The 121896-nt window shown below is 42.2% G+C and overlaps 9 protein-coding genes and 1 long non-coding RNA gene across 18 annotated transcripts; 7 read left to right on the top strand and 3 right to left on the bottom strand.

Annotated features, from left to right (window-relative positions):
- Nucleotides 1-770: 770 nt before the first annotated feature.
- On the top strand, nucleotides 771-38968 carry tbc1d14 (TBC1 domain family, member 14). 6 transcript variants are annotated; one of them, XM_028038424.1, is made up of 15 exons: nucleotides 771-1083; nucleotides 1187-1389; nucleotides 4243-4960; nucleotides 11997-12117; nucleotides 25094-25218; nucleotides 25543-25625; nucleotides 25720-25837; nucleotides 26698-26804; nucleotides 28065-28139; nucleotides 28219-28310; nucleotides 28454-28525; nucleotides 31552-31680; nucleotides 32491-32600; nucleotides 34167-34425; nucleotides 35490-38968. In XM_028038424.1, exons 2-15 carry the CDS (start codon nucleotides 1341-1343, stop codon nucleotides 35556-35558), a joined length of 2127 nt encoding a protein of 708 aa, XP_027894225.1. In that variant the 5' UTR covers nucleotides 771-1083; nucleotides 1187-1340; the 3' UTR covers nucleotides 35559-38968. The 6 variants fall into 6 exon arrangements, with proteins under 6 accessions (XP_027894225.1, XP_027894223.1, XP_027894226.1 ...); XM_028038425.1 differs by having other exon boundaries at nucleotides 776-898; XM_028038423.1 differs by having other exon boundaries at nucleotides 823-898; nucleotides 1061-1389.
- Nucleotides 38969-41243: 2275 nt separating this feature from the next.
- Nucleotides 41244-42237, top strand: LOC114157450 (eotaxin-like). The gene is made up of 3 exons (XM_028038429.1): nucleotides 41244-41434; nucleotides 41511-41622; nucleotides 41844-42237. Exons 1-3 carry the CDS (start codon nucleotides 41365-41367, stop codon nucleotides 41941-41943), a joined length of 282 nt encoding a protein of 93 aa, XP_027894230.1. The 5' UTR covers nucleotides 41244-41364; the 3' UTR covers nucleotides 41944-42237.
- A 2218-nt stretch (nucleotides 42238-44455) lies between these two features.
- On the bottom strand, nucleotides 44456-51703 carry LOC114158040 (eotaxin-like). Of its 2 annotated transcripts, XM_028039352.1 has the most exons (4): nucleotides 51655-51703; nucleotides 45247-45327; nucleotides 44913-45024; nucleotides 44456-44750 (listed from the first exon to the last, which is right to left on the bottom strand). In XM_028039352.1, exons 2-4 carry the CDS (start codon nucleotides 45314-45316, stop codon nucleotides 44657-44659), a joined length of 276 nt encoding a protein of 91 aa, XP_027895153.1. In that variant the 5' UTR covers nucleotides 45317-45327; nucleotides 51655-51703; the 3' UTR covers nucleotides 44456-44656. The 2 variants fall into 2 exon arrangements, with proteins under 2 accessions (XP_027895153.1, XP_027895152.1); XM_028039351.1 differs by lacking the exon at nucleotides 51655-51703 and having other exon boundaries at nucleotides 45247-45425.
- On the top strand, nucleotides 46044-56165 carry LOC114158042 (uncharacterized). The gene is made up of 5 exons (XR_003598321.1): nucleotides 46044-46089; nucleotides 47787-48245; nucleotides 49978-50128; nucleotides 50355-50461; nucleotides 55726-56165. It is a non-coding gene; the product is annotated as an uncharacterized LOC114158042 (long non-coding RNA).
- On the bottom strand, nucleotides 46219-59970 carry LOC114158039 (uncharacterized). Of its 3 annotated transcripts, none has more exons than XM_028039349.1 (6): nucleotides 59811-59957; nucleotides 58813-58962; nucleotides 58570-58660; nucleotides 56172-56332; nucleotides 55274-55385; nucleotides 46219-46656 (listed from the first exon to the last, which is right to left on the bottom strand). In XM_028039349.1, exons 1-6 carry the CDS (start codon nucleotides 59893-59895, stop codon nucleotides 46563-46565), a joined length of 693 nt encoding a protein of 230 aa, XP_027895150.1. In that variant the 5' UTR covers nucleotides 59896-59957; the 3' UTR covers nucleotides 46219-46562. The 3 variants fall into 3 exon arrangements, with proteins under 3 accessions (XP_027895150.1, XP_027895148.1, XP_027895149.1); XM_028039347.1 differs by lacking the exon at nucleotides 55274-55385 and adding an exon at nucleotides 46797-46908 and having other exon boundaries at nucleotides 59811-59948; XM_028039348.1 differs by lacking the exon at nucleotides 46219-46656 and adding an exon at nucleotides 54990-55135 and having other exon boundaries at nucleotides 59811-59970.
- On the bottom strand, nucleotides 50859-51718 carry LOC114158041 (eotaxin-like). The gene is made up of 3 exons (XM_028039353.1): nucleotides 51574-51718; nucleotides 51393-51504; nucleotides 50859-51259 (listed from the first exon to the last, which is right to left on the bottom strand). The coding sequence occupies exons 1-3, from the start codon at nucleotides 51641-51643 to the stop codon at nucleotides 51166-51168; spliced, it is 276 nt and encodes a 91-aa protein (XP_027895154.1). The 5' UTR covers nucleotides 51644-51718; the 3' UTR covers nucleotides 50859-51165.
- A 3272-nt stretch (nucleotides 59971-63242) lies between the features above and the next one.
- LOC114158049 (uncharacterized) lies at nucleotides 63243-69091 on the top strand. Its single transcript, XM_028039366.1, has 9 exons — nucleotides 63243-63930; nucleotides 64322-64471; nucleotides 64780-64861; nucleotides 65734-65903; nucleotides 66342-66453; nucleotides 67144-67227; nucleotides 67645-67796; nucleotides 68612-68723; nucleotides 68845-69091. Exons 1-9 carry the CDS (start codon nucleotides 63846-63848, stop codon nucleotides 68936-68938), a joined length of 1041 nt encoding a protein of 346 aa, XP_027895167.1. The 5' UTR covers nucleotides 63243-63845; the 3' UTR covers nucleotides 68939-69091.
- A 1337-nt stretch (nucleotides 69092-70428) lies between these two features.
- LOC114158051 (uncharacterized) lies at nucleotides 70429-77959 on the top strand. Its single transcript, XM_028039367.1, has 6 exons — nucleotides 70429-70800; nucleotides 71724-71903; nucleotides 72329-72419; nucleotides 75586-75710; nucleotides 76012-76108; nucleotides 76210-77959. The coding sequence occupies exons 1-6, from the start codon at nucleotides 70716-70718 to the stop codon at nucleotides 76289-76291; spliced, it is 660 nt and encodes a 219-aa protein (XP_027895168.1). The 5' UTR covers nucleotides 70429-70715; the 3' UTR covers nucleotides 76292-77959.
- A 5802-nt stretch (nucleotides 77960-83761) lies between these two features.
- LOC114158048 (uncharacterized) lies at nucleotides 83762-91213 on the top strand. Its single transcript, XM_028039365.1, has 8 exons — nucleotides 83762-83894; nucleotides 85020-85325; nucleotides 85993-86122; nucleotides 86303-86368; nucleotides 86575-86739; nucleotides 88952-89004; nucleotides 90284-90449; nucleotides 90557-91213. The coding sequence occupies exons 1-8, from the start codon at nucleotides 83822-83824 to the stop codon at nucleotides 90648-90650; spliced, it is 1053 nt and encodes a 350-aa protein (XP_027895166.1). The 5' UTR covers nucleotides 83762-83821; the 3' UTR covers nucleotides 90651-91213.
- Nucleotides 91214-104007: 12794 nt separating this feature from the next.
- LOC114156791 (uncharacterized) lies at nucleotides 104008-111459 on the top strand. Its single transcript, XM_028037288.1, has 8 exons — nucleotides 104008-104140; nucleotides 105266-105571; nucleotides 106239-106368; nucleotides 106549-106614; nucleotides 106821-106985; nucleotides 109198-109250; nucleotides 110530-110695; nucleotides 110803-111459. The coding sequence occupies exons 1-8, from the start codon at nucleotides 104068-104070 to the stop codon at nucleotides 110894-110896; spliced, it is 1053 nt and encodes a 350-aa protein (XP_027893089.1). The 5' UTR covers nucleotides 104008-104067; the 3' UTR covers nucleotides 110897-111459.
- The last annotated feature ends 10437 nt before the right edge of the window (nucleotides 111460-121896 follow it).

Genomic DNA, 121896 nt, shown 5'->3' with positions numbered 1-121896 from the left:
TTAGCACATATTTTAGGGTCATTGCCCTGATGGATCACTAGTTTTTATCCTGGAGTTTTGGCTCCCTATTGAAATAAAAGATCTTTCGCTACATGATGCTGCCACTGCCGTGTTTCACAGTTAGAAGGTTGTGTTCAGGGTAGTGTGAAAATAGTGTTCTGCCTGTTGGGTTGGTTTCCTTCCCTTTGATAAGTTTGGGTGCCAGTAGCGCCCCTAGAAAAAAATTCAGGATGCCGACCAAGTCAGTAAAAAATTTTGGGTGGCAGAAATCAAAACAAAAGTAAATAAAATGTCTTATTTATTTGCTTCTGCTTGACTGCAGAAGATGATTCGCTATGCCTTTGTTCATGAATTGAACATGATTCCCCCCCTGGAGGGGGGCAATAGGGTGGCCATGGCCCGCCAATGTCGGGTGTACAGCCATGTCTTTTTATTGTTTTTGTTGAACATTTAAAATACAACCTTAAACTGCTTCACAACTTCACCTCCGACCTGCCTGAAGTGTTCCTAATCTCTGTTTCCTCATGTGCTGCTACAACACTCCAAAGCCTCGACAAAACAGCTGTATTTATACCGGGTTTAAATCCAGGTGGACTCCTGACCTCTTAACAGGTGACCTCTAAGGACAAGTGTTCGTACCTAACTAAAACCCCACGCGACATTTCGCTTCCGCCTCCCCCGCCCCACAAATACATTGAGGTTTATGGTTGTAGTGGGGAAAAAATGAGTTCAAATAGCGTGAATAGTATTTTAACCGGGAGTGCAGGTGACGTAGGTCGATTATTAATGCCTTCAGGTTCAGACAGGTGCATCTATCGACCGCGGACGTTCTTGACTCGATTACACCGCACTCCACGTACAAGTTTGTTTTAAAATGGCGGCGGAAGCGACGAAACAGGTATAATTTTTTTTTCTAATAATAATAAAAAACAAACGTCCCAGCGTAAAGGTTTAAATGTGCCATTTGTACACTTCATAAAGTAGCAGGAACCGCTGTCGTCTCCCGTTTTGATGCTAGCGAAGAAATTAAACTACAAAAGTTGTTCACGTTTGTTTCCAGTTGAGGAAGCGCTGTTGAGAGAAGTGAGTTGGCAGCAGCAGCAAGTGCACTCTGAGGAAGAGCGGCGGCGCGACGTGGTGCCTGTGTTCACCGGCCGCTTGTTTTACCTTCCCCCTCCACCTGCAGTGACTTTATGCGACAGCGGATGACCTCCCTCCAGAGCCGTTTGTGTGGAGGAGCCATGGGGGCGACGGTGGAGCCGCAGTAGCCGCAGCATCATCATGGATCTCCCCAAGCGGACGCTACCTGGCATCCACCTGTAGCGTCCAGCGGCTGCGGCATGGCGAACCCGAGCCTCGGCCCACAGAACCAGATGGACGGCCGCTCTGGTAAGGCAGTTTGTTCCACGTTTAAATAGCAACTCTCCCTTTGACCCTGCCATTAGATGTGCCGCCCTCGAGTCTCGGTCCCTTTTTAATGTTCGCCAAACTACGTGAGAAAAGAGGTGAAACTGGAACATAAATCAGATTTACTGTAAGTAGCGAACTTATCAAGACTTAAAAGGTAAATGTTAGTGTATTAATGAAGTATGTCATTAATTCGGCTTGTATGTTTACAACGCACGACGCAAATTGGAAAGACAAAATAAACTTTTTATTTAGTTTTAACTTAAAAAAAAAAAAAGCATTTCAGTTCAGTGTAGACCTCCTGCAAAATGACGTACATCATACGTGGTTTATTTGAGAGGAAACCAAATAACTTTGTATTGGTCAAAAAGTCTGTGAAAAAGCTGAAATTCTGAAACAGATTAACACTTTAAAAAAAAAAAGTCGCCATCCAGCTTTTCATTACGGCTAAATTTAACTGTTGCTATGAAATTGCTACTTTTACATATTCCCACAGAACATCCAGCACACCGTTTGGGATGCAGGACGTTTTCCTCAGTAATGAGAATAAATATCACTTGTAATAGTCCCTCTGTGGTCTGTTCCATCAAAAGGCCACATCCCCACCAAAATGGCGGCTTCCTAGCCATACAACCAGGTAGAAATTTAAACAGGAGCTGCAAAAGCACGAGGTGGAGTACCAATGTCTGCCAGCAACTGATGATGTCTCTGCTGCCTGAAAATCGGACCGTTAGCATGTAATGAGCCTGATACAACAGTCTTCAGTCAGAGGCCTCTTCAAATTAGTTGGAAGACTGACAGCTGCTGGAGATTCTTCCAGCTCACAGCATCGTCATCCATTGAAGATACATCAATGGTATAATGACATTTAATTTCATTTTCAGATGAATAAAAATAATTTCACCATTTAAAAACAACAAATGATATTTGACAAAAGTGAATTCAGCTGATGTTTTTTTTTTTTTTTTTTTTTAAAGTCAAACGTCTAAAATTTGAATTAGAAATTACATCAACTTAAATGTTAAATTATAGGAACAGCTAATTTGCCTGAACATGGGATTCTATTAAATCAACCTGTGTTATTAATAGGAATAAAAAATAGGTGCAAAATAATAATTTTATTTAACTAGAATTAACAAGCTAACTCTGGTTTTAAATAGTGCAACATAATTACCAAGCAATTGTAGCAAAATTATTGTCTTAGTTCGGTTAAATAGCTTTTCTTTTTTTTAAAAAAAACCCTGTTTAATTAAATGCAGAACCTGAAGGCATTGCTTAATATTGTTTCCTCTTTCAGAGGCGACACCTAAATGACTTAGCCCATATTCCAGCTTTTGTCACGCTGTCAGTGTAGAGATTAAATGCCTTTGCTGGTTAATATTCATGCGATGAGTCATGGAGCAAGGTTTGTGCATCCATTCAAACAGGCGGTTCTGCGAGTCCGGCCGTTCTTAAAACGCTGAAAGCACGACAACACTTCTCCACTTTTGTGTTTGCTAAATTCTTCACTGCATTGATTCTAAAAGGAGTGGAGACTGAGCCCTAAAAACCAGCTTCTTGTAGATTGCGGTCACTGTGGCGCAGGATCAACCTGTCGCATACTTTTGTAAAGAAAAAAAAAAGAAAAAAGCCTGCAGGTCTCACATGGCAGCCAGCAGATCAGGCTTTAGAGCTGGGCAGGAATCTGGCCGGGGAACACGGCTGAACAGGCCGACCGGCTGCCATCTTGCTGCTAAACAAGTGTTTTTCCATGTTAATGTTTCACTTTGTTCACTCACACACGCCACAAAGCTGCAGTTAAAAGCCTGGTGTAGCCCAGCTGGGGCTCTGTTCACATTACATTCCAGGCTCCAGTTACAGCCCGGTTATTGTGGCATTAAATTTCCTTCTTTTGTATCCTGCGACTTAGTAAATTTTAAGGAGGTTTTTAATGACTTTCTGTTTTGTCGATCCAATATTTTTCAGTGTACTTTGCATCGCGAAGGGCTTTACTGACGGTTTAAAATAGATTCATGGTTTATTTACAAGGAGCTGATAACGGAATTAAGTCTCATAAAACTGATTTATGTTGCAGAATGATGCAAGTGTCACTTTAATGGCTCCTACATTCTTACACAAGTGAGAATCAGAATGATTTGGAGGGGGTGCGTCCCTCCCAGTTTTTGTTCTCCACCTGTTCTGATCCTTCTTGATAAGATACCCCCCGGCCCCCTCCTCCACAGCCTAAAGCAGTGGTTCTTATTTTTGAACTGAACTGAACAGAAATCAGTCAAGCTGTTTCTACATTTTAAAGCCCTTTGAAATCAGAATGCTAAGTGCTTATCTCCAGCTTTATGAATCATTAAGTAGCTTAGCAATGTATTGTTCCAAAGACGGTGTGTATTCACTGGATCGTGACGTGAATGTGCTTTGTGGAAGAATGGTATGAAAAGTACGTTTATCTTCTGTGTTTGTTTTTTTTTGTCATATATATAAATTATATCTTTACACCCACATGAGATTTGCGAACAGATTCTGGTAAATGGGCTGAATATTTAATTCAGCTCTTTGTTACTGTGTTTGCACTTGTGCTGATAAATAAGAGACCTTGGGTGACTCATAAAAATATTGCTTTTTAATGGTGAAAGTGAACAATCATTAAAAATGACTGATCTTTAAAGATACCTGGAGTGATCTACTAGCCCTATATTCAGTCATTCTTTTCAAATTGGGAAAAAAGAGGCAGTTCAAATGGGACGCCAGAGCTGGTTTCTTCTTCTTAAGTTTTATGTTTAGTTAATGCATTACAAGCTCAGTTGAAGCGATGTGTGAAACTGTGCTCTCTGCTCTGTCTAGGGGTGTCTGCTGGAGTCGTTGTGAAGAACGGATCTTTGGGCAATGAATCGAGCGCCTCCAACTCGTACGACAAACCCAGCTGTGCTTTAGCCAGCGAGCTGGTCCTGCCCCGCTACAAGCCGTCCTGCTCCTCCACTCCCATCTACTACAGCAGTCCCCAGAAAAACTGCTCCGACGTGGATCCGGACCGCCACAGCTTGACCTCTCAGGACTCGGGGATCCCCACTCTGGAGATCAACCCTCCGGACCACGGCCACCATCACCCGGGAGACGCCGCTGAAGACTGTCCCGCCACTTTACCTCTGGACCCTGCCGACAGCAATGGCATGCACAGGTCCTCCACTTTCCCCCGCAGCGGCTACGACTCCGTCCGACACTTCAGCCCCACCGCCAGGCTGACGGCCGCGTCGGGGCTGAGCGTCGGGGGCGGAGCCCTGAACCGCAGCGACGACATCTCGGTGTGCAGCGTGTCGAGCATGAGCACCGAGCTGTCCGTCTCCAACGAGGACATCCTGGACTTCACCGTCACTTCGGACTCCAGCGCCATCGTGACCTTGGAAACGGATCTCAGCGGCTCGGCCCACTTCTCTGACGTGGCGCTGTCGCCGCTGCCGGGAGAATTCCGGAGAACCGGGCGGGGGCGTCCGGGCGCGGGCGGCGTGCAGCTGGACGACGGAAAGCTCAAGAAACTGGGAGCTCTTTCAAATTTGTTCAACAGGCAAGTAAACGCTCACCTGTCACAACAACAAATTTTACTGGAAAATAAATTGTCCAAGAAATTATTGTGATAAACTGTTGTTGTCATTTTGAGAAGAAGACTTATTAAAGCAAGTCTGCCCAATCAAAGAGAAAAAAAAACTTGAATTTTTAAAGAAGATTTAATACTGGAACTGGAAAACATTTTAAATACGAACAAACAAAACAACAATATGTAAAATGAATTATGAAGTCTCTGTGGGGAAACAGGCAAAAGTGTCAGGGAGTGTGAACTGGTTGCTCTCAGCTTTTCTCAAAATGGTGACTTTTCAGCGATGTCAAAGGTTACCGTCTGTACAGAGACGGTTTGCTAAATGGAGATTATTGCTCTCATTTTAATTTGTCATTAATTAAGTTATTGCTTATTGTGACAGTCTTAACTGTATCCACCTCACAATGTCTGTCAAGACATATCGCTACATTGATGCTTGTGACTCCCTGTTTTGTCGTTTTATTGTGAAATTCTCAACCCTTATTAGCGCTCACACACGGCATGCACACACATTCGCCATGTTACGTCCACACGCCTGGTAGAGACTTGCTTCTAAACACCTGCAGCTGGTATTGCAGTGAAACTTGGTTCTAAAAATGCTTTGACCGATTCAAAACATGTAGAAAACCATATATAAATCATACCTTCCACTTTACTTTGTTTTCTGTTGATCTGTCACAAAACATATTTATGATTGTGGTTGTAAGAGGACACCGTGTAGAAATATTAAAGAGGTACGGATATATTTTTACAACACACCGACTTGCGTAAATACAGACTTTTACAGAACTTGTTGCTCATATGTTCACACACGAACCTATTTTGCTGTTAATGACATCATCATCACGATGACTACTACTGAATTTGCATTGATGTTTGGCTCTATCTTCTGAGATACAGTCACCTTATTTTTTTCTTTCTTTTTTTAAACAGTAGTCTGTTCTATATTTGCTAAGGAGAGACATCGAAGTTGTTGCCAACTGTCTTCACACCTCATTCAGCCCCTGCTTCGAAACTTAGGCTTCAAAAAGAGAGCTACAAGTATCTATCAGTATACTGGCTAAAAGTGGGGGAAGCAAATAGCCGTCATCTTAGTGAAGCAGTAGCGTGTTCTGTGCTTGAGAGACCTTGTCGAAGTAGACATTGCTCAAGGTTGCTGTACAAACTCGGCTTGGCCAAGACTTTCCCCTAATCCCTCAAACTACCTTATGTTGGAGTTTACCCAGTCCGTGACCCCGGTGACCCTGACCTTTTGTTCCCCACATGGTGAAACATGTGTAAGAGTTGCTGAAAATGTTCTCAAAGTAGAAACATTCACAGGACACACACACCGCTTCTTAAAACAAATAGATCTTAGTTCAGTGAGTCTAGATTTTATATATAGTTTTTCATGAATATCTAATGAGGCATTTGAATTCTTCACTCAAGTGCACAATTTTAATGCAGCGGCTCACTGGTATTCATGGGGGTTAGGAACCATAACATCCTGTGAATAGCTAACATCCATAAGTACTATGTAGCGCATTAATAGACAATGGAAATTGTCATAGCACTACTGCAGAAGCTAACATCCACGTTCTATGCGCCCACTCTTCAGGGTACAGCCAATCAGTGCCATGGTAAATGAATACAGCTACTGGATTGGCTGCTTTGAAAACACCAAATCATAGCTTGTCAAGTAGCATTGTGCTTATTTTAACTTCCCAAGTATCATTGTCTTTAGTATATATTGTATATAAAATCTGTGAAAAGGTCAATTTTTCCACAAATTGAATCAAACTGGATACTTGGGTTTTTTGTTTATGCAACTTTGCCCTGGACTTTGTGCTTTGGGTAGGATTTCTGCCGTGATGTTCAATCAATGCTTACGTACTTCTTAAAATATTGCAGTGATTTGCAAATTCTTGTTGTTTAAGGTTTGTACCAGCTGGACTGACTCTTAGAAAGCAGAACAGCTGGTTAATAAATCTTCATATGTTCTTAGCTGTGCTTCATAGTAGCCCTGGAGCTTAACATGATTTTATCCTTGTTAAGTGTTAAAGAAACAAAACAAAACTTGTCTTTCACTTCCCCTCACTGCTTTACCACATTACACTTTCTACTGGACTCCTGAAAGTTCCTTGAATTTACAGTGACTCACCTGCAGAACCGTTGAATCATCTGTACCAAGTCATCATTTCTCTATTTCACTTCTGAAGAGGTAAATGCTATCCAGCTCTGCAGGGTTTCTGGCATTGACGCAAAGTTTTCTGTGTTCTTTTTTAAATTTAATTCTTCTTCTTTTTTTTCCCCTTTTGTTTTACCTTTTACGTAATAAATTTTAACTAATTTATTACTAAATAGAAGAACTTTGCCACCATCAGCTCCAGTCTTTTTCTTAAATTTTATCTTTTGAAGCTGCTTCATATGGGTTTAGCAGGTACTTTTACTACACTAAGGGGATTCACACTAGGAGCTGAAACCTGAAATCAAGGAAATGCTTTTCAGTTTATGTTCTGTTGTTGGTTAACTTTTTGACTCCCATTGGGATTCTTATTTGTTCTGCAGTGTCATTTACTGTCTTTGTGCTACAGTCCTTTCAGAATAAGTCACTTCTGGATTTCTAACACATACAGAACAGCCAAGGACGTTGATTTGATCCTCTTCTACTTATTGCTTGTTTCAGTCTCACATTGAACCTGAGAAAACGTGAGCAAAGCAATCTCCAATCTTTCAAGCACACACACTCCATAAACAAATCAAATCTGTTTCTGTATAGGATAATGAGTCACATGGCCGCCACTCCCTCCTCTTTTTACGGTACTGTTATCATTCTTACCTCCGATAGAGAAGTTACTCATTTCCTCCTCCCATTTAGACGAGGCATCTCTGTGAGGAGGCGGGGACGCTCAGGAGGAGTCGGCTCCTGCTCTCATTCTTCTTAAGCAGTCTGAGTCTGTAGGACTTTGTTCAAACTGTGTGATCAGCGGACCTGAATGTTGACCTGAGGCAGAACTCTTGAGTAGTCTTCTCTGTGAACATTTAGCCATTACATTTGTGACTCTCGGCTTTGATTTGAGGCGAGTGAGCAGGATGGCAGCTCCATCCCTTCTTCTGTACACCGACAGGTAGGTGAATGAATGCTTGCACATTTGCAACAAGCTTTGTGATGCACAAAAGTTGCCGATCATTGACTCCTGAATTTGATCAGTGGTATAAAAAGATGAGATCACCTCCTAGTTTCTCCTGCATAAGGTGTTTTAGAGAAGACGGCCTGGATCGTTCACATCACTGCTGTCCGACGTGGGAAAAACTCGATGTTCTCTTGCCTTCCTGTTCTGGCTTGTTTGGTATTTCCGTAACAACTGAACTCGCTGCCAGCTCAAGCATTTGAGCAATCTTATTCCCAGAAGTCAGGGCTGTACACCAGCTCTGTCAACCTCTGAAGTTCTTGAGACTTGACAAATCTGAGCACAGATCCAACATACAACCATTTTTCTGTCGGTCTTTGTAGCCGTTCCACTTGAGCGCTCGAGCATAGCCGCAGCCATTCAGCTGTCATGTTGAGGCACACTTGTCCCGGACTGAATGCAAATTGTTGTTCTTGCTTTGTGGAGGTTTGGATGGAGTGAACTAAAGCTCTGCTGAAGAGCACACTCTCTGTTATGTCGTTATAGACTACAAGTCAAGGCTCTTAGTTTATAGGTGGCCATTGACCTTTGACCCATGTTGGGTTATGTCTTGGTTCAAAAGGTTACTCAAGTTCAATGACTGACAGTATCTGTCCTCTCCACCCTGAGGCTAAGAATAGCTCAGTTTACTGATAGTCATTATCAGCATTTAAATCAGATTGATGGTTTCATAAAGTATCTGCTTGCTTTACCTGCTGTTCTTTTTGGCTTCTTGCGTACATAGTGTTCTTGCTTCTTTGGTGCCAGTGGAACGTCTTGACTTGGCAAATTCAACATCTCAGAATGCTGAATTTGTGTTCTGTCTTTTTTAAGAGAGGAGCAACTTGATGTCATAAAAGACAAACTTCTTCGAAAGAAGTCACTTTCTGCCATTACCAGACCACAAATAGGACATGTTGATGTATCTTTTGGGTCCCTCCTCCCTCATCAAATCTTACTCGGCAACAGAATGAGGAAATGCCTTGAGCTGCTGCTATTAGCTTCATGTGCTTCAGTTTAGCTAGAGCACAGTGGAAAATAGAGCAGTCCGGTGTTGAATGTGTTGCTTTGAGGAATGTGGGGTGAAATGTCAGCATCCAACAGTACATATTCATGTAGATGCATCATACCTGACCTTTTACTACGTAGATGTGATTGAACGCAAAGTACAACTTGACACTTTGGCTGAAGATGCAATGGTTGAAGAACGCAAGACAGAAGGGGTCTTGTGTTTATAGGTTGTCAAACTGAAAGTGTCACCTCTCCCCACTGTTTCCACTTGTGAGGTGTAGTCGATGTCTGTGTGGCTGGTTTTTAGAAAATACTAGTTGAGGTTGTCTGAGCAGCTGCACAGAGTGCTGTACTGGAAAGCGCTAAATCCACTCTTCTACTTTTCAGTTAATGTTGCTATTTGCCGTCAGCTCCAAAGAATAACAGTTTGTAGTTTTCTCTTTGTTTTTTATTTTTTTATTTATCTCATCGTTATAGCTCTATTAGACCTTCTTTGACTCATAACTACTGTTTACAGCCAATTCAGATTTCTAAGAACTGTTTTATATTCTAGGCTTTATAATTATTTCAAGACAAAATGATGAGTTCTCATTTTAGCATAGCTATAGCATCCTATAGTAGTAATAGGCAAAGTTAGCATTGCCAGAACAGCCATCATAGATTCACACTGTAACTCTGTAGCTGTTTGCTATTGCAATACTGCACACAAGTAAAGGAAAGCTTGTATGTAATATTTTGTTGGTGTACAATTTTCTTTCAGGTAATAGTACATTAGCACATTTTGTACATAATGTTCTAGTGATCTTTCATGATGTCACTTCAATGGTTCTCCAGGTGGATCACCATTGTGTATTACACTGTAATAATCAGTGTAACATATTACATCTTCAGTGTAATATTTGTAGGATTAATCCCATTTTAATTCTTATTACAAGATATTACAAAAGAAAGTGCTGGAAATCCACCTCTGTACTGATGCTCCTTTAGGATTTCCAGTCACTGGCTGATAATTATTTTTTATATCCGTTTTTTAAAAATTATTATTATTGGACATCAAGTGACTGAGATATGTAATTGCATTAGGAATGCACAATATACGTGCATTAATGTTCTTGCCGGCCGTTGTTTGTCATTCTTTTAACATGCTGATATTGGTCTGATAACCACCGATGTTTAGAAGCTGTGAAAGGGTTAAAGAGTAATGGGTTATTGGCTGTATTAGCAATGTTAATATCACACATATTTGAAATGTTCATTTGAGTACATCCCTAATTTGCAGTTAAGCAATGAGAAACTCGAGTAGCCCTGAATAGAGTTGTATTATTTGTTTGGCAACTTCAAACTGCTTTTATTGTTGTACCATAACATTCTTCTAATATTCAGTCGTAAACATTTTTATCAGCTTTTCGAACATCAGACCTTGAACTGCTTGTGGCATAAACCAAACACTTCCTTATGTTTTCCTGGTTTGATCGGTTATCACCTGTTAATGGGAACCAGCTGCCATCTGAATAAGCTCTCCAAATGAGATTTGCAGCGCAAATAAACCACCATTATTAGGAGTCTCTAACATTACAAGCCATTATTTCTCCCGTCAGATTACATCAAGTCTATATTTGACCATATTTAGAATCTATTGAGGCTTTTAATTGAACTGCTCCTGCTGCAGCTGCTGCTCATCTGCCTACAAATGATGGGATTAGTGAGCTAAATGGTGCAGTGAGCCCAGGCTGGAAACAGAACCTCTGCCTTCCAGCTGTACATGCAGTGGTTTCATACTTGCTAGTTTTGCATCGAGTGCAGTTTTTCATGAGAGAGTGCTCTCAAATGTGAACAAAATGTGTAGAGCGTTGCTGTCGAGACTACTAAATTAACCAAACTAAAATGCAATCGCTGGATAAGATGTGGGTTACGTGGGGGGGAAAAAAATCATATCACAACATGGACTATTTTATACACACCACAACTAACCATACTTTTAAGTTGTTCCCTGAAAAATCTGCTTACTTTTTTCCAACTTTATTTCAAAGTGAACTGTCACTTCAAACGGGAAAAATCTATTTTAGTGTGAGCTCTGAAAGAAATGAAGAGACCGCTGCGCCGAACCTCCCTGAAAACCTGGTGGTTATTCCATCAAATATTGATTTCTGAACTCTTCCTGAGCTTAAACATTAGTACTGTTGTTTCTAAATGCATATGAACTTGTTTTCTTTGCATTATTTGACGCCTAAAAGCACTGCACAATTTTTGTTATTTTGACCATTTCTCATTTTCTACAAACAAATACAAAATGTTTGCTTTTAACATGTAAAATTAATTTGTATTTATCAGTAATTCACATGGTGAATGCTATTCTATTCATGCTGAATAGAATAGCATTCTATTCAGAATAAAATAACATTAATTTTACTCAAACGTATACCTATAAAAAGTAAAATTGGAGAAACTGATCATTCTAAGTGGTCTCTTAATTTTTTCCAGAGCTGTATATAAATCGATAAATGCTCCTTAAAAGCATAGAGAAATGATTGTCACTTTTTAGACTTATGGGTTCAATAAGCTTTTTACTATTACGGTCTGAAAAATATATTTCTTCTACGTTTTAGAAGAAATATATACATATTGTCTGATCACCAAAATTGACAAAAAGTCAAGATCTATCAGTCAGCTGACCGATTACCTTCTATTCAGCTAATGCTAACGCCGCATGTTTGTCCAGAGACGTCTAGTGGTGATGATACTAATGATGGACATCATTAGTAAGTGTCATATATTAGTAAAGTATGTCTGACTTTTCTGATTCTTCTCCAGTCTAATTCGCTTTCTCGATCCCTGCCTTCTCTCAGGAACCTGTTTGCCAAGAAAGTGAAGGACGGTCCCACGGAGCAGAACAATCCGGGTTGGAAGCTGTTTGGGAAGATCCCGCCCCGGGAAGGCCCCCTAAAGGACCCCAAGAAAATCCAAAAGGTAGAAACGAAAGCTTCAGTGGTCTCATGACTCTAAAGCACAAAGGCTTCACAACATTAGAGACGGAACACCTCCAAACCAGTTAGTGCCACACCGGTCTGAAAGTTTTAGATGACCCAACAATCAAATGTTTCTGCCATATGAATACCTTTCATACTTTCATATTCAACTCCATATAAAAACCTTGCATCTCTGTAATATATTCTGTCATCCTTGGAGAGGAAATCTCTTCCACAACCTAACAATAGATTGTTTGCTTACTGGTTGTTTGCTCTGCTCCCTGTTTGCTTAAGCCTTTCAAAGAGAACGTGGCCTTCCTGACTTTGCCAGAGAAGAAGGGCTTTCAGTAAACTGATGGATTCTAAGGAATCTGTTTCAAGGAAGTGTAAATTAATACGTCTTCATTTTACAACAGAGTCCCGACAAGCTTTCAACAAAGCCATTGATTTATTATTATATGTCCTCTGTGTGTGCTATGAATTAGATTTCCCAGGTTTATGGCCAGGCAGCTGTGGTTTAGACTGAGCTGAAACACTGTAATAATGTATCGACGTAAACCAGCAGCAGTGGTCCATCCTCCTATATTGACTGAATTAGCTTGATGATGTCAGTGTTGTGGGCTTTTGCTTGAATAAAATCCCACAGCTGACTGATAAATCAGCTACATATTAACCCTTTGGACTTTAAACGGAGCCTAATAATGAAGAGGTCGCGTCTCTGAGTGAAATGAGCACGGCGTACTGAGCAGAAACACTCGCATCGGTGTCACTGAGGCTTGACTGCTAATTTTAGAAAGCCACGTGCTGGAGAGCAAACAACCACCTGTGTTTGTTTCGACAGTTCATAGAAACCTGCCGAGTGTTTCACTGTCACAGGAGGAAGCATGCAGTCAGGGGGTTATGTGAGAGTCTTCTGTTTGGTTTCTAGATCAACTTGTTGTCATGCTGACTGAAATTGTAAAGTTCAAATACTCGTGAGGCATAAATATTTGATTTTTAAAGAAAATGCAAAAACTAATTTAAGAATTTTTTTTTGTTTAACATGCTTAACCATTAACTAGACATGGAATCCATTCATGAAAGAAACAAAGCAGTCTGATCTTGGTCGAAAATTGTTCTGTAATTGTTGTTTTTGAAATATAAAATGGGCCTCAGACAACTGAGCAATTTATCCACTGTTTGTGCCTGTATGGGAATTTCGTGCCATTGTAGTCAGGAAACCGTACAAAATCACTTAAAGGGCCACACATGGTCAGACTTCAGACTGCGTTCACACAGCAGCCTAAAGTGACCCAATTCCGATTTAAAAAAAAAATTTATTTGACTTAATGCAACCTGTATCTGATCTTTACATGACAGTCTGAACAACACAGGTCGGATTCTTTTTGAATGCGACCCAGGCCACTTGGGTATCCGATTCAAATGTCCAGGTTCATCCAACCTGAATGTCACTGATACTCGACAAATGATGAGCACAAGCGGGAAGTAAAACAACAACCATGGCAGACTGTAATGAGGGCTAAGTTGTTAAAGTCCTGGCTCCGGTCAGAAAACTACTTTAAAATCATAAGATATGCTGCATTATTAGCATCCATGTTTACGTCCGCAAACACTGGGCACTTCTTATTCATAGCGGTTGGCAAAACACTGAGTACTCTCTCTATGTGTGACGTTATTGCGTCTTCTACTGCGCATGCGGGACACTTTCAGGTCGTCTGCAGAACTGGAGAACACATACAGGTCGCATATGTTTGGAAGTGTGAACGGAAAAAATATCCGATTTGACAAAAAGTTGGAATTGGCTCACTTCAGGCTGCAGTGTGAATGCAGCCTTATTCATCGGAAGTTGATGTTCTGTCAAGACGCTAGAGTAGAGGTGCAAATATACTTCCGCAACAAACGTCTTCCACAACATTCTGAAATTATGGAAGACGTCTGTGTGACTGGAGCTCATCACAATCCCACCACTCTTGGCTCTGACAGTCAGTGCTCCACAAAACTTACTTGTTCGTTCTTTTTTTTTTTTTCTTAGCTTCCTTCGTCTTATGATCTTGTGACAATACTGTTGGCTCCCATTGCTGAACAACTTTAAAGATCAATCCATAGACGGCGGCATCCATTCTTACTTCCATAAACAGAGCACTGCTGTGTGACGTCTCCGTTCTTCTTCTGCGCATGCAGGTCGCTTTGGGATTGTAAACCGTTCACACAGAAGTCTGATTGCAATCGCATTTTAGTCGTATGAAAGACCAGGTAAAAAAAAAAAAAATCTAATTTCAGCAAAAAATTGCAATTAAGCATCAAGACTGACTGTGAACGCAGCCATAGACGTGTTGTTTGCAGTGCAACTTGGCCACTTTAGCTGTGTTGTCTCACGTTAGAAAAAATGTAGTTGTCAAATTAGACTGGTTAAGCTTGTCTACTTCAGAATCAACTGGTTCCAGTGATCAGCTGAGCTGTTGTTTTATCTCTGTTTGTAATGCAGCATATACTACTAGTGCCAACACAATGTTGTATTTATGTTCGCTCCGTTCCAAGTTCCTTTGAGGTGTTGCTGAAAGCCTCCGTCTCCTGTTGGGAGGCTGAACTGCCTCTGTATAATCTCCTGCTGCTAATCACATGGGAAATGGTCTCAGGACCGTTTAAAGCGCAGCTCTTGACAAGTAAAATGCACCAAAGAAACGGATTAGTGTGTAATTAGCAGGGTGAGGAACCACTTGTTTTGCTTTCGTTTTGTTCTCTAGCTGACACCAGAGGCGGAACAATCGCTGTGTATTTCAGTCCTGGCTGAAAAGCCCAATTACTGATTCCTGCAATGCCTTGCAAAGACATCACTTTGACTTTTTAACATGAAGTCATGTTACAGGAAGGGCAATATAACTAAAAAATAAAATCTGATTTTTTTTTTCTTTCATACCAAATTCAATTTAATTTTTTTTCTCTTAAAAATAAATGACAACAAATATTTTCAGAAACTGGCTTTTAACACCTCTCATATTACTTTTCAATGGTTTACAGTGGCCCGTGTCGGTGTAAACATATGGGCATGTGCACACTGACACATGTGCTTCCTATCTTATCTCTGGTTGTAACCCTACACTCCACTGCAAGATTGATTAACGCTGCTCAGATTTCAGGCTTGTGTCCTGCAACTCCGGCTGTTTTTAAAGATGAACTCATTGCACTCCGTTTAATGCCAAAGCTCTACTGTAATTCGACAACTGTGAACAACTCCGTTGTTTCTACTGGCCATATTTTGTCTTGCGCCAAGTGAAAATATCCGACAACGGTTTTGTCTTTAAAGGGGCAGTATCATGTGAAATCGACTTTTGAACTTTCCATCATATTATAGTTTTATTCCCTCATCAAAAACATACCTGGAGTGTCGGCTTCATTTGTTCGTGAATGTTTGAGAAATCCTTGAATCTCCATGGCAACCATTCAGCTGTGCAAAACGCCTGGATGGACCCAACCACACCTCCTCGGATGAAGCTCCTCCTCTGAGCTTCAAAGCTTTTCCGCCTCACAGAGCACAGAGCAGCCCATCCAGCCAATCAGCTCCTTCAGACTAGCCAGCAGCAAATGGCAAACACCTGGTGTAACACATAGTGAGCTCATTATAGGAGATACTCCTCAGTGCGATGCTGGTAAAAACATTGCTAAAGGGCAAATGGTGATGTTGTGATGACTTGCTGAAGCAGAAGTTTCAGAAAGAGTAGGAGTTTCTTAAAGAGACAGAAGCCCAATTTCAAAGCATTAAATCTGGAAGTAAAATGTCTTTTAAGTCACTTTATTGTGCTATAAAATGGCACATTAACAGATGACGTTGCCCCTTTAAAACATAAAATAACACATTTGAAGGAAATGTTCTTGGGGACAATGTTTCTAGGATAGCAGATAAGGAGACTGCCGGTGCTCATTCAGCCTCGACCGGACTGGTAGAGCCGAGGTGAAACCGGATCCGTTACTCCGGGCTTGATTAGCTGGACTGCCAGAGATGAGACGAGCGCAGAGCCTTTCTATGCAGACACGCAGACCAGCGGCGCAAGGCAGGGCTGATTCTGCTGACACACACACAGCAGCCGAAGACCTGATGCAGAGTGGAGCTGCGTAGCGTCACAGCTCAGAGAGAGAGAGAGTGAAGGAGAGAGTGGGGGGCGTTGAGTGGATCATAGGGTGTCATGTCCCTGCTGCTGCATCCTTTGCAATGCGGGGTGTGTCCCTCCATCGGCAGCCTGCCTGTCCCTCTGCCCCGGGTGTCCTGTTACCAGGAGTGAGCCCTGCCGAGCAACCGTGATGCTACGCTAGGCTACCGGAGAACTGTCCATCTGCAAGGAACCGCAGCGTTCATGGTGAGTGAAGTAGCTGCTGAGCTTTTCTTCTTTTCTTTTTTTTTTCTCCTGACCCCCACCGAGCGACTGTCTCCTTGTCTGGCTGAATCAGAGGACATCGGTTAGCTGCAACACAAAAGAGACTGTACAGAAGGAGGATGGCTCCGGTTTCACATAATAGCCTCGCCGCTTTGTGTGAGCGGAAGGCGACGATGATAACTTCTCCGTCTCAAGATGGATAAAGATGCGTAGCGTTGACGGAGTAATGAGCTTTCTCGTCCTGACGCGAAGCTTTCAGCTGCGCATCAAAAACACGTGCAGCAGGGTTCCACCGCCAGCTCTCTTCTCTTTGAAGCTCTCGTAGGATTTCCTCCTGCAGTTAAAGAGATGCGGCTCATTTAACTGTTGCTTCCATGGCTGTTTAATTCCTCTTTTCAGTCAATGCTTGGATGAAATGGACTGCATGAAATCCCCGTGTTTATGCCACTGGCTGTACAGCCGTCCATTGAGATGCTCTGAGATTTCTTCCTTGTTTGCTAAAAATCATTGCACCCCTGTTGGAAAATCATTCAGTGGAAACTGTAATTCAGCTGTGGGTAGAATAGATTTCATGGAAATGAAACCATTGTTAAATAATTATTTAGGCTCAAACTTTTTGAAAAGAGATTGAACCTCCTCTTAAAATGACAAATTCAGAGAAAACTGCTACTTTTTTATCAACTTTATAGTTCTGAAACGCAAAAATCTCTTCAGTTAACGCACCGTATATTAAGTTCTACCAAGTCAGGTCAATTAACAACACTCTTCAGTGTGAAGGTTGTTACTGGAGACTTGGCTATTTTTCACAATTTAATAACATGTTTATAGATGAAGTGAGAGGGAATCACAAAAGGTGTTTGCAGCTATTTTAAAAGGAAGATTCTTTCTGTGGAGGCATGCCTGCTGCTCAGCAGTTAGCATCCGGATTTTTCATGCTCAACGATGAGCAATGTGATACAAGACATCAATTTGTTTATGCTTTAGGGATGTTTATTCAAATTAATGGAGAAAATTGACCTCATGGCAGAAAGGCTACAAAGAAATATTTTAAATACTAATGTAATTCGTACAGAAAAATCCCATTTGGCTAAAATTTGTACGAAAATGCCAAAGATTATGAAAAAATTCAAATCAGCTGCTAAACCATAATTGGTATCTCTGCAAATGAGGGAAAAATTGTAAATCACTAGAAAGTTGGGCAACTACAATGTTCACTTTAATAAGAAAATTGTTCTGGCGCTTCACTCTTGATGCAGATGAGTTTACCCAGACCCCAGAGCAGCTTATGAAGCAAATATTAACGGCCAGTTTTCAAGACGATGCAAACCACATTCTCCACTTGGGTGCGCATGCTGGCTTGGTCTCTTTAACGTTGACTTGTCCCCCATGGCAAATGTTTTTAAATGAATATTTAGCTGTCTCTTTTTTATTTGTGGCACACCTGACACTCTCACCGCTGAGTAATCCAGGCAGAAAATCTTTACCTTGGTGATGATGATGTACGGTGCCGTGCCACCTGGTTGCTTTGTTTTGGTAATCTAATTTTATTACTGTTATCCATTTCAGTGTATATTTGTTGGTATTTCAATTTATTTTAGTTACTAGACTTAATATTTATGATTAGTGCTTTAGGGTTATAAAACTAAATCTAAAGCGCCACACTGATACGTATTTCGTAGAAGCTAATGCTAAAGCGTTAACTTAAATTCAAATTTAATCTGCTCTTTCAGAACAATAACCCACAAGCTCCCATTTAAATTTGACATTTCTATCTTCTATAATGCACTTGGGTATTGTGTTTGTGTTTTATGCAAAGGGAGAACGTGTGGAGAGGAAATGGGACTGCTGCGTTACCGGTCTTCACCCACTTCAAAATAAGAGCATGGATATAAATGTGCAACTACTTGAAGATTACGTAACGGTCAATAACTAAAACGTCAACACAGATGTTGAACTTTGTTCAACTGAAAGTTTGCAGAGCAGCTGAGGAAAGTAGCTCTTTAGTATCATAAGTAGGGGAAGCTAAGTGTGCAACAAAATAAAATTAGCTTTGCCATTAGTGCATTTGCAGAAGCGTGCCCACTACTGAAACTGACCATAATGAAGACAAAGACAAGTACTTTTATGCATTTGGTTGCAAGTCCTGTGAATAAACACGAGCTAATTGTAGCGTCAGATTTGGCGTGCTGTTGAATGTTTTTCTGTTTTTTTTTTTGTTACCTGAAAGTAGTCAGAAAAAATCGATTGCAAACTCGCGATCAATTTCTGACCCAAAGTGCTCATGTTGGAGCAATGCTGTGCTTCTGAGTGTCAGCACAGACTTTTAAAGGGACAGTTCACTTTCTGTCCTCAAACGGATCAATAGCTGCTGATTCCAAACTTCATGAATAACGACGGTAATGGACCACATTGTATCTCAGCACACAGTTGATCTCAGTTCAGTCTCTCTGACTACATTAGTTGTGAAAAATGTGCTGAATTAGTAACTCCTGTGATTCAACACTCCGGTCAGCAACTAAATGCAACATGTTTACGTTCTACATCCGAGGGTTATTGAATCCGTTTCAAAGTAAATCATTTCATTATTTTGATCTTTTTGCTTTAACTGATTTGGTAAACAGCACTGCTGCCCAGGAGTGTCAGATGTTTGGCTGAATTAGTCACTCAGTGTCTTTAGATTTCAAACAGACCTTCAGAATTTTTTATTTTAAGTATTATTTTAAAGAGTGAAGTAAAAAATATCTACATTATAATTGATCAGAGCTCGTTCACAGCTTAGTACTTCTCACCCATGTAATAATGGTATAAATTACTACCCACAATTTTAAAACGGTTTCAAAATCACCAAAATGTTCCTTTATACATTTCTTTTAGAGTAATGTGAGTAATTCCCTCCACCTACTACTGTTCAAGAAAGAATTTTGAAATATTTAACTTTGACAAATACACGTGCTATCGCTAATGTACTGTTAGCAGTAGTATAAAAATGTGGTCCTTTTGTTTTTAACTTGAAGCACTTGGTTGTTTTTGTTGTTGTTGTTTGTTTTAAATGTTTGTGTGAATACTTTTGACACTTGCTAGTTTTAATCAAGGTTCTCATGCCGTCAGAATTTCGTACCAGCTCATGCCGAGTTCCAGTTGTGAAGAGTCATATTTCCTGTTGCGTATTTTTCAAGTAATATTTACGGGCGTCATAGGCAGATAGAAAAATAAAAAGTAAATTTCTGCCAGAATCAAATCTCTGAAATTTTCTAGAAAAAAAACGTGAACATTTCTGAGTTTCAATACTCTGATTTTTTGTGTGTTTCAAAAGAGTCATTTTTACTCAAAAAGTTCAAAAGTTTATTTTCCCTCAAATTGCTGAGATTAATCTCGAAATGTGAGGTTTTTTCCAGCAAATGTTCAACTTTTCAAACGCAGAAATGTTCTTGTTTTTCTTCTAGAAAATGTCTAATTTTATACTCAATTTATATTAGCAGCTCATCATTATATATATATATGTATGTGTATATATATATATATATATATATATATATATATATATAAATAAAATGCTTGCAAGCTAACAAGCTTCCCCCTGCTCATATCTATCATATAGCAGGTAGAAATATATTGCCAGTTGGCCGAATGATGTTTGTTTTTTACCACTGGTTCTGCACTGGTACCAACCCTTATAAGCCAACAGAATCCCTCAGTCATTCCCTGTATTGTCTTTTTTTTTTTTTTTTTTGGTCTTCAATTTAATTTGCGTTGGCATTAAAAAAATCTTAAAGTTGACTTATTGAAACCTGCAGACTCCCTGAGCAAATGATCACTCTGGTTATATTTCTCCATCTATCCGAGTCTCTGCGTTTAATTTACTCTGAAAGAACATGTGGTTTGGCTACTTAAACTAGGAAAACGTCCTGTAGTTCCGGCCTGCTAAACCAAATGAAGCCTAGTGACCTGTCCACAGCGTGTACTGCTAGCTAGCCTCAGGCAGATTCCACTTAATGGTGTCATGAAACCAGGAGGCGTGTCAGTGCTGTAGCCTTTAATCTGACAGTATACATTATTTAGTGAGGAGGTTGAGTTTCCGTGACGATTTGATGCCAAAGAAACAATATATGGCAACGCCTTAGGAAGCACAACACCAGAAATGCGTTTAAGGGATGTTGCTAACTCTTGCCTGCCTTGTGTGGCAGCAGGCTATGATGACAGAAGATTAGTTATAAATATTTCTACTGTTCAGGTTAAGAATTTAGATGTAAAGGCTCTTAGCTGCCAGCTTTAACACCAGTCAGTCGGTCGGTCAGTCAGTGGAGCCAGGCTCTCAGAAGCTCTTTCGTCGCTTTCCGGAAACTGGAGACCTCAGTTGAAGGGCAGCATGACAAAGCATGTTGCCGTGGCGCCAGGTTATCACGGGATACGGTTGCTGTTCCAGAGGAGAGCTGCTGCGCACGGAGCTAAGCTGTGTGAGAAACACACCCACGCACACACCCCCACACACACATGCACACAAACAGAGTTCTGCTTTCCAGTGTTTCATCTGAACCAAAGCCAGGTTCTCTGCTGTGAGACGAACAGATGGCTAATAATGTAGACTTATCCTTTTTCTGAAGCACAGGAAAACACCAGTGACTTTAATTAGCCTGGTTTCTATCATAAAGCAATTCCTCTATTGATTGATGTTCCCTCTCTTACTGAAATTATAGAACTAAAGCACACAGAGCAGGCTGAGAAATCTGCTGTCTTTGGAATGGGATTCGACATGAACCAGAGGATCTGGATAATTCAACGTTTTGGCTTCAATAATCATGAAATGGGTGAATCAAAAAGAAAAAAAATAGAGATCATAAATGTTGCTAATTATTGCTTTAACCTGATTTTAGATGAATGTCTTCAGATTTATACTGTAAGCTGCCATGTTTTTTACTCATTAGCAGCTAATTTGCTGTTTCGACAGCAGAATTTGCTGTACTGTGACAGCTTTAACCTCTGATTTATATTGTGGTTTAATTTGTCAATCTGACACACAGATTTCACACATCCTTCCATCTTTCTTGCATTCCCCACGTTAACATCATGTTCTTTGCAGAACAGATACTACTAGCAGTTTCTACCCCTTCCCTCCCTTCTTCACTCCCGCTTTGCTGCATCCAGCCTCTTCAGTGGCGCAGAACTCTGGCTAATCTGTTTTAGTCTAGTGCCGCCGCTCCCAGGGTTCACACTGATAAATGAACAAAGCAAAATCCATTTTGGCTTCGTATTAAAACACACAGACTGACAGTATTTACTTAATCTGACATTAGATTTTTTTCACTGTGTGGTGTTGGTTCTATTATTGAAACTATAAAAAAAATAAGCATGAATCCAGTCTGTTTCAGGCATTACATGAGTTCACAAAAACAAGATTCAATTGTTTTTGTTAAATACTCAAAATCTTACAATTGGCCATATGTGTCCTAAATAATCTAATCTTTGTGCAATAATCGGGAATGCACCGATTTGACAATTTGGCCGATATTTATACTTCCACTATGACGGATTACCATAGCATTATTATATTATATATTTAACTTTCAACACTATGTAAAAGCGACCACATCATCTACACAAATGGCAACAAGTTGGGAATAAATATCGGCCCAGTTTTATTTATTGAACTGATTCCACTCCGTTAAAGAAAGATTAAAGTCAGCCAATACAGATGTGGATGCTGATATATTACACATCCCTAACAATAATCTAGACCATATGTTGAAGTTTTCATGGTCATCTAAATGGAAGGCAAAATATTGAAACAAAAGTATCAAACATTTTCCTTTTTTGTTTTCAGAATTTAGATAAAAATCTCAGAAATATCAAACTGCACTTTAAGGATTCTCTGTTCAGTGTAGAATTATCCAGTTCAGCCTTATTCAATATATTTTCAAAAGAGTTTGAACTAGATCGTCCACTCTCAATAAAAAGCTGTCCGTTAGCCCTGATGCTAGCTGTACCCTGAAGTAGATACTTTCAGTGCTTTTGTAACCATGTCAACCAAACCAACATGTGGTTTTGATTAGTCCACTGTACAAGTTCTCAGTTCAAAAACTATGTACTTTGTTACTTCAGAATAAAAGTCTTAAACATAAATATAGCTACTGGTAGAGAGCAGTTTCTGACACTAACTTTATTTATTTCGACGAGAAATTTCATGCTGTATTTAGTACTGTGACATCAATACCATTCTACATGGGTTTACAGTCTAATTACAGTTCTGTTCAAATTACTGGTAATATTCCTTTAAAAAAAGAAATCCAGACATTAGCAATGACATACGAGTATTATCTCCAACAATTCAGCAAACTAGCTGACGGCTATGAGGGATTTCTCTGCTTTGCATGTGTTGATAGAGGAGGAAATGGTTTGGATTTGTTATTTTTTTTAATCTTTGTCGCTGATTCAGACGAACCAGCTGCCTTCAGGACAGTCAGAGAAACAAGTAGCCTGTCACCGTATCGTTAATCTCAGCTCGTCTTCAGTAGGATGTTAAAGTTCATTCACATCCAGCAGAGCTAGAGCGGTCTTCCAGTAGCTTCGTATCTGCTTGCTGTGCTCCCGGTTATTACCCACAATGCTTCCTGTGTTCTGCATCAGCAGCTGCTCTCCTCTGATCCCCTGAACCCTTGGAAATGCTTTTGGCATTCCTGTTTTATCTTTTATCTCCATTACATCACTTTTGTTGTTTAGTTATTTTCCTGTTTCTTTTGTAACCGTTGCAGGGAGTTTCTTATTTGAATATCTTTTTGAATTGGCTTTCGATTATTGTTGAGATTAGCTTTGTTTTTTTTTTAAAGCTTCACAATGTCTTGTAGTTCATGTGGTACTGCAGTCAGTGGGGAGAATGTCTTCTAGGGAAACCAGTAGGTAAATAGAATATCTCCCAGACACGCATTATTGATTTGATTTTATTTTTTTTTATAGGTCAGAGTCTCTTATTCTCCCAGACCTGTTTTTCTAAATAAAGAGTTTTATTTCACAGAGTATTTACCTCATGAATGCCAGAGGTAAATTTGGTAACAGCACTATTTAAAAAAAATAGTGCCAAAATGTTCAATTTGTTAAACATTTTCAAATATTTATGAACAATAGTTCTTTTTTTTAATACAGCCGTATTCCAAGCTGGTGCAGAGCATTATTCTTTGTAAAATGTAAATTCTCTTTTATTTGTACTTTGTCACCAAAAGTTATTTATAAGTCAATAATAGATGCTCAATGCATGCTATGTTAGAAAAGGAAGCAGAAGAATAGAAGCTATTCTTGTGGGGTTAATTTTATATTTATTTTTCTTTGTCCATTAAGCTTAGTTATATGGACGCAAGGAAATGGCCAACCTGTCAAAGAACACAAGCATCTGAATTTTCATTATATTGATGCTGATGTTACTAACATTTACCGTTTACTGGCATTACAGTGTTTTTGATTTTAATCTAGGAGAATTTGTACATATTGTTTTGTGTTTTTCAGTCAAGTAAATAAAATTTATTTCTATTAAATCAAATCTTTTGCCCAGCAGTGATTTAGCCATGCTCTGAATCTTGAATCTTGAATTTTGGGTATTATCACCACCCACTGGTGCAGCACAGATATAGCATTTTTGATCAAGATTTAACAGACCATTTAGATTATTATAATTTTTTTTAAGTTGGAAAATAAATACTCCACTTTTAGTAAAAAGTCTGCATAATTCAGTCACTTGTACTAGTTCTCTACCGTCGAAGCTTTACAGGCAGTTGATGTTCAAATTATTATGTAGTCTGCTTCAAAGGATCTATGTCAGACTGTGTCCCTGCTGGACATACAGTTATTTTTTTCCTTGACAATGTAACAAAATGTAGATAATTACAGTGCATCATAAAAATGAGTAACAATAAAACAAAGACAGAAATAGCCTTGGACTGCTTTAGTCATTCTGAGTGTAGAAATGGATTTCCTGCCTGGGGTTTTCTGTGCTGATCAGTGACTAATGCTGTTCTGGCAGACCTCCGTCTCTGTTGCTACTGTATGAAAACGTCTGTGATTCAGTTTGATGTGCATCCACGTTGCGTTTGTTCTATTTTTAGCTGTTTGGTAATCAGTCAGGAAGTCTGCGCCGTGTTTCTAAAGAGGCCGTCCTCTGACCCGTGTGCTCCACAACGCTGTGCCCACACGCAGTGTGAAAGTCAGCTGATGGCTGGCCTTGAGTTAAGCTGCTCTGTGACATCACATGACCTCCCCCGTCTCTGTCTCACCCGGCGTTTAATCAGAGCTGCAGACTCATTAGAGACAAACTGGAAATAAGTCAGTCCATAACGAAGTCTCTTGATTTGTTTATTATTTTATTTTTATAGTTTTGTCTGTCCTTCGCTAAATCCCATCAGTTTGTCCTTCCACATGACTTTCTGAGCCAATGGAGAGACCCTTGTGGGACTTTCCTCAGTGAAATGTTTCTAATTTTATTTTTCCCCTTGATGCTACATGTCAATACCAGCACCACTCTGACACTAAAAGCTGCCGCCCAAACTAAATAATTTAACCTCTACTGCCGTCTGTCGTCACTTTGTTTTCTTATTTTTCTCCATCCTTGTCTGTGTTTGTCCTCAGGAATATGAAACAAAGAGTGGCAAAGCTGGACCTGGCACCCCGACGTCCCCCAGGCAGGGAGTGAGGAAGAACCTGGACTTTGAGCCCCTCTCCACCACCGCGCTCATCCTGGAGGACAGACCTGCGTACGTTTCCTCATCATTCCATCCTACCAGTGTCTTCATTAACATGATGATTGGAGCTTATGCTTTATGTTTTGTCCACTTACCTCTCACTTTGTTAAAAGGAAAAAGCTTCACCTTGCCTGTCTTTTTTTGTTGTTGTTGTTTTTTTGGTCCTGCCGTTTTTTTCAACCTCATTCTTCTGGGCTGCTTAATTTATTTCATTGTAAAACAACTACTTCATCAAAATTTCCTCTTGGAATACCAGGAGGTTTTTTTTCCCACCTGTTTTTGTTTTGGTTACATGGAAGAAACCCAGTGTTTACATTCACTTCTGTTTTTTTGCAGTAATCTGCCCGCCAAACCTGCAGAGGAGGCCCAGAAACACCGACAGCAGTATGAGGAGATGGTGGCCCAGGCCAAGAAGAGAGGTCAGCCAGCTCCACTCCTCACTGAGCCACATCAGCTCGTCATATATTGTTTTGTTTTTTTTGTATGGTTAATTTCACTATCTGTCTCCTGTAGAGCTGAAGGAAGCTCAGAAAAGGAAGAAGCAGCTGGAGGATCGCTGTAAGCTGGAGGAGAGCATCGGCACGGCGGCCCAGATCTGGAACCAGGAGATCCTACCCAACTGGAGCACATTGTGAGTCATGTTCTTCTTCTCTTTAGTTTCAAAAAGCCACATTTACTGTATATGTGCTACAGTAAATGAAATGAATGCAAAATTATATGTTTGACTTGAGTAAAAATAATAAGAAAGAAAAGATTAGTTTACATTCCAAAGCCTTCCACATAACACTTTTTTTCTTCCATCTGTATCTGGGTTTTTGTAAAAACAGAAATGAAGCATATAAAACCAAATAGAAGAATTATTATAACAGCTTTAACATCATATGGATCTATAGATCAACATCACAGTAGACTGAATTAATGAATATTGGTTATTGTGGCATTTTTTTCTACATATTTTATTCATTCTAAACATTCTCAATTATTTCCGGCACATATTGATTGATTATTTTTTTCCCACTTATTCATCCATCCATTTTCTTCTGCTTATCCGGGGTTCGGTTCGTGGGAGTAGCAGCTTAAGAAGGGAAACATTTCTCACTGAAACATTCCTGGGTGACATTCCCAGCATACTTGTTCTTCAGAAATGATTCATGTGCCTATAGGATACTTTCTCTACTTAGTTGGTCTGCTTTAGTTTAGACCAACTAAAATCTCTTCGTGGTCCTAAACATTGTTTTAATATCACATTAGCTGCTACAACCAAACACATGCAGAACAGTAAAAGGAGTTGTGAAAATCTAAACAGGAAGTAGTAGCCAGATACATTGTGTTGGGGGATTACCTGCTATTTCCTGCTCTGGCAGTGGAGGCAGTAGCTGCTGCAGTTGGATATTATCGCCCCCATGTGGCACTGATCAGTAATGGGTTCTTTAAAAAGGGAGAGAAAAAAAGTTCTAAACCAGCCTGAGTTTTTGTCTTTCCTGTCTGCAGGTGTACCTCCCGGCGAGTGAGAGACCTCTGGTGGCAAGGCATCCCTCCAAGTGTCAGGGGGAAAGTGTGGAGCCTGGCTGTGGGCAACGAGCTGAACATCACACATGGTACATTATTATTATTATCCTTTTTTTGTTGTTGTTAATTTCAGTTTTAATTTCAATTTACAGAGTTCTAGTTCAGCTCACCAACCTGCTTCCTCTAACTGGTCGAGTTCATGAGAACATGAAGCAGACAAATAAATCTGAAGTCTACAGGTTAAAGGTTAAAAAAGGCAGTGGTATCATTTTTCAAACACTAATCTGTGTACTTATTGGCTGAGTAATTTATTGATATACTTAATTGAAATCTAGGCGAGAAGAGTTAAGTATATAGGAGAAGTTACATAATCCTGTTCCTATAGACCCATTGGGAGTGAGGAAGTTTACAAAACAGCCAAGTGAATTAAAGTTCCAGAATTTATCCTGTAAAACTAAATTAGAGGAAGCCAAGTTTGATAACTGTTTGCAAAGCTAGCTGATGCACTGTATGAAAAATGATCTGCGCTGTTGGTGCAAGTGTACTTACACAGATGGAAAAAATGTGCAGTTTGACGGCTCAAAATATAAAACCTCCTCTACACACTGCAGGAAACGACATGTTAGCTTCCAGGATCTCTGCTGTATAAATATGCAGGTAGTTATAAAAATCTCCATGTGTTCCTCGCACTTAAGCTTGAATATCATCACCTACCTAAAAAATACCCAAGTCATTTTTTACCAAAAGTGTTTTTTTGTTGTTGTTTTTGTTTTTTTTTCTAGATCACTTTTGGCCAAACAAATGACTTGGGTTATTATTTTAGGAAGTTGACTGTATGGATCCACAAACATGTTTTGGAAAAGAAATTCTTTGCACATAAAACATTTGCTTTTGTTCACATCAGTGCTTCTGTTTATCGCCATGTTGTTCTGAAAGAACAAGGTCAAAGGTTCCTCTGCAACTTTCGACAACATAACATTTCATCTCCAGCCCTGACCATAGCAGAGGCTCATTAGATGCATGAAAAATCCAAAATATGTTTTTCCTTTATCACAATATTCAGCTGGTAGCTTTTATTCTAAACGCCTTTGTTGGGCCGTTTATAGATACTTTCTGTAGGAATATAAAGCTGCTGATGAGAGGTGACTGTTGAACATGATGGAGGTCTCTGCTGCTCCACTCATTAAATTCAGTACTTGGATCTGAACACTAGAGGGCAGCAACAAGTAGGACGAATGTGTTCTGAAATGTAAACACTCTGTAAACACCTCTCTGTCCTCTCATCTTGTACTCTGCTCAACGTCTTTCACCTTTGCCCTCTCCTCTCTCATATCGATTGGTCTCTGCAGAGCTGTATAACATTTGTCTGGCCCGGGCGAAGGAGAAGTGGAGGAGCACAGCAGTTCCCACCACCGACACCGAAGGTAGAGGCCAAACGTAAAATGTGGATTTCTTTGTTTTTCATTTCTGATCCAAGTAAAACTCAACGGGGATTTCTTCAAGACGTTTTAGATTCTTCGGATCGCGAGTCGAGCCTGGAGCTCATCAAGCTGGACATCTCTAGAACTTTCCCCCAACTCTGCATCTTCCAGCAGGTGAGTGACAGGAATCTGCATGAAGGTTGTGTCCAGAGTGTAGATGCAGTCATGTTGAACCTAATCAAACAGCTGAGCCATGTTGAACGCTGTTTAAGGGGAAGGGAAGCTCATTCTTGGTTCTTTTGTCTTTACTGGTTCAGGGCGGGCCTTATTATGACGTGCTGCACAGCATTCTGGGAGCGTACACGTGCTACCGGCCAGACGTCGGCTATGTAAGTCCGTCCAAACACTTCCCTACTTCCTGTGGTGAGATTACATCTCATCTCTGTCATGTTGGTTGTTTACCATCCATATATATGTGGATGACGTTAAGAAAAATGACTAATGGATAGAAAAACTCTTTTATTGGCCAGGCCTTTATTCAGATAAACCTTTACATGTGTTTATTTGTCATTTAGTATTTGTTTTGTATTGATATTTATACTGTTGCTTCATATATTTAATTCTTTTTTGCCAGTGCTGTAGTGTTTCTCTGTTTGTATCTTCAGATTTTTTTTTTTTTGGAGTATTTTTTTGTCATATCACTGCAATGAAAATTTACCCAAAGGGACAATAATAGTCACTCTAATAATTATAATCCACGTTTAAATCATCTCCATCTTTTTTATGACTAAACACACTGTTAGGGTAAATTTGATCTCGTTCTTACATAAAATGACTCACAAGTTTATTTAACTATGTATATACACTCATTAACTAGAACAATATACACAGAATATAATAATAATACATCATATTTTTATGGCACTTTTTTGGACACTGACGCTTTACAAGAGAAGAAAAAAAAATATTTAAAAGAAAATCTAATATTTTGGTCCCTGATGAACTAGAAGAACAAGATTAATTTATTTCTCTTGACAAAATGATATCTGAAAAACGGCATGCTATATTGTAACTATATATACAGGTATATACAGTATATATATATATATATAAAATGTTCTTTTGTTTGTATTTCCTTTTAAATCCTGTAAAGCACTTTGCATTGTCTTGTTGCTAAAAAAGTGCTATATAAATAAAATTATCTTTATATCTTTAAAAAATAATATAAAGTAATAAAAAATATATATAAACTAAGTTACAGAGCAAGCAGGGAAGGAAGTTTCCTAGAATTGGCTCACATTTTATACCATTGAGCTGCTCTGTGATTCTGTAGGTTTTCTAATTATACAAACAGATATTTAATGCATTTCTGCCTCTCTGTGTTCGACACAGATGACAGATCAGTCGGTGTTTGAGTTTCAGCCGGTCGGACAGATTTGTGTTTCAAATTGTCCAATTCTGATTTACAGCATCGGCACAAAGGATGAAGCCATTCCACTAAAAGTGCTTTGAAATGCAGTAGTCATTAAAACAAAATGTGACAAAGTTATAACTCCCAATTACGTCACACTACTTAGTTAAATTGAGATATTTCATTATGAGTACAGTTACTGTTTTCAACCTTCATGTCTGTAGTGGTCACAGTCGATCCGATACGGCTCTATAGGTGTCGTTTAAGGCTATTTTCCCTCCAGCCGTTTGCCCTCTTCTTCACCAGCTTTGGGGAAATACCCACTATGTCACAGTACAGTGGAACATTCTTAGAATATCGTAGCATTAGCATAATATTTTACCCTGCAATTTAACACCACAGAAACGCTGTAGGGAAATATTAAATGGACTTTCTGCCGTTGACCACAGGAATTCTTGTAGAGCGTAAAAAGGTAAATATAGCGCAGCACAAGCCTCCCACACAACACCAACACCCACGCTTTCTATCATTAAGCTGTTTCTATCATCAAGTAGATGTCAGCTTCTCGAATCTGATTTTCACCTGAGTGGGCGCTGTGGAGAAGCTGAGTGGGTTACGAAAGGTGAGCAGCCGATATCAGCTATGACTCTGGAGTTTCAGCAGCGTATGAACAGTTCAAAACCAACAAAATACTCTGCTGGGGTGATTAATAAGAACTCTAACTGATCTGATGAGTTTTAAAAAAAAGTAATTTATCATCAGTAAAGAAATAAATTTTAATATTGAACAAAAACACAATCTAGCTCCGCAAGATGAGAAAAAATGTCTGATTTAAAAAAATACAAAACAAACATCAACACATGTCAAATCAATGAATCTTTTTTATTCCTTTATAGTAAATTATGTTACAGGATGCCTTAAAGTCTTAAATTTTTTTCTCAACAGATGTCAAATCAACTTTGATGTGTCAAGTTGTTTATTTTTATTACTCTTTATGAGTTTATATTACTGAGTGTGAATGCATCCTTAAAAGCTTTTAAATTCATGTATCTAAAATTAGGGCCTTAATATGTCTTATATTCATTAAAAAATAAGATAATCACATGTCTTAAATTTTGTCTTCACAGGGTTATTTTATCATGTATATTCTGTATATTGCTTTTCTCTTTTTGGACTTTTTTGTCAGACATATTTGAGTCGCTCTCAGATGTCTTCTTTGCGCTCTGACTTCAGACGGTTGCTAACTCACTGCTAACATACCTTTACTACCTAGCTAGATAGGTTCTTTGTGTCAGAGTTCAAATTTGTTGCCAGTTTGCTGGACGAAGTTCGCACATTTCTGTGGAGATATAGGTCTTAAATTTCATTCATAGTGGTCCTGAAAAGTCTTCATTTTGAGTTGGTGAAACCGGCAGAAACTATATTAAATATTTTACTTTAAAAGCTCAAAAATAGCAAAATTACTACTGTAAACTTCAGTGTAAGCTAAAATGATGTGGGCTCAGGACAGTAAACAAAATAAAATGAGAAACTTTGACACAACTAAAGCACTTTATTGTTCAAATGAGTTTATTTTTGAGCTTTGCTTTTTAGCTTCAGTCAGTGAAATTAAAAAGTCGCAGCATCACAGAGCGCTCTTTGAATCATGTGAGCTGTGATGTCGGCTCTGCTGCTTTTCAACCGCAGCACCATGCTGCTGTTCATACACTTTTATAGAAATGACTGTGACTTCCTGCGCTGACCCCAACCCACCTCTGCACACACATCTGTGCACTCACCACTGCACATACAGTTTATGTGCATCAGCCTCAGCTTATGTGAGTCTCCTCTGTTTTCAGTCTGATTAACAATAAATGCTCCTTGTATCGACGGACTGAAAGTTCAGGTGTTGAGTCACGGCCGTGCTCCGAGTCTCTCAGACACAAATCACTCCGACTCGCCTCTGCAGCTGTCGGTGTTGCCCGTTTTTTCAACATTTCTTCTTACTGCCTCTGTCGTGCTCAGGTGCAGGGGATGTCGTTCATCGCCGCCGTGCTCATCCTCAACCTGGACACGGCCGACGCCTTCATAGCTTTCGCCAACCTGCTCAACAAGCCCTGTCAGATGGCCTTCTTCAGAGTCGACCACAGCCTTGTTAGTAACACACACACACACACACACACACACACACGCCAACACTCAGAAACCACATCATACATACATAAAAATCACACGTGGGGAGCCTCTTTACAAGCTTCATATTTGTTCTGACCGAATGTTTGGGTAGGAAATGGAATTAAAGGGTTTCTGAAAAACTACGCCGGGGACTTTACTCTAGAGATTTACCAATCAGATATTAATATCTGTATCCATCCTAATATTGGGGAAGAAAATCTATGTTGAGTATTGGTGACAATGTTCCTGAACCATAAGGTTGGATCTGAGTCACATAATGTTTTATAATTTATTTTCTATAATATTCAGAAATCCTTATTGCTCTGTCTGAACCATTTGAAAGGTTTGCTGCAGTTTATTTTTTACATTTGTGACCAATGTAGTCAATCTATTTTTGTTTGATCAGTTTCTTTATTTTTTACAATAGGTTGTGATACTCCTAATTGCACTGACTGAATAAATGAAAGTTGCTATTTTTACAACTTTAAAAATAGTTGTAAAAATAGCTGTTGATGTATTTAAATGTGCTGCTTTAGTGCTGAATTATCAGATAAATGAGTTATTCAGTACGTTTAGGTCTGTGTTTAAAAAAAATAAATAAATGAGAGAGAGACTGTTTAAGTCAATTCAACTATTTCTCTGTATCGGATAAACTTCAGATATCGGTTTTGGAAGTCAATAAAGTCGATTGGTGCATCAATACTCTGTCCTATGCAATGACTGTTAAATGTTGGTATCTTGGTAACAGTTTGGTTTGTTTCCATGGTTTCCCCTCTCTCCCGTTTCCAGATGTTGACGTACTTTGCAGCGTTTGAAGTGTTCTTTGAAGAAAATCTACCAAAGCTCTTTGCACATTTCAAGAAAAACAGCTTGACTCCTGATATTTATTTAATTGACTGGTGAGTTTGTCACTTTTACACATTTCTACTGCTTTTTTAAAAACATTTTTTATAATTGACCTACTCTGAACTTGACTAGGTGCTTTAGATAGTTTGGGCCCAAGTTTTAAAGTTGCTCCGTCAGTCGGCATGTGGAGCTGCTAATGTGTTCACCTGCATGCAGAGTGAACTTTGCGCTCCATGTTGCTGTAGGGGAACTTCATGCTGCCTGCGGGTCACACTCAGAACCTCAATTGGGTTTCTGAGAAAACAGGATGGGCTCAGTTTGTACATCGGTCTGTGTTAGTGGTCTGCACCTTCCAATGGAGGAAATTCTGTTCACTCTCACTTGCTGCTCAAATAACACCTCCCCTTAGAGGGCACAGTTTTAACCACGCTTAAATGTGCATCCCCTTTTTATAATAAAGTAAAATAACGTTGGCCGATAATGTCATATGCCATTTTATTCCATCTCTCTCCTAGAGAGGTGGAATAACCAGTTCTTATCACACTGTTTGTTTAATGAGGTATTTAACACAAATATGAAACACTGAGGTGTCAAACCACAAACTCAGAATTTTCATCCGTGGCTTTGCTTGTGTTGAGCATAGAATTGCACAAATTGGAGTTACAAAAACAAATTCACTTAATGGCAACGCCGACTTTCAAAGAACTCACATTTTTACAATAAAAAGGTTTTGAGCCAGGATGAGTTGTATTTTTCTTTTTCTTTATATATATATATTTTTTTTAGCAGTGTTGAAATTTGGGCATTTTGCAAAACTGCAAAAGAAACATTTTATTCCTCCCTGTTTGTGTACAGCAACTTGTTTATAGATAGATAGATAGCATTTATTGTCATTGAACCGGATTCAACGAAATTTCTATTGCAATTTATGAAATTTCTATTTATGACCACGTTTATTCCCGTGTGACTTTTTATTTTATTACATTTTTTGTTTCATGGAAACACTGCTATTGCAAAATTGTTTTCTGTTTTCAACATTAACAGAGTATTGAAAGTTTTGCTCGCATTTTTAACAGAAGTGCTGCTGGGCAGGTGCTTAATGAGGAAAACATGTCGCAAGTTACAAGTCGACAGTTTCAGACACGACTGCTAACACCTGCTGATGACGTCTGTCGTAGATAAATGGATCTTTGCAATTTGGTAACAGGTTCAATCAGGTCAACAATCGATCAAAACAAACCTTGCACCCCGGAAAAATCGCTCCTATTGTTTGTTTTCTTTAATCGGCGATGGTTAGGGGAGTCAGATGTGTTCAGACTCCCAAACTAGTGCAGGAAAATAAACGTGTCCCAAGCTGTCTTGAATGAGTTCACATCATGATTTTTAGCACCATGCAAGTTCTTTCTGATCACTCAGAACAGACGGTGATTCCTGGTCTAAAAGTTTCCAGTTAATTCTGACGGTAGTGTACAGTACTGACATCATGAATGTAAATGAATTGATTTCCCCTAAATAAACTATTGGCTGCCTCTGTTGTCTCTCACAGAGAGATGCAGTTTTTATTTTGACTGCCACTTACAGTCTTCCTCCACTTTTGTTTTTTTTTCCTTTCCTCCCAGGATCTTCACACTGTATAGTAAGTCTTTTCCACTGGACCTGGCGTGCCGGGTGTGGGACGTGTTCTGCAGGGACGGCGAGGAGTTCCTGTTCCGCACGGCGCTGGGCGTGCTGCGCCTCTACCAGGACGTCCTGACCTCCATGGACTTCATCCACATGGCTCAGTTCCTCACCCGCCTGCCTGACCTCATCCCCCCTGAGCAGCTCTTCCAGCACATCGCAGCCGTTCACATGACCAGCCGCAACAGGAAGTGGGCTCAGGTACTGGTTTGTCCACCGGGTCTGTTTCACAGTGCAATGCAAAAGAATTCACTCTCCTTAGACTTTTTTTTTACAACATTAAACATTAATGTACGTGATACACCAACACAACGTACCACATGACTTTGAAGTGCAAGGAAAATTAAATACAAATCTGAAAAGTGTGGCTAATCTAGTAGTTCTACTACCACTTACAGGTTCATGTCTGTCAGCAGTGAAGATGATATGAATAAAGATTTTGCTCATTTTTCTGCCCAAACTAGCTCAGGCTGGATGGGGGTCATCTATGAACATCAATTTCAAGTCTTGCCACACATTCCCATTTAATTTTGATCTGGACTTTGACTGGGCCGTTTTGGCACTTGAATATGCCTTAAACTATACCATTCCACTGGAGCTCTAATTGTATGTTCAAGGTCGTTATCCTGCTGGAATGTGAAGCTTTGTTTATGCAGTGATGTGAAAATCTGGGCCGATATCAATATCCGATACTAATACTGCTGTTAGGGATTGTAACCAATATTTACCGATATATGTATTATATTTTCCCCAATGTTTCAGCATGATGAAAAGTACTACCTCACTGACTACGCTTCCTCGATGCATCAGTAAACCCACAAATCTTTGCAAATACCCTCCGACCCCCAGTATACTTGTCTGACTGCTGGCCGATACCGATATTGATGCCAATGTATCGTGCATCATTAATTCTATTGTTTGCTGCACTCTCTACTTTTCACACATTTATACATTTCAGATTTTAAAGTGTTCAGTCAGAGGCTTCTTCGGAGCCGCTGTAACACAGACTGTTACAGGAGACCCTTTCTTGAGACCTCAGTTTCCCTTGAGGGTTGAAGTGTTCTTGAACTGAATTCTCTCTAATTCATGCGCCTGTCTGTTTTACTCCTTTGACTATTTCTTTTTAGCATTTTAGAGACACAATTAGAAAAGTGTGAGGTGTGTGAATGCTTCTTGTCTTGTATTTTCTGCTTTATTTTATTTTTTCATGCCACCTGTGAGAAGCGAGAGTATAAACCCGCCTCTGCTGCCTTTCATCCTCGCAGGTCCTGCAGACGCTGACGGAGCAGAAGAGATCTGGAGCGAGGCTGTCCGGAGCCGAGGCGCTGAGCTGAGGTCAGAGGGAAGGTCACACACTAATCCACTCAGATCCCCTCCAGCTTTCAGGGCATCCTGCACCTGAAAGCAGAGACACCCTCCCTTCTCCCGCCTCCCATCAGCTTGTGGGGGGAGTGAACTACTGTAGCTGCTGAGACGGGGCTCTCCTTCGTGTCGCCGCTCAGACCCTAAACCAGCATCCACCAGGAGGGTCTGCCGGTCAGGGAGCTCCGGGAGGTGAAAGGAATACGAGGCCTTATTTTCCTGTTTTACTCCCCAACACCCACCACGAAGCCCAGCAGTGAACTGGAAACTGTAGCTGGGAAACGGTGAAGATTGTATCGCACTCCCACTGTCATCAACACCAGGCTGACTCAGATCTCCTCAGGCGGAGGGAGGAAACCACTGAAGTTACTCCACCAGTCCCTCCACCCGGCGCCGGGTCCTCTGCTGTCGGCTATCTGAACCACGTTCCACTCGTCTTGTCTCTTTCTTCCTCTGGTTACCGTGACAAGAATCACACTCCCCCCCCCCCCCCCTTTTTTTTTTTTTCCTGGATGTGTACCAGTCAGGGAACATCACTCTCATTTTTAATTTCCACCTTTTTCTTTCAAAATGACTATGCTAGCTTAAAATGTGGCCAGTGGATTCTGTTTGCACAGTTATCATTCCCTCATGGTGTGTTTGCGTGTGTTTTTATTTAATTAGTCAGGCTTGTTTTCTGAATCATTCCATTCTGTCGTGTTAAAATCCACAAAGCTGCAACTCCATCACATGCTTGACTCTGCAGCTTCTATCCAACATGTAAGCAATGAAAACTCTTCATTGAGGTTGAATAAGCTGCCTGGGAAAAAAAATTTATTTTCCCAGGTGCATCAATGAAACTGGGTTAACTTAAAAAAAAAAAAAGTGGAAAACTTGGTCTAGACACTGCGGATGTTGATTTCTTTTCCTTGGTTTTAATGTGTTTGTGGTACATTTCAGCTTTGTATTGTCCTGGTGTGCAAAGTTTTTTTGTGGGGTTATTTAATATTTATCGAAAATGTGACAAGGCATAAAATTGAAATGAAGGATGCGGGGAAGTTCCTCCTCAGCTAGTGAGAGGTGTGTGAACATGTTGCATCAGACAAACCGACACGTGTAACTGTGTTTTACTGCCGAGTCGGAACCGGTTTACTTGATTTACTAAGTGATCGAAGAAACATTTTATCGTTTTTTGTCTTTGTTAAAATTTGTCCAGATGATAGCTGTGATAGTAAAATGAACTCCGGATTCTCAAGCAAGATCTGCAGTTTAGAATGTGCAAGTTCTGCCTCGCTGATACTGTAAATCCAAGAAGGAGCCGTCAGGGGCTGATGGTGACAATTTAAGAGCTTTAATATAAAGTGTAACTCATGTCTGAAGCTGCAACATGTCATTGATTTTTAAACATGAAAAGATGAATTAATGAAGTTTCCCAACAACCTACTTTTCTTATACTTTCCTTTAGCACTTTCTTCCATGAGGCAGCCATATTGGATCTTGAAGTTGCAGCTGGGGAGGCTCCTCCCACTTTTGGAACAGGCTCCAATATATTTTGAAGAACACATGTAGACATAGGCTACTGTAAGTTTCTTACAGTATGTAAGTAAAAACGAGAAATGTTAAGATTCAATAATTATTCCTGCTGTAAATTAACATGACAGATTATTGCAGTCAGGGCCGGATTTAGAAGTACAAGGGCCCCGAGCCAGGGATTCGAGCCAGGTTTGGTGCCATAGCAAAAAAAATTTGAACTCATGCAAATTAAAGAGCATAATAGGTCCTGTTATATGTCTGTAGATGACTCCATTTTGGTCCCAAAATGATTTATTTCAAATATTCAAGAAGTTTAAATTAATAGGAAAAAAAACACACTACATGCAAAATTAGTCCACGACTTTAATATGAGATATAATGTTTGTGAAAGATGCAAAGTACCCACAAAAAAGTGTTGTTTTTTGTTGTTGTTTTTTTGTTTGTTTTGTGCGCCCACACAACTCAGAGCCCTGGGCTACTGCCCATGTCGGCGCTTTCTAAAGTCTGGCTCGGATTGCAGTTACAATTTGTCTTTAAAACTGAGGGAAAGTTGTAGCTAACTTCTTCCAGCTCTTAACTGGAACTTTATTAAATTAGACTCTTTTTTTTTTTTTTTTTTTAAGTGTGAATTAAGAAGCTGTGAATTCTTGACTTGATACCAGAAACTTCCCCCCACCTAAACACACACTACACGGCTGCTCCTGGTTTAAACTCTGCTGCTCCAAAGCGCAGCAGGTTGCATTCAAAGTACGACTGGCTGCAAATGTTGGGGATCGGATGTTGGTTCTGCTTCAGTCAGATTCTGTGGCCTTCACAGTGGATTCACACAGTGGTAAACGTGTCATCCCATCATAACCAGGCGACGCCTGCATTGACATTGCTGTCATCTGTAACGTTAAAGTAACAGCTTAAGGATCCACATAAAACAACTAAACATGTATTTCTTGAAACTTTTCTCGATTTTTAAAAAAACAAATTTTAAGCCCCATTTTTAATCTGATCAGATTAAAAGGTTGAAAGCATAGAAATCTGATTGGATCTGAAGGTCAACTGTGGATACAATTAGTGTGTCCTCTTGCTTGTTTTGCTGCTGATTTTTTATTATTATTATTATTATTTTTTATGAGAGGCTACTTTCGTTTTCTGTGAAAATCTCCTCTCACTGGGACCACGCTCTCTAAGTACACCGAAGTCTTGAGATGACTTGAAACCAAAAATCGGTTCTGACTTGTCGACTTCTTCTCACACACGTTTCGACCGTCTCTAGACGGTTTTCTGTTTCTTTTCTGCTTTCACATCATCATCTTTCTGCACCTCACCACCCCTCCACCCAACATTCAACTCCTCCACTGTGTGTGTTTTTTTTTTTTTTTCTAAAAGCCACACAGGACTGCAATAAAGCTTTTTGCACAAACATGTCAGCCTTTGCATTGAGTTGTGCCTCGCATCATCATTTCATGTCATCGGTCACGGTTAAACGGGTTTCCGTCTTTTTGTTTTCGTGTCGTTCGCACTGTCGTTGCCGACCTTTTCTCCCTAATGTGTGCTTGGTGGTGAGAAGGTAATTGCACAAAGATGTTGGTTCCCAACATGTTACATTAAAGGTGAAACCTGGTGTTATCTATCAACACTACCTGTCCTTTCTTTAATCCACAGCACTTAAAACACACACAAAAAAATACTCAATCAGAAGTGTCATTTTCCTTGGCTCAGTAATCAGGTTGATTTGTTGGTTTTATTTTATATCGTCACTTTTGGTTTTTTCCTTGAGACCCGTGTGCTGTTGAGGACTGAGGGTCGTCATGCAACTGTATCTCACTTGAAAATGTACATAAATGATGGTTTTATCATATTAAAAAGCTCTACATACCCTCCTGGTTTTTTGAGTCTTTGTTAAATCTACAGATGCGTGTAAAAAAACATTTGATATTTATTGTTGCTTTGGTTACAATAAAGATCAGCCTGTGGTTCTGTTGAGGTATAATGGAAGCCCAAGTTGATCATCCGCATTGTTGGGTTGGTGATTCTCATCTTCCTCTTCCTCCATAGAGAATCTTTGACGGTACGCCAAAGATTTTCTACAGGATTCAGGTCATGAGAGTTTCTGACCAATCCAGAACAGTATCGCCGCGGCCACTGAACCAGCTTTTAGTACCTTTGACAGTGTGGGCTGGGTACCAAGTCCTAGCTAGAAAATGAACTCGGCATCTCTATATAGCTTGTCAACAGAAGGAACCAAAAGTTGCTCTAAAATGTCCTTGTAGATGGTAGACTGCTCCCCCGAACCTTCACTGACTGTAGAAACTTTTCTCTCAACTCCAACCAACCAGGATTCTGTGTAACCATCCTTTTTCTAAAAACTCTGGGACCTTGGTTTCCAAATGGGATCCTTTATGTTTTCATCTGGAAAGACGACTGGATCTCTAAGTGATCACCAAGTTGGGCTCAACTTAAGCAAGTTGCTTAATAAAAATATCCTTGTCATCAAAATTGCAAGCGTTGCCTAAAAACAAGACAAACCTGGATGATGACTAGGTTTACCAACGTTTGCCTAGTCAGTCACTTTTTCCTAAAGCAGTCACTAGAACTGGAACGAAGGATGAGTGGAATTTACCGAGAAAGAAAAACCCGACTCTCATCTCATTCTTTAACTTGCTTTGAGGATGTTGCAGTTTTTTTCTTGGTATTTCACGTTGATGTTCCTACAAATTTTAGAGACATTTTCAGAATGGTTACAAACGAGATGCACAATCTCATTTTCAAGAGCAACAAGTGTCACCATTCACATCAAAACGATGGCATATCCTACTTTCAAAGGCATCAAAGTATAAAGTAAAAAAACAAATCCAGCAAAAGTCAATTGATCTGTCAATTTAGACTCTCATTGAAAGGCATTCCAGTGAGGGGGCGGCGTATTTAAATTTTCTCTTACTAATATCAGTTCAGTTGTTTTTCTCTCTAATGCAGATACAACTCGTGCCCTGCATAGGATTCATCTACTGTATACGTAGATGAATCCTACATATGATGTATAATAAGTATATATACGTGTAATCCTCCGTATAAAACATCTCTTGATGCACCAACCTCGGTCCATGAAGGGATTCTGCTTGACAACCTGTTGCCGGTGCACCTTTTCTTACCACAACCCAACAGATTTACTTTTGCAAGTGAAGCAAATACAGCTTTCACTATAATGCTCCACTTGCGATATATAGAAAATATAAATCAAGACTCAAAATCTGAACGACTGGATCACGGTTGTAAACTGAATAATTAAGGTCATTTCCCTCAGTGATGTGAAAAAAAGCTTTGTTTTCCTCATATGGAAGTAATTCCTCCGTAGACGAACCTCTCAGAAATTTCTCTTCTGCTTGAATCCAAACTGGGTCATGTTGTCTCATTTCAAGACCAAGGCAACCACAGACAGAGACAATCATGTGTGGTGAGGACGTCCGATACAGACTGGAGGGAGATCAACCTTTGTCTTTAGCGGTTCGCCACAGCAACTGGAAGGAAGGAAATCTGCAAGCACCAATATAATCTGTGACTGTTTGGTCAAGACTCGAAATCGTCAACAATGCTGGGATGAATTATTGTTCAGCAGTGGCTTTGGTTTTGGCCATCAAGAACCTTTAATAAGTGCATTCTGGGAGTCCGAGTATTTATCGGTTTCTGTATGCAGTTCAGTCCTTGTTTTTCAGTCGTGTTGAGCCCAGCAGTAATGTAGAAATGTAGTTTTTACAAGTAAAACTTTGTTGAAATTCGTTGCCTCTGTGTATAAAGTAGGACAGTGAAGTTGATTCAGATTGAGTTCATTATTTGTTGTGAAATAGTTCTGAGCAAAATTGGTTCTCGAAAAAAAACCTGATCAGGAATCGGTTCGAGACGTTCGGGTGGGTTTTCAAACCAGAAGCACCAAGAATAGGAAAGTCAATGGAAACGTGCAGCAAACGCAACATCTGAATCTCGATGTCGTCTTCGTATCGTTTCTCTTATTGTTTAGTGAGAACCAGTGTTGTGCTCCGTCATCGTCTCGCTCGACGGATGCAGAGTTGGTCAAACCACTGCTGCTTTCCCTCTGTACTGCACCATCGTTTCTAACTGAGTGGAAAGTTTCACATGCAGTCTCTTCATAACCACACACCCTCCCACCTTAACCCCACTGACACCTTGTCACCCCTCCCATCCATTTTGAACCTTGTTTTCCCCCAGACGTGCCGTAAGTCTTCATCATCATCACCTCCGGAGGAACATCTGGTCATCATGAAGGCCCAACACGTCTTCCTGCTCTGCGTCCTGGGGGCCGCTCTGCTGTCCACGGTCCTCTGCAGCAGTAAGGCTCCAGCCGGACCACAGCTGCTTCTTCAGGCTGTCAGACGATTCGTTTACTGTGATCTTCTTGTCCTCAGATGGAATTGGACCCGACGACTGCTGCTTCAAATTCTATCGACGGCAGATTAGAAAATTGAACATCCGCTCGTACTACTTCACCGATTACCGCTGTCCCAAGGCTGCAGTCATGTGAGTAACTCAAACTCCAAACTGGGTTCATGTCGGTCAAGTTTTGAGCAAGTCCTAAGAAGACAAATGGGTAGGGAGGGATTTTCTCTCAGGGAAATGATCAGAAGAATAATGTCAATAATGCTTAAAGTAGACATGTTTCATATCGACATTACCCTTGGTCTTGTACAAGGAAGTGTTGACGGTATCCTTATTTTCAAATCTCCTTCCTTTTTGTGTAGTTTGGTCACAGAGCAGAATCGTCGCCACATCTGCGTGGATGCAAGTCTCCTGTGGGTTAAAAACATGATGAGGCATCTGGATGAAAAGGACTTGAAGTGAACCTCTTGCTCATCCTTTCACCTTTCTCTGCTTTGTTTTGCCCCCCATAAAAGCTGGAGAACGTTTGCGGCGTTCTGACGACTCAGCATGTTATTCTGACGGACCCTTTCAAAGCTTTTTGCTTCCAAGTGGAGTCATTCATCTGACCTTGTTTCAGTGGTTTCGTTATCTTGATGGGTTAACCTCACTGGAAACCGGTTTTGATCTGATCTTGTTTTCTGATGTTTTCTAAACTGATCTGCTGTACCTGCTGGTTTCATCTCAAATAAAAATAAAAACATGTACTCATCTGCTCTAGCGGTGTATTTCTACATTGCTCAGGCTTATAATAACTTCTTTGGTAAGACAAGATGAAAGGATTAGAAAATCAGATAGATCAGTAGATATGATGTTTCTGCAAGTTTCAAGAAGTTACATTGAAAGACTTAAAGATCTGAATTGAATAGAGGAACATTCATTTATTTAGAAACAAGTTAATTACATCTTTGTCAGAACCAGTTGGTGTTTTCCAGCTCTGACATTTGACTCGACAGTTTTTACTCCTGGTCTAGCAAACCACATCCCCTTTCTACTCAATGTGATAAACCTCATGACTCTTACTGACAACCAGTTTCAGCCATTTACTGACATACCTGTTACTAAACAGACAAACGGACAGACCAATACTTTATTAATACCCACGTAGGGAAATTCATGTGTCTAAGTAGCACCTAACTCTCCCGAACCACACACACCATCAGTAGAAAAACCAGTCATATTTGTTACTAATAAATGCCCATGTCAGCAGGCCATATTGTGCAGCTACAGCTCTAGAAAAAATGAAGAGCCCCACTGAAAACCTCCTGGTTATTCTATCTAATGTTGATTTCTAAACTCTTCCTGAGTTAAAACATCAGTGTTTTTGTTTCTAAGTGAATATAAACTTGTTCTCTTTGAGGTCTGAAAGCACTGCATCTTTTTTCGTTGTTTTCAATTCTTCTCATTTTCTGCTAATAAATATTACATTTTTGCTCAGAATTTCGGAGACATGTTGTCAGCAGTTCATAGAATAACAGGACAATGTTCATGTTACTTAAGCATATACCTGTAAAGAGTAATATCAGAGAAACTGATCATTTTAAGTGGTCTCTTAACTTTTTTCAGAGCTGTACATTCGGTTGCCATGGTGAGTGATTGAGCACTGGACAACTTTACGTCAGAGATTCAGCTTTAGGGAAACCAATTATTCTCCTAACCAAACAAAACCATTAAGACAGATGAGTCTTAATGTCTGTTGACCAACCAGTGACCTCAGGTCCATTCCTCCAGAGCTGCTGTCCTTCAACAGCTTCAACATCATCATCATCAGTCACTCAGCTCTGCAAAGTGTGACTATCAGATCCTAAATGCAGATAAACTTTTGTTTTTGTCTCTCTGAATATTATTTATTTGCCTTTGAAGAGAGTCGAGGTGAACAAACTGTCCCTGGTGCATCACATAGTCACACATTGAGCAGAACGTATCCTGTTGGGTTTGTGGTCTAAAAATGTTTAGCATGGCTGCACACCATGCAAAAGCATCACCATTGGGGGGGGAGGGAGGCTGCACCCCCCCCCCCCCCCCACACACACACACACACATGTGCCCCCCCCACACACACACATGTTTGCGGGGACTTTCCATTGACTTCCATTCATTTCTACAGCCTAAACCTTACCCCCTACCCTTATCCTAACCCTATCCATTACAAACCTAATCCTAACCAAAACTCAATTCACACCTTAGTCCTAAATCTGACTCCTGACCCAAAAACAGCGTTTCCCCTTGTGGGGACCAGGCTTCGGTCCCCACAAGGAGCAGTGGGTCCCCACAGTGTAGTATATGTCAGGAAAATGGTCCCCACAAGGTATTAGAAACAAACACACCCACACACACACACATGAAAAGGTTTTAATGTCGACAGCAGATCGTTCAGGTCGCTGTCGTTCTGCTAAATGTTATTGTGAACTTGCAGATTCTCTCTAATTCAGAGTCTGAACTAGTCATGGATTCTCAAATATATTTAAATATGTTACAGGAACCCACTAATATTTAGCATGTTAAAGAGACAGGTCAGTCTTCAATAAAACCATTTTTCAGTAAATTATGAGTTAAATTTATAACAATGTTCTTGCCAGCCACTGATTCAAATTGCAAGAACTCTTCATCGTTTTGAAAGCTTCACCTTGACTTACTGCTTGTTGTTTTTGTCAAATTGTTCAACTTTTGTCTTTTCTGACCGTAATTGTTTTTCTCCAGAGGTTATTTGACTTCTCTAGAGGTCAAATGTCATCTGCATCAATGCTGCTGCACTGATGCAGGAAATAGAACCCAGTAAAGGCAGCAGGAAGAACCAAAGGTGTTGGTAAAGATTGTGGCACAGAGATGGAAGGTAAGACAAGTTTATTTTTAGAGCACAATGCAGCAACAGAACAATTTAAAGTGCTTTAATTGACAAAAACAACACTAACAAGCAAGAAACGTCACATTACAGTGGGATTATAATGCAGACTACAATTAACATTCCAGATACTATTGATAGATTTTTAAAGAAATTTTAGAAAACAAACTATGGTATATTCAAAGCAAAATCTTTACTTGAAATAGAAAAGCTTTAATACCAAAATCATGACCACATTGCCAGTTCACTTTGTTCTTCACATGATCTGATGAAGCAGAACAGCAGGCAGATCCTTTACAGGATTTTCTTCTCCAGATGCTTAACAATCTTTTCTACCCACTTTTCCTGTGAATCCACACAGATGCGGCGTGCCCGCTGTGTTATCAAGCTGAAAGAAAACAAAAATAAAATACAGATTTTTTTTTTCTCACAAAAGAGGAACGGAAATAAACGAGCTTCACTTTTAAAATGAGTTAAGCCAAGTCGGAACTGATCATTTTAGGCTTTTTAATGCACAGAGATGAACAGGAACCCAGTTCTCAGTACTTACACAACTGCACTTATGGGGCAGCGAGAATCAGTCCTGAAATATGAAGAGATGAGATTTTTGTTCACCGGGTTTCTGAAGAATTGAAAGCAGCAGTCGTCGGGACCACTTGCACCTGAAAATGACACCGTCAGTTAATGACGAATTTTGAATGAACATGAGTTACAACCTCGTCTAATTTCCCTTTGGGATCAATAAACGAACTTTGAATTTGAATTGAATCAGAATCTGAACTCCTTTTGCTGTCATTGCCCAAGAAAGCACAACAAAATTTTAAAACGAAGACTGAATTGAGTCGGCTGATGGGAGAAGAAGCGTCGTCTCCAGGTGAACTTACTGTTGCAGAGGACCGTGGACAGCAGAGCGGCTCCCAGCATGCAGAGCAGGAGGATGTTAGCGGCCTTCATGACGACCAGATGTTAACGATGATAGAGATGCTCTGGGTGGTTTGAACAAACGGCGGACCGGTGCTGCCTTTATCAAAGCCTAGGTGTTAGAAGAGGCAGGGTCTCTGTGGCTACGCAGCGACTGAACGCCTCTGAGATGGTGAAACTTTCCACTTGGTTAGACAGAGTGGTAGATTTCAGAGGAAATGCTGTGGGCCGACCAGAAAAAAGCATGAAGTCAGTGAGCATCAGTGAGCTGAAGAAATAAACCCCATCACAGATCTCTATTTCAGTTGTTTGTTTTGGGATAAACTTTAAGTATGGAACAAGTAAATCCTAACATTATTTTTATAATTGCAGTAAATATGGTGTTAGGATTGGAAACAGACTAAATACACATAGAAGCAGTGCTGTGCTTTTGCATTCAGCCCCTTTCCCTCTAAAACACCTAAATAAATTCAGTAAATTAAATGCGTTTATTTGTAACATGTTCAATAATGTCTTAAGTTTGAATACATTTTTAATATAGGAGCAGATTTTCTTATTGTCGCCCCCTGCTGGTAAAAGTTAGCCAAGGTCATCTGTTGCAGGACCTGGAGTTACTTCTGTTAAACAGCAAACAGAAATAAAATAATGAGTTTTATGTTGCTGGTAAGTTGTGACTTTTAAAGTGATCGTAATAATATTACTTAAATATTATTTTTTAGGACTAAAACCTCAGGGATGCTGTGGTGGTGCAGAGGTTCAGCACAAACCACTTAAGGAGGCTTTAGTCCTTGATGTGGCCGTCGCAGGTTCGATTCCCGGTCAGGTGACCTTTGCTGCATGTTCCTCTCTCTCTTTACCTACTTTCATGTCTTAACACTTTGAAATAAACCACCACAAAAAACAAAAACACAAAAAAAGACTGAAAACTCTGAACCATTTGTTAAGAGTCAGGTTTATTTTTGAACAAAAGCAAGAAAAGGAAAACATCCAGCAACCAAAGGAAACATTTCTGATGATTTTGTGTTTGATTAGAGAAAATGATGAAAACAGAACAAGAGAAGGAAAAATGAATTCAACAGAAATCTGAATGGTTCCAGTCACTGATGTAGGATAGTTTATGTACAAAGTTTCCAAAAGAAATGATACAAACATCAACAGTGATTACATTTAAAAGCAAAATCTTTGATTATTTGAAACAGAATAATTCTGATACTAAAAACATGATCACTTTGCCAAATGCGTTTTATTGGACTTTTAATCAGGACAGATGGCAGCAACTTTAAAAGGAATTTATGTCCAGAAAGTTCATAACATTCTTCACCCAGGGCTGACTTGGATCAGCACAGATGTTACGTTTCCTGTGTGTTATTAAGCTGAAAGAAAAGACATTTTCTCAAAACAGGGATAAGAATCATAAATGAACTTTGATTTCAATAGAACTAAAGCAAAGTCAAAAATAAAGCAGAATAATTAACATTCAAGGAAAAATAGAAACTCAGTTATCAGAACTTACACAGCTGCTCTGATGGCGCAGCGAGGATCAGTCATGGCATATGAAGAGATGAGATTTTTATTCACTGGTAATCTGAAGAATTTAAAGCAGCATTCAGTGGGACCACTTCCATCTGAAAACGACACCGTTAGTTAATGAAGAACTTTGAATGAACATGAGTTACAACAACGTTTAATTTCAAAATCAATAAAAGTCATTTTGAATTTGAATTGAATTAGAATCAGAACTTCTTTTATTGTCATTGAGCAAGAAAGCACAAAAAAAAAAAAAGCCTGATTTGAATGTAACATCAGCTGATGAACTTACGTTCAAGGCAGAGGACCGTGGAGACATACAGGACAAACAACCATGCACACACACACGCACACCTAGGGAGAATTTAGAGAAACCAATTGACCTAACAGTCATGTTTCTGGACTGTGGGAGGAAGCCGGAGTACCCGGAGAGAACCCACGCATGCACAGGGAGAACATGCAAACTCCATGCAGAAAGACCCCGGCCGGGAATCGAACCCAGGACCTTCTTGCTGCAAGGCAACAGTGCTACCAACTGCGCCACTGTGCAGCCCACCTTAATAGCAAGAAGTAAAAAAAAAAACGTCAAGTGTAAAACTTCTATGATTCCAAAAGGCTGAAATGAATATATTTAAACCTTTATTTAATGAATGATTTGAGGTTGGTTTTTTTTTTCTAGTCTTTTTTTTTGCGTTTTGATAAGAAAACAGAATTGTGTTTGATGTTAAAGAGTTCAGCTCTGATCCTGAGAAGTTCTGGGTCAGGAAAGTAACACGTATAGTCTGGACCATCAAGGGCCTACTTCCTGTCTGATGATAAGACAATTTAGATAATCTGAAGCAAAAGAGGGACGGGGGACGTATTGTAACGTTTTCCTTTACATTCCCTTCTTTTCATTGTGATGAAATAAGTTAGTGACGGGGTTGGGCTTAAAAACCATGGAAGAAAGTCACTGACAAATTCTTTCCATTCTCAGAAACATGTTCTCTGGAAGGTGGAGGATGTCTCTGGCAGCACCAACCACCAACCTCATGGAAGGAGGAAGACGCTGATGAAGCATGTGGACAGGAGCTTCTGCAGACAATCCCTGTTGAGATTTTGCCTGAATCGAAGTCGACTGGCAGGATCTTCTCCGGCTGTCTTCTTTCTTTGGGTTCAGAGGTTTCTAGCACTTGAACGCACCGTTAGAGTGACGTTGTTACTACACTGTGATCTGTTCACTGCGATCAGGTGGATTGACGTCTGGACGGGGTTCGACTGGCGGATCAGGAACTGGTCTGCAGTGGCTCGCGTGGACACAGCTGGTTCTTCCAGCAGTCCGAGTCGCAAACAGCCCCAGGAAGAGTCCTTGCCATGTCGCCGGTGTTCTCCATGGAGCTTCTTCAGCACCGTCTGGTCAGCAGGCTTCAGTCGGTGCTGACGGATCTCTGCGGGGGTCAGTATGCAGCTTTCGCAGCCTGTAAGACTTTGTAAAGAACAGCGGAGAGGTTGTGCAGTAGGATGAAGGCATGTGGAAGGGCCTGGCCTGTTCCTTTACAAGGTCTCTTACCACAAAAAGGGGATGATTTGCAGTATTTACTGCATAGCTGACAGAGTGGCATCGTCAGGCCTGCACTGTCTACGCCATAGACACTTCTCACCTGTGGAGGCAAAAGGCTGTAAGGCATACAAATCAGCAAGAAGGGCTGAGTGTGTAAGAGCGAGTCACAGGCTCGACGAACGGCAGAGTAAGATGAAAGTTTTCTGTGACAGCAACAAATGTTGAACATTCAAATTCCTTGTTTGTTTGCCCAAACTTGGCTGATTTATTCTAGCTTTTACACCAAAATGACTTTTTTCCAGCAGGCTTTCTGCATGTTTTTCTAGATGTTTTCTGCAGTTGGGTTGTCACTGAGCAACCTTTCTGAACCGTGACAGATTGTCGTTTCAGGTGTCTTTAACCACCAAACCGAGCCAAGCTATACATACACACACGTGTTTTTACTGATGTGTTTTATGACCCACATAAAAACACAAAATATATTTCTCCCCCTCAACTTCCTCTTTAGTTGAATGTTGCATAGGCCAGCATCTCTGCATTAGCTATTAGCAAACACTGACTACAAATGTAGACATGAGAGACTCGTATACGTTCAAATGTAGCATTTGAAAAAAACTTGAAGAACATGAAAGTTTCAGGATTAGTAGCTAGACGTCAATGTCAAATTTACTTGTATAACACGTTTGAAAACATAAACATTTGACCAAAGTATTCCACAATGTACATCAACCATCATAACACAAAATGCATCAGCAAAATGAAATGACAAAAGCGAATAAAAAATATATTCAAAGCATCAGAAGAATGTGAAAGCTTCAACCTGATTTTCAAGACTACCAGAAACAGCCAATGAGCTTTCTCACCAAGATGGAACATATAGAGTACAAAAACATTGATATGGATAAATTCATACCATTAAAATTTATATTGACACGAGTGGTGAGGTCTACCTCCTCTTAAACCTCAGCTAAAAGTCTGACTGTATGGCCCCAACTGTACATGAACGTTTGCTCCTCTTTTCATCTCTCTGAATATAATTAATTTCCTATTAAGGAAATTTGAGGTGCAACAAACGGTCCCTGCTGCAGCACAAAGTTACACATCGAGCAGAACGTATCCTGTTGGGTTTGTGGTTCTACCTAGAAAAGTTTATCATGACTGCAGAAACACATGAAATGGGTTCAATGTTGAATGTTGCTGACAGCCGATTGTTCAGGTCACTGTAGCTTCGCTAAACATTGTGCAGTTTGTTCCAGTCTGTGGTTTGTTCCCCTGAAGATCCCGGATGTAAAACTGAAAAATCGAAACATCGGACAAGACAAACACCTGAATAAATTTTAGATTAAAAAATGATTGAATTCAAGCTGTCTCTGTACTTCCCCTTTACATATACTATATGATAGCTTGTAATCTTTTATTTAAAATGTTCTTGTTTTATGTTTTCATTTGACTCACACCATTAATCAACCATTTTTTTAAAAATGTATTAGTAAAACTTTTAACATATTTCACTAACAATAACTTTGTGTACAAAGATTAAACCAATTTATCTGTAGTTCCATAGTATGAAAAATATTACCAAACATTAACATTAGGTATTGGCTGACTGAATTATTTCTGCTTTTAGCTCATTGCTGAAAACCAGCGGGAGTTTGAACGCGATGTCCCCGGGAGACAGACGCTCTCTCTCCGCCCGTCAGCCGGTAGAGCGGGCGAGGCGAGCCGGTGGCGGAAGCGGAAGCGGAAGCAGACATGTCCGAACACTACTGAGCATTTCGGTAAATTAAGCGATATGTTAATGTATCGAGCAGATATTTCATATTTTACTCCGCTAAATTGTCGCCTAATAACTAATAGGCTAAACGCAAACAATATCTAAGAGTTAAATTACTGTTGTTTATATATTATGAATGGATGTTTTTGTATTATGAATATATGTAAACTTTACACTGATAGCTTTCGGCAGCGTAATAACTTACGTACGTCTGTCTGTCACTGTCGCAGTTACGTGCTACAGCGATCCGCGCGCCTTTTGACGCGCGGGAAAATCAGGAGTCGGAGGAGATTCAAGGATTTCTCACACAAGCACCAAAGAATCAAAGCAACTCCAGGTATGTTTTTGATTAAAAAAAAAATAAATAAATAGTGACATTATATTATGATGTACAACTAAATAAAGTTGATTTTATATTCTACCTTCGACATTAAAAACCTAATGTAAAAACTAACATGTACAAAGATCTTTTTAGTTTGAATACCTCTTCAATCTAAGAGCAGAATGTATTCTTTTCGCCCCCTGCTGGTAAGAGTTAACTAAGACAATCTAATCAGGGACTGGCTGTTAATTTAAAAAATCACCTGAATAAAATGTAGTGACATGTGTTTTATGTACAGGTTTCCTAAATAATTTGCAAATTGATAATAAAACTTTAACTACAATAAATCAACGTTGCTGTTAAACCCGCCTAGCTTAAAGCTTCCTTATTAAGATTGAAAAAATCAGAACCATTTGACAAAGTTCCATTTATTTTAGAATAAAATCCAGTAAAAGAAAGCATGCAACAACCAAAGGAAACATCCAGAAGACTTTGTGTTTGATTACAGAAAAATAGAATAGAAAAGCAAAAAAAGGGGAAAAAACAACAATCAAAAACTCCACTACAGTCAATTCTGTAGGACAGCAGGTGTTGTACAAATTGTAGCGTAAACAATGATTACTTGAACCAAAATGGAATGCCAAAATTAGAATCACTCTGCCACGCGCCTTTTATAGACCTTCATATGATCTGATAAATATGGACAACAGGCAGATCCTTTAACGGGACTTTTTCTTCAGAAAGTCAATAATCGTCTTCACCCAGCGCTGCTGTGCGTCCACACAGATGGAGCGTCCTTTTTTTGTCGTTAAACTGAAAGGGAAAAATAGACAAGTAAAGAGAAACTCGCCAACGAGCTTCACGTTTTACAGAAGGAAAACAAAGTCAAAAATAAAACAGAACAAATGAACGTACATGACACACAGAGGACAACAGGAGTACTTACACGATTCCACTCGACGAACAGCGGGGGTCAGTCTTGTAATATGAAGAGAAGAGATTTTTGTCCATGCGGTATTTGAAGAGATCAAAGCAGCAGTCGACCGGCATATTTCCACCTGAAAAATGAGACGGTCAGACTGACATCAGCTGATGGGAGAAGAAGCGTCGTCTCCAGGTGAACTTACTGTTGCAGAGGACCGTGGACAGCAGAGCGGCTCCCAGCATGCAGAGCAGGAGGATGTTGGCGGCCTTCATGATGACCAGATGTTCCTCTGACAGCGATGATAGAGACGCTCTGGATCATTTGAACGAACATCAGGCTGCAGTGCTGCCTTTATCAAGACCCAAACATGAAAAAAAAAAAAAATCTCTCAGAAAAGTCTGGGTTTCTGTGGTTTTGCAGTGACTGAATGCTTCTGTGACAATGAAACTTTCCACTTGATTAGGTGGAGTGGAAGATTACAGAGGAAATGCAGCGGCGGTTAGACCAACATGCATCTTCACAGCATGAAGTAAAAAACATTTTACCACATTTAAAGCTTCTATGATTCTAATATAAGATAGAAACAAAATTTCACAAGACTAAAAGGACATGTATGTATTTGTGCTTTTATCTTTGTTTTTACCCATTTACTGCATGATTTCATGTTGGATTTTACAATTTTTCCTAAAGCCAAACAAACAAACAAAACAAAAAGAGTTATTAGGCATCATAACCAGGACAGAATTGAAGCGTATCAATTTGAATTTCACTTTGTCTGTATTATGAGGTTCATTTGATTTTTATATTTCGGAATATGAATTAAATCTATTTGACATGTAAAATATCTTCCTATGACATTTGTTGTGAATTGGCTCAGTATAAATAAACTGAACGGACTGGAATTAATTGTGAATGACGTCAAGTAATAAACCTTAGGAATCAAACTTAAAAAATTTTAGAATTATTATTTTTTTGTGCAGAAATAAGGTGAAACCTCATATTTAGTGCTATATAATGAAGCATATAGTTTCCTGCTGATAAAATGTCAGCTTGTACTTTAAACTTGTTAAAAATTGCAGAAGCTGTTCCACATCCACTCATCAGACTCACCTGATTCGCTTCCAACGATCAGCCTCCCAGAATCAAAACGCTCCAGTTGAATTCAAACATTGTCAGATCTCCCTGCTGTGTGACTCTATATTCAACCACCAAACCAGGTCAGACTTTACACACACACACACACACACACACACAGACACACACACATGTTTGTTTTTTTACTTTTATAACCTACATTAAAAAAAGCATTAAAATATCTCTCTCCCTCAACTTCCTCTTCAGCTGCACTTTCTGAGGCCTGAATCTGCATTAACACTCAACAAGAAGAACTCACTACAAACATATACATGAGGCAAAACACTTGAGTACAGGAATGTTGTAAAAAAAATAAAAAAACAAAAGCATGAAAGTTCCATAATTAGCAGTAAAATGTAAAGGTCACATTTATGTGTATGCTTCATTTAAAACAACATAGTTGACCAAAGTGCTTCACAATTTACACCAACCTTAAAAGTTTTGAACTAAACCTTTACATCCTCCATCCATTATCTCCACACTGAGCACCGTTGAAGCCCACAGCTCAAAATCTCTCAGAGGACTTTAATAAAGTTTGATGTAAACATGAAAAATGACTTTTTTGACCCAAAATGGCCGCCTTCCTGTACATTTGAGGAAATACTTCCAACAGAATCTTTGTATTGATTTGGAAGGATCTATCTATGTAACGAATTTCAGAGGACCGTGGACAGCAGAGCGGCTCCCAGCATGCAGAGCAGGAGGATGTTGGCGGTTGGAGATAGGCCCCTAAACTATCGAATTAAAAACTTTTTATTTTACTTGTTGGGTGAGTTTTCATTTATTCCCCCAAATGTCTATGTTTGGTGGTCACACTAAGAAATCCTGCAATCACAACATGCTGCAGGTCTTCAAGTCCAGTCCTCAAGTTCAACTTCCTGCAACCTTTAGATCCCTGGTCCAATCAAATTCATCAAATGACTGAATCACCTCCTCAGTTCAGTTCAGTTCAGTTCAGTTCCTCAGAGTCCTGCTAATGACCTCATTATTTGACTTGGTTGTGCTGAAATAGAGACGCATTTCAAAGTTACAGGACTCCGGCCCTCAAAACCTATAGATGTCTAAAAAGTGGACCCAGAATCGGACCCTGTGGTACCAAACAAGCAAGAGGTTCTGAAGGGGTAACATTTTTCATGTTTCATAGTTTAAAATCAAACTGGAAGATTTCAGCAACGTCATTCTCATTTAAAAAGGTTTTTATTTAAATAAAAAAATCATTATCTTTACGATTTTAGAAAGAAAAGGAAGTTTATAGATTGGTCTGAAATTCAAACAAACTAAGGAGTCAGGTCCAGGTTCTTTATTTCTGCATGTTTTAAAACATCAGCAATAACATTTGAGTTATAAACAGCTTGAGGATTGTGACAGTTTGTAGCAATAATTTCAGGGAAATATACGAAGATTGCCTGGTTTTTAACTGGAAGGCTAAATGCACAAACCCAACACAAGAGTCCTGACAGAGAGAAACTGGTGGTGCTTTAACACACACAAAGGATTTGCTGTCAGTAACAGCTATTGGTAAAAACAGAGGCACAAACAGCAGGAGGAGTTAAATACACGACAACGCTTGATTCAACGTATAAATATTGTAGTTTTCGTCTTTTTTTTTTTTTTGCAATTTTGCAGACTCGAGATTTTCTTCTGCAGTAACTGGGACAGAAGACCTCCAACAGATGGAAAGGTTTGGTTCAGTTGACCAGAATAACACATCTAATCAACCTGATCATAACACGTTTGATGATATTATTATTTCATAACTTCATAACCTTTGACCTTCTCTCCTCTGGTCTGTTTAGCAGCTACAGTCTCAGATCAGCTCAGCCCTCCAGGACTGTCAGCCTGGAGATCTGAGCTCCAGATCTCCAGGCTGGAGCTCAGATTAATATATCTGTTGGGGAAAATATAGACTAGATTTGCTTTGCATTGTCCCCACATGATGGTAATGATATAATAGGATCCAATTAGATTCCTGATCAATATGGGTTGTTGCTATGTTGTTGAACTGTGTTTTAAGATCTTGTTCAATGGGCCCTTTTTTAACTTTGAGCCCCTGCCCTTCCATAGGTCTCTGCACGGCCCTGGTGCTTTTGCATTCAGCCCCTTTTCCTCTAAAACACCTAAATAAATTCAGTAAATTAAATGTGTTTATTTGTGTCATGTTCAATAATGTCTTAAGTTTGAATACATTATTAATATAGGAGCAGAATTTATTATTGTCACCCCCTGCTGGTAAAAGTTAGCCAAGGTCATCTGTTGCACATCCAGCAACCAAAGGAAACATTTTTGTTGATTTTGTGTTTGATTAGAGAAAATTATGAAAACAGAACAAGAGAAGAAAAAATGAATTCAACAGAAATCTGAATGGTTCCAGTCACTGATGTAGGATAGTTCATGTACAAAAAGAAATTATAAAAACATCAACAGTGATTACATTTAAAAGTAAAATCTTTGATTATTTGAAACAGAATAATTCTGTAATAATCATTTATCCAAATGCGTTTTATTGGACTTTTAATCAGGACAGATGGCAGCAACTTTAAAAGGAATTTATGTCCAGAAAGTTCATAAGATTCTTCACCCAGGGCTGACTTGGATCAGCACAGATGTTACGTTTCCTGTGTGTAATTAAGCTGAAAGAAAATACATTTTCTCAAAAGAGGGAAAAAATAATAAATGTACTTTGATTTCAATAGAACTAAAGCAAAGTCAAAAATAAAGCAGAATAATTAAATTCAGAGAATTATAGGAACTCAGTTATCAGTACTTACATAACAGCTCTCTTGGCGCAGCGATTATCAGTCATGGAATATGAAGAGATTAACTTTTTGTTCATTGGTAATCTGAAGAATTCAAAGCAGCAGTCGTCTGGAAAACCTGAATCTGAAAATGACATCGTCAGTTAATGAAGAATTTTACGTTTCATGTAGAATAATAAAGTGCGTTTTGCTCATTGGTTTTCAGATACTGTGCATTTTTACAGGACATAAATGTTTCTTTTAAGGTCATGTGCAAAAATCTGAGCACTCTTAACATTATGTGATTTGTGACATTATTAAATGTTTTTGTTATGCTGTCACTCATTTGCACATGGAGACAAAGATGAACATCAACTTCAGGTCTAATCTCTAAATTCTCCTGCATGTTCTCCCTTCTAGATTAATGTTTTTTTAAACCAAAAACAAAGAATGTTTAAATGTCATTTTCTCAATGCCACTTACAGATTCTTGACTCGACTGACTGTAACCACCCGGCAGACAGCGACACCAGGAGGAAGAGAAGAAGAAGAGCGCCACCGGAGTGAATGTGGCCACAACGAAGCGTCGAGACAGAGGTGGAGTGAAGTTTGCCCCGACACATTTAGGTGTCAGTCAACTCGGCTACACTGTTATTAATAAATAATTAATAAATACTCTGTCCAATTAATAAATGTTCCCATAAAATTAAATAACCCGCCTTTCTTCCATTTTTCTCTTTTGTCACATTTCATTTTAGTTTCTGCTTGGCCTGTGGGAATAAAATAATAGATAGAAAATCTCTGACAGCTGGAAGTGTTGAACTTGGATAAAATCGCTGCAATGTTTTTATTTAAGCATAGATTTTTTTGTTTTTTATGCCAAAGCTATGACATTTCTGCTTGAATGAAAACCTGCTGGAGGAAAATCTCACGTGAACTGTCGATGATTCTGTGTTGATCGGGTTGGTTGACGTTGACCTTCTGATTTCTAGGAGTTGTTGGAACCTTTGCAACACGATCGGCTTCAGAGCTGAACTCTGATGGTGGAGTCAGTCTCTGTTCATCAGTAGATGCAGTCGGTCCATACAAATCACTGAAAAATATAACAAAATCTGCTACACCCAATCTCTTATTTAGCCTTCCTATGGTCTTAAGCATGCGCTTTTACAAGATTTTTGTGTGTGTGTATGGTTTTGGGAACTGACGATCTGACAGGACAACCCCCAACCTCCCACTGTTCAGCTGTGACAGCTGCTGAGCTTTGCACTAAGGAGAGTTGAAACATTGGAGTTGCCTGACATAGATCTTTAGTTTGGTTCACCTTTGTCACTGCAACTGGGAGTCCTCCCTGGTTTGCATTAATTGTAAAGTCAACCAGCAGAACTCTGAAGTTTGCTCTTTAGTTTGCACTTTTTAACTTCTTCTACTCAAAATTCGAAATGTTGCCCACATTTCATCAGGATTGGGATCAGGAGGTGCAGACATGGAAAACTTGTCACCTGAGTTGGACTCTTCATTTTGAGTTTTCTTCTCATTCACTGTAAATAATGCATGGATTGAATGTTGAACTTTTTATGTATTTATATGAAAATATATTCACATAAACATGTACAGTCAGTACCTCACACAGTGGTTTGCGCCAGTGATTTGTGTGGTGCGACAAAAAGTGTTTCCACTGCAGTTTTGCGAAATAAATGAATATTGATGCAGCAAATAAAAAGAAAAAGAAAAAAGAAAATCTTATTCTAGCACCAATACTTTAAAAAAAAAAAACAATCAAAAAACTTTTTTTTGTATGTTTACTGTATGCTAATTTATTTTCAAGATGTCAAACTGCATAATTGTCTGGCCAATGCAAACGTGGTAGAGTTCCAGCTGTACTGTAAAGTCAAATGTTGCAATGATTAACTTTTGAAATATGAATTATTTCACAGGCTATGTTTAGGTTTTATTTTTATTTTAATGCCACACTATGTTTATGAGAATTCATGAAACAAGAACTCTAAAGGTTTCGCTCAGTTTCAGATGATTTACAGTTATAGCAAGCTGCAAACAGTCGGTTTAAAGGATGTTTAAAGGCAACCGTCATTTTAACTTGTATGAATTGAAAACTTGTTCACAATGAACATCAACAAAGGAAAAACAAACAGACAGAAATAGAACTTATCCTGTGAAGTGCTTCATCTATCCCAGGGGTTTTCAAAGTATGAAAGTGTGAGCCCCCCTGTGCCCCCCCCCCCCCCATAATCAACCCACACACAAACAAATGCCACTACAAAACACCTTCTAATAGCTTTTATTTTAGAACCATCTCATCTTTTAAAATGACACTTTATCTGAATGAAATTTAACACATGAACATTTTAAAACATTTCCTCCCTATTTATTTATTTATTTTATCAGGGCCTTTGTATGGCAAATACGCTCTTTTTTCAATTTTCGAATGATAAGAACAACCCCAAACTCATTTTTCAACCGTTTTCTCAAACAAACGTTACATCTGAGATTCTGAGTTTAATGTTTGAGATACCAACAGTGTTTTCACATCTTAACAAAAACATTTTGATCAGATCTTTGGAACACATCTGTAAATGTTGCACATTTCCTCGAAATTACTTACGCCAGAGCTGGTCTCCCCTGCCTTTTTCTTTACTAAAAATTTGTCCATTCTTTCTCTCACATCAGTAGACAGCAAGCAGATAGCTTCTTTTCCGGTTTATTTTTTCCCTCGCACCGCGCCTCCCCTAAAGTGCTCTGGCGCCCCCTAGGGGAGGCGCGCCTCACACTTTGAAAACCGCCGATCTATCCTATTTCCATCCATCCATTTTCTAACACCCTTGTCCCTAGTGGGGTCAGGAGGTGCTGGTCTCTATCTCCAGCTAACATTCCAGGTGAGAGGCGGGGTCACCCTGGACAGGTCACCAATCTGTCGCAGGGCAACACAGAAACATACAGAACAAACAACCATTCACACCTAAGGAGAATTTAGAGAGACCAATTAACCTGACAGTTATGTTTTTGGACTGTGGGAGGAAGCCAGAGAACCAGGAGAGAACCCACAGGGAGAACATGCAAACTCTGTGCAGAAAGATCCCAGGCCAGGAATCGAACCCAGGACCTTCTTGCTGCAAGGCAACAGTGCTACCAACTGCGCCACTGTGCAGCCCTGGCCTATTTCCAAAAGGTAAAATTTTCAACTTTCAGCTAATAAATCATAATCTCTAAGTCAATTCAAGTGTTAAACAAGAAGCTTTTTTTTGCTTTTTTTTAACATGAATTTCTTCCAAACTCATTCAATATTTCAAAGCAAAGCAGCAGGAAATGACTCACCTATTGGCTTCATGATCAGTTTGATTAGACGGGTTGTTCTGGTCAGCTGAGCCGAACATTTCAGTCTGTTTGAGGTCTTGTTCTGCAATTGCTGCAGAAAAACACACACATTTGTAAAATCATATGAAAATATGTAGATTTGCAAATAAAATCAAAATTGAAAGCAGCAAATCAAACCAAAGTTTGCAATAAAATGTGTATTTTTATTGTTCAAAAATTCTCAAGCAGAACTAAAAGTCTTACCAGTGAGTTCTGTGATGATGTTGATGTCCTCATCTGGTCGCCTGGCTGGAGATTCAGTTGATGTCCACTTCGTGAAAACTTCTGGCTGAAGGCAGAACTCCATCATGAACGTCTCATCAGAGCTGCTCTTGCTTCTCCTCTGCACAAACACTAGATGTGAAGAAACAAAACCATGTCGTCCTTTTTTCACATCACCCGAGTCACATGATCACCAACCGGATGTTGGACGACGACAGGAAGCAGTTGGAGGATTGTGGCGTGGCATGGTTTATAATGACTTATTCATGTGTGATTTTTTAAAATTGCGTTTCTTATTTAACTGAAACGCTGCATCTGCAAAATTGTGTTTTTTCGACATTAACAGAAAGCAGACGGTTCTGTGCACAGTTGTAATGGAAACACAGCTAGTGATCTGTTAGTTCGTCTTTATGAAGCCATCCTACCCTCTACGTATTTTTACTGTGTTAATTTCCCCAGGTTGAACTCGTTACCTACAGGATCAGTGATCAATAGGAAGGTGAGAGGTCAGCCCAGAACTACACTGGAGGGCATAAAGAGCTGGGACCATGTCATACAACAGGAATTTCTTTTAAAGGTTCCTTCTCTCACAGTTGAGATGTACGTATGAAAAATCTGCAGACATTTCATTTCTTTGTAGATGGAAAAACTTGAGAAATAAGTAGTGTATGAAATACTTATTTTCTCCACTGATTATTATGCTAACATGCTGTCCAGGAAAAAATAATGGTTCATTTAAAACTATAGAGACTTAGGTGAAATGATATTCATGTTCATGATGAATGGATATTAACTTTCCACTAAAACCTGAGAATTTAAGTAACCAAAAGTTAATCTATAGCATTAACTGTAAATGATTTCCTACTAAAGAAAGACAGACAGACAGGAAGTCTGAATGTGACTAAAGACAAATATGTTCAAACTAATGTCACATCAGCAGCATCAACATTTAAAGGTTCCTCTCCTTTAGCTGCTCTTACCTGAGAAGTCCAGATCTGGAGTTAAAAAGAAGGAGATCCAGACGACATTCAGCAGAACCAGACTGATCCAAACTACCTGCTGCATGTTTCTATCTGCTGCTGATCTCTGGCTTCACTCAGTCAGGGAAGAAGGCAGACTGTGAACATCTTATATTAGTGTTACAAGATGAACTACAAAGTCAGATGGTTCACGATTCTGTGACGCCATGATGAACATTTTTTTATTGAACCACAAACCTAACAATAGACATTCTGCATGAGGTGTGACTCTGTGATGCACCAGGGACTGTTGGTTGAAACCACAAAGACTGCTGCTGCTAACTTGAAGCAGAACATATAGAAAAGTTTATGAACATCTATCTGACTTTGAGATATCAGCTACCAACATTTACATGGTTTCCTTTCAAGATAAGACTTTTAATTTTCAGTTTCATTGAAGCTGAAAAAACCAAAACACCAGGGTGGAAATTTTCCTTCGACATTCCAACCGTAAAATAAAATATTCATACCAGGCGTGCCGTGGTGGCGTAGGGGTTAGCACGACCCATATTTGGAGGCCTTCAGTCCTCGAAGCGGCCGTCGCGGGTTCGACTCCTGGACCCGACAATATTTGCCGCATGTCTTCCCCCTTCTTCTTCCCCGTTTCCTGTCGGCCTACTGTCCTATAAGGGACACTAGAGCCCACAAAAGGCGCCCTGGAGGGGTAAAAAATATATATATATATATATTCATACCATCACAACACCAACAATTTGTGCATAGAATAAAACAGTTTGCATGCTATCGCTTGTCACTTAGATTGGTTGAGAATGGTTATTATTATCATGAGCATTTCCTTTTATTTTCGAATGGTTTTTTTTGTTGAATAGTCAAAATAAAATTTTAAGTTTATCTGTGTAGCATTTATACAGATCATGATTACATTCAAATTTGGAGTATTTAAGTAATGACTCCAGGATTTGGAGTCAATGCTCCATTGAACCTCAAGACGAAGTTTTCCTTTGTTTTGAAAACTTTAAAATTGATCCATAGACGGTGCCATCCGTTATTACTTCCATAAACAAAATGCCCTGCTCTGACCTCTATGTTATTCTTTTGTGCATACGGATTGCTCGGGTCAAACAGTTCACACAGAAGTCTGATTGCAGTCACACATAATTAGGTGCAAAAAAAAAAAAACTGAATTCACAATCGGGCTGCACAGTGGTGCAGTTGGTAGCACTGTTGCCTTGCAGCAAAAAGGTTCTGGGTTTGATTCCCGGCCCGGGGTCTTTCTGCACGGAGTTTGCATGTTCTTCCTCCATGTTCTCTGGCTTCCTCCCACAGACCTGACCAGTCAGGTCAGACAATTAACCTGACCTGACTGTCAGGTTAATTGGTCTCTCTAAATTGTGTGTCTTTATGGTTGTTTGTCCTGTCTGTCTCTGTGTTGTCCTGCGACAGACTGGCGACCTGTCCAGGGTGACCCTGCCTATCGTCTAGAACAGCGTTTCCCAATTCCGGTCCTCAGGCCTCCCTGCTCTGCATGTTTTAGATGTGCCTCTATTCCAGAACAGCTGATTCAAATGATTGCATGACCATCAAGTGCTGCAGAAACCTGTTGATCACCCATAGATTCAATCCAGGTGTGTAGCAGAAGGGAAACACCTAAAACATGCAGGGCAGGGGGGCCTGAGGACCGGAATTGGGAAACACTGGTCTAGAATGTTAGCTGGAGATAGACACCAGTACCTCCTGACACCACTAGGGACAAGGGATGGATGAATGGATGGATGGATGGATGGATTCACAATCAAGATGTGTTGTGTGAAAATAGTTTAAGACCTCTGTTCTACAGGCATCATTGAAACCACAAAATGAAGATCATCAGCTGAGGTTTTCACACCAGCCTTAGGAATGTCAACAGAGAATTTGATATGCAGGTCAAAAATATTGAGAAAATGACATTAAAGCCAAATGTGTGAACCTCATTCTTTAAAAAAGAAAAGTCTAAACATTCAATCAATTTGCTTCCCGTTATAAATTGGTTTTGTTATTTAAGGCCTTTTAAGGATTTTTAGACAAAGGAACCTTCTAAAAGTCCAAAGTTTAACCTTGTGTTTTAGACTCTCTTAACCTGCTTATTTGAAACCAGATGTTTGCTAAAAACTTAGCAACGTCTCCAGTCTCTGTAACCTGGTTTCTGTAGCACCAGATCTGGTAAAAACATTGTTGAAGGATTAATAGGGGAACCATGTCAAAATTTGATGTAAACATGAAAATTGACTTTTTTGAGCCAAAATGGCCGCCTTCCTGTACATTTGAGGAAATACTTCCAACAGAACCCTTATATTGATTTGGAAGCATCTATCAATATAACAAATTTCAGATCTCTATGATGTACCATTTGGTACATTTTCGAGCTAGGCCCCTAAACTATCGAATTAAAAACTTTTTATTTTACTTGTTGGGTGAGTTTTCGTTTATTCCCCCAAATGTCTATGTTTGGTGGTCACACTAAGAAATCCTGCAATCACAACATGCTGCAGGTCTTCAAGTCCAGTCCTCAAGTTCAACTTCCTGCAACTTTTAGATCCCTGGTCCAATCAAATTCATCAAATGACTGAATCACCTCCTCAGTTCAGTTCAGTTCCTCAGAGTCCTGCTAATGACCTCATTATTTGACTTGGTTGTGCTGAAATAGACTCAGTGTGAAATATTAAACACTGAATAATACATTAATCAAATGTTGTCACATCATGACATAATCACGTGCATAAGCAAGCTTAAATTCTTTTATTCTTGTTTGGCCTTTATTTTAACACTTGAATTGAGCTGAACTGTGAATAATTTCACAAATAGTGGGTGCAGTAAGTCATTTTTACCAGCAGGGGGCAGCTTATGTCTGTAAGTTAGTGTGTCTTACTCTGTGTGTTCCTGTTATGTTTACTGGAGCTGCTGTGTTGAAATTCTTACTTTTATTATAAATGACTTCATAATATCTAGTATTGAGAGAAACTTTGATACTTTAGTCCACATTTATTTAACAGCTCAGGTTGTAACAAGATTAGTTACCATGACTACGATACCCATTTTTTGATTGATCATTGTGTTTTTAACAAGTGAGTCACTTTAATCTGCCTTGCTGCTGAAATGTGCTGTTCAGGTGAACTTGACCTGAACTTAAATTCAACTACAGAGATTAATCTTAATAGAAAATCACATCACCTGATATCATTTTTATCTACATCACTGAAATCTTGTGAAATTTTCTCTGACAGTTTTGTTTGTGGTCAGAGAAAACGCCAAGCTTGAGGCAGAGTTGTTTCAGTTCAGACGTTTCTCACAGCTTCATAAAAACATCGTGCTCTGAACTCGGAATGCACACAAACCAGAGAATCCTCCTCCGGAATAAGACGTTAAAAACGATTTCTGCTTTAATCATAATAAAAATGAAAGATTTTAAAGATGAAACGTTTATGTTAGCTGCCTCCGGTAGGCGGGCGTCTGTAGAAACTCGCTGTTCCTCAAAGTGAGGGTTCAGTTCAGCAGAGAAAAAAAAAAACAGTGTGAGAATGTTTCATGCAATGATGACCCAGCTTCCTGCATATTATCAAAAAAAAAAAAAAAAAAAACGCTCTAATTTATAAGCTGAAAAGTATTCCCACCCCTCTTACCGGTGCATTGCCCCTCCTCTGTTACCCGACAAATTTTCAACTGCACCGTAACCAAACATGTCAGATGTTACTCCTTAAAGCTTTCTAGATAAACCTCACTGAGAGACAGAAGAGCAGAGGCCAAAGTTCAACGTCAGTAAGTTGTTATGTATCTGGTTTGCAAGCAGCTGTGCCTGTTGTGTCACAGAATCACATGTTATGCAGAATGTCTCCTGTTGGGTTTGTGGTTGTATCTAAAATTGTCACCATGGCTGCAGAGAGACATGAAACAATCATAACCAGATGAGCTGTGGTTCATCTGGTAGCATTAATATAAGATGTTCACAGTCTGTCTTCTTCCCTGACTGAGTGAAGCCAGAGATCAGCAGCAGACAGAAACATGCAGCAGGTAGTTTGGATCAGTCTGGTTCTGCTGAATGTCGTCTGGATCTCCTTCTTTTTAACTCCAGATCTGGACTTCTCAGGTAAGAGCAGCTAAAGGAGAGGAACCTTTAAATGTTGATGCTGCTGATGTGACATTAGTTTGAACATATTTGTCTTTAGTCACATTCAGACTTCCTGTCTGTCTGTCTTTCCTAAGTTAAACCTCATTTAAAGGCGGTTAGAAGGATCTGGAAAAACTTTGACTCACATGATCAGCAGAAAAATGTTTGACCAAATATCAAATGTTCTTTTACTTTTGAAATTTTTTTGGATACATTTGAACCTCTTTGTGGAATTTTAACGTTTGTGGATCACAGGCTTATGTTTTACGTCCAGTTCCATGCAGAAGCCTTGGTTCAAATAAATCAGGTCCAACATTAAAATTCAACATGAGTGGATGCGACCTTGTGACCTGCTCTTTGTGTCTCTCAGTGTTTGTGCAGAGGAGAAGCGTCAGCAGCTCTGACGAGACATTCATGACGAAGTTCTGCCTTCAGCCGGACTCTGACAGGAAGTGGACGTCCGCTGGACCTTCAGCCAGCGGTCCAGATGAAGACGTCAACACCGTCACAGAACCCACTGGTGAGACGTAGACGGCTTGGTTTCAGATCTGAAGATCTGGATGTTTTTGATATCTCTGTCAGAAAACTAAAACATAAAATTATTCTCTATTTTGGATTATCTTTAATCTCAGAACAAATACAGCTGTTCTGTGGAATCCCAATTAAATCGATTGAGGTCTTTCCGAGCCAAGTGGCAAAATGAGATGAAATTCCAAGTTATTTTTTTAAACAAAATAGTAACGAGGTACTGGCTGCACATGTTCATGTGAATATAGCTTTACATAACTACATATACAGTTCCACATTCAATCCTTGCATTATTTGCAGTGAACAGAAAGAAAAGTCAACATGAAGAATCCAACCCAGACGACAAGTTTCCAACATCTGCAGCTCCTGATCCTGATGGGAAGTGAGTAACATTATAACAACACCAACCAAGAACCGGACCCAATCAAATCAGCTGTTTACATTCAGGGTTGATTCACTTTGAACTGTTTTTAATCGTTCTTAAATTGTGACATGCGAGTTATTGAACAGCTTTTACTGGTCTGAGGTAGAGAATCACTGCTGGGAAGGAAGGAAACATCTGAGCTCGAAAAGTCAAAGAATTTCGACTTTTGCAAATGTTATAATTTTTTTAATTTACTCCTCCTTTTTTTCTACCTATTTTGAGCTTGATAGGCAATCATAGTTACATACACAGCACCATCCTTTGAAGAAAACACAACTTGACGTTTCACGGACACAAACAGGAGCCTGATGGATTTTTCCCCCCCGTTAAACTGCATTTCATCTGAACAACACTGCAAAAAACACAAAATCTCACCAGGAGTTTTTGGTCTAATTTCTAGTGAAAAAAGTTGCAAGTCAGTTTTCAGAAAGATTGAGAAGCTTGGCTTAAATCAATAATATCTTAATATTGATTTAAAAAAAACAAAAAAAACAAGCACTAGTTCCACTGGTAGATTATTTCATTTTCAATATGGGAAAATGTCTTATTAGTGAAATAATAAGACATCTTTAGTGGGACTTGGAACAAGGTCTTATATCTCACAGAAAAGCTAAGTGTAAATTAGTTTCATCTTGAAATCTACTAAAGTTTTTGAAGTGGAAACTAAACAAAAACACTTGGTAAGATTTTATGTTTTTTGCAGTGAACTCTGAGGTATCTTGATTATTTTTGGTTCATAAGGCCTTGATTAGAATAATTCTAGCTGTCCTGTGTTGTATTTGTGCAACAGGAGATTTGACAAATATCAAAACAGTTGTATTATTTTTCAGCAACTTGGGTGAACCGACCGTATCTGCTCACGAACAGAGACTGACTTCACCACCAGGACTGAGCTCCAGCTCTGATCTTGTTGCAACGATTCCAACAACTCCCAGAAATCAGAGGATGGACGTCGGCCGAACCGGTCAGCAGGAACCACTCACTACTATCAGACAAACGAGTGAGTGTTTACTGACTGTGGAGCTGATCGGCTCAAACCACTGCAACCTCTTTTCAGTTCCGGCAACAAGCAAAACACGCAGTTAACATACAATTACATCTAAAATCATTTAAATTCTGCTTTACTTGCAAATTCATTTTATTGGTAAAACTCTAAATTATCCAATTCTTTGGCAATAAAGAAATGACACAAGTATCCTTTAATTTAAATGATTTTCTCCAAAGTCAACACCAAATCCTACGTTCAACAGTCACTGCAAAGTGAAAATGCTCTGTGCGGCATTGGCAGTAAATGAGAATGTCGCTCAAGCTGCTCTTGTCCTAAAAAACATGAAATCAACATGATAATCAGAGGAAGAGTCAACTTTAACCCTTTCAGACCTGCAGCAGAGATGTGTTTTAACTCAGACTTTCACCGATGCCACGGTTTTGTTTTCAGGTCTAGCTTTTCCTGAAGAGTGCTGCTTTGTGTTAATGAAACGACCCGTGAACGAGAAGCTTATCGCTTCCGTTGATTTGACTGATCCCTGCTGCCCCATTAACGCAGCCATGTAAGTACTGCAAGTTGGGTTTCTGCCTGGTAGAACACGTACAAAATGTTTCACTGCAGTGTTAAAGGGGCAGTATTACGTAAAATCAACTTTTGTGAGCTTGACATCATGGTATAATGTTATTCCCTCCTCAGTTGCTTTGGTTCTTTCATGCATGTGTGAGAAATCCTTTAATCTCCATGGCAACCATTCAACCATTCGCCTGGGTGGACCTAGCCCCGCCTTCAAGCTGAAACTCCTCCTCTGGGCTGCAGTTCCCAAGATTCCACCTCACAGAGAAGCCCCTCCCCCACTCAGCTCCTGCAGACTAGCCAGCAGCAGTTAGCAGACGCCTGGTGGAACAGCTGAGCTCATTGTAGGAGCTACTGCTCAGTTCAACATTGGTAAAAACGTTGATAAAGGGTTAATAGAAAAGCCATGTTGTGATGACTTCCTGAAGGCGGTGCGTCAGAAAGAGTTTTAAAGAGACAGAGGGCCAATTTCAAGTCGCTTAATTCTAAATTTTTCAGTCGTATTTTATATATAAATAACAACTTATCACAGCTGAAGGTAACAGTTACTTGATTGAACTATAAAATGGCACCATGTGCCCAGAAAACACATAATACTGCCCCGTTAACTGTTAAAGCTAAACTTTTATACTCATTTGAGAAAAAACAACTGATATAATTTGCATTTCTTTTCTTTCAGCTTGATAACAAAAAAGGCACAACATCTCTGTGTGGATCCAACGGAACCCTGGGTGAAAAGGATTATTGATTTTCTCCAGACAAGGTCCGTTTAGTACAGTGAATGTGTCGAAAATGATCATGATTATGGTAGCCGTATTATTCTACTTCAATTAATCCAAAGTTTTGATTATAATCCTCGTTTTTTCTTTAATTTCATATGAAAGATTTGGACATACATCTTTCAGCAGTGATTGTAACTAATCCAGTCTTTTTATTATTATTATTTATAAAGCACATTTAAAAAAATATATGTTTACCCAAACTACTGTACAGTAGAGACGGATAAATCTGAAACAATAACAAACTAAAAATGTTAAACGCAGAAAAAGTCAACAGGATTATAAAACTGACAACAAACCAACTCATTTGTTAAAAGCTCCTGAAAACAAGTGTTTCTTAACTTTCTAGTCACTAATCATTTGAAATAAGCTCATTTGAATAAACATGTTTTATTTCTCAGGGATTTGAATGGACCGACTCTGTCCACTCCTTACAAAAGCCTGACTCTCTCTGAGGTCAGTTCATCACCGATGCCGAGGCAGGAGATTCCAACGACTCCACGACATCAGAAGATCAACATCACCCTCAGCCCACCCAGAACAGAACCAGAACGTGAGTTTTTACTGCAGCAGGTTTTCATCTATGTTGAAGTTAAAATCTCTGAGGCAGAACTGGCACCGTGGAGACAGGGATTCAGGTTCTGTTGGTGCTCGTTGTTCAAAACACACTGGCTGCGTTCGTTCCCGTCCCAAATGTGCACAAAACATTGTTGATGTTCTGCTACTGTCAAAAAACAAACAAACAAAAAAATAATTTCGTAATTGAATTGTTTCCATTAACTGAGAAACAATTAAAATCCCACAAGAGTAAGTTTGGTCAAGTGACAAGTCATTAAAAAACACGCAGCACCATCGTCCTCCGACCACTTCCTGTTGTCTTTTGTCGTTTCCTCCAGTAGTAACATCTGGGTTGATCATGTGACTCGTGATGAGAAAAGTGTTTTTATTGCAGTTTTTTTTTCTTCAAAATACTCTCACTTTGATACAGCTGGAACCAGAACCAGCACCACAGCGTTTTTTTATCGAAAAATATTAGTTTCGCTAAAATTGAGGTGCTTCCATTAAGCAAATGTGTTTTTGTAATTCAAATTTGCACAGTTAAACAGTCAATAGCTTACTTAACGTTACTGAAGCTTTGAAACAGGTGTTTTATTTTTTTGTATTCTTTTTGCTTTGAGATTCAAGGTGAAACCCAGATTTATATTTTTAATGCTCCTGGACCCAAACAGTCTACGAAATATTTCTTTCACACTGCCACCTACTGGCGAAAGGAAATACTGTGCTTGGGACAATTTCGGTTTCTACGGCAGCAGAAAACGAGTTATGTGCTCAGTCAGATATTCACCAGTGCCACGGTCTGGTTTTCAGGTGGAGCTGGTCCGGTTGAGTGCTGCTTTCAAATTTGCAAAACTCCCATCGACGGAAGAGAGATCGCTTCGTTTCACGTGACTGATCCTCTGTGCCCCACAAGTGCAGCTGTGTAAGTACAGCAAGCTGGGTTGGAAAATCTTAGATTTACTCGAATGGAATTGAAAGTTGAGTTTTAATGGTAAAAAAAACAAACAAAAAACAACTAAACATGTGTATTTCTTTTCTTTCAGTTTAATAACAAAAACAGCAGAACACCTCTGTGCGGATCCAAAGGAACAGTGGGTGAAAATGATTATTAATTTTCTAGAGAAAAAGGCCCCATAAGGGAACTTCACGGTGTCCTGCTCCATCAGATCATGTGAAGAATAATAAAACACATGTGGCAAAGTGGTCATGTTTTTAGTATCAGAATAATGTCATTCAAGTAATCAAAGATTTAGTTTTAAAGGTAACATAATTGTTTATTTTTTTTAAAAACTGTTTTGTACATTTTGTAAACTATCCTAGAGCAGGGATTGTAACCAGATGTCTGTTTCGATTACGAATGAAAAAATGATGCATTTTCTTAGGTTTTGTTTTCCATCAATAAAAATTTTTGCAAATGGTTTTGATTTCTGATTATTGAAAAGGAAGCTTAAAGGCAAGTTTTTCTGTGAAGCATTTAAAGTCATTGCTATGTTCAAATTTAGGCAGAGAAGGAAGCAGTGAAATGCAAATTTCAGACAAATTATAACGCAAAGGTAAAACTGAAGTTATTATCTTTGGACCTAAAGAGGAACAATCTGGACTCAACACACAGCTTCAGTGATTACAGCTAGAAACCAGCTCTCACGTCTGAAACCTGGTAGTAGTGATGAACCCTGACCTGAACCTTCAGAGCCACATAAAGACAGTTACAAAGTCGGCCTTCTATCACCTGAAGAACATTTCCAGGATTAAAGAACTTACGTTGCAGCAAGAATGTAGAGAAACTTGTCCTTGCATTTATCTTTAGTTTAGTAAATCGCATTGATTACTGCAATGGTGTCTTCACAGGTCTGCCTAGCAAATCAGTCCTCTGGCTGCAGCTGTTACAGAACGCTGCTGCTGGCGTTCTCACTAAAACCAGGAAGTTAGAGAACATCACACCGGTTCTGAAGTCACTGCACTGTTTCCCTGTAGCTCAGAGAAAATACTTTAAAATGCTGCTGTTAGTTTATAAATCACTGAATGGCTTAGCACCACAATACACCAATTTGTGGCAAAAGTGTTTGAGTTAAGAGACGTTTCTCAAAGTTTTTTTTTAAAGGTTTTATTGGCCTTTATTTGATAGTGAATTGACAGGAAAGAGGGTAAGGAGAAGACATGCAAGCATAGGTCGCCAGGCTGGGAATCGAACCTGCGACGGCCGCGTCGAGGACTAAGGCTGCTTTAGTGGGGAAACTACAAAAAGTTCTGCCTCAACTTTTATTTTTCTGAATAAACATCGGATACAGCAAGGAATAGCAAATAGCATCCATCCTCCTTTAAATGAGTTTGAACCTCCAAGCTCAGCAAGGTGTCATAGGGTTTCTATGGCAACTAAGACCATCTATTATCTTCCCAGGACAATAACCATTTCCAACCAATCTAAGTGACAAGCGATAGCATGCAAAGTGTTTTATTCTATGCACAAATTGTTGGTGTTGTGATGGTATGAATGTTTTATTTTATGGTTGGAATGTCGATGGAAAACTTCCACCCTGGTGTTTTTTGGGGGTTTTTTCAGCTTCAATGGAATTGAAAATTAAAAGTCTTATCTTGAAAGGAAACCATGTAAATGTTGGTAGCTGATATCTCAAAGTCAGATAGATGTTCATAAACTTTTCTATATGTTCTGCTTCAAGTTAGCAGCAGCAGTCTTTGTGGTTTCAACCAACAGTCCCTGGTGCATCACAGAGTCACACCTCATGCAGAATGTCTATTGTTAGGTTTGTGGTTCAATAAAAAAATGTTCATCATGGCGTCACAGAATCGTGAACCATCTGACTTTGTGGTTCATCTTGTAACACTAATATAAGATGTTCACAGTCTGCCTTCTTCCCTGACTGAGTGAAGCCAGAGATCAGCAGCAGATAGAAACATGCAGCAGATAGTTTGGATCAGTCTGGTTCTGCTGAATGTCGTCTGGATCTCCTTCTTTTTAACTCCAGATCTGGACTTCTCAGGTAAGAGCAGCTAAAGGAGAGGAACCTTTAAATGTTGATGCTGCTGATGTGACATTAGTTTGAACATATTTGTCTTTAGTCACATTCAGACTTCCTGTCTGTCTGTCTTTCTTTAGTAGGAAATCATTTACAGTTAATGCTATAGATTAACTTTTGGTTACTTAAATTCTCAGGTTTTAGTGGAAAGTTAATATCCATTCATCATGAACATGAATATCATTTCACCTAAGTCTCTATAGTTTTAAATGAACCATTATTTTTTCCTGGACAGCATGTTAGCGTAATAATCAGTGGAGAAAATAAGTATTTCATACACTACTTATTTCTCAAGTTTTTCCATCTACAAAGAAATGAAATGTCTGCAGATTTTTCGTACGTACATCTCAACTGTGAGAGAAGGAACCTTTAAAAGAAATTCCTGTTGTATGACATGGTCCCAGCTCTTTATGCCCTCCTATGTAGTTCTGGGCTGACCTTTCACCTTCCTATTGATCACTGATCCTGTAGGTAACGAGTTCAACCTGGGGAAATTAACACAGTAAAAATACGTAGAGGGTAGGATGGCTTCATAAAGAGGAACTAACAGATCACTAGCTGTGTTTCCATTACAACTGTGCACAGAACCGTCTGCTTTCTGTTAATGTCGAAAAAACACAATTTTACAGATGCAGCGTTTCAGTTAAATAAGAAACGCAATTTTAAAAAATCACACATGAATAAGTCATTATAAACCATGCCACGCCACAATCCTCCAACTGCTTCCTGTCGTCGTCCAACATCCAGTTGGTGATCATGTGACTCGGGTGATGTGAAAAAAAATTTTCCGTTGCAGTTTATGGACCCTAACCCAAATGTCTCAATCTGTAAAAGCCCAACTTTAAAACCCATCAAGAGACGACATGGTTTTGTTTCTTCACATCTAGTGTTTGTGCAGAGGAGAAGCAAGAGCAGCTCTGATGAGACGTTCATGATGGAGTTCTGCCTTCAGCCAGAACTGAAGACAGAACTGGACTTGATGTCCACTTCTGCCACGAAGTGGACATCAACTGAATCTTCAGCCAGGGGACCAGATGAGGACATCAACATCATCACAGAACTCACTGGTAAGACTTTTAGTTTTGTTTGAGAATCTTTGAACGATAAAAATACACATTTCATTGCGAACTTTGGTAAATGTGTTGCTGTTAGAACTGAAAATCGAATCAAAGTACGTGGATGATGCGGTGTGAGACAGAAGAACGTAAACTTCTTGGTACTTCTGTCAGAAACCTGCTTAGCCTAAAATCACTGTCCATTTTGGAGGCAACAAAACACAAAAATAGTTGGGAGAATATCAGAGAAGCTGGGAGTCGTTAACTGGGAACTGGAGGAAAGATGTCAAAAACACACTTTGTCCACTGGAGACCAAATCCTTATGGAAGTTCTTAAATATATACATTCAATCTTTTGATTCGCTGCTTTAAATTTTGATTTTATTTGCAAATCTACATATTTTCATATGATTTTACAAATGTGTGTTTTTCTGCAGTAACTGAAGAACAAGACCTCAAACAGACTGAAATGTTCGGCTCAGCTGACCAGAACAACCCGTCTAATCAAACTGATCATGAAGCCAATAGGTGAGTCATTTCCTGCTGCTTTGCTTTGAAATATTGAATGAGTTTGGAAGAAATTCATGTTAAAAAAAAAAGCTTCTTGTTTAACACTTGAATTGAACTAAACTCAAAGAATTTCCTAAACGATATGTGCAGTATCTCACTATACCAGCAGGGGGCAGCTCATGTTTTATCCTTCAGCTACTTGTTCTGTGTTCCTTGGTTATTTTCACCGGAGCTGCTTGTGTTACAAACTTGTTATGGATTCTGTCTCTTCTATCTGCTTACACGCACACTGCTGCTGCTTACATAACCATATCACATAAGACTGCCGCCAGTCACACATAAACAAAATGAATCTGATTAGAAAGAAGAAAAAAAAGCTTATGGGGTTCCATTTGTGTCAAAAATAAGTAGAAGTCATATGGGTAGATGTTGGTCTATGTCGTTGCTATGTGTCTTTGGTGGATGTCTATGGTCTTAGTGCTTGTGGTGGATATTCCTACCACCACCACATCGTGTTAGTATTTATTTTGTTTTTATATTAGTTGTAGCTTATAGTCTGTTTAAGTTAGTTATTTCATTTAGACATATTTACTAATGGGTGCACACTTTAGTTAACGTCTGTCTGATTGTTTTACTTACACTTGTTCTTTTGTTTGAGGTGCTGCTGATACAAACCAGCTGCAGGAGGAAAACTGGAACAAAACCATTTGTTTTTCTGAAAGACTGAAGGGGGGAGACTTTGTTGTTTCAAGCTGTTCTGAATAGTTAATTTTGTCACTTAAATATTCACTTATTAATTTTGCTAAGTTAAAGTTAGTTTCATAGGACTCAATATTTTAAATAATTTTAATATTAAATAATACGTTTTCTATATGAAAATATATTTTTTAGCAATTTTTTGTCAAAATTTTGTCCACATTTAGAAAATGTTGACAAACAAATTACAAAAAAAAATATTCACTAAATTATTGACAAAAAATTGCTAAAATAATTTCAAAAGGGTTAAAATAGAGTAAGAATGAGTGCCTCACCTACAAACGTTAGTAGAACAATTTCACACTGATTTTGAGTCAATGACTTTGGAGCTATTGAAGAAAACATATTATTTAATATTAAAATTATTTAAAGTATTGAATATGACTTAGAGGATAGTGTGTGTTGTGTAACCCTAATAAGCACTTTATTGTACCAGTTGGTCACAAGACATTTATTAACATTTGTTTGTCAGGAGTGTTTAGTTTGCCACAGACATTTGTTGTCATTTGTTGACAGTCCCTAAGTGAAACTCCGAGCTCTTGAGGAGGAAGCGATAGATTAAGGCCTGGTGAAAATACAAGATAGAAATCTAAGCATTTTGAAACTACTGATATTGAAAGACCAACATTTTTGTAATTTCTAATAAACTCTTTGATCAGAAATGACCGACTTTATAACAGGCAACAGCCACACTGACCAACGACAATGACCATCGACATTGACCAATCACAGAAGTTAAAGACATTCAGACTTCTACTTGAACCAACAACAGTAGCATCAAAAAAAACATCTTTAAGGGATTCACTGCTTTACTGCAGATGAATTGACAAGATGACAGTAAAAACCACGACGCAGCAACAGACATAACATATGCAACATCCACATGCAACATAGACATATGCAACGTCTACATGAAATATCAACATATTGTTAAGGAAGAATAATTTATAAATTAACTTTGGAAAAAAGTTTGGCTCTCTCTTCCTCAAACTCCCAGGTCCTCTCAGCGGGCGACGTGCGGCCACAAGGAAAACAACAATGCATGTTGACGTCACAAAATTACAGAGTTTAATCCCATACAAAGCAACGTATGAATTAACAACAAAACTGCAGAGGAACAGAGATATACATTCATTACCTGAGACAGGAAAAAATAGAGAAAGAAAAAACAAAGAAAAGGCAAAGACGCGAAACAAGAGATAAGATTTCACAGATACCTGTGAAATCCGGAGTCTCTCCCGTTATCTCTCCTTACATAAATTCTCAGAAGAAGCTTAAATCCAGTAATTTGGTTCAAGGAAAGGTTATTTTACAAAACCCCATTTAGCATAAATCCTGATCCATTTTCTAATACTAAACAAAACATTTTCATTCAAACAATTTCCATTTGATTCTGATATTGTCACAGATAGTACAATTTTCAAATATATTCATCATTTACTAGATTAGTAGTTCTAAAATTAGATAATACAACCTTCGTTAAAAACATGCTATTAATACTTAGAAAAATGTCTTAGAAATTAAATGTTAGTGGTTTCAACTTTCTATGTTGTATTCAGTTTTACACCATCCCAGATGTTGGTTCTGGAAGACTTTTGATCTTCTGTGAACCAAACAGACTTCTCTCCTCCAGGCTCAAGTGATAGTACCCTGGAGGAGATGCTAATTTTATGGCCTCCTGTCCTCTTATAACACAACAGGAGCCTCATTGAGAGATCCTCTTTGATCTGCATTTGGTTCCTGTACTTTGAATACTTACCCATTAATAGTTTAGTTTTAAATCCTTAACACAAACCTGTTCAAAATTAAGAAATTTGTTCAAAATAAGAATGTTCAATATACCTTTTACACATGCCGTAAGATTAACTGTATTAAGCACTAAAAATAATCATTTTTCCTCAACAATATCCGTAACGCACTAAGACCATAGACATCTACCAAAGACACATAGCCATAGACCAACAACATCTACACATATGACTTCTACTTATTTTCGACACAAATGGAACCCCATAAAACTCATGCTACGATCTTTGCCTCACTTGGTGTCACCCTCAGGTGAGCTAAGTGACGCCCAACCTGGACGGTGAATGTCACTCTGCATCTGCTCCATTTGTATGACTTGCATGTCTTGTAACATTTCATACATTTTCGGCATTAAACCTGTTTTTATGCTTTACCAAATCTCGTTATTTCTCGAGGTAATAACACTGAGGGGTTCTGGTCGGGTCCTGAAACTATGTGGTATACAGAGGGTAAAATGAATGAACTACAATAAACTCTCACTTGTATAATAGACGACTCTACGAAGCTACAGCGATGAGACAAAGTTGCTATTTTACTCTGCTCAAGTTTTATTTTGCAGCACTTTAACAAATGTTATGAATGATGATCGATGAGGTTTTTGGATCGTGTGAAATCTTCTCAGAGACTTGGATGAACACACACCGAGTTCCTCCGAGGTGAGCCGCAGCATCGGTCCACAGCCTGCTTTGGCTCCAAATAAAACTCCACCCAGAGTTCCTCAACCATGCGAAAAGTTTCCAGATACTGGTATGTTCTGTTTCTTTAAATCTAAACTAAAAACCCAGCTGTTTAGAGTTGCTTTTGAAACACAATCATAAAACATTCATCAATAATCTGATGTGCAAAATGTAATGTCAACTGTGTGTCCTATGACTTTGCACTTTGAAATGCCTTGTTGCTGAAAGGTGCTATACAAATAAAATTTGATTGATTGATTCCTTTTTTCCTTTCAGCATTTATATTAAAAACATTTATGTATTTTATTTTTCTAATCATCTTTGTCCAGCTTATTACTCAGTTGATTTCCCAATCAAATGTATGTTTCCAGACATGTGCTGCATCAAGTTTACCAATAGGAAAATATCTGTACGAACTATTGTGCAAATACTCAGAACCACAGAGCTGTGTCATTTGAAGGCTTTTGTGTAAGTAAAAGATGCAGCTTTCAATTATAAACGGTGTAATCAGCCACAGTTAATATGAACTATTCTTGTAACTCAGCTTTCTTATTGTTTTCTCTCTACAGGGTGGTCACTAGAACCAAGAAAATGTTTTGCATCAGTCCAGATCAGATTCGGTTATATACTCACCTGCGAAGATTATGCTGAGATCCGTCAACTTTGTTCAGAATTTTCTTAACAGTCAAAAAGGTCTGAAAACTCAAGGACAAATTTAAAGATTTTGCTTTAAAGTTACAATCATTGTTTGTTTTCCTAAATATTCTTTTGTAAATTTTGTACAACAACTATCAGCAGTGGTGGCAGTAGTGTGCTTTCTTTGGCTAAGAATGAAAAAAAAAAAGATGAGCGTTTTCTTTGGCTGTGTTTTTCATTAATAAAGGTTTTATCAAGTGACTGATTTTTGATTATTGATTATTGGAAAGGAAGCTTTAAGCAAGACAAGCTCATCACTGTTGTGTTTATGTACATGATCATGTTCAAATTTAAGCCAAGAAGGAAGCAGTGAAATGCAAATTGTGAAGAAATGAATTGCTGAAATTTGATTGTAGAAACTAGTTCTGCTCTTTGCTCATGTTTTTTCCTGTTGTAATTGATTTAGATTATGATTTATTAGCTGAAAGTTGAACATTTTACCTTTTGGAAATAGGCCAGGGCTGCACAGTGGCGCAGTTGGTAGCACTGCTGCCTTGTAGCAAGAAGGTCCTGGGTTTGATTCCCAGCCTGATTCCAGGGGGAGGGGCATCGTGGCAGGGGGGAAGTACTTTCTGAATATTATCCCCAGTGATCAGCTGTTTACTGGGCATCATTTTGTTGCTGTTTATATTGTGTTTGAGTTTAGTTGTTATTGTGTCCAATTTTCATCTGGCGCCACCTGGAGGAAAGCTGCTGAGTCACACAGTGATGGAGTAAAACTGCCTCAGAAACGGAACGAATTCAGGTTCAGCCTCTGCTCAACCTTCTCTGAGTGTTTTGAGAACGGCTGTGGAGGATTCCATAAAACCAATCATTCATCTCTGCAGATACCTGGTAAAAAAAAATTTAAAAACCCGGCAGACGGACAATATGAGGCTTAGTACACAGCCTGGAGGACAATCAATCCTAAATAGAGGAGAAGTGAGGGGAGTGGGTTTCACAGTTGGTGTTGAGTTTCTAAGGAAATCTGTCACCCAGCCAAGATAAAGCCTCTATTGGTCAGTTTACAAAGTAAAATGTTAAAAATGGTCACATTGAATGAGGAATTGCAGTCAGTCTGAGCTACGGATTAGAGTAAATACACCTGAATGGACTCTGAGTGGACGGACTGTCAGTGTGAGTAATGATAGAAAATAAAACAGGTGTAGCTTTGCAGAGATGAAATCTTCATTCCATCCTCTCCTGTTGTGCTGAGGTTGGATTTGTTTGTCTTGTTGGTAACATTAAAGGTGAATCTGTGAAGTTTGATCTTTGTGACCACATTTTCAATTCTGCAGAGGAGTTTGTTGGTTTTGTGGTTGCACAACTCAGTAATCCAAACCTGCTCAGGAGTCACAAGCAAAAACCAGAAGTCAAGTGTAAAGTTTGCAGTAGAGTCTTCTCCCTTACAGTGTGTTTTAGTTTGGACAGGAGCTGCAGAAAACATGCAGAAGGTTTTTCAGCTCCGTGCGGCTCTGCTGCTCGTTCTGTGGATCTCCTTAGTTGTGCCACCGTGTCACTCTAATGGTAAGATCAATTGATAAAGATTATTTTTGAATATTGGTGGTGTTAAAAAAAAGAGAGATCAGCTCATTCTTTTCTAATTTGCTTCATTGTTGACAACGTGTTAAAGTTCTCTTATATCAGTTTACAGATTGTTTATTCCCAGCATTGGCTCTGCGCTGCAGCAAATATGAGCCAGATAATAAACTATCTAATGAGTGAAATTGGGAAATTTTTAACTTTTGTGTTTTTGATGCAGTAACTGGGTCAGAACCACATTATAACCTTATGTACAGATTTACATGGAGATAATGTGATTCTACCCCGTTGCTAATGGATACCACACAAAACTCAGTCAGGTTGAAGTCCAGAATGTGGAACCGTTGGCGTTTTAACCTTTCTGTAAATCTGTGACTTATATTTGCGACATCTGTTTTTCTTCTATTTACTCCCATTTTGATTATGTTTTTTGATATGGATGTATTTGTGTCTTTAATAAAAGATAATGATAAAACCAAACTCCACATATTGGAGACAAAGACGTTGTTTCTTACACACTTCTGAATTGGGAGTCCTAAAAAAACAACATAATGTTTATATTATTAATAGAAGTAAATGAACAGAGTGAATGTATAGAAGTTTTATGAGCTGATCCAAGCCAACAATACTATGCAAAAATGAAACAATTTAACGAGACCTGGAATTCTCTGGTTAATTGGTCTCTCTAAATTCTCCCTAGGAGTGTGTGGGTGTGTATGGTTGTGTGTCCTGTCTGTTTCTGTGTTGCCCTGCGACAGACTGGCCACTTGTCCAACGTGACCCAAAACGTTAGTTGGAGATAGGCACCAACACCTCCTGACCCCACTAGGGACAAGGGTATTAGAAGATGGTTGGTTGGTTGGATGGTTGGATGGATGGATGGATGGATGGATGGATGGATTCACAATCAAGATGTGTTGTGTGAAAATAGTTTAAGACCTCTGTTCTACAGGCATCATTGAAACCACAAAATGAAGATCATCAGCTGAGGTTTTCACACCAGCCTTAAGAATGTCAACAGAGAATTTGATATGCAGGTTAAAAATATCGAGAAAATGGCAAGAAAACCAAACGTGTGCACCTCATTCTTTCAAAAAGAAAAGTCTAAACATTCAATCAATTTGCTCCCCGTTATAAATTGGTTTTGTTATTTAAGGCCTTTTAAGGATTTTTAGACAAAGGAATCTTCTAAAAGTCCAAAGTTTAACCTTCAACTGTTGTTTGAAAGTGCTTTACTGGTAAATGTGGCTTGGCTGTAAACGGTGGGCTGTGTCATTTGTGGTTAAAATCTAAAAATGTCCACCAATACACACACACACACACAAGGCGAGCATTGCATTGTAGGTCAGCTTCCTGTCACATGCTGCTCAGTTCACCTTCAACAGCAGCAGCAGGATGTTACAAACCATCAGCAGACAGAAACATGACTCGGAGGGTTTGGGTCAGTTTGGTTCTGGTGAACCTCCTGTGGATCCTCTTCTTTTCAACACCAGATTCTTTTTTGGGTAAGAACAGAAGAAGGGGCAGAACTTTGATTGATGCAGCCTCTATAATATGTTCTATGTCCTGTGATGTTCGGCCTTAGTTTCTGTTTTGTTTTGTTACTGCCATCGCCTTAAAATTGCGGCCTTTAAAGCGTTGTGTGACGTTGTCTGACGTTTTTATTTTATTAGAAACTGTGGAGTGAGTCCTCACTTTTAGCCCAGAAAAGGAATTAGAACAAACCTGGAGTCCAGAGACTCTAGTTTATTAGTCACTCTTTAGCTTATTTTTTAGAAACTCTAGAGTACTCACTATTTAGACCAATATTAGGTTAATTTTTAGATTATTATGCAGAGACTCCTATTATTTCAACCCAGAAAAGGAATTAGAACAAACTTAGAATCCAGAAAAAATTCTTCCAGAACAGGAACATTTAGTTTTTATTATTACTCAGAAACTGTGGAGTACTCATTACTTTTAACAAATTTAGAGCATATTTAGAAAGTCCAGAGAATACTTACTTACACTTAGCTAGCTACCCAGAACAGGGATTACTACTTAGAATCCAGAAAAAGACTCCTATTGTCAGGATCTGTGTTTTTCTGTGTTTATTTAGAGTTTTCTGTGTCCTTAAGTCTCTTCGTTGTCCTGTCCTCCCCTTGATTGTTCCCAGGTGTGTCTCGTTTCTGTGATTACCCTCCCGTGTATTTAACTCCACCTGTGTTCCTTGTTCCTCGTCGGGTCCTTGTCAATGTTTTGTCGATGCGTCTCTGTGCGAGCTGCCTGTTGTTTTGGACTGTGTTTTCGACATTAAATATCATTATTCATCATACCTGGGTCCGCTGCGTCTGCCTCACCATCCCTCACCTCACCACTTCATGACACCTATTGTTCCAAACCAGAAAAGGAATCAGACTAGAAGATACTTACTTATACGTATCTACCAACCCTGAATAGGAGTACCTAGTTTACATACTTCAGATCAACATTAGATTATTTTTCTTCTTTTGCTTTTTCCTTTGGTTTGTTATTTTGTTTGTATTTCCTTCTAATTCCTGTAAATTCACTTTGTATTGCCTTGTTGCTGAAAATGTGCTATGTAAATAAAATTACCTTTACCTTTTGAAAAAAATAAAATGCATTTGCAGTGTTTGTCGAGAAAAGAAGCAGCAGCTCTGAGAAGGCGGAGTTTTGTATGACACATAAATTCGATTTTAACTGGACGCCAACAGAAAGGGAAGTCATCACCACCGGCACGACTCTGCAAGGTAAGCTTTAGTTTTCTTGGCATCAAGTTTCAGTTTAGGACAACAGATTAACATCTTACTTTATTATAAACTCTGATTAGTATTGCCGTTATTGAAAACAGATGGAAAGTTTCCTCAAATTTAAAGACACTCGTTCTAAAGACATGCCATCCAAGTCAACTGCAACGCAGGCTTGGTGGCAGGTGAGGGTTGCAGCTTGGAAATGTTGATTCCCAGGGTCACATCATGACTATGGGACACCGAATGCCACGTCACTGGTAGTGAAAGAGCTGGCATTGCATGGAAGGCCTTGTGTACAAAGACGTGCATGGATTTCTTGCTTTAACATTAGCTGTGTTTCCATCACAAATGTGTGAAAAACATTGTCAATATTATGCTAATATATGTAAAAACATAATTAACAAAAATAAATTCACAAATGTGTCCATTGAATAAGAAACGCAATTAAAATCACAGGTGAATAAGTTTGTAACTACAGATAATGCCGCACCATGATCCTCCAACTACTTCCTGTCATCTCTTTCCGCCAGCAGCAGCATCTCTCCTTCCCCACAGTTAAATAACATGTTATTTTTGCGCCATACTCACATGCGCATGTCTATACTGTACATCCTCTGCAGCAAGTGGGAAGAGTGAAGACTTTAACTCCATGGACAAGTGTCTCACAAGTGCTGCACCTCAAATGTGAGTGGTTTCTTCCATCCATCCATTTTCTTACACCTTTGTCCCTAGTGGGGTCAGAAGGGGGGCTGGTGCCTATCTCCAGCAAACGAGGGGGTAGGGGGCATAAAATAGTTGTTTTTTTTCTGCATAGAAACAGGAAAAAAAATGTCTGGCCCTGCCAATTACAAAATGAATTGTATCTTGTTTTTCAAATAGTTTTTACAAGTAAAAATAAAATGTGTAAAAGATTCCATCCACTGATTTAAACAGGAAAATCAACATCAACCCAGAAGTAAAACCAAAGGTCAACATCAACCCAGAAGTAAAACCAAAGGTCAACATCAACCCAGAAGTAAAACCAAAGGTCAACATCAACCCACCTGAGCAGCGGGATGTGAACCTCAACCAAAGACATTTTAACAGTGAGTATATATTGGATCTAACTTCAAATTTCTATTTATAAATTATATTTCCTTCTCTTTTCTTTTTGTGAAAATCCTTCTCATGACATTTATTGTGAATTGGTGCAGCACACATGAACTGAATTGAATTTATAAGGTGATTTATTGAATATTTATCAGAAAAAACATAAAAACATGCTCCAGTTTTATGTCCATGGATGTTGGGTAAAGAGCCTAAAACTTACTGCTCTTTTGAGGCTGAAACATCTCCAATGACATTCCACTGCCTTTTGTTGTTTCTTGAACTCTGTGGCTGTACAACCATCAAAACGTCCCCTGGAGTTTATATAAGTTTGGCAATCACATTCCATTTTACCATAGGAAGGGGTAACACGACAAATGCTTTCAGAGAAATATCTGTGCACTGTCAGAACTACTAGCATCTTTCTGTTTGGTGTCCAATAAATGAAAGGTTCACTTTTCATGGTGGCAAAATACTTGATTGTCTTTTTTTCAGGTCCAAATGTCGCTCTTCACTGCTGCTTTACGTTTTCTACAAGAATGGTGGCAAAAGAACAGATCCGTTCATACTCCATCACCGGTAGCCACTGCTCAAAGTCTGCAGTCTTGTAAGTGTTGGCCGTTTAAGCAAGTTCATACCAATCACTAATATTATCCTAAGAAAGTATCTTGTCTTAAGAAAGATACTTTCTGAGATGTGACCGAATCTTTCCTCATTCTGTCACGTTACAGCCTCAGATTTAACTCAAAATAGTGCTAATGTTTGATTTTTAGTTGTGTTTCCAACTGTACCAGCTTTGTTCTTCTCTTCTGTTTCAGGTTCGTCATGATGTCAGGAAGTTACATCTGTGTGAATCCAAAGCTCTTCTGGGTCCAGAAGATCATGAAGGATCTAGACAAAAAAAGATTTTAAGGGCACCAAGAGCCCAATTTTTTTTTTTTTTTTTTTGCTTACAGTGGAGATAGATGATGGTTATTTTATGCTCTGATAATCTGACAGCCTCTAACTTTTATTGTGGTTTCTCTTTTTGGAAAGACAAAATATCAACACAAAGTCAAAAACAGAAGAAGAAAAGCCAGATTAAATCAGAATTACAAACCACCTTGTATGGCATTCAGGATGTTGTTTGCTCAACCCTAAAAACCATGAGTTGTAACTTGGTCAATGTATAATGGAATAATATATAATCACAATATATACAATAATCTAAAAATTCTGCAAACTTTCTTTCTAATTGTTTTGCCGTTTCAATTTCTCCTGTTGTTCCAAACAGCCTTTGCTCCAATTCAGCAAATCTAACGGTGACAGGAATCTGGATTTCATAAAAATGAACGTTGATCTGTTTAAAAATGTTCATAGAAACAGGAAGATTACAGGAAAAAAATGAACATTTAACATCAGAAGAACACAGATTGACATAAGCGTGTGACTGTTGAGTCTTTTGAGTTTTGAATCTCTGTCACAAACTGAGACGAGCTCAATCAGAACTAGTCAACATTTGCAGAATAAATAAAAAAAACACACAATCAGCAATAAAATCTCCATTCGTAATGGCATCCTCCATTTTGTCCTGAAATCTCACAAAGGTATTTGGGTGTGAGCGATCTTCGAAGTGACCTATTTGACGATGATGTCATAATACACTCGATGAATCCAACAAATTCTTTAACTCAATTAAATGGAAACTTGGTCTTTCTGCAAACTCCATACAGTAAGGCCCTAGTCTGGGATTTGAACCCAGAACCTTATTGCATGACAGTGGTGCTACCGTCTGATTTCACTATGCAGTCAACAATAAAATAAAATAAAAAATGTATTCATTTACCTTTAACAGCCAGAGTGATGAATCAAATGAACTGTCGTCACTCTGGGTGACTCTGATGGTACTTCTGCTAATGTGAGTTCATACCAAATCATTTTATTCTGTTTTAATTACAAATACACACAGGAACAACCAAATAAGGTCAGCCTGTAGGGTCTATTAGCAGATTCTTTATCAGCTTTCGTTTCCTTCCTTATTTGCTTCTGGGCAATCAGATTACGATCGTGCTCCATAGTTTAAACTCCATGTTGCATAACCAAAGCCAGTAAGTCTGATCAGAGCCTGAGTGGTTGAATCCACATCCAGATGATCAGGATGGTTCCCTTCTTCTTCATTCACCTGCTACTGACGGCTCTGCTGCTTCAACGCACTGAAGAAAGTGAGTACAGTACAGTATTGTTTGTTTGCCTAACAATAATCCATTTTTTGGGGTAGTTGTGTTGAACAGATTTACAAGTTACGCGTATAATATAGGTAATAGGGACCTACTGGATGATAGTGGTTATTATTCCCTACAGGAATAAAGTTCTTCAGTTTTGATTTCTTTTCTTATCTATTGTGTGAAATTATCTAGACATTTTTTGCAACGACAGAACTGTAGTCTTTGCTATCTTTCTGTGTCCTATGAGAACCATGAGGATTTGGGATTTTGTCTGTATTCACCCTGATGAATACAGACAGCAAACTAGACAGATAGAAACATGGCATGTCATTTTGCCACCAAAGAAGAAGAAAAAGAAAGACATTAAGAAATGTAATCTTGTTCATTTAATAGGCACACGTTGACTTTATTGTTTGGGCACAAAAACATTGCTGAAACTCAATCTTCCAAACAGACTCGACAACACCGCTGAACAGATTCATGTGAATGACTAAATGGACTCGTCACCTAATCTGTTAGTTTTGACGTGACTGACTCTCCCAGACTATTCAGGTCACCTTACGATTTTCTACATCACTCCTCAGTCTGATATCCACTCACTCCATACAAACGGAGCCTTTTTTGATTAGCTTTTAGTAGCTTAGTTTAACTTTTTTGAATATATGGTCATACAAATCTCCTGTCTTTTGCCTGTCTCACCAGGTTGTTCTGGTCACAGTGCTGCCCTCGTGTCTTTTTGCCTCGACTCTCCGAGGTTTTTATAATCTGTTTGAAAGTTTTGATACGATATTGTTGGTTTTCGTAGCTTAGCCTATTGACGCAACCTTTCTGAATTCTTTCCTATTATCAATAGATCTTGAAAAGCGTGAAGAGCGGCCTCTCGTTGCTCGGTTTGGGTTACGCAATGACAAAGTTGCATCATTTCAGATTTACAGCTAAAATCTGTCAATCCCTGCCAAATGGACCGACTGTCCAATTAGTAGGCGACCAAACTAGAACAGGATCACCTGATGCTGTTCAAGTTTACTCAACAACACCGATGAACATTTTCATTTTCAAAGGAAACGTCCAACCAAGTGTATTTAGTCTTCTTCTTAATCATTCATTATTTTCTCTCTACAGAGAAGGAACCGAGGAGACAGAAGCCACCTGAACATGATGTAGAGATGCATCATCAAGAGTTTTGCTTGAGAATTCCCGAAGCTCCTCGGTCGACCGGTTTGCATTTTGAAACCCCACAGCCTACAAAGTCCGAACCCAAACTAGCTAGAAAAAAACCCAACAGTCTCAATCTGGCTGCACCAATACCCAGACGAGCAGGACAACCTGATGTTCATAGATCACCGATGTCTGGGGAAGAAAACTATCCATCTGCTGATGGTCCTGAAATAGTAACAAGGATCGCCCCTGTTGATTTAAACAGTCCAGGTGAGGCCTCTTCCCGTAGAGTTTAGAGGTGTTTTCACACTTAGTAATCCAGTAGACTTGGTTCTACACTGCAAAGCCGAACAGACGAAACCTTTTGAATAACCTGTTTCTCTCCTCGCCTGTGGTGACGCGGCACCGTGAACGAATGAAGGAAATGACACACAAACTTCTGAACATGATTTCGAGAACAACCTCCGTCTTCGCGACATGTAAACAAAAACTCAGTTTTTGTTTACATGTCAGATTTTAGCGGTTGTAGGATTTCTCTTTTGTCTTTGACAAAAGACCAGGAGCCATTTCTCCCGCTAGTGCTGGACATACACGTTTGTTTTGATTGTATGTACCCAGAATGCCTTGCGTTGCTTTTGGAGCGCCCAAAGGCCTTGTTTTTACAGGATACTTTTCACTAAAGACAAACCAACCCTTAGCAAGTATTTTCATGAGGTCTTTTACTTTTTGTGCTGGCTAAGTTTTGGCAAATGCTTAAGCATAGTGTTGTCACTGTCGATTGATTTACCAACTAATTTGAGCCCTTGTTACATTCATGAGTAGATGCACCAAATGAGTTCCTATTTCTTCGTGGATGGCTAACTTGTCGCTTCAGTTTTTGTCATTGAATGTTCATGTTCTGTTTGATCATACATGCATTTTGCTTGCTGAATGTCAGATGGGCACGTCAAAGTCTCAGACGGATGCTACTGCAAAGAGCAAAACCAGAAGCCGTCCATTGAGAACTACCAAGTCAGCGGCCTGAGAATACTCTATCCCAGTGAAACCTGCAGATCAACTGAATACATGTGAGTCGGTGTGTGTTTACGGGAGACGATGCTTGAAGAAAGCAGGTTAAAATTCTTTGTTAACGCGAATGTATTTCTTTCTGTGTAAGTTGGGGGTTTAATAGTTCCTACGGGATCATCATAATGCTTGTCTGTTGAACTCAAACAGGATCAGCAATGCCTCCACCTCTTGTCTTTCAGTGACGTTTTAAAAGACGGAAGGGAAGTTTGTGCGACGCAGTTCAGCCTTGTGGCTCATTTTTTTCGGTACGTACAGAAGATGCTGCTCTGCAGAGAGATATCACAGTTTCCTGCGAAAGGCACAGCTTCTGCGGAACGTCTTATCTCACATAGTCAGAGTGCACTCAAAACTATTTCCTGGCAGATTAAAAAGCGACTTTTTGAGTATCCATGGCGACAGTTTCCCCTAAGCTGATTTACTGATAAGAATGTACGACTCAACCGACCCACAGGTCTCTGCCCAGATGGGTACCGAAGCAAAGGTCAACAGCATCACCTGAGATCTCATCTACTACACATCAGACCACAACATCCACCCCGACACGCCTGGCAACCACAACCGATGGCTCTGACTCAATTATACGTTATAGAGGTCCAGATGGAGGCGAATACTATTTGTAAGTTTTACCTGTTAATCTGATGCTCACACTGAACAATATTTCATGTCTAAGTAAAGACATTTTGTATGTCAACAGCACACAGCACAATTAATTTACCTTTAACTTTGGCAAACAAAGAGCAAATGTTACCAAATGTACTGGATTTATTGTTGATGATGAGAGGACAAAACACAGTTAAAGACTTGCTGGTCAATTCATTTGTTCCCATGAACAAACAGGGGAAAACAGATTATTTTAGGCTGCTAAGATATTTGGTTCCCCCCCTTAACTTTGGCAAATAATGAGCGAATGTTACCAAATTCACAGGATAGGGCAGTGGTCCCCAAACTACGGCCCGCGGGCCAGATGCGGCCCGCCTCCACATTTGGTCCGGCCCCCTGAACAATACCAGAGTATTTTCATATATGTGCATTTTTATTTGATAAGTTGGACTTTTGCAATAAAATGTTCCTTAGTAATGAACTTTATTTATTATTAACTATTAGTTAGTAACTATTTTATACATGCATATAATTGACCCTAACCCTTTTTTTTATGTGGAGAACCCAGTGTTATTTGGTTATTATTTATTTCATAAATAGTGTTATTTCCTGACTTTTGTTCTCTGAAGAATCCAGAAAAGGTTATTTGATTGTGCTTTCTGAAAAACAATACATTTTTATGTTTAGCACTCTTACAATCGTCACACTTTTTCTGTTACAAACTGACCCCGGCCCCCCATCAGAGAAGGGACAAGTTATGTGGCCCTCACAGGAGAAAGTTTGGGGACCCCTGGGATAGGGGGTTCATGAACAGAGGGCAAAAAATAGTTAAAGAGTTTGTGGAAAAAATAATTAGCTCTCATGTTATGGAGGGGGAACAGATTATTCCAGACAGCTGAAACATTTGGTTCCCCCCTCATAACTTTGGCAAATAAAGAGCAAATGTTTAGAAATTCTCATGATAGTCATGTGTGATAGTATGTTTGAGTCACCAAAATGTAGAATTTTTTTTAATCCAGTTCTCTGTCATATTTTACATTAGAACAGGATCTTCCAGACAGCCTACACTCAGGCTTAAGTGTCAAAAGTCTAAAAAAAAAAGACAGATTTTCTTGGTGATTAAAAGAAAACATAACAAAATGATTTAAGAAGATCTCCACCCAAGACCTCGTTTATTTATTTATTTTGCAATGTTGTTATTGCAGCTGCCGATTAAACTGAAGCTTACAGCCTGGACATGATTATATGAGTTGTTTTACCGAGAAATCAAACAGAAGCGACCGACTTCTCGGCACTGCAGCCTCTCCGGAGCAACCGATTCTAACAGTGATTCTAACTGTGAAACTCATTTCAGTTTTCAGAGTAATTTAGTTCAACTCTAAGATGGATAAAGGGAATATAATAAGAGAAATCCTTTCTTCATCTCAGTCACTCTTTTTTCAATTTATGCCAACGTGTTTTCATTTGTCATATTTTACTTTTGCCAACAAATTATGTTCATTGGGTATCATCCATCCATCGTCTATGTCCACTTACCCTTGCGGGGGGGGGATGGGGGGGAGTGGGTACGCACTCTATGCAAAGCGCTGTGCTAATGGGGGCGGCGAAAAAATTTTGGGAGAACGTTATTTATTATTTTTTTCATTTGAAATGTGTTTTCTAAGCTGATGACAGAGAGCTAAAGATGGAAAGACAGGAATGGAAGAAAAAATATGGAAGAGGAACAAAGGTAGAAATGTTTTATAGAGATTTAAAAAAAAAAAAAAAGCTTTTCAATGTGGTTGACAAACAGTAGCTAAGTTATTTCAGTCTGTCAACATGAGGCTTGTAAATATTCAGGGTAGCTTCAGTTACTATGACAGGTCACTGCTGTCTTGCGGTTGTGCTGCAGTGAGAGGCGAGTCGGGGTTTGAAACCCTCAAGGCAACAGCCCCCTCTCTCTCCACCCCTCCAATTATCCGTTTATTTATAATGACTGCTGCGTGTTTGTAAGTGCTTTCAGTCTGTAATTATAATGTGTAATTTTTTACATTCTCTTTTCATGTAGTCGGTGTCCTAATCCCCATTTTCTTGCTTGACAAAAAAAAAAGTACATATATATATATAGGGAAAGAAAAATCCAATGCTAACTTGGCAGTGCTCTGATGGCTCAGCCTAAAGGAGCCTTCCGTCAGTTCTGCAGTAGAGTTGTGTCTAATATAAAAACTAACCTTCCACCATTCCCACAGGGAGATACACCATATTGTTAAGGATCCAGAGGACAGTATTTCATACGCCAAAGGTAAAAGCTATATTTTCTAGGGATTGTTTAAAGTGACTTTGGTAGAAAACAAACAACAACAGAAAAAAGACCAAAAATTCCAGAAGCGATCCAGCTTCAGTCAAATTATTTCATACTTTTTTGGTGGGTGGGTACAGGCTTGCCTTTAATGACATCAACATGTGGCAAAAGGATTTGGTGCTTTTGTTTACTTGATGGCTTTGGTTGGAAACGGCACAGATTAAAATAGCGTCACAGATTTGTGTCTTACTTACATTTACTTGGCTGCAGTGAGTTGAGTAACTTTTTGGAAGAAATGCACTTTTATTAGTCTTTTTTCTAACATCATCTTTTTATTTTTACTTAACTAATATTATGAAGTACTGCTGCTGTTACTTGAATACAAATTCTGGCTGCTCTACCTGCTATAGTTTGCTTCACTGACTCAAAACAGACTCACCTATATTTACTACTTACTACTTTGTTTCATAAATTTTACATAAAAAATTTTTAAGTGGTTCTTTTGCCTAAATTTGGTGTGTTATCATTATATTGTTCAGTTGTACTATTTTTTATTATTCATTGTAGTTTTTAAATACCATAATCTGCACATAACCTTATCATTTTTGTCTGTCTGGCTATATAATTTTGAAATATTTAGACAGATGTTATGATCAGTTTACTCATTATCATAGCAGCCTTTTGAAGAAATACTTCTTTTCTTTTTTACCTTTATGTGAGTAATTTATTGGGTTAACTTTTATACTTTTGAAAGTGTAAAAGTCTCATACGCTTTTTAGCATAAGAGAAAGAAATATGCTAAACAGTCGCTTCTCATGCTTGATTAAATGTTTTGGGTCCTTCTGCCTCAACTCTGGCTTTTAAACATTTCAAGGTAATACACTGATAAAACTCAGTTTGATATCATAATCCGACTCAATATTCAAATATTAAAAGTTGTGTTTTCATAAAAAATAAAAATAAAAATACCAGATGTTAAGTCTAGAAATAATCAGACTTTGACACTAATGAATCCATGATGTTTGTTCCAGTTAGTGGATTCAGTTACTAAAACAGTGAACTTTTCAATAATACTTCAACAATTGATTGTGAGTTATTTATGGCCATATTTATTCACTGTCTAAAGTTTCTGATGATCTGATCTGATTTTGTGGTTCTGAAATGTGTTTCTCCTTCTCCAGTTTAGCCTCTTTATTCCCAAGAAACATGCTCACATTGCACTTTGTGTTTATCAAGAGGTACAACTTTTAATATTATATTTTTATTGCTTTCATACCAGGCTCTGCAGGCGATCTGATTGATCAGATTGGACCGCCAAATTTTTCTCTTCTCGAAGAACTTTGCGCTAAGTGCACAGGAATTGCACCGTGGAACGACTTTGACCTGAAGGACGTTCAGTTGGTGGATTTGAAACTCCAATCATCCAACTGTCCCGCCTTCATCTCGTAAGGTTTTCTCTCTGCTGTGACACGAGCAGTGCGATTACGATCACCGCTTCATTCCTATTCCCACGTCATAATTTACACCCAGCGATGTGTCTTTTGCCTTCCAGTGTCAGCCTGACTGATGGACGCCAAATTTGTATGGATTCTTCCCACCCTGAGTTCCAGCAGTTTCTGGACAAGTTGGAAGTTAAAGAACCTTAGATCTGACACTTAATGTGGTAAAGTTTAAGATTGATGTCAGATTAGCATACCACAAGGAACAGAGACTATATATATATGGTTGGGAAGCAAATACATCATCATCCTTAAATGTTAACTATTAGGTTTAACATTTAGGAAAACTGAAAAAAAGACTAAAATTTAAAATTCATGTACTGCATGGCTTTATGGCTTTTCTTTTTGTTTTTTGTTTCATAACTCCACATGGTTATTCTTTTCAAAGCTTGTAGATAGACATGTTACTAGAATGACGACCTAAGACGTCTCAAAAGAAGCAGATACACAGTGAACTGACGGGATGTTTTACTGAAACTTTGATTCAGTTTAAAGCGTCAAAAGATCTTGTGGTAGAAAAACACCTCAATATGTTCTTGTTGACAGGAAGTCTGTTTTGTGATGTGAAGTTTGTCAAAATGAACCTCGCTTGATAAAGTGTAAGAGTCCTATATAGGAAGGATTTTTTGTTGTCGTTTTTTTTTAGGTGTAAACTGAGGTCATGTATGTTTGAGACTCTTATTGTGAAGTTAAAAAGGAAAACTTCCTGCTTTGCTGTTTTTTATTTACACATTTATTGATAGCCCTCGTTACAACAGCATGGATGAAGCCCTGTCTTTTAGGCTTTAGCCCCGCTGCAGAATTAGACAAACCTAGTCACAGTGGACCTTAGTGGAACCTGTCTGTGGATTTTTCTGTGGAATGTCACTCAAAATTATTAGCAGAACATTTGAGTCAAGGTTTCCACTGTACATATTCATACATCTTAAGGTATGTGTTGAGTAAACTACTAAACTACTTGGAAATAATACAGGAGAAATATATATCTAAAAACTTTTGTAATAATGAAGCCTAGGCGCAAATTCAAACTGGAAGACTCTTTTATCCCCACCGGGACCCGTTAATTGAAGCGACCTGCCCACAATCGTCGACCTATCAACGCCGGACCAAGCCACGTCACGTCCAATCATCGACCAAGTCCCAGCTGATAATGACCTTCATTCATGGTGTCCTTCGCTCTCCAGCCGAGCTCAACCTGTTCAGCTGCACGCCTCAGCTCTCAGTCAGCTATCTCACCAGATCTTTTTCTTCGTGATCGCTCGTCCTTCCACCTCTAATGTCAGTCATAAAAGCCGGTTAGCCGCGGGCTCGGCTCCTTCTTTTCCTTCAGACGCTTCTCAGATGGAAGAAGAGTTCCTCCCGGCCCAGGCCTCATTCATTCCAAACAGCTTCTCTCGCCGATCTGGGATCTACCGGCCCTCGCTCCTATGCCACCCACTTCACGATCCGTCTCTGGCAAGTGGACACATAATCCCACCGTCCTTCTTCAAGTCCTTCGGCGAGTCCTTCGGCGAGTCCTTCTTCAAGTCCTTCGGCGAGTCCTTCGGCGAGTCCTTCTTCAAGTCCTTCGGCGAATCCTTCTGCGAGTCCTTCGGCGAATCCTTCTGCGAGTCCTTCTTCGGCGCGTCCTTCTTCAAGTCCTTCGGCGAATCCTTCTGCGAGTCCTTCTTCGGCGCGTCCTTCTTCAAGTCCTTCGGCGAGTCCTTCGGCGAGTCCTTCTTCAAGTCCTTCGGCGAGTCCTTTTTCAAGTCCTTCGGCGCGTCCTTCTTCAAGTCCTTCGGCGAATCCTTCTTCAAGTCCTCGGCGAATCCTTCTGCGAGTCCTTCTTTGGCGCGTCCTTCTTCCAGTCCTTCGGCGAGTCCTACTTCAAGTCCTTCGGCGACTCCTTCGGCGAGTCCTTCTTCAAGTCCTTCGGCGAGTCCTTCGGCGAGTCCTTCTTCAAGTCCTTCGGCGAATCCTTCTGCGAGTCCTTCGGCAAATCCTTCTGCGAGTCCTTCTTCGGCGCGTCCTTCTTCAAGTCCTTCGGCGAGTCCTTCGGCGAGTCCTTTTTCAAGTCCTTCGGCGAGTCCTTCGGCGAGTCCTTCTTCAAGTCCTTCGGCGAGTCCTTCGGCGAGTCCTTCGGCGAGTCCTTTTTCAAGTCCTTCGGCGAGTCCTTCGGCGAGTCCTTCTTCAAGTCCTTCGGCGAGTCCTTCGGCGAGTCCTTCTTCAAGTCCTTCGGCGCGTCCTTCTTCAAGTCCTTCGGCGAATCCTTCTGCGAGTCCTTCTTCGGCGCGTCCTTCTTCCAGTCCTTCGGCGAGTCCTTCGGCGAGTCCTTCGGCGAGTCCTTCGGCGAATCCTTCGGCGAGTCCTTCTTCGGCGAGTCCTTCTTCAAGTCCTTCGGCGAGTCCTTCGGCGAGTCCTTCTTCAAGTCCTTCAGCGAATCCTTCGGCGAGTCCTTCTTCGGCGAGTCCTTCTTCAAGTCCTTCGGCGAGTCCTTCGGCGAGTCCTTCTTCAAGTCCTTCGGCGAATCCTTCTGCGAGTCCTTCTTCGGTGCGTCCTTCTTCAAGTCCTTCGGCGAGTCCTTCTTCAAGTCCTTCGGCGAGTCCTTCTTCAAGTCCTTCGGCGCGTCCTTCTTAAAGTCCTTCGGCGAATCCTTCGGCGAGTCCTTCTTCAAGTCCTTCGGCGAGTCCTTCGGCGAGTCCTTCTTCGGCGAGTCCTTCTTCAAGTCCTTCGGCGCGTCCTTCTTCAAGTCCTTCGGCGAATCCTTCTGCGAGTCCTTCTTCGGCGCGTCCTTCTTCAAGTCCTTCGGCGAGTCCTTCGGCGAGTCCTTCTTCAAGTCCTTCGGCGAATCCTTCTGCGAGTCCTTCTTCGGTGCGTCCTTCTTCAAGTCCTTCGGCGAGTCCTTCTTCAAGTCCTTCGGCGAGTCCTTCTTCAAGTCCTTCGGCGCGTCCTTCTTAAAGTCCTTCGGCGAATCCTTCGGCGAGTCCTTCGGCGAGTCCTTCTTCAAGTCCATCGGCGAATCCTTCTGCGAGTCCTTCTGCGAGTCCTTCTTCGGCGTGTCCTTCTTCAAGTCCTTCGGCGAGTCCTTCGGCGAGTCCTTCGGCGAGTCCTTCTTCGGCGAGTCCTTCTTCAAGTCCTTCGGCGCGTCCTTCTTCAAGTCCTTCGGCGAATCCTTCTGCGAGTCCTTCTTCGGCGCGTCCTTCTTCAAGTCCTTCGGCGAGTCCTTCTTCAAGTCCTTCGGCGCGTCCTTCTTAAAGTCCTTCGGCGAATCCTTCGGCGAGTCCTTCTTCGGCGAGTCCTTTTTCAAGTCCTTCGGCGAGTCCTTCGGCGAGTCCTTCTTCAAGTCCTTCGGCGAGTCCTTCGGCGAGTCCTTCGGCGAGTCCTTTTTCAAGTCCTTCGGCGAGTCCTTCGGCGAGTCCTTCTTCAAGTCCTTCGGCGAGTCCTTCGGCGAGTCCTTCTTCAAGTCCTTCGGCGCGTCCTTCTTCAAGTCCTTCGGCGAATCCTTCTGCGAGTCCTTCTTCGGCGCGTCCTTCTTCCAGTCCTTCGGCGAGTCCTTCGGCGAGTCCTTCGGCGAGTCCTTCGGCGAATCCTTCGGCGAGTCCTTCTTCGGCGAGTCCTTCTTCAAGTCCTTCGGCGAGTCCTTCGGCGAGTCCTTCTTCAAGTCCTTCAGCGAATCCTTCGGCGAGTCCTTCTTCGGCGAGTCCTTCTTCAAGTCCTTCGGCGAGTCCTTCGGCGAGTCCTTCTTCAAGTCCTTCGGCGAATCCTTCTGCGAGTCCTTCTTCGGTGCGTCCTTCTTCAAGTCCTTCGGCGAGTCCTTCTTCAAGTCCTTCGGCGAGTCCTTCTTCAAGTCCTTCGGCGCGTCCTTCTTAAAGTCCTTCGGCGAATCCTTCGGCGAGTCCTTCTTCAAGTCCTTCGGCGAGTCCTTCGGCGAGTCCTTCTTCGGCGAGTCCTTCTTCAAGTCCTTCGGCGCGTCCTTCTTCAAGTCCTTCGGCGAATCCTTCTGCGAGTCCTTCTTCGGCGCGTCCTTCTTCAAGTCCTTCGGCGAGTCCTTCGGCGAGTCCTTCTTCAAGTCCTTCGGCGAATCCTTCTGCGAGTCCTTCTTCGGTGCGTCCTTCTTCAAGTCCTTCGGCGAGTCCTTCTTCAAGTCCTTCGGCGAGTCCTTCTTCAAGTCCTTCGGCGCGTCCTTCTTAAAGTCCTTCGGCGAATCCTTCGGCGAGTCCTTCGGCGAGTCCTTCTTCAAGTCCATCGGCGAATCCTTCTGCGAGTTCTTCTGCGAGTCCTTCTTCGGCGTGTCCTTCTTCAAGTCCTTCGGCGAGTCCTTCGGCGAGTCCTTCGGCGAGTCCTTCTTCGGCGAGTCCTTCTTCAAGTCCTTCGGCGCGTCCTTCTTCAAGTCCTTCGGCGAATCCTTCTGCGAGTCCTTCTTCGGCGCGTCCTTCTTCAAGTCCTTCGGCGAGTCCTTCTTCAAGTCCTTCGGCGCGTCCTTCTTAAAGTCCTTCGGCGAATCCTTCGGCGAGTCCTTCTTCGGCGAGTCCTTCTTCAAGTCCTTCGGCGAGTCCTTCGGCGAGTCCTTCTTCAAGTCCTTCGGCGAGTCCTTCTTCAAGTCCTTCGGCGCGTCCTTCTTCAAGTCCTTCGGCGAATCCTTCTGCGAGTCCTTCTTCGGCGAGTCCTTCTTCCAGTCCTTCGGCGAATCCTTCTGCGAGTCCTTCTTCGGCGCGTCCTTCTTCAAGTCCTTCGGCGAGTCCTAAGGCGAGTACTTCTTCAAGTCCTTTGGCGAGTCCTTCGGCGAGTCCTTCTTCAAGTCCTTCGGCGCATCCTTCTTCAAGTCCTTCGGCGAATCCTTCTGCGAGTCCTTCTTCAAGTCGTTCGGCGAATCCTTCTGCGAGTCCTTCGGCACGTCCTTCTTCAAGTCCTTCGGCGAATCCTTCTGCGAGTCCTTCTTCGGCGCGTCCTTCTTCAAGTCCATCGGCGAATCCTTCTGCGAGTCCTTCTGCGAGTCCTTCTTCGGCGCGTCCTTCTTCAAGTCCTTCGGCGAGTCCGTCGGCGAGTCCTTCGGCGAGTCCTTCTTCGGCGAGTCCTTCTTCAAGTCCTTCGGCGCGTCCTTCTTCAAGTCCTTCGGCGAATCCTTCTGCGAGTCCTTCTTCGGCGCGTCCTTCTTCCAGTCCTTCGGCGAATCCTTCTGCGAGTCCTTCTTCGGCGCGTCCTTCTTCAAGTCCTTCGGCGAGTCCTTCTTCAAGTCCTTCGGCGAGTCCTTCTTCAAGTCCTTCGGCGCGTCCTTCTTAAAGTCCTTCGGCGAATCCTTCGGCGAGTCCTTCGGCGAATCCTTCGGCGAGTCCTTCTTCGGCGAGTCCTTCTTCAAGTCCTTCGGCGAGTCCTTCGGCGAGTCCTTCTTCAAGTCCTTCGGCGAGTCCTTCTTCAAGTCCTTCGGCGCGTCCTTCTTCAAGTCCTTCGGCGAATCCTTCTGCGAGTCCTTCTTCGGCGAGTCCTTCTTCCAGTCCTTCGGCGAATCCTTCTGCGAGTCCTTCTTCGGCGCGTCCTTCTTCAAGTCCTTCGGCGAGTCCTAAGGCGAGTACTTCTTCAAGTCCTTTGGCGAGTCCTTCGGCGAGTCCTTCTTCAAGTCCTTCGGCGCATCCTTCTTCAAGTCCTTCGGCGAATCCTTCTGCGAGTCCTTCTTCAAGTCGTTCGGCGAATCCTTCTGCGAGTCCTTCGGCACGTCCTTCTTCAAGTCCTTCGGCGAATCCTTCTGCGAGTCCTTCTTCGGCGCGTCCTTCTTCAAGTCCTTCGGCGAGTCCTTCGGCGAGTCCTTCTTCAAGTCCTTCGGCACGTCCTTCTTCGAGTCCTTCGGCGAATCCTTCTTCAAGTCCTTCGGCGAGTCCTTCGGCGAGTCCTTCTTCAAGTCCTTCGGCGCGTCCTTCTTCAAGTCCTTCGGCGAATCCTTCTGCGAGTCCTTCTTCGGCGCGTCCTTCTTCCAGTCCTTCGGCGAATCCTTCTGCGAGTCCTTCTTCGGCGCGTCCTTCTTCAAGTCCTTCGGCGCGTCCTTCTTCAAGTCCTTCGGCGCGTCCTTCTTCAAGTCCTTCGGCGAATCCTTCTGCGAGTCCTTCTTCGGCGCGTCCTTCAAGTCCTTCGGCGAGTCCTTCTTCAAGTCCTTCGGCGAGTCCTTCTTCAAGTCCTTCGGCGCGTCCTTCTTCAAGTCCTTCGGCGCGTCCTTCTTAAAGTCCTTCGGCGAATCCTTCGGCGAGTCCTTCGGCGAGTCCTTCTTAAAGTCCATCGGCGAATCCTTCTGCGAGTCCTTCTTCGGCGAGTCCTTCTTCAAGTCCTTCGGCGAGTCCTTCGGCGAGTCCTTCTTCAAGTCCTTCGGCGAGTCCTTCTTCAAGTCCTTCGGCGCGTCCTTCTTCAAGTCCTTCGGCGAATCCTTCTGCGAGTCCTTCTTCGGCGAGTCCTTCTTCCAGTCCTTCGGCGAATCCTTCTGCGAGTCCTTCTTCGGCGCGTCCTTCTTCAAGTCCTTCGGCGCGTCCTTCTTCAAGTCCGTCGGCGCGTCCTTCTTCAAGTCCTTCGGCGAGTCCTTCGGCGCATCCTTCTTCAAGTCCTTCGGCGAATCCTTCTGCGAGTCCTTCTTCAAGTCGTTCGGCGAATCCTTCTGCGAGTCCTTCGGCACGTCCTTCTTCAAGTCCTTCGGCGAATCCTTCTGCGAGTCCTTCTTCGGCGCGTCCTTCTTCAAGTCGTTCGGCGAGTCCTTCTTCAAGTCCTTCGGCGCGTCCTTCTTCAAGTCCGTCGGCGAATCCTTCTGCGAGTCCTTCTTCGGCGAGTCCTTCTTCGGCGCGTCCTTCTTCAAGTCCTTCGGCGAGTCCTTCTTCAAGTCCTTCGGCGCGTCCTTCTTCAAGTCCGTCGGCGAATCCTTCTGCGAGTCCTTCTTCGGCGCGTCCTTCTTCAAGTCCTTCGGCGAGTCCATCGGCGAGTCCTTCTTCAAGTCCTTCGGCGAGTCCTTCGGCGAGTCCTTCTTCAAGTCCTTCGGCGAATCCTTCGGCGAGTCCTTCTTCAAGTCCGTCGGCGAATCCTTCTGCGAGTCCTTCTTCGGCGCGTCCTTCTTCAAGTCCTTCGGCGAGTCCTTCTTCAAGTCCTTTGGCGAGTCCTTCGGCGAGTCCTTCTTCAAGTCCTTCGGCGAATCCTTCTGCGGCGAGTCCTTCTTCAAGTCCTTCGGCGCGTCCTTCTTCGGCGAGTCCTTCGGCAAGTCCATCGGCGAGTCCTTCTGCGAATCCTTCTGCGAGTCCTTCTGCGAGTCCTTCTGCGAGTCCTTCTGCGAGTCCTTCGGCACGTCCTTCTTCGAGTCCTTCGGCGAGTCCTTCTTCAAGTCCTTCGGCGAATCCTTCTGCGAGTCCTTCTTCGGCGCGTCCGTCTTCAAGTCCTTCGGCGAGTCCTTCGGCGAGTCCTTCTTCAAGTCCTTCGGCGCGTCCTTCTTCAAGTCCTTCGGCGCGTCCTTCTTCAAGTCCTTCGGCGAATCCTTCTGCGAGTCCTTCTTCGGCGCGTCCTTCTTCCAGTCCTTCGGCGAATCCTTCTGCGAGTCCTTCTTCGGCGCGTCCTTCTTCAAGTCCTTCGGCGAGTCCTTCGGCGAGTCCTTCTTCAAGTCCTTCGGCGCGTCCTTCTTCAAGACCTTCGGCGAATCCTTCGGCGAGTCCTTCGGCGAGTCCTTCTTCAAGTCCTTCGGCGAGTCCTTCTTCAAGTCCTTCAGCGAATCCTTCGGCGAGTCCTTCTTCGGCGAGTCCTTCTTCAAGTCCTTCGGCGAGTCCTTCTTCAAGTCCTTCGGCGCGTCCTTCTTCAAGTCCTTCGGCGAATCCTTCGGCGAGTCCTTCTTCGGCGAGTCCTTCTTCAAGTCCTTCGGCGAGTCCTTCTTCAAGTCCTTCGGCGCGTCCTTCTTCAAGTCCTTCGGCGAGTCCTTCGGCGAGTCCTTCTTCAAGTCCTTCGGCGAATCCTTCGGCGAGTCCTTCTTCAAGTCCTTTGGCGAGTCCTTCGGCGAGTCCTTCTTCAAGTCCTTCAGCGAATCCTTGTGCGAGTCCTTCTTCGGCGCGTCCTTCTTCAAGTCCTTCGGCGATTCCTTCTTCAAGTCCTTCTTCAAGTCCTTCGGCGAATCCTTCTGCGAGTCCTTCTTCGGTGCGTCCTTCTTCAAGTCCTTCGGCGAGTCCTTCTTCAAGTCCTTCGGCGAGTCCTTCTTCAAGTCCTTCGGCGCGTCCTTCTTAAAGTCCTTCGGCGAATCCTTCGGCGAGTCCTTCGGCGAGTCCTTCGGCGAGTCCTTCTTCAAGTCCTTCGGCGAATCCTTCTGCGAGTCCTTCTGCGAGTCCTTCTTCGGCGCGTCCTTCTTCAAGTCCTTCGGCGAGTCCTTCGGCGAGTCCTTCTTCGGCGAGTCCTTCTTCAAGTCCTTCGGCGCGTCCTTCTTCAAGTCCTTCGGCGAGTCCTTCGGCAAGTCCTTCTTCAAGTCCTTCGGCGAGTCCTTCGGCGAGTCCTTCTTCAAGTCCTTCTGCGAGTCCTTCTTCCAGTCCTTCGGCGAGTCCTTCTTCAAGTCCTTTGGCGAGTCCTTCTTCGGCGCGTCCTTCTTCAAGTCCTTCGGCGAGTCCTTCTTCAAGTCCTTCGGCGAGTCCTTCTTCAAGTCCTTCGGCGCGTCCTTCTTAAAGTCCTTCGGCGAATCCTTCGGCGAGTCCTTCGGCGAGTCCTTCGGCGAATCCTTCGGCGAGTCCTTCTTCGACGAGTCCTTCTTCAAGTCCTTCGGCGAGTCCTTCTTCAAGTCCTTCGGCGAGTCCTTCTTCAAGTCCTTCAGCGAATCCTTCGGCGAGTCCTTCTTCGGCGAGTCCTTCTTCAAGTCCTTCGGCGAGTCCTTCGGCGAGTCCTTCGGCGAGTCCTTCTTCAAGTCCTTCGGCGCGTCCTTCTTCAAGTCCTTCGGCGAATCCTTCGGCGAGTCCTTCTTCGGCGCGTCCTTCTTCAAGTCCTTCGGCGAGTCCTTCGGCGAGTCCTTCTTCAAGTCCTTCGGCGAATCCTTCTTCAAGTCCTTCGGCAAATCCCTCTGCGAGTCCTTCTTCGGCGCGTCCTTCTTCAAGTCCTTCGGCGAGTCCTAAGGCGAGTACTTCTTCAAGTCCTTTGGCGAGTCCTTCGGCGAGTCCTTCTTCAAGTCCTTCGGCGCATCCTTCTTCAAGTCCTTCGGCGAATCCTTCTGCGAGTCCTTCTTCAAGTCGTTCGGCGAATCCTTCTGCGAGTCCTTCGGCACGTCCTTCTTCAAGTCCTTCGGCGAATCCTTCTGCGAGTCCTTCTTCGGCGCGTCCTTCTTCAAGTCCTTCGGCGAGTCCTTCGGCGAGTCCTTCTTCAAGTCCTTCGGCGAGTCCTTCTTCAAGTCCTTCGGCGCATCCTTCTTCAAGTCCTTCGGCGAATCCTTCTGCGAGTCCTTCTTCAAGTCGTTCGGCGAATCCTTCTGCGAGTCCTTCGGCACGTCCTTCTTCAAGTCCTTCGGCGAATCCTTCTGCGAGTCCTTCTTCGGCGCGTCCTTCTTCAAGTCCTTCGGCGAGTCCTTCGGCGAGTCCTTCTTCAAGTCCTTCGGCGCGTCCTTCTTAAAGTCCTTCGGCGAATCCTTCGGCGAGTCCTTCGGCGAGTCCTTCTTCAAGTCCTTCGGCGAATCCTTCTGCGAGTCCTTCTGCGAGTCCTTCTTCGGCGCGTCCTTCTTCAAGTCCTTCGGCGAGTCCTTCGGCGAGTCCTTCTTCGGCGAGTCCTTCTTCAAGTCCTTCGGCGCGTCCTTCTTCAAGTCCTTTGGCGAATCCTTCTGCGAGTCCTTCTTCGGCGCGTCCTTCTTCAAGTCCTTCGGCGAGTCCTAAGGCGAGTACTTCTTCAAGTCCTTCGGCGAGTCCTTCTTCAAGTCCGTCGGCGAATCCTTCTACGAGTCCTTCTTCGGCGCGTCCTTCTTCAAGTCCTTCGGCGAGTCCTTCGGCGAGTCCTTCTTCAAGTCCTTCGGCGAGTCCTTCGGCGAGTCCTTCTTCAAGTCCTTCGGCGAATCCTTCTGCGAGTCCTTCTTCGGCGCGTCCTTCTTCAAGTCCTTCGGCGAGTCCTTCGGCGAGTCCTTCTTCAAGTCCTTCGGCGCGTCCTTCTTCAAGTCCTTCGGCGAGTCCTTCTTCAAGTCCTTCGGCGAATCCTTCTGCGAGTCCTTCTTCGGCGCGTCCTTCTTCAAGTCCTTCGGCGAGTCCTTCTTTGGCGAGTCCTTCTTCAAGTCCTTCGGCGAGTCCTTCGGCGAGTCCTTCGGCGAGTCCTTCTTCAAGTCCTTCGGCGCGTCCTTCTTCAAGTCCTTCGGCGAATCGTTCGGCGAGTCCTTCTTCGGCGCGTCCTTCTTCAAGTCCTTCGGCGAGTCCTTCGGCGAGTCCTTCTTCAAGTCCTTCGGCGAATCCTTCGGCTTGTCCTTCTTCGGCGAGTCCTTCTTCAAGTCCTTCGGCGAGTCCTTCTTCGGCGAGTCCTTCTTCAAGTCCTTCGGCGAGTCCTTCGGCGAGTCCTTCGGCGAGTCCTTCTTCAAGTCCTTCGGCGAATCCTTCTGCGAGTCCTTCTTCGGCGCGTCCTTCTTCAAGTCCTTCGGCGAGTCCTTCTTCAAGTCCTTCGACGAGTCCTTCTTCAAGTCCTTCGGCGCGTCCTTCTTCAAGTCCTTCGGCGAGTCCTTCGGCGAGTCCTTCGGCGAGTCCTTCTTCAAGTCCTTCGGCGAATCCTTCTGCGAGTCCTTCTTCAAGTCCTTCGGCGAGTCCTTCGGCGAGTCCTTCTTCAAGTCCTTCGGCGAATCCTTCTGCGAGTCCTTCTTCAAGTCCTTCGACGAGTCCTTCGGCGAGTCCTTCTTCAAGTCCTTCGGCGAATCCTTCGGCGAGTCCTTCTTCGGCGCGTCCTTCTTCAAGTCCTTCGGCGAGTCCTTCTTCGGCGAGTCCTTCTTCAAGTCCTTCGGCGAGTCCTTCGGCGAGTCCTAAGGCGAGTACTTCTTCAAGTCCTTCGGCGAGTCCTTCTTCAGGTCCGTCGGCGAATCCTTCTGCGAGTCCTTCTTCGGCGCGTCCTTCTTCAAGTCCTTCGGCGAGTCCTTCGGCGAGTCCTTCTTCAAGTCCTTCGGCGAGTCCTTCGGCGAGTCCTTCTTCAAGTCCTTCGGCGCGTCCTTCTTCAAGTCCTTCGGCGAGTCCTTCTTCAAGTCCTTCGGCGAATCCTTCTTCAAGTCCTTCGGCGAGTCCTTCGGCGAGTCCTTCTTCAAGTCCTTCGGCGCGTCCTTCTTCAAGTCCTTCGGCGAGTCCTTCTTCAAGTCCTTCGGCGAATCCTTCTGCGAGTCCTTCTTCGGCGCGTCCTTCTTCAAGTCCTTCGGCGAGTCCTTCTTCGGCGAGTCCTTCTTCAAGTCCTTCGGCGAGTCCTTCGGCGAGTCCTTCTTCAAGTCCTTCGGCGCGTCCTTCTTCAAGTCCTTCGGCGAATCCTTCGGCGAGTCCTTCTTCGGCGCGTCCTTCTTCAAGTCCTTCGGCGAGTCCTTCGGCGAGTCCTTCTTCAAGTCCTTCGGCGAATCCTTCGGCGAGTCCTTCTTCGGCGAGTCCTTCTTCAAGTCCTTCGGCGAGTCCTTCTTCGGCGAGTCCTTCTTCAAGTCCTTCGGCGAGTCCTTCGGCGAGTCCTTCGGCGAGTCCTTCTTCAAGTCCTTCGGCGAATCCTTCTGCGAGTCCTTCTTCGGCGCGTCCTTCTTCAAGTCCTTCGGCGAGTCCTTCTTCAAGTCCTTCGACGAGTCCTTCTTCAAGTCCTTCGGCGCGTCCTTCTTCAAGTCCTTCGGCGAGTCCTTCGGCGAGTCCTTCTTCAAGTCCTTCGGCGAATCCTTCTGCGAGTCCTTCTTCAAGTCCTTCGGCGAGTCCTTCGGCGAGTCCTTCTTCAAGTCCTTCGGCGAATCCTTCTGCGAGTCCTTCTTCAAGTCCTTCGACGAGTCCTTCGGCGAGTCCTTCTTCAAGTCCTTCGGCGAATCCTTCGGCGAGTCCTTCTTCGGCGCGTCCTTCTTCAAGTCCTTCGGCGAGTCCTTCTTCGGCGAGTCCTTCTTCAAGTCCTTCGGCGAGTCCTTCGGCGAGTCCTAAGGCGAGTACTTCTTCAAGTCCTTCGGCGAGTCCTTCTTCAGGTCCGTCGGCGAATCCTTCTGCGAGTCCTTCTTCGGCGCGTCCTTCTTCAAGTCCTTCGGCGAGTCCTTCGGCGAGTCCTTCTTCAAGTCCTTCGGCGAGTCCGTCGGCGAGTCCTTCTTCAAGTCCTTCGGCGAATCCTTCTGCGAGTCCTTCTTCGGCGCGTCCTTCTTCAAGTCCTTCGGCGAGTCCTTCGGCGAGTCCTTCTTCAAGTCCTTCGGCGCGTCCTTCTTCAAGACCTTCGGCGAATCCTTCGGCGAGTCCTTCGGCGAGTCCTTCTTCAAGTCCTTCGGCGAGTCCTTCTTCAAGTCCTTCAGCGAATCCTTCGGCGAATCCTTCGGCGAGTCCTTCTTCGGCGCGTCCTTCTTCAAGTCCTTCGGCGAGTCCTTCTTCAAGTCCTTCGGCGAATCCTTCGGCGAGTCCTTCTTCGGCGAGTCCTTCTTCAAGTCCTTCGGCGAGTCCTTCTTCGGCGAGTCCTTTTTCAAGTCCTTCGGCGAGTCCTTCGGCGAGTCCTTCGGCGAGTCCTTCTTCAAGTCCTTCGGCGAATCCTTCTGCGAGTCCTTCTTCGGCGCGTCCTTCTTCAAGTCCTTCGGCGAGTCCTTCTTCAAGTCCTTCGACGAGTCCTTCTTCAAGTCCTTCGGCGCGTCCTTCTTCAAGTCCTTCGGCGAGTCCTTCGGCGAGTCCTTCGGCGAGTCCTTCTTCAAGTCCTTCGGCGAATCCTTCTGCGAGTCCTTCTTCAAGTCCTTCGGCGAGTCCTTCGGCAAGTCCTTCTTTTGAGTTTTGAATCTCTGTCACAAACTGAGACGAGCTCAATCAGAACTAGTCAACATTTGCAGAATAAATAAAAAAAACACACAATCAGCAATAAAATCTCCATTCGTAATGGCATCCTCCATTTTGTCCTGAACTCTCACAAAGGTATTTGGGTGTGAGCGATCTTCGAAGTGACCTATTTGACGATGATGTCATAATACACTCGATGAATCCAACAAATTCTTTAACTCAATTAAATGGAAACTTGGTCTTTCTGCAAACTCCATACAGTAAGGCCCTAGTCTGGGATTTGAACCCAGAACCTTATTGCATGACAGTGGTGCTACCGTCTGATTTCACTATGCAGTCAACAATAAAATAAAATAAAAAATGTATTCATTTACCTTTAACAGCCAGAGTGATGAATCAAATGAACTGTCGTCACTCTGGGTGACTCTGATGGTACTTCTGCTAATGTGAGTTCATACCAAATCATTTTATTCTGTTTTAATTACAAATACACACAGGAACAACCAAATAAGGTCAGCCTGTAGGGTCTATTAGCAGATTCTTTATCAGCTTTCGTTTCCTTCCTTATTTGCTTCTGGGCAATCAGATTACGATCGTGCTCCATAGTTTAAACTCCATGTTGCATAACCAAAGCCAGTAAGTCTGATCAGAGCCTGAGTGGTTGAATCCACATCCAGATGATCAGGATGGTTCCCTTCTTCTTCATTCACCTGCTACTGACGGCTCTGCTGCTTCAACGCACTGAAGAAAGTGAGTACAGTACAGTATTGTTTGTTTGCCTAACAATAATCCATTTTTTGGGGTAGTTGTGTTGAACAGATTTACAAGTTACGCGTATAATATAGGTAATAGGGACCTACTGGATGATAGTGGTTATTATTCCCTACAGGAATAAAGTTCTTCAGTTTTGATTTCTTTTCTTATCTATTGTGTGAAATTATCTAGACATTTTTTGCAACGACAGAACTGTAGTCTTTGCTATCTTTCTGTGTCCTATGAGAACCATGAGGATTTGGGATTTTGTCTGTATTCACCCTGATGAATACAGACAGCAAACTAGACAGATAGAAACATGGCATGTCATTTTGCCACCAAAGAAGAAGAAAAAGAAAGACATTAAGAAATGTAATCTTGTTCATTTAATAGGCACACGTTGACTTTATTGTTTGGGCACAAAAACATTGCTGAAACTCAATCTTCCAAACAGACTCGACAACACCGCTGAACAGATTCATGTGAATGACTAAATGGACTCGTCACCTAATCTGTTAGTTTTGACGTGACTGACTCTCCCAGACTATTCAGGTCACCTTACGATTTTCTACATCACTCCTCAGTCTGATATCCACTCACTCCATACAAACGGAGCCTTTTTTGATTAGCTTTTAGTAGCTTAGTTTAACTTTTTTGAATATATGGTCATACAAATCTCCTGTCTTTTGCCTGTCTCACCAGGTTGTTCTGGTCACAGTGCTGCCCTCGTGTCTTTTTGCCTCGACTCTCCGAGGTTTTTATAATCTGTTTGAAAGTTTTGATACGATATTGTTGGTTTTCGTAGCTTAGCCTATTGACGCAACCTTTCTGAATTCTTTCCTATTATCAATAGATCTTGAAAAGCGTGAAGAGCGGCCTCTCGTTGCTCGGTTTGGGTTACGCAATGACAAAGTTGCATCATTTCAGATTTACAGCTAAAATCTGTCAATCCCTGCCAAATGGACCGACTGTCCAATTAGTAGGCGACCAAACTAGAACAGGATCACCTGATGCTGTTCAAGTTTACTCAACAACACCGATGAACATTTTCATTTTCAAAGGAAACGTCCAACCAAGTGTATTTAGTCTTCTTCTTAATCATTCATTATTTTCTCTCTACAGAGAAGGAACCGAGGAGACAGAAGCCACCTGAACATGATGTAGAGATGCATCATCAAGAGTTTTGCTTGAGAATTCCCGAAGCTCCTCGGTCGACCGGTTTGCATTTTGAAACCCCACAGCCTACAAAGTCCGAACCCAAACTAGCTAGAAAAAAACCCAACAGTCTCAATCTGGCTGCACCAATACCCAGACGAGCAGGACAACCTGATGTTCATAGATCACCGATGTCTGGGGAAGAAAACTATCCATCTGCTGATGGTCCTGAAATAGTAACAAGGATCGCCCCTGTTGATTTAAACAGTCCAGGTGAGGCCTCTTCCCGTAGAGTTTAGAGGTGTTTTCACACTTAGTAATCCAGTAGACTTGGTTCTACACTGCAAAGCCGAACAGACGAAACCTTTTGAATAACCTGTTTCTCTCCTCGCCTGTGGTGACGCGGCACCGTGAACGAATGAAGGAAATGACACACAAACTTCTGAACATGATTTCGAGAACAACCTCCGTCTTCGCGACATGTAAACAAAAACTCAGTTTTTGTTTACATGTCAGATTTTAGCGGTTGTAGGATTTCTCTTTTGTCTTTGACAAAAGACCAGGAGCCATTTCTCCCGCTAGTGCTGGACATACACGTTTGTTTTGATTGTATGTACCCAGAATGCCTTGCGTTGCTTTTGGAGCGCCCAAAGGCCTTGTTTTTACAGGATACTTTTCACTAAAGACAAACCAACCCTTAGCAAGTATTTTCATGAGGTCTTTTACTTTTTGTGCTGGCTAAGTTTTGGCAAATGCTTAAGCATAGTGTTGTCACTGTCGATTGATTTACCAACTAATTTGAGCCCTTGTTACATTCATGAGTAGATGCACCAAATGAGTTCCTATTTCTTCGTGGATGGCTAACTTGTCGCTTCAGTTTTTGTCATTGAATGTTCATGTTCTGTTTGATCATACATGCATTTTGCTTGCTGAATGTCAGATGGGCACGTCAAAGTCTCAGACGGATGCTACTGCAAAGAGCAAAACCAGAAGCCGTCCATTGAGAACTACCAAGTCAGCGGCCTGAGAATACTCTATCCCAGTGAAACCTGCAGATCAACTGAATACATGTGAGTCGGTGTGTGTTTACGGGAGACGATGCTTGAAGAAAGCAGGTTAAAATTCTTTGTTAACGCGAATGTATTTCTTTCTGTGTAAGTTGGGGGTTTAATAGTTCCTACGGGATCATCATAATGCTTGTCTGTTGAACTCAAACAGGATCAGCAATGCCTCCACCTCTTGTCTTTCAGTGACGTTTTAAAAGACGGAAGGGAAGTTTGTGCGACGCAGTTCAGCCTTGTGGCTCATTTTTTTCGGTACGTACAGAAGATGCTGCTCTGCAGAGAGATATCACAGTTTCCTGCGAAAGGCACAGCTTCTGCGGAACGTCTTATCTCACATAGTCAGAGTGCACTCAAAACTATTTCCTGGCAGATTAAAAAGCGACTTTTTGAGTATCCATGGCGACAGTTTCCCCTAAGCTGATTTACTGATAAGAATGTACGACTCAACCGACCCACAGGTCTCTGCCCAGATGGGTACCGAAGCAAAGGTCAACAGCATCACCTGAGATCTCATCTACTACACATCAGACCACAACATCCACCCCGACACGCCTGGCAACCACAACCGATGGCTCTGACTCAATTATACGTTATAGAGGTCCAGATGGAGGCGAATACTATTTGTAAGTTTTACCTGTTAATCTGATGCTCACACTGAACAATATTTCATGTCTAAGTAAAGACATTTTGTATGTCAACAGCACACAGCACAATTAATTTACCTTTAACTTTGGCAAACAAAGAGCAAATGTTACCAAATGTACTGGATTTATTGTTGATGATGAGAGGACAAAACACAGTTAAAGACTTGCTGGTCAATTCATTTGTTCCCATGAACAAACAGGGGAAAACAGATTATTTTAGGCTGCTAAGATATTTGGTTCCCCCCCTTAACTTTGGCAAATAATGAGCGAATGTTACCAAATTCACAGGATAGGGCAGTGGTCCCCAAACTACGGCCCGCGGGCCAGATGCGGCCCGCCTCCACATTTGGTCCGGCCCCCTGAACAATACCAGAGTATTTTCATATATGTGCATTTTTATTTGATAAGTTGGACTTTTGCAATAAAATGTTCCTTAGTAATGAACTTTATTTATTATTAACTATTAGTTAGTAACTATTTTATACATGCATATAATTGACCCTAACCCTTTTTTTTATGTGGAGAACCCAGTGTTATTTGGTTATTATTTATTTCATAAATAGTGTTATTTCCTGACTTTTGTTCTCTGAAGAATCCAGAAAAGGTTATTTGATTGTGCTTTCTGAAAAACAATACATTTTTATGTTTAGCACTCTTACAATCGTCACACTTTTTCTGTTACAAACTGACCCCGGCCCCCCATCAGAGAAGGGACAAGTTATGTGGCCCTCACAGGAGAAAGTTTGGGGACCCCTGGGATAGGGGGTTCATGAACAGAGGGCAAAAAATAGTTAAAGAGTTTGTGGAAAAAATAATTAGCTCTCATGTTATGGAGGGGGAACAGATTATTCCAGACAGCTGAAACATTTGGTTCCCCCCTCATAACTTTGGCAAATAAAGAGCAAATGTTTAGAAATTCTCATGATAGTCATGTGTGATAGTATGTTTGAGTCACCAAAATGTAGAATTTTTTTTAATCCAGTTCTCTGTCATATTTTACATTAGAACAGGATCTTCCAGACAGCCTACACTCAGGCTTAAGTGTCAAAAGTCTAAAAAAAAAAGACAGATTTTCTTGGTGATTAAAAGAAAACATAACAAAATGATTTAAGAAGATCTCCACCCAAGACCTCGTTTATTTATTTATTTTGCAATGTTGTTATTGCAGCTGCCGATTAAACTGAAGCTTACAGCCTGGACATGATTATATGAGTTGTTTTACCGAGAAATCAAACAGAAGCGACCGACTTCTCGGCACTGCAGCCTCTCCGGAGCAACCGATTCTAACAGTGATTCTAACTGTGAAACTCATTTCAGTTTTCAGAGTAATTTAGTTCAACTCTAAGATGGATAAAGGGAATATAATAAGAGAAATCCTTTCTTCATCTCAGTCACTCTTTTTTCAATTTATGCCAACGTGTTTTCATTTGTCATATTTTACTTTTGCCAACAAATTATGTTCATTGGGTATCATCCATCCATCGTCTATGTCCACTTACCCTTGCGGGGGGGGGATGGGGGGGAGTGGGTACGCACTCTATGCAAAGCGCTGTGCTAATGGGGGCGGCGAAAAAATTTTGGGAGAACGTTATTTATTATTTTTTTCATTTGAAATGTGTTTTCTAAGCTGATGACAGAGAGCTAAAGATGGAAAGACAGGAATGGAAGAAAAAATATGGAAGAGGAACAAAGGTAGAAATGTTTTATAGAGATTTAAAAAAAAAAAAAAAGCTTTTCAATGTGGTTGACAAACAGTAGCTAAGTTATTTCAGTCTGTCAACATGAGGCTTGTAAATATTCAGGGTAGCTTCAGTTACTATGACAGGTCACTGCTGTCTTGCGGTTGTGCTGCAGTGAGAGGCGAGTCGGGGTTTGAAACCCTCAAGGCAACAGCCCCCTCTCTCTCCACCCCTCCAATTATCCGTTTATTTATAATGACTGCTGCGTGTTTGTAAGTGCTTTCAGTCTGTAATTATAATGTGTAATTTTTTACATTCTCTTTTCATGTAGTCGGTGTCCTAATCCCCATTTTCTTGCTTGACAAAAAAAAAAGTACATATATATATATAGGGAAAGAAAAATCCAATGCTAACTTGGCAGTGCTCTGATGGCTCAGCCTAAAGGAGCCTTCCGTCAGTTCTGCAGTAGAGTTGTGTCTAATATAAAAACTAACCTTCCACCATTCCCACAGGGAGATACACCATATTGTTAAGGATCCAGAGGACAGTATTTCATACGCCAAAGGTAAAAGCTATATTTTCTAGGGATTGTTTAAAGTGACTTTGGTAGAAAACAAACAACAACAGAAAAAAGACCAAAAATTCCAGAAGCGATCCAGCTTCAGTCAAATTATTTCATACTTTTTTGGTGGGTGGGTACAGGCTTGCCTTTAATGACATCAACATGTGGCAAAAGGATTTGGTGCTTTTGTTTACTTGATGGCTTTGGTTGGAAACGGCACAGATTAAAATAGCGTCACAGATTTGTGTCTTACTTACATTTACTTGGCTGCAGTGAGTTGAGTAACTTTTTGGAAGAAATGCACTTTTATTAGTCTTTTTTCTAACATCATCTTTTTATTTTTACTTAACTAATATTATGAAGTACTGCTGCTGTTACTTGAATACAAATTCTGGCTGCTCTACCTGCTATAGTTTGCTTCACTGACTCAAAACAGACTCACCTATATTTACTACTTACTACTTTGTTTCATAAATTTTACATAAAACATTTTTAAGTGGTTCTTTTGCCTAAATTTGGTGTGTTATCATTATATTGTTCAGTTGTACTATTTTTTATTATTCATTGTAGTTTTTAAATACCATAATCTGCACATAACCTTATCATTTTTGTCTGTCTGGCTATATAATTTTGAAATATTTAGACAGATGTTATGATCAGTTTACTCATTATCATAGCAGCCTTTTGAAGAAATACTTCTTTTCTTTTTTACCTTTATGTGAGTAATTTATTGGGTTAACTTTTATACTTTTGAAAGTGTAAAAGTCTCATACGCTTTTTAGCATAAGAGAAAGAAATATGCTAAACAGTCGCTTCTCATGCTTGATTAAATGTTTTGGGTCCTTCTGCCTCAACTCTGGCTTTTAAACATTTCAAGGTAATACACTGATAAAACTCAGTTTGATATCATAATCCGACTCAATATTCAAATATTAAAAGTTGTGTTTTCATAAAAAATAAAAATAAAAATACCAGATGTTAAGTCTAGAAATAATCAGACTTTGACACTAATGAATCCATGATGTTTGTTCCAGTTAGTGGATTCAGTTACTAAAACAGTGAACTTTTCAATAATACTTCAACAATTGATTGTGAGTTATTTATGGCCATATTTATTCACTGTCTAAAGTTTCTGATGATCTGATCTGATTTTGTGGTTCTGAAATGTGTTTCTCCTTCTCCAGTTTAGCCTCTTTATTCCCAAGAAACATGCTCACATTGCACTTTGTGTTTATCAAGAGGTACAACTTTTAATATTATATTTTTATTGCTTTCATACCAGGCTCTGCAGGCGATCTGATTGATCAGATTGGACCGCCAAATTTTTCTCTTCTCGAAGAACTTTGCGCTAAGTGCACAGGAATTGCACCGTGGAACGACTTTGACCTGAAGGACGTTCAGTTGGTGGATTTGAAACTCCAATCATCCAACTGTCCCGCCTTCATCTCGTAAGGTTTTCTCTCTGCTGTGACACGAGCAGTGCGATTACGATCACCGCTTCATTCCTATTCCCACGTCATAATTTACACCCAGCGATGTGTCTTTTGCCTTCCAGTGTCAGCCTGACTGATGGACGCCAAATTTGTATGGATTCTTCCCACCCTGAGTTCCAGCAGTTTCTGGACAAGTTGGAAGTTAAAGAACCTTAGATCTGACACTTAATGTGGTAAAGTTTAAGATTGATGTCAGATTAGCATACCACAAGGAACAGAGACTATATATATATGGTTGGGAAGCAAATACATCATCATCCTTAAATGTTAACTATTAGGTTTAACATTTAGGAAAACTGAAAAAAAGACTAAAATTTAAAATTCATGTACTGCATGGCTTTATGGCTTTTCTTTTTGTTTTTTGTTTCATAACTCCACATGGTTATTCTTTTCAAAGCTTGTAGATAGACATGTTACTAGAATGACGACCTAAGACGTCTCAAAAGAAGCAGATACACAGTGAACTGACGGGATGTTTTACTGAAACTTTGATTCAGTTTAAAGCGTCAAAAGATCTTGTGGTAGAAAAACACCTCAATATGTTCTTGTTGACAGGAAGTCTGTTTTGTGATGTGAAGTTTGTCAAAATGAACCTCGCTTGATAAAGTGTAAGAGTCCTATATAGGAAGGATTTTTTGTTGTCGTTTTTTTTTAGGTGTAAACTGAGGTCATGTATGTTTGAGACTCTTATTGTGAAGTTAAAAAGGAAAACTTCCTGCTTTGCTGTTTTTTATTTACACATTTATTGATAGCCCTCGTTACAACAGCATGGATGAAGCCCTGTCTTTTAGGCTTTAGCCCCGCTGCAGAATTAGACAAACCTAGTCACAGTGGACCTTAGTGGAACCTGTCTGTGGATTTTTCTGTGGAATGTCACTCAAAATTATTAGCAGAACATTTGAGTCAAGGTTTCCACTGTACATATTCATACATCTTAAGGTATGTGTTGAGTAAACTACTAAACTACTTGGAAATAATACAGGAGAAATATATATCTAAAAACTTTTGTAATAATGAAGCCTAGGCGCAAATTCAAACTGGAAGACTCTTTTATCCCCACCGGGACCCGTTAATTGAAGCGACCTGCCCACAATCGTCGACCTATCAACGCCGGACCAAGCCACGTCACGTCCAATCATCGACCAAGTCCCAGCTGATAATGACCTTCATTCATGGTGTCCTTCGCTCTCCAGCCGAGCTCAACCTGTTCAGCTGCACGCCTCAGCTCTCAGTCAGCTATCTCACCAGATCTTTTTCTTCGTGATCGCTCGTCCTTCCACCTCTAATGTCAGTCATAAAAGCCGGTTAGCCGCGGGCTCGGCTCCTTCTTTTCCTTCAGACGCTTCTCAGATGGAAGAAGAGTTCCTCCCGGCCCAGGCCTCATTCATTCCAAACAGCTTCTCTCGCCGATCTGGGATCTACCGGCCCTCGTTCCTATGCCACCCACTTCACGATCCGTCTCTGGCAAGTGGACACATAATCCCACCGTCCTTCTTCAAGTCCTTCGGCGAGTCCTTCGGCGAGTCCTTCTTCAAGTCCTTCGGCGAGTCCTTCGGCGAGTCCTTCTTCAAGTCCTTCGGCGAATCCTTCTGCGAGTCCTTCGGCGAATCCTTCTGCGAGTCCTTCTTCGGCGCGTCCTTCTTCAAGTCCTTCGGCGAGTCCTTCGGCGAGTCCTTCTTCAAGTCCTTCGGCGAGTCCTTTTTCAAGTCCTTCGGCGCGTCCTTCTTCAAGTCCTTCGGCGAATCCTTCTTCAAGTCCTCGGCGAATCCTTCTGCGAGTCCTTCTTTGGCGCGTCCTTCTTCCAGTCCTTCGGCGAGTCCTACTTCAAGTCCTTCGGCGACTCCTTCGGCGAGTCCTTCTTCAAGTCCTTCGGCGAGTCCTTCGGCGAGTCCTTCTTCAAGTCCTTCGGCGAATCCTTCTGCGAGTCCTTCGGCAAATCCTTCTGCGAGTCCTTCTTCGGCGCGTCCTTCTTCAAGTCCTTCGGCGAGTCCTTCGGCGAGTCCTTCGGCGAGTCCTTTTTCAAGTCCTTCGGCGAGTCCTTCGGCGAGTCCTTCTTCAAGTCCTTCGGCGAGTCCTTCGGCGAGTCCTTCGGCGAGTCCTTTTTCAAGTCCTTCGGCGAGTCCTTCGGCGAGTCCTTCTTCAAGTCCTTCGGCGAATCCTTCTGCGAATCCTTCTGCGAGTACTTCTTCGGCGCGTCCTTCTTCAAGTCCTTCGGCGAATCCTTCTGCGAGTCCTTCTTCAGCGCGTCCTTCTTCAAGTCCTTTGGCGAGTCCTTCGGCTAGTCCTTCTTCAAGTCCTTCGGCGAGTCCTTCTTCAAGTCCTTCGGCGCGTCCTTCTTCAAGTCCTTCGGCGAATCCTTCTTCAAGTCCTCGGCGAATCCTTCTGCGAGTCCTTCTTTGGCGCGTCCTTCTTCAAGTCCTTCGGCGAGTCCTTCTTCAAGTCCTTCGGCGACTCCTTCGGCGAGTCCTTCTTCAAGTCCTTCGGCGAGTCCTTCGGCGAGTCCTTCTTCAAGTCCTTCGGCGAATCCTTCTGCGAGTCCTTCTTCGGTGCGTCCTTCTTCAAGTCCTTCGGCGAGTCCTTCTTCAAGTCCTTCGGCGAGTCCTTCTTCAAGTCCTTCGGCGCGTCCTTCTTAAAGTCCTTCGGCGAATCCTTCTGCGAGTCCTTCTGCGAGTCCTTCTTCGGCGTGTCCTTCTTCAAGTCCTTCGGCGAGTCCTTCGGCGAGTCCTTCGGCGAGTCCTTCTTCGGCGAGTCCTTCTTCAAGTCCTTCGGCGCGTCCTTCTTCAAGTCCTTCGGCGAATCCTTCTGCGAGTCCTTCTTCGGCGCGTCCTTCTTCCAGTCCTTCGGCGAATCCTTCTGCGAGTCCTTCTTCGGCGCGTCCTTCTTCAAGTCCTTCGGCGAGTCCTTCTTCAAGTCCTTCGGCGAGTCCTTCTTCAAGTCCTTCGGCGCGTCCTTCTTAAAGTCCTTCGGCGAATCCTTCGGCGAGTCCTTCGGCGAGTCCTTCGGCGAATCCTTCGGCGAGTCCTTCTTCGGCGAGTCCTTCTTCAAGTCCTTCGGCGAGTCCTTCGGCGAGTCCTTCTTCAAGTCCTTCGGCGAGTCCTTCTTCAAGTCCTTCGGCGCGTCCTTCTTCAAGTCCTTCGGCGAATCCTTCTGCGAGTCCTTCTTCGGCGCGTCCTTCTTCCAGTCCTTCGGCGAATCCTTCTGCGAGTCCTTCTTCGGCGCGTCCTTCTTCAAGTCCTTCGGCGAGTCCTAAGGCGAGTACTTCTTCAAGTCCTTTGGCGAGTCCTTCGGCGAGTCCTTCTTCAAGTCCTTCGGCGCATCCTTCTTCAAGTCCTTCGGCGAATCCTTCTGCGAGTCCTTCTTCAAGTCGTTCGGCGAATCCTTCTGCGAGTCCTTCGGCACGTCCTTCTTCAAGTCCTTCGGCGAATCCTTCTGCGAGTCCTTCTTCGGCGCGTCCTTCTTCAAGTCCTTCGGCGAGTCCTTCGGCGAGTCCTTCTTCAAGTCCTTCGGCACGTCCTTCTTCGAGTCCTTCGGCGAATCCTTCTTCAAGTCCTTCGGCGAGTCCTTCGGCGAGTCCTTCTTCAAGTCCTTCGGCGCGTCCTTCTTCAAGTCCTTCGGCGAATCCTTCTGCGAGTCCTTCTTCGGCGCGTCATTCTTCCAGTCCTTCGGCGAATCCTTCTGCGAGTCCTTCTTCGGCGCGTCCTTCTTCAAGTCCTTCGGCGCGTCCTTCTTCAAGTCCTTCGGCGCGTCCTTCTTCAAGTCCTTCGGCGAATCCTTCTGCGAGTCCTTCTTCGGCGCGTCCTTCAAGTCCTTCGGCGAGTCCTTCTTCAAGTCCTTCGGCGAGTCCTTCTTCAAGTCCTTCGGCGCGTCCTTCTTAAAGTCCTTCGGCGAATCCTTCGGCGAGTCCTTCGGCGAGTCCTTCGGCGAATCCTTCGGCGAGTCCTTCTTCGGCGAGTCCTTCTTCAAGTCCTTCGGCCAGTCCTTCGGCGAGTCCTTCTTCAAGTCCTTCGGCGAGTCCTTCTTCAAGTCCTTCAGCGAATCCTTCGGCGAGTCCTTCTTCGGCGAGTCCTTCTTCAAGTCCTTCGGCGAGTCCTTCGGTGAGTCCTTCTTCAAGTCCTTCAGCGAATCCTTGTGCGAGTCCTTCTTCGGCGCGTCCTTCTTCAAGTCCTTCGGCGATTCCTTCTTCAAGTCCTTCTTCAAGTCCTTCGGCGAATCCTTCTGCGAGTCCTTCTTCGGTGCGTCCTTCTTCAAGTCCTTCGGCGAGTCCTTCTTCAAGTCCTTCGGCGAGTCCTTCTTCAAGTCCTTCGGCGAGTCCTTCTTCAAGTCCTTCGGCGCGTCCTTCTTAAAGTCCTTCGGCGAATCCTTCGGCGAGTCCTTCGGCGAGTCCTTCGGCGAGTCCTTCTTCAAGTCCATCGGCGAATCCTTCTGCGAGTCCTTCTTCGGCGCGTCCTTCTTCAAGTCCTTCGGCGAGTCCTTCGGCGAGTCCTTCTTCAAGTCCTTCGGCGAATCCTTCTGCGAGTCCTTCTTCGGTGCGTCCTTCTTCAAGTCCTTCGGCGAGTCCTTCTTCAAGTCCTTCGGCGAGTCCTTCAAGTCCTTCGGCGCGTCCTTCTTAAAGTCCTTCGGCGAATCCTTCGGCGAGTCCTTCGGCGAGTCCTTCGGCGAGTCCTTCTTCAAGTCCATCGGCGAATCCTTCTGCGAGTCCTTCTGCGAGTCCTTCTTCGGCGCGTCCTTCTTCAAGTCCTTCGGCGAGTCCTTCGGCGAGTCCTTCGGCGAGTCCTTCTTCGGCGAGTCCTTCTTCAAGTCCTTCGGCGAGTCCTTCTTCAAGTCCTTCGGCGAGTCCTTCGGCGAGTCCTTCTTCAAGTCCTTCGGCGAGTCCTTCTTCAAGTCCTTCGGCGCGTCCTTCTTCAAGTCCTTCGGCGAATCCTTCTGCGAGTCCTTCTTCGGCGAGTCCTTCTTCCAGTCCTTCGGCGAATCCTTCTGCGAGTCCTTCTTCGGCGCGTCCTTCTTCAAGTCCTTCGGCGAGTCCTAAGGCGAGTACTTCTTCAAGTCCTTTGGCGAGTCCTTCGGCGAGTCCTTCTTCAAGTCCTTCGGCGCATCCTTCTTCAAGTCCTTCGGCGAATCCTTCTGCGAGTCCTTCTTCAAGTCGTTCGGCGAATCCTTCTGCGAGTCCTTCGGCACGTCCTTCTTCAAGTCCTTCGGCGAATCCTTCTGCGAGTCCTTCTTCGGCGCGTCCTTCTTCAAGTCCTTCGGCGAGTCCTTCGGCGAGTCCTTCTTCAAGTCCTTCGGCACGTCCTTCTTCGAGTCCTTCGGCGAATCCTTCTTCAAGTCCTTCGGCGAGTCCTTCGGCGAGTCCTTCTTCAAGTCCTTCGGCGCGTCCTTCTTCAAGTCCTTCGGCGAATCCTTCTGCGAGTCCTTCTTCGGCGCGTCCTTCTTCCAGTCCTTCGGCGAATCCTTCTGCGAGTCCTTCTTCGGCGCGTCCTTCTTCAAGTCCTTCGGCGCGTCCTTCTTCAAGTCCTTCGGCGCGTCCTTCTTCAAGTCCTTCGGCGAATCCTTCTGCGAGTCCTTCTTCGGCGCGTCCTTCAAGTCCTTCGGCGAGTCCTTCTTCAAGTCCTTCGGCGAGTCCTTCTTCAAGTCCTTCGGCGCGTCCTTCTTAAAGTCCTTCGGCGAATCCTTCGGCGAGTCCTTCGGCGAGTCCTTCTTCGGCGCGTCCTTCTTCAAGTCCTTCGGCGAATCCTTCGGCGAGTCCTTCTTCGGCGAGTCCTTCTTCAAGTCCTTCGGCGCGTCCTTCTTCAAGTCCTTCGGCGAATCCTTCTGCGAGTCCTTCTTCGGCGCGTCCTTCTTCAAGTCCTTCGGCGAGTCCTTCGGCGAGTCCTTCTTCAAGTCCTTCGGCGAATCCTTCTGCGAGTCCGTCTTCGGTGCGTCCTTCTTCAAGTCCTTCGGCGAGTCCTTCTTCAAGTCCTTTGTCGAGTCCTTCTTCAAGTCCTTCGGCGCGTCCTTCTTAAAGTCCTTCGGCGAGTCCTTCGGCGAGTCCTTCTTCAAGTCCATCGGCGAATCCTTCTGCGAGTCCTTCTGCGAGTCCTTCTGCGAGTCCTTCTTCGGCGCGTCCTTCTTCAAGTCCTTCGGCGAGTCCTTCGGCGAGTCCTTCTTCGGCGCGTCCTTCTTCAAGTCCTTCGGCGAGTCCTTCGGCGAGTCCTTCGGCGAGTCCTTCTTCGGCGAGTCCTTCTTCAAGTCCTTCGGCGCGTCCTTCTTCAAGTCCTTCGGCGAATCCTTCTGCGAGTCCTTCTTCGGCGCGTCCTTCTTCCAGTCCTTCGGCGAATCCTTCTGCGAGTCCTTCTTCGGCGCGTCCTTCTTCAAGTCCTTCGGCGAGTCCTTCTTCAAGTCCTTCGGCGAGTCCTTCTTCAAGTCCTTCGGCGCGTCCTTCTTCAAGTCCTTCGGCGAGTCCTTCGGCGAGTCCTTCGGCGAGTCCTTCTTCGGCGAGTCCTTCTTCAAGTCCTTCGGCGCGTCCTTCTTCAAGTCCTTCGGCGAATCCTTCTGCGAGTCCTTCTTCGGCGCGTCCTTCTTCAAGTCCTTCGGCGAGTCCTTCTTCAAGTCCTTCGGCGTGTCCTTCTTAAAGTCCTTCGGCGAATCCTTCGGCGAGTCCTAAGGCGAGTACTTCTTCAAGTCCTTTGGCGAGTCCTTCGGCGAGTCCTTCTTCAAGTCCTTCGGCGCATCCTTCTTCAAGTCCTTCGGCGAATCCTTCTGCGAGTCCTTCTTCAAGTCGTTCGGCGAATCCTTCTGCGAGTCCTTCGGCACGTCCTTCTTCAAGTCCTTCGGCGAATCCTTCTGCGAGTCCTTCTTCGGCGCGTCCTTCTTCAAGTCCTTCGGCGAGTCCTTCGGCGAGTCCTTCTTCAAGTCCTTCGGCACGTCCTTCTTCGAGTCCTTCGGCGAATCCTTCTTCCAGTCCTTCGGCGAATCCTTCTGCGAGTCCTTCTTCGGCGCGTCCTTCTTCAAGTCCTTCGGCGAATCCTTCTGCGAGTCCTTCTTCGGCGCGTCCTTCTTCAAGTCCTTCGGCGAGTCCTAAGGCGAGTACTTCTTCAAGTCCTTTGGCGAGTCCTTCGGCGAGTCCTTCTTCAAGTCCTTCGGCGCATCCTTCTTCAAGTCCTTCGGCGAATCCTTCTGCGAGTCCTTCTTCAAGTCGTTCGGCGAATCCTTCTGCGAGTCCTTCGGCACGTCCTTCTTCAAGTCCTTCGGCGAATCCTTCTGCGAGTCCTTCTTCGGCGCGTCCTTCTTCAAGTCCTTCGGCGAGTCCTTCGGCGAGTCCTTCTTCAAGTCCTTCGGCACGTCCTTCTTCGAGTCCTTCGGCGAATCCTTCTTCCAGTCCTTCGGCGAATCCTTCTGCGAGTCCTTCTTCGGCGCGTCCTTCTTCAAGGCCTTCGGCGAATCCTTCTGCGAGTCCTTCTTCGGCGCGTCCTTCTTCAAGTCCTTCGGCGAGTCCTAAGGCGAGTACTTCTTCAAGTCCTTTGGCGAGTCCTTCGGCGAGTCCTTCTTCAAGTCCTTCGGAGCATCCTTCTTCAAGTCCTTCGGCGAATCCTTCTGCGAGTCCTTCTTCAAGTCGTTCGGCGAATCCTTCTGCGAGTCCTTCGGCACGTCCTTCTTCAAGTCCTTCGGCGAATCCTTCTGCGAGTCCTTCTTCGGCGCGTCCTTCTTCAAGTCCTTCGGCGAGTCCTTCGGCGAGTCCTTCTTCAAGTCCTTCGGCACGTCCTTCTTCGAGTCCTTCGGCGAATCCTTCTTCAAGTCCTTCGGCGAGTCCTTCGGCGAGTCCTTCTTCAAGTCCTTTGGCGCGTCCTTCTTCAAGTCCTTCGGCGAATCCTTCTGCGAGTCCTTCTTCGGCGCGTCCTTCTTCCAGTCCTTCGGCGAATCCTTCTGCGAGTCCTTCTTCGGCGCGTCCTTCTTCAAGTCCTTCGGCGCGTCCTTCTTCAAGTCCTTCGGCGCGTCCTTCTTCAAGTCCTTCGGCGAATCCTTCTTCAAGTCCTTCGGCGCGTCCTTCTTAAAGTCCTTCGGCGAATCCTTCGGCGAGTCCTTCGGCGAATCCTTCGGCGAGTCCTTCTTCGGCGAGTCCTTCTTCAAGTCCTTCGGCGAGTCCTTCGGCGAGTCCTTCTTCAAGTCCTTCGGCGAGTCCTTCTTCAAGTCCTTCAGCGAATCCTTCGGCGAGTCCTTCTTCGGCGAGTCCTTCTTCAAGTCCTTCGGCGCGTCCTTCTTCAAGTCCTTCGGCGAATCCTTCTGCGAGTCCTTCTTCGGCGCGTCCTTCTTCAAGTCCTTCGGCGAGTCCTTCGGCGAGTCCTTCTTCAAGTCCTTCGGCGAATCCTTCTGCGAGTCCGTCTTCGGTGCGTCCTTCTTCAAGTCCTTCGGCGAGTCCTTCTTCAAGTCCTTTGTCGAGTCCTTCTTCAAGTCCTTCGGCGCGTCCTTCTTAAAGTCCTTCGGCGAGTCCTTCGGCGAGTCCTTCTTCAAGTCCATCGGCGAATCCTTCTGCGAGTCCTTCTGCGAGTCCTTCTGCGAGTCCTTCTTCGGCGCGTCCTTCTTCAAGTCCTTCGGCGAGTCCTTCGGCGAGTCCTTCGGCGAGTCCTTCTTCGGCGCGTCCTTCTTCAAGTCCTTCGGCGAGTCCTTCGGCGAGTCCTTCGGCGAGTCCTTCTTCGGCGAGTCCTTCTTCAAGTCCTTCGGCGCGTCCTTCTTCAAGTCCTTCGGCGAATCCTTCTGCGAGTCCTTCTTCGGCGCGTCCTTCTTCCAGTCCTTCGGCGAATCCTTCTGCGAGTCCTTCTTCGGCGCGTCCTTCTTCAAGTCCTTCGGCGAGTCCTTCTTCAAGTCCTTCGGCGAGTCCTTCTTCAAGTCCTTCGGCGCGTCCTTCTTCAAGTCCTTCGGCGAGTCCTTCGGCGAGTCCTTCGGCGAGTCCTTCTTCGGCGAGTCCTTCTTCAAGTCCTTCGGCGCGTCCTTCTTCAAGTCCTTCGGCGAATCCTTCTGCGAGTCCTTCTTCGGCGCGTCCTTCTTCAAGTCCTTCGGCGAGTCCTTCTTCAAGTCCTTCGGCGTGTCCTTCTTAAAGTCCTTCGGCGAATCCTTCGGCGAGTCCTAAGGCGAGTACTTCTTCAAGTCCTTTGGCGAGTCCTTCGGCGAGTCCTTCTTCAAGTCCTTCGGCGCATCCTTCTTCAAGTCCTTCGGCGAATCCTTCTGCGAGTCCTTCTTCAAGTCGTTCGGCGAATCCTTCTGCGAGTCCTTCGGCACGTCCTTCTTCAAGTCCTTCGGCGAATCCTTCTGCGAGTCCTTCTTCGGCGCGTCCTTCTTCAAGTCCTTCGGCGAGTCCTTCGGCGAGTCCTTCTTCAAGTCCTTCGGCACGTCCTTCTTCGAGTCCTTCGGCGAATCCTTCTTCCAGTCCTTCGGCGAATCCTTCTGCGAGTCCTTCTTCGGCGCGTCCTTCTTCAAGTCCTTCGGCGAATCCTTCTGCGAGTCCTTCTTCGGCGCGTCCTTCTTCAAGTCCTTCGGCGAGTCCTAAGGCGAGTACTTCTTCAAGTCCTTTGGCGAGTCCTTCGGCGAGTCCTTCTTCAAGTCCTTCGGCGCATCCTTCTTCAAGTCCTTCGGCGAATCCTTCTGCGAGTCCTTCTTCAAGTCGTTCGGCGAATCCTTCTGCGAGTCCTTCGGCACGTCCTTCTTCAAGTCCTTCGGCGAATCCTTCTGCGAGTCCTTCTTCGGCGCGTCCTTCTTCAAGTCCTTCGGCGAGTCCTTCGGCGAGTCCTTCTTCAAGTCCTTCGGCACGTCCTTCTTCGAGTCCTTCGGCGAATCCTTCTTCAAGTCCTTCGGCGAGTCCTTCGGCGAGTCCTTCTTCAAGTCCTTCGGCGCGTCCTTCTTCAAGTCCTTCGGCGAATCCTTCTGCGAGTCCTTCTTCGGCACGTCCTTCTTCCAGTCCTTCGGCGAATCCTTCTGCGAGTCCTTCTTCGGCGCGTCCTTCTTCAAGTCCTTCGGCGCGTCCTTCTTCAAGTCCTTCGGCGCATCCTTCTTCAAGTCCTTCGGCGAATCCTTCTTCAAGTCCTTCGGCGCGTCCTTCTTAAAGTCCTTCGGCGAATCCTTCGGCGAGTCCTTCGGCGAGTCCTTCGGCGAATCCTTCGGCGAGTCCTTCTTCGGCGAGTCCTTCTTCAAGTCCTTCGGCGAGTCCTTCGGCGAGTCCTTCTTCAAGTCCTTCGGCGAGTCCTTCTTCAAGTCCTTCAGCGAATCCTTCGGCGAGTCCTTCTTCGGCGAGTCCTTCTTCGGCGAGTCCTTCTTCAAGTCCTTCGGCGCGTCCTTCTTCAAGTCCTTCGGCGAATCCTTCTGCGAGTCCTTCTTCGGCGCGTCCTTCTTCAAGTCCTTCGGCAAGTCCTTCGGCGAGTCCTTCTTCAAGTCCTTCGGCGCGTCCTTCTTAAAGTCCTTCGGCGAATCCTTCGGCGAGTCCTTCGGCGAGTCCTTCTTCAAGTCCATCGGCGAATCCTTCTGCGAGTCCTTCTGCGAGTCCTTCTTCGGCGTGTCCTTCTTCAAGTCCTTCGGCGAGTCCTTCGGCGAGTCCTTCGGCGAGTCCTTCTTCGGCGAGTCCTTCTTCAAGTCCTTCGGCGCGTCCTTCTTCAAGTCCTTCGGCGAATCCTTCTGCGAGTCCTTCTTCGGCGCGTCCTTCTTCAAGTCCTTCGGCGAGTCCTTCTTCAAGTCCTTCGGCGCGTCCTTCTTAAAGTCCTTCGGCGAATCCTTCGGCGAGTCCTTCTTCGGCGAGTCCTTCTTCAAGTCCTTCGGCGAGTCCTTCGGCGAGTCCTTCTTCAAGTCCTTCGGCGAGTCCTTCTTCAAGTCCTTCGGCGAGTCCTTCTTCAAGTCCTTCGGCGAGTCCTTCGGCGAGTCCTTCTTCAAGTCCTTCGGCGAGTCCTTCTTCAAGTCCTTCAGCGAATCCTTCGGCGAGTCCTTCTTCGGCGAGTCCTTCTTCGGCGAGTCCTTCTTCAAGTCCTTCGGCGCGTCCTTCTTCAAGTCCTTCGGCGAATCCTTCTGCGAGTCCTTCTTCGGCGCGTCCTTCTTCAAGTCCTTCGGCAAGTCCTTCGGCGAGTCCTTCTTCAAGTCCTTCGGCGCGTCCTTCTTAAAGTCCTTCGGCGAATCCTTCGGCGAGTCCTTCGGCGAGTCCTTCT

Source organism: Xiphophorus couchianus, chromosome 14 (genome assembly GCF_001444195.1).
Source record: "Xiphophorus couchianus chromosome 14, X_couchianus-1.0, whole genome shotgun sequence".
NCBI classification, from domain to species: Eukaryota; Metazoa; Chordata; class Actinopteri; order Cyprinodontiformes; family Poeciliidae; genus Xiphophorus; species Xiphophorus couchianus.
This window is presented reverse-complemented; position numbering and strand designations above follow the sequence as displayed.

Coding starts and splice junctions, on each gene's coding strand:
- LOC114158049 (XM_028039366.1), top strand. CDS start 63,846: ATGCAGCAGGTAGTTTGGATCAGTCTGGTTCTGCTGAATGTCGTCTGG. Junction 67,797..68,611: donor ACCCAGAACAGAACCAGAAC/GTGAGTTTTTAC, acceptor TCTGGTTTTCAG/GTGGAGCTGGTCCGGTTGAG. Junction 68,724..68,844: donor TGCCCCACAAGTGCAGCTGT/GTAAGTACAGCA, acceptor CTTTTCTTTCAG/TTTAATAACAAAAACAGCAG.
- LOC114158039 (XM_028039348.1), bottom strand. CDS start 59,895: ATGCAGCAGGTAGTTTGGATCAGTCTGGTTCTGCTGAATGTCGTCTGG. Junction 58,963..59,810: donor TCCAGATCTGGACTTCTCAG/GTAAGAGCAGCT, acceptor CTTCACATCTAG/TGTTTGTGCAGAGGAGAAGC. Junction 55,136..55,273: donor TGCGCCAAGAGAGCTGTTAT/GTAAGTACTGAT, acceptor ATTTTCTTTCAG/CTTAATTACACACAGGAAAC.
- LOC114157450 (XM_028038429.1), top strand. CDS start 41,365: ATGAAGGCCCAACACGTCTTCCTGCTCTGCGTCCTGGGGGCCGCTCTG. Junction 41,435..41,510: donor GTCCACGGTCCTCTGCAGCA/GTAAGGCTCCAG, acceptor TCTTGTCCTCAG/ATGGAATTGGACCCGACGAC. Junction 41,623..41,843: donor TGTCCCAAGGCTGCAGTCAT/GTGAGTAACTCA, acceptor CTTTTTGTGTAG/TTTGGTCACAGAGCAGAATC.
- LOC114158041 (XM_028039353.1), bottom strand. CDS start 51,643: ATGAAGGCCGCCAACATCCTCCTGCTCTGCATGCTGGGAGCCGCTCTG. Junction 51,505..51,573: donor GTCCACGGTCCTCTGCAACA/GTAAGTTCACCT, acceptor CTCATTTTTCAG/GTGGAAATATGCCGGTCGAC. Junction 51,260..51,392: donor TGTTCGTCGAGTGGAATCGT/GTAAGTACTCCT, acceptor TTTCCCTTTCAG/TTTAACGACAAAAAAAGGAC.
- LOC114158048 (XM_028039365.1), top strand. CDS start 83,822: ATGATCAGGATGGTTCCCTTCTTCTTCATTCACCTGCTACTGACGGCT. Junction 86,123..86,302: donor TGCAGATCAACTGAATACAT/GTGAGTCGGTGT, acceptor CTTGTCTTTCAG/TGACGTTTTAAAAGACGGAA. Junction 90,450..90,556: donor AACTGTCCCGCCTTCATCTC/GTAAGGTTTTCT, acceptor TTTGCCTTCCAG/TGTCAGCCTGACTGATGGAC.
- tbc1d14 (XM_028038424.1), top strand. CDS start 1,341: ATGGCGAACCCGAGCCTCGGCCCACAGAACCAGATGGACGGCCGCTCT. Junction 25,219..25,542: donor ATCCTGGAGGACAGACCTGC/GTACGTTTCCTC, acceptor GTTTTTTTGCAG/TAATCTGCCCGCCAAACCTG. Junction 25,626..25,719: donor GGCCCAGGCCAAGAAGAGAG/GTCAGCCAGCTC, acceptor TGTCTCCTGTAG/AGCTGAAGGAAGCTCAGAAA.
- LOC114158040 (XM_028039352.1), bottom strand. CDS start 45,316: ATGAAGGCCGCTAACATCCTCCTGCTCTGCATGCTGGGAGCCGCTCTG. Junction 45,025..45,246: donor GTCCACGGTCCTCTGCAACA/GTAAGTTCACCT, acceptor TGTCATTTTCAG/GTGCAAGTGGTCCCGACGAC. Junction 44,751..44,912: donor TGCCCCATAAGTGCAGTTGT/GTAAGTACTGAG, acceptor GTTTTCTTTCAG/CTTGATAACACAGCGGGCAC.
- LOC114156791 (XM_028037288.1), top strand. CDS start 104,068: ATGATCAGGATGGTTCCCTTCTTCTTCATTCACCTGCTACTGACGGCT. Junction 106,986..109,197: donor GATGGAGGCGAATACTATTT/GTAAGTTTTACC, acceptor CCATTCCCACAG/GGAGATACACCATATTGTTA. Junction 110,696..110,802: donor AACTGTCCCGCCTTCATCTC/GTAAGGTTTTCT, acceptor TTTGCCTTCCAG/TGTCAGCCTGACTGATGGAC.
- LOC114158051 (XM_028039367.1), top strand. CDS start 70,716: ATGCAGCAGATAGTTTGGATCAGTCTGGTTCTGCTGAATGTCGTCTGG. Junction 70,801..71,723: donor TCCAGATCTGGACTTCTCAG/GTAAGAGCAGCT, acceptor CTTCACATCTAG/TGTTTGTGCAGAGGAGAAGC. Junction 71,904..72,328: donor CATCATCACAGAACTCACTG/GTAAGACTTTTA, acceptor GTTTTTCTGCAG/TAACTGAAGAACAAGACCTC.